Source organism: Symphalangus syndactylus, chromosome 20, assembly GCF_028878055.3.
Source record: "Symphalangus syndactylus isolate Jambi chromosome 20, NHGRI_mSymSyn1-v2.1_pri, whole genome shotgun sequence".
Taxonomy (NCBI): Eukaryota; Metazoa; Chordata; class Mammalia; order Primates; family Hylobatidae; genus Symphalangus; species Symphalangus syndactylus.
Window position 1 is genome coordinate 61,021,561 of NC_072442.2, and position 132,501 is coordinate 61,154,061.

A 132,501-nucleotide genomic window follows, 5' to 3' on the forward strand; every position below is an offset into this window, starting at 1 on the left:
TGTCTCACGCCTGTAATCCCAGCACTTTGGGAGGCCGAGGTGGGCAGATCACGAGGTGGGGAGATAGAGACCATCCTGGCTAACATGGTGACACCCCGCCTCTACTAAAAATAAGAAAATTAGCCGGCCCTGGTGGTGGGCGCCTGTAATCCCAGCTATTTGGGAGGCTGAGGCAGGAGAATGGCAAACCTGGGAGGTGGAGCTTGCAGTGAGCCGAGATCTCGCCACTGCACTCCAGCCTGGGCAACAGAGCAAGACTCCATCTCAAAAAAAAAAAAAAAAAAAGCAAACCCGGGCATGTGAGTGTTCATAGCAGCAGTTATTCACAGTAGCAAAAAAGGTGGAAAGAACCCAAATGTCTGTCAATAGATGAATGGATTTTTAAAATGTGGTATGTCTATACAGTGGAATATTATTTAGCCATAAAAAGAGATGAAGTACATGCTATAACTGGATGAATATTGGAAAACATTATGCTAAGTGAAAAAAGTCAAGATGCAAAAGATCACATATTCTATGATTCCACTCTTAGAAAACAGCTAGAATAGCCGGGCGCGGTGGCTCACGCCTGCAATCCCAGCACTTTGGGAGGCTGAGACAGGTGGATCACCTGAGGTCGGGAGTTGGAGACCAGCCTGACCAACATGGAGAAACCCCATCTCTACTAAAAATACAAAATTAGCCTGGTGTGGTGGCACACGCCTGTAATCACAGCTAATCAGGAGGCTAAGGCAGGAGAATAGCTTGAAGCAGAGGTTGCAGTGAGCTGAGATCATGCCATTGTGCTCCAGCCTGGGCAACAAGAGCGAAACTCCATCACAAAAAAAAAAAAAAAAAGTTAGCCAGGCGTGGTCATATGTACATGTAGTCCCAGCTACTGGGGAGGCTGAAGCAGGAGGATTGCCTGAGCTTAGGAGTTCAAGGCTGTGGTGAGCTGTGATCACACCACTGCACTCCGGCCTGGGTAACAGAGTAAAACCCTGTCTAAAAAAAAAAAAAAAGAAAAGAAAAAAACAGAAATGTTGTACATAAATGTTCAAAGCAGCATTATTACTTGTTTTTTTTTTGAGACGGATTCTTGCCCTGTCACTCGAGCTGGCGTGCAGTGGCACGATCTCTGCTCACTGCAACCTCCACCTCTCAGGTTCAAGCGATTCTCCTGCCTCAGCCTCCCGAGTAGCTGAGATTACAGGCACCTGCCACCACGCCCGGCTAATTTGTCTATTTTTATTAGAGACAGGGTTTCATCATCTTAGCTAGGCTGGTCTTTTGTTTGTTTGTTTGTTTTTGAGACGGAGTCTTTCTCTGTCCCCCAGGCTGGGGTGCAGTGGCGCGATCTCGGCTCACTGCAAGCTCCGCCTCCCGGGTTCACGCCATCCTCCTGCCTCAGCCTCCCAAGTAGCTGGGACTACAGGCGCCCGCCAACACGCCCGGCTAATTTTTTGTATTTTTAGTAGAGATGGGGTTTCACCACGTTAGCCAGGATGGTCTCAATCTCCTGACCTCGTGATCCGCCTGCCTTGGCCTCCCAAAGTGCTGGGATTACAGGCGCGAGCCACCACGCTTGGCCTGACCTTCTTTCTAATTTACATATTAAGCATTTCTCTTCTGTTCACATAGAAGCTTCCTTCTTGGGCGGGGCGCGGTGGCTCGCGCAAGGAAAATTCTATGTGAACAGAAGAGAAATGCTTAATATGTAAATTAGAAAGAAGGTCAGGCCAAGCGTGGTGGCTCACGCCTGTAATCCCAGCACTTTGGGAGGTCGAGGCAGGCAGATCACCTGAGGTCAGGAGTTTGAGACCAGCCTGGCCAATGTGGCAAAACCCCGTCTCTACTAAAAATACAAAAATTAGCCAGGCATGGTGGCACATGCCTGTAATCCCAGCTACTCAGGAGGCTGAGGCAGGAGAACTGCTTGAACCCAGGAGGCGGAGGTTGCAGTGAGCTGAGATTGTGCCATGGCACTCCAGCCTGGGCCAAAAGAGAGAAACTCTGTCTCAGAAAAAAAAAAAAAAAAAAAAAAAAGAAGAAGAAAGAAAGAGAAAAGAAAGAAAAAAAGAAAAGAAAAGAAAAGAAGAGAGGGAGGGTCAGAGGGAGGGAGGGAAGGAAGGGAGGGCGGGCCGGGTGCTGTGGCTCATGCCTGTAATCCCAACACTTTGGGAGGCTGAGGCAGGTGGATCACCTGAGGTCAGGAGTTCGAGACCAGCCTGGCCAACATGGAGAAGCCCTGTCTCTACTAAAATACAAAATTAGCTGGGTGCGGTGGCGCATGCCTGTAATCCCAGCTACTCGGGAGGCTGAGGCAGAAGAATCAACCCGGTAGGCGGAGGTTGCGATGAGCTGAGATCACACCATTGCACTCCAGCCTGGGCAACAAGAGTGAAACTCCATAAAAAAAAAAAAAAAAAAAAAAAAAAAAAAAAAAAAAAAAAAAAAAAAGAAAGAAAAGAAAGAGAGAGAGAGAGAGAGACAGAGAGAGAGAGAGAAAGAAAGAAAGAGAAAAGAAAAAATTCAAATACAATTGATCGGGTTCTAGCTTGTCTTAATGACATACACATTTATTTCCTACTTCCTTGTGGTTACACCCACTTACCATGATTAGAATTCAGATATTCTTGAAAACTGCCAGGCATAGTTGCTCATGCCTATAATCTCAGCTACTCTGGAGGCTGAGGCAGGAGGATTGCTTCAGGCCTGAAGTTCAAGACCAGCCTGGGCAATAGGACTCTCGCTTTGTTACCCAGGCTGGAGTGCAGTGGTACAATCTTGGGTCACTGCAGCCTCCGCCTCCCAGGTTCAAACGATTCTCCTGCCTCAGCCTCCTGAGTAGCTGGGATTACAGGCGCCCGCCACCACGCCCTGCTAATTTTTGTATTTTTAGTAGAGACAGGGTTTCACCATGTAGATCAGGCTGGTCTCAAACTCCTGACCTCAGATGATCTGCCTGCCTCGGCCTCCCAAAGTGCTGGGATTACAGGCGTGAGCCACTGCACCCAGCCTCCCACAGGGATCTTGTATGTCTAATTCACTACTATACCTTAGCACGTTTTAGCACCTGGCACACAGTAGGTGCTCAATAAATGTTTGTTGAAGAAATAAAGGAATATGCATATTTTATTGTAAACTATGTGAAGTAGTTTTAGAAGGTGACCCACAGAATTGCTAACCAGCGCTGAGATTATCATGATAGTTACTGGTGCACTTGTCTCCCAGTCCAGATGGTCAGAGGAAAGCACTTAAGAAATCTCAGTGAAATTAATTCAAATAGGAAACTATTTATGAAACTTTTACAACAGAAGATTTAGTATCCTGAGTACTGAGATTTACAGAGACGGCTGAAGCCAGGCATGGTGGCTCATGCCTATAATCCTGACACTTTGGGAGGCCAAGGTGGGTGGATCATTTGAGCCCGGGAGCTGGACACCAGCCTGGGCAACATGGCGAAACCTGTCTCTACTAAAACTAGAAAAATTAACCGGGGGTAGTGGTGTGAACCTGTAGTCCCAGCTACTCCAGAGGCTGAGGTGGGAGGATCATGTGAGCCTGGGAAGGTCAACTGCAGTGAGCCGTGATTGTGCCACTGCACTCCAGCCTGAGCGACAGAATGAGACCCTGTCTCAAAAAAATAAAAATAAAAAATAGAGTTGGTTGAATAGTAGTGCTGTCTGCTAGACCTTTCTTTGAGGGTGAGAATGTTCTCTATCTGTGCTAATACAGTATCCATGAGCCTCATACGGCTATTGAGGTTTTGAAATGTGGCTGGTGAGACTTAGGAACTGAATTTTAAATTTTATTTTAATTAAACTGAAATAGCCACATGTAGCAATGTCAGGAAGACTGGTCAGGAGGCAGTGCTTGAGACCTGGGTAGGCAGGGTGGCAGTGGATTAGATCTTGGGCCTTTAGAATTAAGCTAAAGGGCTTGAGCTTCACCTATGAGTTTTCAATGGGAAGTCACTAGAGAGTTTTAAGCAGGATAGAACATTTCATTCATTCCTACATTTGCTTGATTTTTTTTCTCTTTTAACACCCCCGACCGCATTTACTTCCCTGGTCCTCCACAAGCAATTACAATGTTGCACATCTTTTGGTTTTGACATACTCTGAGAGACATGGTTTGTTGTTTGTGGGAATGATTCTTTTTATGTATGTCATATCATTGTATATGTTTGTTTGCTTTTTTTTGAGACAGGGTCTGGCTGTGTCACTCAGGTTGGAGTGCAGTGGCAGGATCATAGCTCACTGTAGCCTTGACCTCCCAGGCCCAAGCAATCTTCCCACCTCAGCCCCTCCCAAGTAGCTGGGACTACAGCTGTGTGCCACCATGCCTGACTAATTTTTTAAATTATTTGTTGAGATAGAGTTTCCCTATGTTGCCCAGGCTGGTCTCAAACTCCTGGCTGCAAACAATCATCCCACCTTGGCCTCCCAAAGTGCTGGGATTATAGGTGTGAGCCACCGCCCCCAGCCTGTTGTATATGTCTCATCCTGTTTCTTACCCTTTTCCTCAAAGCAATGTGTTTTTAAGATGCATCCTGGCAGCCGGGCGCACTGGCTCACGCCTGTAATCCCAGCACTTTGGGAGGCCAAGGCGGGTGGATCACGAGGTCAGGAGTTCGAGACCAGCCTAGCCAACATGGTGAAATCCCATCTCTACTAAAAATACCCAAAAAAATTAGCTAGGCATGGTGGTGGCGCCTATAATCCCAGCTACCTGGGAGGCTGAGGCAGGAGAATCACTTGAACCCAGGAGGTGGAGGTTGCGGTGAGCCGAAATCACGCCATTGCACTCCAGCCTGGGCGACAAGACCAAGACTCCGTCTTAAGAAAAAAAAAAAAATCCATCCATGTTGCCATGTGTACCCCTAACCTGGCACTTCTGATTGCTGCATGACACTTCACAGTGTACACCCACATTTCACCCTCACACTCTCAGGGACGGATGCCCAGGTTGCCTCTAACTTCCCAGCTTCATTCTCATGTAGGTCTTTTTTTTTTTTTTTTTTTGAGACCGAGTCTCGCTCTTTCGCCCAGGCTGGAGTGCAGCGGGATGATCTCTGGGCTCACTGCAACCTCCGCCTCCCGAGTTCAAGCGATTCTCCTGCCTCAGCCTCTCCAGTAGCTGGGATTACAGGGATCTGCCACCACATCCCTAATTTTTTAGTATTTTTTTTTTTTGTATTTTTAGTAGAGACGGGGTTTCACCATGTTGGCCAGGCTGGTCTTGAACTCCTGATCTCAGGTGATCTGCCCTCCTTGGCCTCCCAAAGTGCTGGGATTACAGGCGTGAGCCACCGCGCCTGTCCTCGTGTACATCTTCTGCAAAAGAATCCCTTTAGGTCACGTGCCCACAGGATGAATTGCCTGGTCATAGGGAAATGTAAATATTTAATGTGAGGAAGTATTGCTAGAAAAAAAAATGCATTTTAGACAAAGCTTTCTGCCTTCATTCATTCAGCCATATATCCACTGGTCACCTACTAGGTGCCAGGTACTGTTTTAGGAGCTGATAATACAGCAGTGAACAAGACAGACAAGATTCCAAGCTTACAAATTATAAACAAGAAAATACGAACAAGAAAATATCAAGTAATAGCTGGGCACAGTGGCATGTGCCTGTAATCCCAGCTGCTTGGGAGGCTGAGATGGGAGGATCACTTGAGCCCAGCCTGGGCAACAGAGCAAGACCTTCTCTCTACAAATAAAAAATTAAAAAATTAGGCCAGGCACGGTGGCTCACACCTGTAATCCCAGCACTTTGGGAGGCCGAGGCAGGTGGATCATGAGGTCAGGAGATCGAGACCATCCTGGCTAACATGGTGAAACCCCATCTCTACTAAAAATACAAAAACTTAGTCAGGCGTGGTGGCGGGCGCCTGTAATCCCAGCTACTTGCGAGGCTGAGGCAAGAGAATCACTTGAACCCAGGAGGCAGAGGTTGCAGTGAGCCAGGATGCGCCACTGCACTCCAGCCTGGGCAATAAGAGCAAAACTCTGTCTCAATCAATCAATCAATAAATGTGCCCGCTGGGCGCGGTGGCTCACACCTGTAATCCCACCACTTTGGGAGGCCGAGGCGGGCAGATCACGAGGTCAGGAGATCAAGACCATCCTGGCTAACACAGTGAAACCCCATCTCTACTAAAAATACAAAAAATTAGCTGGGCGTGGGGGTGGGCGCCTGTAGTCCCAGCTACTCGGGAGGCTGAGGTGGGAGAATGGCATGAACCCGGGAGGCGGAGCTTGCAGTGAGCGGAGATCGCGCCACTGCACTCCAGCCTGGGTGACAGAGCGAGACTCCGTCTCAAAAATAAATAAATAAATAAATAAATAAATAAATAAATAAATAAATGTGAGAGGATAAGATGGACAGTGTGGGTATGAAACACTGTTGCTGTTGGGAAATAAGAGAGCAGTTATTAGGACAGAGAAGAGGTAAACTCTGATTTGGGCTGCAACAAAAAAGTTGGAGTGAAAAGTTTCTGGGAGTAGATGGCACCAGGGGATAGAGGTGATATCATCTTTTCTTTTGTTTCTTTTCTTTCTTACTTTTTTTTTTTTTTGAGACAGGGTCTCACTCTGTTGCCCATGCTGCAGTGCAGTGGTGTGAAGAGGGCCTGCCACAGCTTGGACTTCCCAGGCTCAAGGGACCCTCCTAACTCAGCCTCCTGAGTAGCTAGGGTGCACCAGCACGTCTGGCTAATTTTTTTTTAAAGTTTTTGTAGGGACAGGGTCTTGCTATGTTGCCCAGGCTAATCTCAAACTATCAAGCAGTCCTCCCACCTTGGCCTCCAAAAGTCTTGGGATTACAGGCATGAGCCACTGTGCTCAGCTGACACCATTTTTTCAATCGTTCAAATATTATCTCAGTTTGATCACACAAATCTTCACCTTTATTGTGCTAAACCTGGGCCTCCGGGAAGATTGTTCTGCGCAAAATGACTGTGGATAAGTGGTGATGACATAAACTCAGTGAGGAGGGAGAACGGAGGGAGGAAACAGAGGAGCTTAGACTTGGACTCATCAAATTCCAGAAGCCTGAGGAGCTGTTGGCTGGAGACTACCTGACTTGGGGGTCTGGCAGAAGGTGGGAGGGACTCAGGAGTGGAGACACAAGTTTGAGAGCCATCAGAAAGTGGTCATCGAAGCCAGGGAAATGGATAGAACAATCTAAAGAAGGGTTGTCTGGGCGCGGTGGCTCACGTCTGTAATCTCGGCACTTTGGGAGGCCGAGGTAGGTGATCACTTGAGGTCAGGAGTTTGAGACCAGCCTGGCCATCATGGTGAAACTCCATCTCTACTAAAAATACAAAAATTAGCTGGGCGTGCCTGAAATCCCAGCTACTCTACCTCAGGAGGCTGAGGCAGGAAATTCACTTGAACCCGGGAGGCAGAGGTTGCAGTGGGCTGAGATTGTGTCACTGCACTCCAGCCTGGGTGACAGAGTGAGACTGTATCTCAAAAAAAAAAAAGAAGAAGGAAATGACAGGAAAACATGGCCTAGGAAACACTGGGGTTGGAGAAGGAGAACAAGCATAACAGGAGAGGTGTGAGGTGACAGGGAAGGTTGGATTGTGGAAGCTGTGGCAGGAACACTTCATTTGACAGAGTCCAAAAGGAACCAAAGCCATCCACTGCATGTCTCAACTGAGAAGGGACAGTGGGGCATTGCTGAAGCTGTTGCAGTGGAGTGATGGGGCAGAAACCAGATTTGGGTTGGTGGGTTGTCAAAGAAAGTTGAAGTAAACAGAAAAGACTGGTTTCAGGAAATTTGGTGTTAAAATAACGGAGAGGTACAGGGCAATAGTCGAGAAAGCAGGATTTTGTTTTGTTTTGTTTTGTTTTGTTTTTTGAGACGCAATTTCACTCTTATTGCTCAGGCTGGAATGCAATGGCATGATCTCGGCTCACTGAAACCTCCGCCTTCTGGGTTCAAGCAATTCTCCTGCCTCAGCCTCCTGAGTAGCTGGGATTACAGGCATGTACCACCATGCCCAGCTAAATTTTTGTATTTTTATTAGAGACGGGGTTTCACCATGTTGGTCAGGCTGGTTTTGATCTCCTGACCTCACGTGATCCTCCCGCCTTGGCCTCCCAAAGTGCTGGGATTACAGGCATGAGCCACTATGCCCGGCCTGTTTTTTATTTCATTTTTTGACGCATGGTGTCACTCTGTCACTCAGGCTAAACTGCAGGGGCACAATCACCACTCACTGCAGCCCTGACCTCCTAGGCTCAAGCAATCCTCTCACCTCAGCCTCCCAGGTAGCTAGGACTACAGGTGCACGTCACCATCTTCAGTTAATTTTTGTATTTTTTGAAGAGATGGGGTCTCATTATGTTGCCCAGGCTGGTCTTGAACTCCTGAGCTCAAGCAATTCTCCTGCCTTGGCCTCCCAAAGTCCTGGGATTACAAACATGAGCCACTGCACCCAGCCTGTTTTTGTTTTTAAGTAATGAACAAAACAGACAGGTAACGAACACTTCAGGTGAGCAGGAACTAATGGAAAGGAAGTGATAGAAAAAGAAGGAAGCCTTTTCACTAGAATTCCTGGAGCCCTTGTTATCTACAGTACTTAAAAATATTTAAATAACCAGAAAATTATGGCCAGGCACGGTGGCTCACACCTGTAATCCCAGCACTTTGGAAGGCCAAGGTGGGCAATGGCTTGAGCCCAGGAGTTCACCTAGGGTGAAACCCCCTCTCTACAAAAAGTTCAAAAAAATTATCCGGGTGTGGTGGCACGTGCCTGTAGTCTCAGCTCAGGAGTGGGCCAGTTAACTACAGGCGGGAGGTTGAGATGGGAGGATCACTTGAGCCTTCAAGGTGGAGGCTGTAGTGAGCTGAGATGGTGCCACTGCACTCCAGCCTGGGTGACAGAGTGGGACCCTGTCTCAAAAAAGAAAAAGAAAGGCTGGGCGCGGTGGCTCACACCTGTAATTCCAGCACTTTGGGAGGCTGAGGCGGGCGGATCACGAGGTCAGGAGATCAAGACCATCCTGGCGAACACTGTGAAACCCCGTCTCTACTAAAAATACAAAAAAACTAGCCAGGCGTGGTGGCGGGCGCCTGTAGTCCCAGCTACTGGAGAGGCTGAGGCAGGAGAATGGCATGAACCTGGGGGGTGGAACTTGCAGTGAGCCGAGATAGCACCACTGCATTCCAGCCTGGGCAACAGGACGAGACTCCGTCTCAGAAAAAAAAAAAAAAAAAGAAAAAAAAGAGAAAGAAAATTACATGCACAAATCCTTCAACTGAAGAGGACAATGAGCTGCATCTCTCCGTGGTATCTGCGAATTCTCCTCCATGGGGATGAAGAGCACGTAGCTGTTGAGCTGTTGCCAGTGTAGCTGTTGTTTCAACAACCAGGAGTACATTTCCCTGCAATGCTCCCACCTCTGGTCTCCTCACATCCTCCCATTTTCTCTTCTTTTCTTTTTTTTTTTTTTTTTGAGACGGAGTCTCGCACTGTCGCCCAGGCTGGAGTGCAGTGGCGCGATCTCAGCTCACTGCAAGCTCTGTCTCCTGGGTTCACACCATTCTCCTGCCTCAGCCTCCGGAGTAGCTGGGACTACAGGCACTTGCCACCACGCCCAGCTAACTTTTTGTATTTGTAGTAGAGACGGGGTTTCACCATGTTAGCCAGGATGGTCTGGATCTCCTGACCTTGTGATCCGCCCACCTCGGCCTCTCAAATTGCTGGGATTACAGGTGTGAGCCACCGCGCCTGGCCACTTTTTTTTTTTTTTTTTGACAGAGTCTCACTCTGTCACCCAGGCTGAAGTGCAGTGGCGCAATCTCAAGTCACTGAAGTCACCGCAACTTTCGCCTCCCAGGTTCAAGCGATTCTCCTGCCTCAGCCTCCCAAGTAGCTGGGATTACAGGCGCGCACCACCATGCTGGGCTAATTTTTTTTTTTTTTTTTTTGAGCGGGTGTCTCGCTCTGTCGCCCAGGCTGGAGTGCAGTGGCGCTATCTCGGTTCACTGCAAGCTCCGCCTCCCAGGTTCACGCCATTCTCCTGCCTCAGGCTCCCCAGTAGCTGGGACTACAGGTGCCCGCCACAACAACAGGGTACTTTTTTGTATTTTTTTTTATTTTTTTTTTAGTAAAGACGGGTTTTCACCGTGTTAGGATGGTCTCGATCTCCTGACATCATGATCCGCCTGTCTCGGCCTCCCAAAGTACTGGGATTACAGGCGTGAGCCACCGCAACTGGCCAATTTTCTGTATTTTTTAGTAGAGACTGGGTTTCACCATATTAGCCAGACTGGTCTCGAACTCCTGACCTTGTAATCCACTCGCTTCAGCCTCCCAAAGTGCTGGGATTACAGGCGTGAGCCACCGCGCCTAGCCAATTATTGTATTTTTAGTAGAGACGGGGGTTTCACCATGTTGACCAGGCTGGTCTTGAAGTCCTGACCACAGGTGACCCACCGGCCTCCTCATCCCAAAGTGCTGGGATTACAGGAGTGAACCACCGTGCCCTGCCCATTTTCTTAATCTTACTACAAAAAGGTTCAGCTTCAGGCCGGGCCTGGTGGCTCACGCCTGTAATCCCAGCACTTTGGAAGGCGGAGGCGGGTGGATTACGAGGTCAGGAGATCGAGACCATCCTGGCTAGCACGGTGAAACTCCGTCTCTACTAAAAATACAAAAAATTAGCCGGGCGCGGTGGCGGGCGCCTGTAGTCCCAGCTACTCGGGAGGCTGAGGCAGGTGAATGGCGTGAACCCGGGAGGCGGAGCTTGCAGTGAGCGGAGATCGCGCCACTGCACTCCAGCCTGGGCGACAGAGCGAGACTCTGCCTCAAAAAAAAAAATGGTTCAGCTTCCCTTCCTAGGTCCTCTCTTCTCACCCTCCAGCCTGTAGCTAACTGGCCCACTCCTGAGCTCCGTCTGTGCCTTCCATGTGATTCTTTTGCTGCAGCGGTCACACTGTGAGGTTTCTTGCCTGCCTTCCCCAGCCTTGGTCTTAGGCTTCTCCAATTTCTTGAGCTCAGGGCTAGGCACGGGTAAGTTGGTCCTTAACAGTCTAAGGCCAATGGTCATTCTTGTATGCTTCACGGCCTCGTCTTGCGACTTAGTTGTTTTCTTGTCTCTTCTCTTTTTCTGTCCACTGTGCGCGATGCCCCGGAAATCAGAATCTTCAACTCTGAAAGGGCCGGAGGGGTGCGGCGGGCGATAGCAAGTGGAGGGTCAGCGAGGAAGCGGAATCCGGCGGCCTCCGGGAGCGGCCGGCAGAGGGCGCGCCGGGACCGGGAGAGGCGACTACGGCTGCTGCAGGCAGCTGGCGGCGAAGGGGACGCGGAGGACGCCAGTCCTTGGGAAGCGCACGTGGGGCTTGCCCAGCAGCGCCTGGGGGCACGTGTGCTGCCCCGGGGCGCACTGCCCTGGCTAAAAATACAACGCGCACCCGCGTCCTCCCTGGTTGGGGAGGCGGCCCTAGGGAGGAGATACTGCTGGAGCCTCGTTTTTCTGGGATTACAGGCATGAGCCTCCGCGCCCGGCCCATTAATCCTCCCAGGCTCACGAGAAACCTGGTACAAGCCTCGCACTGCCCCTCAGTCCTCTCATCTGTGGACTGGGGGCCGTTCATGTATTCGATAAATATTGAACGTGTACGTTGTACCAGGCACTGCTGCAGGCGTCCGGCTGTACAAGGCTCTTACTGCTGTGGAGTTTACAGCCTACTGTGTGCAGGGAAATAAAATAAGCAAATGGTCAGGATCAGACTATTTTCAAAAATGCCATTAGAAAAATAAGGAATAGGCTGGGCGCGGTGGCTCACGCTTGTAATCCCAGCACTTTGGGAGGCCGAGGCGGGCGGATCACGAGGTCAGGAGATCGAGACCACGGTGAAACCCCGTCTCTACTAAAAATACAAAAAATTAGCCGGGCGTGGTGGCGGGCGCCTGTAGTCTCAGCTACTCGGAGAAAAATAAGGAATGGTGTGATCGCGAAGAGTGGTATGTAAGCTGCTAGTTGGAGAGAGCCACCCTGAGACACGAAAGCGCGTTTTCGGCAGAGGAAACTGCATGTGCAGAAGGCCTCGAGTCCGCTGGAGCTTGACGCCTGGCCGGAGACCACAGCCCCGGGCATGCACACGTGAGAGACCCCAAAGCCAGTCTAGGGCGGTAGACATCAGAGCTGCAGCGGTCGGTGTGGGCCACATGGGTGGACACATTGATCAAAACTCAGCAAAGGCTGGGCCCAGTGGCTCACCCTGTCATCCCAACACTTTGGGAGGCTGAGGCGGGCGGATCACCAGAGGTCAGGAGTTCGAGACCAGCCTGGTCAATATGGTGAAACCCCATCTCTACTAAAAATACAGAAATTAGCCAGGCTGTGGTAGCGCACGCCTGTAATTCCAGGTACTCAGGAGGCTGAGGAGGGAGAATCGCTTGAAACCCGGAGGCGGAGGCTGCAGTGAGCCCAGATCGCGCACTGCGCTCCAGCCTGGGCGACAGAGGGAGGCCTTGTGTCAAAACAAACAAACAAAATAACCAACTCATTGTACTACTTGTAAACTTTGTTTCCAATACAAACATAGGTAGGGCAGGCCGGGAGCCACCTCGAGGTGGCTCAAGGCAGGAGAATCGCTTGAATCCGGGAGGCGGAGGTTGTAGCGAGCCGAGATCGCGCCACTGCACTCTAGTCTGGGCGACAGAGTGAGACCCTTTTTTTTTTTTTTTTTTTTTTTTGAGACGGAGTCTCGCTCTGTCGCCCAGGCTGGAGTGCAGTGGCACAATCTCGGCTCACTGCAAGCTCCGCCTCCCGGGTTCAGGCCATTCTCCTGCCTCAGCCTCCCGAGTAGCTGGGACTACAGGCGCCCGCCACCATGCCCGGCTAATTTTTTGTATTTTTAGTAGAGACGGGGTTTCACTGTGTTAGCCAGGATGGTCTCGATCTCCTGACCTCGTGATCCGCCCGCCTCTGCCTCCCAAAGTGCTGGGATTACAGGTGTGAGCCACCACGCCCGGCCTGACAGAGCCAGACCCTGTCTCAAAAAAAAAAAAAAAAAAAAAGAAAAAAGAAAGAAAAAAGAAAAACAGAAAAGTAGGGGGTCCTGGCTCATGGGAGCAACTGTGAGCCGGGAAATCCATTCTGCTGCGCTTTCCAGCCTATCCTGCGGGCGGACCCCGCAGCCCCAGGGTGTGCAGGGCCGTCCTGTGGGGAAAGGGTGCCAAGGGCGGTGGTGGCCGGAAGGCGTCTGCACCTGGCAGCATACGGGCAAGGTCGGTCTCGAGGGTGGAGGCGAGCGGTGCTACTCACTGCCAGAACCGAGGCTGTAGACTCCCGCCCCTCGCTCAGGTCGTCAGGGGCAACCTTGGCGCTGCGGCCTCGGCCCCGCCCTTCGCGCAGAGGCCAGGTGGCAGTTGGGGCGCGATCGGCCCGTTTGATTTCCCGCGGCCGGTGGAAAGGGGCGGAGGGGGGAGGGGAAAGGGGCCGACGGCCAATGGGTTGGGCCCGGGGCGGTCACGTGGCGGCCCGGGGGCGGGGCCCAGGTGTACTTACTGGGCAGCTGGCGGGGGCCGGGGCCGCGGTGCGAAGTCCGGGAGGCGGGGTCGGCGTGCGGGCCTGGGGGACTGCTTGGCTGGGATTGGCCCGTGGTCGGGAGGCGGGGTCTGCGCGAGCGGCGGCAGCGGGCTGCCATTGGCCTCGGCTCCGGGCCCGCTGCCGGCGTGCGGGCGAGGCTCGGGGCGCGAGGACCGAGCAGGGCGGCGGGTTCGCGAGCCGGGGGGAGGGGCTGGGGCGGTGGCGGCGGCGGCGGCGGCGGAGGCCGGTACTGGACCCGGCGGGATGAGCGAGGTGGAGGCGGTAGCGGTGGCTACAACAGTCCCCGCGGCGACGGTGCCCGCGACGGCGGCAGGGGTGGTAGCGGTGGTGGTGCCAGTGCCCGCAGGGGAGCCGCAGAAAGCAGGCGGCGGGGCGGGCGGCGGGGGCGGAGCCGCCTCGGGCCCTGCTGCTGGGACCCCCTCGGCGCCCGGCCCCCGCACCCCTGGCAACCCGGCGACGGCGGCCTCGGGAACCCCCGCCCTCCCGGCCCGGAGTCAGGCGGACAAGCCGGTGCTGGGTGAGGGGCAGGCGCGCACAGGGCGGCTCTGAGGGGTCGGCGGGCTGGGGGAGGGGCAGTGTGGAGCCCGGCAGGATCCGGAAAACCAAAGGCGGCCTGGCCCGGAGGCCCAGAGCGCTAAATGGGCTGGGAGCTGCGCACCAAACAAAGTGGATTCCCCTGGTGGGAAATCCTGCCGTGCCTTCCTGGGAGGAGGGCGGGGCCGGCAGGTTCAGCTAAGGTCTTGGGGTGGAGAATAAAGCCCCAGGGTCCGGCCACGCCCCCGGGCGGGACACAGTGCCTAGTTGACTGGGTTAGAACTAAGCAAACCTCTGAGCCCGGCAAGCAGGTGCACTGGGGACCCTTGCATTGGGAGGGCTAGAAAAACCCTCAGTTATGACCTGGGGGCGGCACTTTGCAGACCAGGTGAGTACCCAGTTCTAGGTGAAGGGGCTGGATTTGTAGGATGTGGGGAACGTGACTTAGAGTTGGAAGGCTTTTTGAAAGCCTGACTCCCTGTGTGGGTGATTTCATTTGGTGGAATAGGGTAAGAATACCTTGAAGCTACTAGTGAAACCTGGTTGGCTTGAAGGTAAGCTTAATAGGTAATAAGGCAGTAGGCTAGATTTTTTTTATTTTGGAGTGCCTCAAAACTGAGTTCAACTCCATCTCTTCCCCCCATCTCACTGTCCCCACTGCATCTCTGCCTGGCAGCAATCCAAGTCCTGGGCACTGTCAAATGGTTCAACGTCCGGAATGGTTACGGATTCATCAACAGGTATCCAAGGAACCCAGGGCGGGGGTGGAATGGGTGTCTTCCGAACTGGCCTGTGGGACTGGACACACACCCAACCTCATCTCGACCCCTGCGGAGGCACATGGTTGCAATGTCCAGCTGATGCTGGTTGAAAGCCTTTAACCGCAGCACAAATGTGTGCTTAGTGACAAGAGGAAGCCTCCTCCACATCTTCAAGGGCAGCGGAGGATTAATGATTCAGGAACTTGGCAAACCTGGCTCTGACCCTGCCAGCTTCTCATCTCACCTTCTGGAATTGCTTCATTACTTTTACTCTGACATGCCTTTGGGGCAGAATGTATTATAGGGTTCTCTGTGCCTCAGGGCCCCAGGCTGGAATCCTCACTGATTTCCTGTTATGGCAGCACTCACAACTCAACTCCCTTCAAGAGCTGTGGCTCATTCAAGCCCCCCACCTGTTGGGACTCAGGCTGACAGTGGGGGGCAGGAGGAAGGAGCCAGAGGCTGCTGCTTTCCTTCAGTAGGCAGCCCCACCCCTCAGCACTGGGAGAGGCTGTGGCAGTGGATTCTGAGCAGAGCCAGGTCTCCCCCAGTGGGCCCTTCCCCAGCCCAGGCATCCTGCCCGGCCTGGCTCTCCTGGGAGGCCCTAGTTCCCTCTTAGCAGGCTGACCTTTGTGCAGATACAAGTGCTTCAAAGCTAAAACGTTTGTTCTGGGGAAGGGTCCCTGTCTAATTCTGGAAATGGCAGACTGGGTGGGGGGCAGAGTGTCTCCAGGGAAACTTTTCCTTTCTCCCCTCCCCCCACCCACTGGGGTTCTTGTGATAGAGAATGGGTGAATGTTTTCTTCTCTCACCCTTGGTCCCACGCGTCTGGAGAGTGGGCCTGACTCTGGGATTCACCTCCAGGCTGAGGATGAGAATAAAGTTTGGCAGCTGTTCAGAGCAAGTTCCTGACACGTTGTTCCCTTCTCAAACTCGTTCTGCACCTCTGGCCCCATCTGCACTTTCTGCCTCCTTGACTATAGAAGGAAGAAAACTGGAATTTTCCAACCCTGATGGGGGTTGGGGGAGGGGGTGTTGGCCAAGGACAGTTGCACCCAGCGCTGGCAGGTTGTAAGGCTAGCCTGGGGTGGGAGGTGGAGTCCCGGCAGGGGCAGAGCTGTCTCAGGTCCCTCAAGGTGCCTTTGCCTCCCCAGCCTGCCCTTTCCTTGTGAAGTCCAGGTTTGGCACTGAGGCTTTAGGTGTACCTCTCTTTACACCAGTTTCTGGGGGCCCTGCTGGCTCTCCCTCCCATTCCCCAGGCCCTGTCTACCCCTAACTGGAATGCTGGAGAGGATGGGCCCACTGAGCTTAGACTGGGCAGCTAAGGGGGCCTCAGTGAGGAGCTGAGGGCTTTGTTAAAGTCCCTTCCTTAACGACCCATCCTGTTCTGCAGGAATGACACCAAGGAAGATGTCTTTGTTCACCAGGTAAGAGCTAGGTTGGCTTTCTGAGGGGAAGAACCGGCCGTCTTTGAAGGCCTTTGCCGTAATTCTTAGCAGTGCGCCCCACCATGTTTCTCTGGCTCTTCTTCACAATGGCCCATCTGCCAGGGAATAGCTCCCCCCATCCGCCTCGGGTGCCTGTGTCAACCACCATTAGCCGCACTTGTGTTGGGTTACTAAACGTCTGTCAGAATTGAGCATGTTGCCCCTGGGCATGGCACGCTTACTACCTACTGGGACCTGTTAACACTCCAGGAAGCACTGAGGCAATTTTCAGAGGGAGAAGGTCCTTGGGTGCAGTGGTTCTCAAAGCGTGGCCCCTGCACCAGCGGCAGCAGCATCACCTGACATCCAAATTCTCAGGTCCCACCCCAGACCTGGTGAATCAATCAGAGCTGGGGCTGGGGCTCCGCAATCGGTTTAATGAGCTCTCCAGGTGATTCTGATGCACGCTACAGCTTGAGAACCACTGCTTGGTGGAGAGAGCTCTCACTGGGACTGAGGTAAGAAGCAGAGTGCATTTTATCCACTTTGCAACTGAAGGCTGTCCCTGCCTTTTGCTTTGGAGTTCATATTTCTTGCCTCCCTTTTTGAAATCCCTGAGGGGTAAAGCGGGGCAGGAGGCGGGGGGTGCGGGGAGTGTGTCCTGGGGATGGTGGTAACTGCACAGTCTTTGCTGAGGCCCTGAGTTCAGGACTTTTCCCCTGCTAAACTTTGACCATCTCCTTGCTCCACCCTCCAGCTCTAGACCCCAAGTTAAATGTTGAAAGAATGAAATTGGGTGGTGGCCCCAGCAGGGGTGACAGAGACTCCTGTCTTGCTGTCTCACTTTTCACATGGCCTTTTCCCCAATCAGACAGCTATTAAAAGAAACAACCCCAGGAAGTTTCTGCGCAGCGTTGGAGATGGGGAGACTGTGGAATTTGATGTCGTGGAAGGAGAGAAGGTTTGGGGACTGCTGTGGGGTATAGAGTTGACTAGGCTTATGGGAGGGTGGCCTGGAGGTCATCACAGGCTAAGACCCTCCTGGGGCCAGCTCTGATGTCCTCTTCCTTAATGCTAGGGCTAAGGGACGTCCTAAGTATGTCCCTGTCATCAGTCGGCAGTGTCTGGGTTTCTTCTCTGTAGTTCACCAAGCACTTCGACATCCATTCTCCACGTGGGGCCCTGTCCTAGACTTCCCGAGCCCGCCTCTGGAGTAAAAAGGTGGATGCTGGCTGCCAGGCCTTTCTCCACCCAGTCGTATACTGAGGAGGGTGCAGTAGCAATTATTTCAAAAGGACATGTTGCTCCTTCCCAGACGGGTGCAAACACATTCCACTGCCTCTCCAGGGAGGGTAGAAAGAAGTTAGAGGAGCTAAAGGAAAGCTGGAGAGGGGTCTTCCCCTGTAAGAAGGGGAAGCAAGTTGGGAAATGCACATTGGCTGTTGGAGCAGGTTCTGACTATTCCCTTACCACCTTCCCAGGGCGCAGAAGCCGCTAATGTAACTGGGCCCGGGGGAGTGCCTGTGAAGGGCAGCCGTTATGCCCCCAACCGACGTAGGTTCCGCCGATTCATCCCCCGGCCTCCCTCAGTTGCCCCACCACCCATGGTGGCAGAGATCCCCTCGGGGGGGACAGGACCTGGCAGTGAAGGGGAGCGGGCTGAAGACTCTGGGCAGCGGCCCAGATGGCGGCGCCCCCCACCCTTCTACCGACGGCGGTTTGTGCGAGGCCCCCGGCCTCCCAACCAGCAGCAGCCTATAGAGGTGAGGGGAAGCTGGAATATGGGAGCCAGTTCCCCAAATTCAGGAGAGGAGTGGGAGTTAGGATAGAGACCATGGGTCCCCAAAGAAGGAGGAACTGAGGGTTGGGCAGAGCTGCGGATAACCTGGCTCCGGGGCAGCTGCTGTCCCTACAGCTCACTGTCCCCACAGCTCACTGTCTCCACAGCTCACTGTCCCCACAGCTCACCTTTGCATGTTCCCAGGGCACTGATGGGGTAGAACCCAAAGAGACAGCCCCATTGGAGGGACACCAACAGCAGGGAGATGAGCGGGTCCCCCCGCCCAGATTCCGGCCCAGGTACCGAAGGTAAGACCCCCCTGCTGGGGCTTGGTCTTCCCCTTCCAGTGTTGGTTCCTTGGGGAAAGGGACAGGAGGATGGAAGGGCGAAGCTCTAGGCAGACCCTGGGCTCCTGGCGAGAGAGGTGCCTTGTGGGGAGGCAGTGCTCATGGGCTGGAGGCCTGGCTTCTGGAGGTGGGGTGGGGCAGCTGGGTGAGCCCTGGGGAGGGAGTGTTCCCTGGTCCCCTCAGAGCCCTGCTCCTTTCCTTAGGCCTTTCCGCCCCAGGCCACCCCAGCAGCCTAACACAGAAGGTGGGGACGGTGAGACCAAGCCCAGCCAAGGTCCTGCTGATGGTTCCCGTCCTGAGCCCCAGCGCCCACGAAACCGCCCCTACTTCCAGCGGAGACGGCAGCAGGCCCCTGGCCCCCGGCAGCCTGCAGCCCCTGAGGTGAGGACCTCAGATGTGGGATGAAAGAAGAGGCTGAGACCAGCTCCCTCCCCCACCGGCTCCTTTTCTTTTTCTTTCCTACTCTTATCCTTTGGCTCCTCCCCTCCCCTGCCCTGGCCCTGCCACCACCCTCTTCCATGCAGCCTGCTGGGTCCACCCCTGGCAGGTGCCCCCTCCCACCAAGAAGCCCCTGCAGAGGCAATCAAGCCCATGACTGCCCATGATGGCCATGCCCCCCCCAACCTGTCCCCCACTTGCTGCCTGGAGCCATCCTACCAGCTTGTAGATGTGAACTGAGGGGTGTGATTGAGGTTTTAATGGGAAGGGAAAAAGTGAAAGAAGGTTGAAGTTCGGGGCTCTGAAGAACAAGTCTCAGCCCTGCGTTATGGCTCATGCCTGTAATCCCAGCACTTTGGGAGGCAGAGGCAGGAGGATCACTTGCGGTCAGGAGTTCAAGACCAGCCTGACCAATATGGGGAAACCCCGTCTCTACTAAAGATACAAAAATTAGCCGGGCATGGTAGCACATGCCTGTAATCCCAGCTACTTGGGAGGCTGAGGCAGGAGAATCGCTTGAACCGGGAGGGGGAGTTTGCAGTGAGACAAGATCACGCCACTGTACTCCATCCAACCTGCAGTGAGACTCTGTCTCAAAAACAAAAAAAGAGAACAAGTCTCAATTGGCCACCGCTGTTCTTTAGACCTCAGCCCCTGTCAACAGTGGGGACCCCACCACCACCATCCTGGAGTGATTCCAACTCAAAGGACACCCAGAGCTGCCATCTGGTGAGTGGCTGGTGCAGTTGGGTGGGTGGCCAGGAAGGCGGGGTACCGGGTGGTGATGACAAGTCGCTGTTGTTCACAATCCGTCCATTTCCTTTTCTCTCTCAGGTATCTGCCAGTTTTTCCAACTGACCTTGCCCTACCCAGTACCCTGCTCCCCTTTCCCATAATTCATGGCATCAAAGCACCAGCTTTTCACCTTTTCCTTGAGACTCAGGAGGACCAAAGCAACAGCCTTTTGCTTTTTCTTTTTTCTTCCCTCCCCTTATCAAGGGTTGAAGGAAGGGAGCCAGACAGCAACTCCCTCCCATAACTCAGGCTGAGAAGGAACCAGCCAGCTCTTACCTCCTCCTGGTTGTTTTTCTTCCCCCTTCCCCAAGTTTATTTTTGTTTTCCCCCAGCCCCCTACCTCTGAAGCCATTTTATGATCTGTCATGTGCCACCTGAGCCTCCAGTAAAAACAAAAACAGGCTTTCCTGTGGTCTTGGTCTCTGTCTCTTCTGTTTTGGAGAATCGCTAGTAACTCACTGTTGAGGGTGGGGAGGAGGGGATGTGGGGCTGTGGGCAGGGCCTGGCATCCTTGCTCCCCTGTCTCCAGCTGTGCCCCTGGGGAAGAGTGCCCCCATCAGGGGTTTCACTGCCCATCCGTGACATGGGCTGACACCTCCCTAGCAGAGTGAGTATTCTGCAGATGCCAAGAGCAGTGTCCGGCACTGGCAGCTACAATTTATTGAGCATTTACTATTAATAAAGCAATGAGTAGAAATGTGAGTAGGGGCATGAGCAACGGCGTTCAGAAGATTCTGAGGCCTTGAGCTGAGGCAGGACAGAGGGAGGAAGGGGGTGAAGAGTTCTGGTCCCTGTCTCAGCCCGTCCTCAAGTGCCTCCACAATAGGTGGCACTGCTTGTCTTCAGCAGTGACTTTATAGAAGTATCTATATATATACATTTAGTACAACCGACCTTTGGTTTCTTCCCTTAACCCCCTTTTCAAACGTATATAAAAATATCCAAAGGCTCCTCCCAGTCCAGTGTTTCCAGGCAGCCTTTCAAATCCCCTCTTTGCCTTAGTTGGTCAAAAGCCTGTGGGTGCAGCACCCTTCCAGAAAGGGAGAGGAAGAAAGCTAGGGCTCCTTCTTGGCAGCCTTGGGGAACAATCGGGGTAGAGCCCCAAGCCTAGAGGCGGGAGCCTGCCGTCCTTCCATCTTGCCACACATGGGCACATACTTTCCTGTTCCCTCTTGCCCTGGAAGGCTGCCTGCAGTGAGGGAAGTGAGTCCTTTTCCCTGCAGGGGTCAAGAGAGAACCCCCTTCGCCGGGCGCAGTGGCTCACGCCTGTAATCCCAGCACTTTGGGTGGCCGAGGCGGGCAGATCACGAGGTCAGGAGATCGAGACCACCTGGCTAACATGGTGAAACCCTGTATCTACTAAAAATACAAAATAAATTAGCCAGGCGTGGTGGCGAGTGCCTGTAGTCCCAGCTACTCCGGAGGCTGAGGCAGGAGAATGGCGTGAACCCAGGAGGCAGAGCTTGCAGTGAGCCGAGATTGCGCCACTGCACTCCAGCCTGGGCAACAGAGCGAGACTCCGTCTCAAAAAAAAAAAAAAAAAGAGAACCCCCTTTGCCCAGAGTCTGTGTGGCGAGAATTCAGTGAAAGTCCCAGATTGTGGGAGGAGTCCAAGGTGGTGGGAAACTGGATTTCTTGTCTCCTATCCTGCTCTCTGCTCTGGTTTGTCCCGCTGAGAAAGTCTAGACCTGTCTTCCCTCCAATCTCCCTTCTCTAGCAGGGAAGAAGGTATTCTGGAGCTGAGTATGGGGGGAGGTGGGGAGGAAAGAGGATGGGGGAAGGAAGAGGGAGGGGACAGTGGCCCACCCTGATGGCCACGGCCAAACCACAACACATAAATAATCCAAGAGAGTCACACGAGGGGAATGAGGGGGTGCTCAGACCACCCTTCCCCCAGCTTCCCAATTCTACCAGGCTGCAGGGATTCTTTTCCACCCGGAAGTAATAGGGAAGAGAGGGTTAAAGTGCTGCAGAGGAAAGGAAGGGGTCTCTGGGGCGGGTAGAGACAGCTGGCTCTCCCACCCTTGCCTGGCCCCTCAGTCGTTCTCATCTGGCCCTAAGTACTCAAGTTCTGTGCTGGGTTTCACCTCCTGCTCTAAAAGAGAGGGTGTCCGGTGGAAGGCAGCTGAGATCTGGTCAAACGTCCGGCCTCGAGTTTCAGGTACTCTTAAGAAGGTGAAGATGAAGAAGCCCAGCAGGAGGACCGCAAATAGAAGGAAGACGTAGGGCCCCATAGCCTCCTGGGACAGGTGGAGAAAGAGGTGTTGACAGAGTGAGGTGGGGAGGGAAGGGGTGGTTTCAGGCAACCAGGAGCTAAAGGCCTTCACAGGGAGCTGGGGAGACGGCAGACAGCAGCTGCCTCCTCCAGGGACAAGGGAAATGAGCAGGAATGAGAATTTACACTGAAAAGAGGATTCTCTGAACCCCAAACACTCTTTTAGTTTTCGCCCTCTTCACCATCCTCAGTTACTGCACTCAGAGGAGAGTCCCAGCTGTTTGTAGTATTAATGCAAAGTGTATCGTTTTATTCTCAGACTAAGGTAAGTTATGCCACTGGTGCGTTTCAGACACCTCAGTTACTATCCAATCTAGGTCAGCTCCCTTCCTTGCTTTGATTCTGTGGAGCAGGTGGTCCACCAAAGTGACCCAAAGACCCATGATCTGTGGCTGCAGGAGTCCCTGACGGGGAAGCAGGTGGGCTAGCTGTGTGATGCCCACCTCTGGCCTACAGTGTGGGAGGCTGGGGTGGGGGGGACCTACCGCAACATACTGGAAACCCATGCCAATGAGGAAGTTGCTTGTCCAGTTGGAGAAACCAGCCACAGCCATGGCTGCCGGGCGGGGTCCCTGGCTGAAGAGTTCGGCCACGATGAACCAAGGAATGGGGCCAGGGCCAATCTCAAAAAATGCCACAAAGCCAAAGATGGCCACAATGGAGACGTAGCTCATGGCTGGAACTCGCTCCTAGGGGCCAGACAGGGAGGGTGGAGAATCCAGTTGAGGCCCTTCTGGATCTTTCCTTGCCCTCAACTCAGAGAAGTGAAATCTAACCCCCTCCCCAGCAGCTTGTGGGGGGCCTGCCGTCCCCGGTTAGAGCAGGCCCTTGAGCCTTTCTGAGCACTGGCATTCTGCTGGCTATCCCAGGTGGGTTCAAGGCAGAGGAAATGTTATAGCCTCTCAGTTCTTAGGACGGTCAGCTCTCCCTGGGCTCCAAAGCTGGGTCCTTAGGAATGATTGTTCCTGAGGCTTGACAGGGGCTCTCCCTCCTGGCTGCCAGAGTTGTGCCACAGCTGCCTCCCAGTGCAGCCCAAATCCCTCAGGAGCAGACCACAGTCCCAGCAGATTCTGGAGCCAGTCACCCATAGTCCTGGTCCAGAGCTGGCGCCAGGATTGAAAGCATGTGTGTTAAGAAGGGGCCCTGGCTGGTCACAGAGACTCTCAGGACCATTCCCATGGGCTGGGCTGCTAGCCTCTCCTAGTCTCCAGGCCTTACCAGCAGGAGCAGAGCCACAGTCATCAGGATGGCACAGCCACACATGCCCGCCAGGCCCAGGAGATGGAGCGTCCGGCGCCCCGCCCGCTCCACCAACAACACCTGCGGGGAGAGTCAGAGCTTGACCGGAGCCTTTCAGGCACGGGAAGTAGGAGGGGCTGCGTGGGTGAGGGCAACCAAGAGCAGGACCTCCGGGACACCCAGGGATGTGAAGCCAGTGGCTCGGGCCATTCCAGAGGTGAGCAGTTACCGAGACCAAGGTGAAGACTGTGTTGACCACACCCGCTCCTATGGTGGCATAGGCAGGCTGGCCTACCCCTGCTGTCTCGAAGATGCTGGTCGAATAATAGAAAACCTAGAGGTGGGGGAGAAGAAATGATGGCAGGAATGTCCCTTCCTCAACTCCAGCCACAACAGGCTGGCCCTAACCTGAGTGTTGGTGGAGGGTTTGCTCCCCACTCTCGTCTCCCCTCCCGGGGCTGTGCCCTGCCTGGAGGCTCCTCCACACATACAGCATTGATGCCAGAGAGCTGCTGGCTCAGCTGCAGCACGACTGCAATGATCAGGGGCTGCCGGTGGGTACGGCTGCCCAGGAGCTGGAGCAGGGACAGTGGCCGCTCATGCTCCAGCTTCCGCTTCTCATCCTTCAGCTCAGCCAACACTCCAGAAACATCGGCCCAGCCTGTCAGGCGCTTCAGACCTGGAGAAGGGAAGGTCAGGCCTGAGGGGACCTGAGAGGAAGCCAGGTGCTAGCCAGACGAGGCGGAGGCATGGGCCTGGGCCAGGCTGCAGCGGGAGAGCTTACTCTTTCTGGCAGGCCCCTCGAGATTCCGGATGATGTAGAGGTAGCGGGGGCTCTCGGGACAGAAGGGCAGCAGGACCAGCTGCAGGAGGGCAGGTAGCACTGTGAGGCCCAGGAGCAGTGGCCACAGGCTGGCAGTGCCCAGCAGGGACTCCAAGCCCAGCACCTGTGGGAGAAGGTTGGGAAAGAAGGCAGGTCACTCAGCCCTCCTGCCTTACCTTGGAAGCCCACCATATTCTCCAGAGCCCCACTCTAACCACTGCCCAGGCACCCATGAGGCTTGTCCCGGTCACCTGGGCGATCAGAATGCCGATGACGATGGCCAGTTGGTTGAGCGTCCCCAGGGCGCCCCGCAGGTGAGTGGGAGCAATCTCCCCCACGTACATGGGCACCAGCCCTGATGTCAGCCCTGGGCGAGGGAAGAAGAGAGGGCTGAGGGCAGGTGTCCATTCCCATCTGAAAGCCCAGGCATGGTGAAAGAGAACAGGGTGCTAGGCAGGGCTGCGGTGCCCGTGAATACCTGAGTAGGCGCCAATGAGGAATCGTCCAAGGATGAGCATTTCGTAGGAGGCAGCAGCGTTGGCCAGGCCCATGAGGCTGCCCCCCAGCACCGCCAGGATATTGTTGACCAGCATGGCCCTTTTCCTGGCAGGCAGACAGAGTGAGGCTGTGAGGGTAAGGGCACCCAGCAGTGGCTCCCTTCCCGTTTCCCCCACCCCTGCCCTCCAGCTGCGAACCTTCCAAGCCACTGAGAGATGATACCAATGAGGAAGGAGGAAATCATGCCGCCCACGGAAAAGATGGCCACGGAGAGGGCCCAGAGGGTGGTGAGGGTGCCTGGAGGGATGGAGCTGGGTCCGTCAGGCCCCTGCCTCCCCAGCCACGTCTCATTGTAGCTCTGTTCAATCACCTGGGGGACAGCAGAGGACAGATTTCCTGCAGACCCTCCCCTTTCCACCACCCCTGAGACAACTGTCCTCCTCGTTTGGGTACCCCCCCTGCCAGCTGCAGGCCCTCACCTTCTGAGGGGCATTGATGACCCCAATGTTGTACCCAAACTGCAGGGAGCCAAGCACCGCAGAGAACACAGCAAGGACCAGGGTCCCAGTCACTCGCTGCTGAGGGGGTTCTCCATCCTGGACAGGCAGACGCAAAGACACAGCATGTCACATGGAACCATGATTTTTTTCCTTCCGCTAGGGGCCCGGGCCCAGCTGGAGCCTGAAGATACTGGGCTCCATCCAGCATGTTGGGTGAGGGAAACTGGGCCATATTAGGAATTGCACAAAGATCTCAATGTAAACAGGAGCTCAACTGCAACCTGGGCATAAAGGAGAAACTGGATGTTTGAGTCCATAAGGCAGAGAAATGTTTGAGAACTTGTCTCAAAATTCTTCTGTGACCTTGAGACAGGCTTGGCCTTAAGAGCTCAGATTTGTGTGACCTTGGCCAAGTCACTTCCCCGCCCCGAACCTGAGTGTCCTCTGTGAGATGGGGGTGATGTTGCCTGCCTTGCCTACCTATCTGTGAGAGTGTTGTGAAAATCAACATCACATGTTAACAGTATCCCCGACAGTGCTGGTTCCATAAATTAACAAGTGCATTATCATCAGCCACTGTCCTCTTCCCTCCCCTCTGGGGGTTCTGTCTCCAGGAGGCCCCCAACAGGAACAAGAAGTGCTGTTCCAGAAAGGACATCCCGGTCATCTAGGGGTGGCCTTCTCTATCTATGTCGCGGCCTGCCCTCCCCCTCTAACCTCCGTGCAGGGAGGGCCGTCCAGGGGTTCTGCCTGGGAGGGCCATGCCCAGGGGAGGAGGGCAGGAAGGTGGTGTGAGGGGCGGTGGCAGTGGTGGCCGCTCGCTGGCGGCACAGACTGTCTCCAAGCGGAAACCTGAGCTGGGGGAGGGGGGGCTGACAGTCCCCTCTGCCCCTCCACCAACCATGGGGCCAAGGGAAAGTTCAGCGTCCTGGAGGGCGGCCAGGAGTGGGGGTGGGGGCCCACGGAGAGCCTCTGGTCCTCGAAACACTGCCCGCGAGCGAAGACGGACGGACAGCTCCCGGAGGGCAAGACCTGCCTGGATCTGCTTTCCCGAGTTGGATCGAGGGCAGGGTGTCCCCGATTACGGAGCGCCGCGCCTCCTACTAGGCAAGGGGGTGAACCCTGGCTCGCAGAATCCATTTGCTGCCTGTGCCCCGAAAGGCCCTCCAGACCCACTCTGCCTCTTGGTAGGATTGGAATCTCACGGTCACGGGTTGTCCAGGCCGGGTATAAATAGCCAGCCCCCCACCTTCACCCCCTGCGCCTGCGCAGGAACCACCCCCAGCTGACCCCAACCGCGACCCCAGCCCAAGAAAAGCGGGACCCGTGCCCCCCCGCCCCGCCCCCTCATGATGAATCCTACTTCGGAGCCTATCTGTTGGAAGCCCGACGGCATCTCGTCTTAGAGGAGCTGGACGCGCAGGGGTGACGAAGATGAAAGAACCGATCCGGGAGTCTCTGGTCCCGGCCTGGCACGCAGAACCTGCGAAGGCCGCGGGGGTCCCGGAGTGACGTGCGAGGGCGGGCCCGATGGGACCCACAGCCACAAGCCAAGGAGCCAGAGAGCAGTGGGGCTACCGCGGATCTGGCGGAGCGGGGCTGGGGGAAAAGACGCGAGGAGCCCCCGCCACCTCGCTCCTGCCCCAGCGGGCCACGCCCTTCACAGCACCCATTGGCCAGGAGCCCGCACACCCCAGAAGACCACGCCCCCTCCGCCTGGGGTTTAGAGTTTGGCTGGAGTTGGTGGGGCCGGCCAGTGAGGCCACGCCCCTCCGCGTGGCTGGCGAGACACGCCTCTCGGGTTCCCGCCAGCCTCCGACTGGGAAGTTTTGAGAAAAGAGTCCCTGGAACAAAAGGCCCCGCCCACCCACGTGTTAGGACTCCGCCCACCAGCTAGGATCCCGGGCTGCAGAAGCATCTTAAACTCTGCAGGTCTGGACAGTGGGGTCTGAGAGATGAGGACGGGCCAGGTGTACTTGCCCCGGGGAAACTCCAGCGGCCTGAGACGGCTCGCGAGCCGGCGCGCGGGTTGGGAGAGGAGCAATGCCCCAAAGTAACCCGGGGCTATTTTTAGCTCTCACGTTGGGAGCCACCAAATGTCAGGTCCCGGGCGTCCCGGCCTGTCCCAGGCGGGGGCGGAGAGACAGGGAGATTAAGCCTTAAAGGGTCCGCGACATGCTTCCCACGCGAGTGTGGCCCTGGGGGCCAGGAAATTCCGTTCCCAGAACGGGTCTGGTGGCCGGGCTGCTTGGTCCTGTCTTTCAGTGCCTCCCTGCTCCGGGCACTGTCTATCCCGCCCTTCCCCTACACACATTCCCTAGGTTGGTTCCTGGAGCCGGTCCGAGGGACAAGTGGTCACACCGACCACACCACCAGCCCTGAGGTCTCTGAGCCTCTGAGGTCTCTGAGCATATGCTGGCCGCGTGAACGACACGCTCTCTGGAGGCTGCTCCGGGTTTGGATCCTCGGCCAAATTCTGCCAGGCAGAAAGTGCGCGACCTAGGGTCGGCGCGTGGGGAAAGAGAAGCGAAATACCCAGAGCGTGGAGAGTGTCTGGCTCAGAAAACGGGCTTCGGAAGCGCAGGGTTGTGGTGCCACCTGGAGGACGAGCGAGGAGCCGCAGTGGATTGCACTTGGAATCTCAACCCACTATCTCTCGCCTTTCCGCCACCCCTAAGGCTTCAGTGACATCTAACCCAGGCCCTTCTCTGGAGCTGCAAATCCAGGTGTTCGTCACCGCCCGGATGTGGCAGCTCTAGTGATCAGCATGTCCAAACCTGCTCCTCCTCCTAACTTCCTTATTTCAATGAATTACCCGCCCAGTCACCCCTATGGTAGAAGTCATGCTCGATTCCTCCTGTCCTGCGCCGCTCTCCCCGTTTATCCAGTTAGTTTCCAACATTGGTGCTTTGACCTCCAGAACTCTCTCACATTCATCCGATATTCTCCGTGGCGGCTGCCACTTCAGTCCAGATCACCATCACCCTCACTGGTCTTCCTGCTCATCTTATTTCCTTTATGACGAGGGCAAAGAACAATTTTCGAAGGTCCAATCTCATCTCTCAAGCAAGTAGTCTCTGTTGCCCCAGTTGTCAAGTTCAAATCCCTTTTCAGAGTGAACAAAACCTCCTGCCTCTCTTATCCAATCTCTGGCCAGGTTTACCTGTCTCTCCTGCCTCTCCTTCTATCTCCTTCGCCTCCTGTTCTGGGCAATGCCTAAGTCCTTATTGTACCCAGAACACGCTGTGCCTTTACATCCCTTCTTGATCCCTTTGCTGTACTAATCCCCTGCAAAATCTGGAATGCTGGCCGGGCGCGGTGGCTCATGCCTGTAATCCCAGCACTTTAGGAGGCCAAGGCAGGTGGATCGACTGAGGTCAGGAGTTCGAAACCAGCCTGGCCAACATAGAGAAACCCCATGTCTGCTAAAGATACAAAAATTAGCCGGGCGTAGTTATGCACACCTGTAATCCCAGCTACTCGGGAGGCTGAGGCAGGAGAATGGCTTGAACCCGGGAGGTGGAGGTTGCAGTGAGCCAAGATCGTGCCCTTGCACTCCAGCCTGGCGACAGAGTGACTCCGTCTCAAGAAAAAAAAAAAAAAATCCGGAACACTCCTCTTCAACCTTCAAAGAAAGCTTCCTCACCCAGCTCCTGCTCCACAGGTTCACTTTGCTTCCGGCTTCTGGGGACCTTGATCCCTGAGTTCCAACACAGAAGATTGAACGAATGACACAGTTATTAGCACACTGTCTTCACTGATCTATGTCTCATTTTTATTTTTGTTTTTGTTTGTTTTGAGACGGAGTTTCGCTCTTGTTACCCAGGCTGGAGTGCAATGGCACGACCTTGGCTCACTGCAACCTCCACCTTCCGGGTTCAAGCCATTCTCCCGCCTCAGCCTCCCGAGTAGCTGAGATTATAGGCATACGCCACCAGGCCCGGCTAATTTTGTATTTTTAGTAGAGATGGGGGATTTCACCATGTTGGCCAGGATGGTCTCAAACTCCTGACCTCGTGATCCCCCCGCCTCAGCCTCCCAAAGTGCTGGGACTACAGGCATGAGCCAATGTGCTTGGTCTCCCCCCTTTTTTTTTTTGAGACAGAGTCTTGCTCTTTTGCCCAGGCTGAAGTACAGTGATGCGGTGTCGACTCACTGCAATCTCTGCCTCCCAGGTTAAAGTGATTCTCCTGCCTCAGCCTCCCGAGTAGCTGGGATTACAGTCCCCTGCCACCACACCCAGATAATTTTTTCTATTTCTAGTAGAGATGGGGTTTCACCATGTTGGCTAGGCTGGTCTCGAACTCCTGACCTCGTGATCCTCCTGCCTCTGCCTCCCAAAGCGCTGCGATTATAGGCATGAGCCACCACACCTGGCCGCACCATTTTTTTTTTTTTAAGAGACGGGATCTCCCTTTGTTGCCCAGGCTGGAGTGCAGTGGCATGATCATAGCTCACTGCAGCCTCGAACTTATGGGCTTAAGTGATCTTCTCACCTCAGCTTCCTGAGTAGCTGGGACTGCAGACATAACCACTGTGCCTGGTCATGTCTGGCACATTATAGACACTTAGAAAATATTTGTTGAGGGCTGGGTGCGGTGGCTCACACCTGTAATCCTAGAATTTTGGGAGGCCAAGGTGGGCGGATCACCTGAGGTCAGGAGTTCAAGACCAGCCTGGCCAACATGGTGAAACCCCGTCTGTACTAAAAATATTTAAAAAATTAGCTGGGCATGGTGGTCTGTGCTTGTAACCCCAGCTACTTGGGAAGCTGAGGCACAAGAATCGCTTGAACCTGAGAGGCAGAGGTTGTGATGAGCCAAGATCGCGCCACTGCCTTCCAGCCTGGGTGACAGCAAGACTCCGTCTCAAAAAAAAGAATAAAGAAAAAAGAGAATATTTGTTAAACGGTGAATGAAAATATTGTTTATTTGCAATTTGAAATCCAGACACATCTCTACCCTCTTGGAGCATACAGTACAGTGGGGGTATTGACACTGAATAAATAAATACATAAAGTAAATACAGTATTTTCAAACTGTGATAAGAGCTTTGAAAGCAAAGTACTGGTAGCTGTGAGAGTACTATGCAGATGATCTGACTCAGTTTGGGGTGGGGTGGTCAGGCCAGGCTTTCTAAAAGAAGTGCTATTTGAGGGATAGCTGAAGGATTAGTTGGTTAGCTGGATAGAGGAACGTGGGTGGGAATGGATGGAGAAGAGCTTCCAGACCCAGAGAACAGACTGTACAAAGGCAATTCAGTGGGCAGGAACAGAGAGAAGGCCAGTGTGGCTGAGGCAGTCAGGCCAGCCATGGTGTGGCACTTACTGGCAAGAACATGAGTATCACTGAAAGATTTTATTTTATTTTATTTATTTTCTTTTTTTCTTTTTTTTTTTTTTTTTTGAGACAGAGTCTCGCTCTGTCGCCCAGGCTGGAGTGCAGTGGCACGATCTCGGCTCACTGCAAGCTCCGCCTCCCGGGTTCACGCCATTCTCCTGCCTCAGCCTTCCCAGTAGCTGGGACTACAGGTGCCCGTCACCACGCCTTGCTAATTTTTTTTTTTTTTTTGTATTTTTAGTAGAGACGGGGTTTCACCATGGGATTACAGGCATGCACCACCACACCCGGCTAACTTTTTGTATTTAGTAGAGATGGGGTTTCACCATGTTGGTCGGGTCGGTCTCGAACTCCTGACCTCAGGTGATCCACGTGCTTCGGCCTGCCAAAGTGCTGGGATTACAGGCATGAGCCACTGCGCCCGGCCAACTGAAAGATTTTAAACAGGAAATGACAAAGCTCTGAGTGGGTAAGAAGTGGTCACTCCAGAGAATAGAGTTTAAAAGGACCAGTGTGGAAAGGAGATTGGTTTGGAGGCAGTTGCTGTGTCCAGCCTTGGGCTGGTGTGCGGTGGCGGCAGTGAGTTTGGAGAGAAGCTGGATATAGTTAAGTGATGACAAACATTTTCCTTTAGAGCTAAAGGAAATTTTCAAGAAAATCTTAGCTGGTCTGAAGGTAGTGAATTATTTCAATTGATTGTTCACAGTCAGTTACAGACGGAACTTCTTTTTCTACTCTCGCCCCCTTCTCACTACTGCATCTGACTAGTCTTTTAACATAATTAAAAAAAAGGCCGGGGGTGGTGGCTCACGCCTGTAATCCCAGCACTTTGGGAGGCCGAGGCGGGCAGATCACGATGTCAGGAGTTTGAGACCAGTCTGACCAATATGGTGAAACCCCGTCTCTACTAAAAATACAAAAATTAGCTGGGAGTAGTGGTGCGCGCCTATAATCCCAGCTATTTAAGAGACTGAGGCAGGAGAATTGCTTGAACCTGGGAGGCGGAGGTTGCAGTGAGCCGAGATCGCACCACTGCACTCCAGCCTGGGCAATAGCGCAAGATTACATCTCAAAATAAAATAAAATTAAAAAGAGAAAAAGAAAATCTCACCATCGGAAAAAAAAAAAAAAAAGTTCGGGGCTGGGCACCTCGGCTCACATCTGTAATCCCAGCACTTTGGCAGGCCGAAGCACGTGGATCACCTGAGGTCGGGAGTTCGAGACTGACCTGACCAACGTGGTGAAACCTCATCTCTACTAAATACAAAAAGTTAGCCGGGTGTGGTGGTGCATGCCTGTAATCCCAGCTACTTGGGAGGTTGAGGTAGGAGAATTGCTTGAACCTGGGAGGCAGAGGTTGCAGTGAGCCGAGATCATGCCACTGCACTCCAGCTTGGGTGACAGAGCGAGACTCTGTTTCAAAAAACAAACAAAGCCAGAACAATGATGACACATGGCTGTAATTGCAACTATTTGTTTTGGAGTGGGGGGCATCCTTTAAGCCCAGGAGTTCAAGGCTGCAGTGAGCTATAATTGCACCACTGCACTCTAGCCTGGGCAACAGAGTGAGACCCTGCCTCTAAGAGTACATTAATCCAGAAAAGTACCATTAATCCAAAAGTACAACAATAAAAATGAATAACAAAGAGTTCATGGCTGGGAGTGGTGGGTCACGCCTGTAATCCCAGCACTCTGGGAGGTCGAGGTGGGTTGGGATCACCTGAGGTCAGGAATTCGAGATCCGCCTGGCCAACATGGTGCCTGTCTCTACTAAAAATACAAAAATTAGTTGGGTTTGGTGGTGGGCACCTATACTCCCAGCTACTTGGGAGGCTGAGGCAGGAGAATCACTGGAACCCAGGAGGTGGAGGTTACAGTAAGCCGAGATCATGCCATTGCACTCCAGTCTGGGCGACAAGAGCAAAAACTGTCTCAAAAAAAAAAAAAAAAAAGAGTTCATGAAAGTCTTCATTTTATACAAAAGCAGGTCAATTAGCTTAGCATAAGGGGGCCTTTAATATGTTTAGCGAATAAACGAAGGAAAGACAGAGAAATGTTTGAGAGGGCAAAATAAAGATAAAAAATGTGAGAGAGTTGAGATAAAAAATGGAGAGAGGAAAATGAAATGAGAGAGAGCCAGAATAAGCAGGGTATGTGAGAATCTGAGAAGTATGAGGAGGTTGGAGGGTAGTAGGAAGATTGGGAGGAAACTGGGCAGGGTGGGTGGGGAAAGTGCAGTGTGCACCTAAGAAGAGGAAAGATTAATTGCTGATGCTGGGTTCCAAGGAGACTGGAGACAAGGCGCAAAGGTAAACGAAAAGACAAGGAGTGGGCTGGGTGCGGTGGCTCACGCCTGTAATCCTGCACTTTAGGAGGTGGGGGTGGGGGGATTGCTTGAGTTCAAGTGTTCAAGACCAGCCTGAGCAACATGGTGAAAACCCTTCTCTACCAAAAATACAAAAACTTTAGCTGGGCGTGGTGGTGTGCACCCGCGGTCCCAGCTACTGGGGACGCTGAGGCGGGGTGATCGCTTGAGCCCAGGAGGCGAGGCTGCAGTGAGCCGAGATTGCACCCCTGCACTCCAGCCTGGGTAACACAGACCCCCCCCCTCAAACAACAACAAAAAAAGACAAGGAATGAAATAGGAAGCTCCAAAGCAGGAAAGGCAGGAAGGGGAGATGACCAAAGATGAAGGAGGAAGGAGCAAAAGGCTGGAAGGAGTGCCCGGAGGAAGGAGGGAGCAATGCTTTGGGGAGAGACAGCAGGACTGCAGGGTGAGGGACCATGGACGACCACCGTAGAGAGCCAGATTATAAGGAGGACGGAACAGTGAGGGCGTGAGAGAGTGCACAGCAATTGGCAGTCCAAGCCCAGGCCCGGGAGGGAAAGAAAAACGGGCGAGTGTGGGGGAGGGGTGGGAAAGGTGGAGGATAGGTCTGAAATGACTCTAAGGGAGGGGAACGATGGGTGTGGCCAAGACTCTGACCTAGCCCTCACCCTGCTCCCCACCCTCGGCCGGCTTTCGGTTCCACTGGTTTCTTCCTCCAGTTAGGAGCCTTGATGCCGGAGGGGATAGTGGTAGGTGGGGAGGTTGAGTGCAAAGGGTTCAGGCTGTAAGTCATGTTGGGTTGGAATGGGGGCACAGGAAGGTGGGGCTGTTGGGGAGCCACGCTAAGCGGGGTGTCTGTAGCAGAGCCAGAGAACCGGGACAGTGAAGCGGGTGCTGAAGGGGGCGACTCTCAGGGATCGGGCCAGGGTCCCCGGAGGTGGGATCGACCAGGGTAGGAGACAAAAAAAAAAAAAAGGAGAACAGCAGATGGGGGCGAAAGCGGGGCCCGGGAGAGAGCACTTTGGACAGAACCCGGCGGGGAAAGGACGGCGCCGAGGCTGGTCAGGGGCGACCCGCAGCGTCCCAGGCGAACCTGTTGGGAAGAAAGGAAGGGGCTTCCCCCCGGTGTTCGAGGGAAATCCAGTCCGGAGGGGCTGACTCGGAGCTTGGGACTCCCGGGGAGCCACCGCCTCCTCCCCAGCGGCGGTCAAAACCGGGCAAGCGAAGGGGCGTGACCCTGGTGCTCAGGTTTCTTCCTCCTCACCTGGGCAAGGAGGGGTGGGGGCCACGACTTCCGGTTCAGGTGAGTGTCCCTTCGGTGACGTCAGGTCACCCTCGGCCGCCCCTCCGGTCCCGCCTCCCCCTCCCGCGCTCCCGGGGCCCGCGGGCCGCGCCCCCGACGCCCTACATATACTCAGGTGCGCCCCACCTGTCCGCCCGCACCTGCTGCCTCACCTCCGAGCCACCTCTGCTGCGCACCGCAGCCTCGGACCTACAGCCCAGGATACTTTGGGACTTGCCGGCGCCCAGAACCGCGCCCAGACGGCCCCTCCACCTTTTGTTTGGCTAGGGTCGCCGAGAGCGCCCGGAGGGAACCGCCTGGCCTTCGGGGACCGCTTTTGTCTGGAACCACCCTCCCGGCGTATCCTATTCCCTCTGCCGCGAGGCCATCGCTTCACTGGAGGGGTCCATTTGTGTGTAGTTTGGTGACAAGATTTGCATTCACCTGGCCCAAACCCTTTTTGTCTCTTTGGGTGACCGGAAAACCACCTCAAGTTTTCTTTTGTGGGGCTGCCCCTCAAGCGTCGTTTGTTTTACTGTAGGGTCTCCCGCCCGGCGCCCCCAGTGTTTTCTGAGGGCGGAAATGGCCAATTCGGGCCTGCAGTTGCTGGGCTTCTCCATGGCCCTGCTGGGCTGGGTGGGTCTGGTGGCCTGCACCGCCATCCCGCAATGGCAAATGAGCTCCTATGCGGGTGACAACATCATCACGGCCCAGGCCATGTACAAGGGGCTGTGGATGGACTGCGTCACGCAGAGCACGGGGATGATGAGCTGCAAAATGTACGACTCGGTGCTCGCCCTGTCCGGTAAGGCCGCGGGACAGACGGGGCGGACGCGCCCTGGACCGAGGTGGCGGGGTGGCGCGCGTGGGAGAGCCGAGGCCCCACGGCTGGGGGCCCTGGGTTGCTGGGGAGCTGCAGGGCGAGGAAGTGGTCGGCTGGGGGCGGCGGGGCTGGGCGGGAGCCGGCCAGGGTTCTGGCGGCTGCACGTGGGCGCGCACCTCGGCCGCCCACGGTCCTCTTCCGCCCCCAACCCAGCCTCATCCCCGGCTCGGAGCAGCGGTCTTAGGCCGGGGCCGTCCCCTCCCCCATCCCCGGGCAGGCCATGGCCTCCGACATCTCCCGCCCTTTTCTCAGACAGAAACGGCCCCGGGGCGCGGGGCACGGGGCGCGCCGAGGGCCGAAGGGCGGTGCGGCTGGTCAGAGTGGGCCGCCGCCTGCGGCCTCTAATCTTATCGGCCGATTAGCCGAAGCCACAAAGCCGGTGGCCTCGATAGCGGGCTCAGAGCAGGGACGTCGGCTGGCACGTGCGCCGCGCGGGGCTCGGGCCACCGTCTCGGCTTCTCTTCGCTGCCCCCTTTCACCCTTCCCCCTATCCAGGGCAGTTTCGCCGAAACCCCGGCGCCCCGGGCGGATCCTTGAGCGGAGAGGGCGGGGCGGGAGCAGGAAGGCCGCGCTGTCGGGAGGGGCGGGGACCTGCCCGCTGGGCCCAGGCCTTGGACACCTGGGCGCCGCTGGCCCGCGGCAGAACACGGCCCCGGACAGACGAGGTCCACGGGTTAGTGGGCGCGGCCGGCGGCACGAAGGCTGGAGCCGCCTTCATTTCCAGCAATGACGGCGCCCTTTCCCCTCGCCCGCAGCGGCCTTGCAGGCCACTCGAGCCCTAATGGTGGTCTCCCTGGTGCTGGGCTTCCTGGCCATGTTTGTGGCCACGATGGGCATGAAGTGCACGCGCTGTGGGGGAGACGACAAAGTGAAGAAGGCCCGTATAGCTATGGGTGGAGGCATAATTTTCATCGTGGCAGGTGAGCCCCCGGGTTCTCCATCTGGGAGGAGCAAGGCTGGGCAAGGTGCCCGTTTGGGGCCTCACTATATTGAAACCCTCATTCTCTCTCCAGGTCTTGCCGCCTTGGTAGCTTGCTCCTGGTACGGCCATCAGATTGTCACGGACTTTTATAACCCTTTGATCCCTACCAACATTAAGTAAGTCTGGGAACCCTGCCTCCTAAGGGGACAGGTCTGGGGTCCTGGAATAGGGAGGAGGGCAGAGGCAGGCCAGGGTTTCTAACCACCCCCTTCTCTTCACAGGTATGAGTTTGGCCCTGCCATCTTTATTGGCTGGGCAGGGTCTGCCCTAGTCATCCTGGGAGGTGCACTGCTCTCCTGTTCCTGTCCTGGGAATGAGAGCAAGGCTGGGTACCGTGCACCCCGCTCTTACCCTAAGTCCAACTCTTCCAAGGAGTATGTGTGACCTGGGATCTCCTCGCCCCAGTCTGACAGGCTATGGGAGTGTCTAGATGCCTGCAAGGGCCTGGGGCTGAGCTCAGCCTGTGGGCAGGGTGCCGGACGAAGGCCTCCTGGTCACTCTGTCCCTGCACTCCATGTATAGTCCTCTTGGGTTGGGGGGGGCTGTTGGTGGGAGAGACAAAAAGAGGGAGAGGGTGCTTTTTGTACAGTAATAAAAAATAAGTTTTGGGAAGCAGGCTTTTTTCCCTTCAGGGCCTCTGCTTTCCTCCCGTCCGGATCCTTGCAGGGAGCTTGGAACCTTAGTGCACCTACTTCAGTTCAGAACACTTAGCACCCCAGACTCCATTGACAATTGACTAAAAGATGCAGGTGCTCATATCTCGACATCCATTCCCACCCCCCTCTTATTTAAATAGCTACCAAACTACTTCTTTTTTAATAAAAAAATAAAGATTTTATTAGGTCCGGTTCTACTCTCTCACATTACCCCATGTCTTCATCCTACCTTCTGTCCTGATGAGATGCTGCTTACTGGCTCACAAGGCGGGGCTCCATAGACAAGGGGAACCAAGGTGGGACAGGGACAGGGTAAGGCTAACACAAACAACAGAAAGATGGTTCTGGGTCCAAAGCCATCCCTCGCCCCCTCCAATTACAATCTAATCAAATCTGGCCAGTCAAATATCCAGGTCGTCATCTGGGTCTTCTTGGTCCAGGTCATCGTAAGCATCTGGCTCATAGAAGATGTGGCTGGTAGCCTGGCCTGGCCTAGGCCGCAGGAGAGCCTGCTGTCTGAGAAGGGAAGATTTGGTGCTGGTGAGGGTAGCTAACAGTTGGGTCTGGATACTTTCTTCCAGGTGACTGTGACTCTCATTCAGGCAACCTGTTAGGCCTCCATGTCATTTTATTGGTCCAAGTCCCTTTCTCTGACCTCCATGTTAGAGCTGAAGCACCATTTGGTACTGGGATAGATACCCTTGTACTGCTCTCCTAATAAAACCGTAAGTTCCTAGCAGCTTGAGGACAAGGATCTTGTAGTCTTGCTTCATCCGCCCACATACTGGGCACAGAACAGCAGGCATGTACTAAGCCCTTGTTAACCAGCCTTTGCCACGCCCATATAGCCTTCTGTCCTCCTAGCACCACTGCCTACGGATAGGGCCACCTCCCAAGGGTCTGCTCTGGCTCAGCCCAGGCCCAGGGTGCTCTGCGGACAACTGGAGCTGTGACCCAAGGGTCTAAGGGAGAGAAAAGGCACATAAAGGCCCTCTGCCATTATAGGGGGAATGGGTGGATCAAGAACTTGGACTTGTCTCTGGAGGTGGACTTCAGCCCCTATAAAGTCAGGTTAATCAATAACCTCTTGCCCCACCTCTCCACGGCCCAGATGCTGGGCTCTACTCAGGGATCCACGTACCCAGGTCCCAACCTTACTTTTCAGAGCTGAACTGGAAGGGCAGGGTCAGGCTATCTCTGGCTTCTTTCTCTTTCTTGGACAGGTGAAGGTTAAAGGTCAAATGAGTTGTGGGATCCACCTGTAGGTACAAAGGATGCTGCTACTCTGCCCCATCCCTAGAATCCCTGACCCCACCCCCAACCTCTGCAGCTTTTATTCTCTCTCCCTTGACCAGACCCTAAACTACATTTCTGTGTTCTGGCCCTGGCATTCTTAAGATACCGGGGGTATATGAGGATCGGAGTAGGGCTGGGACTCTACAGAGGGCCCCTCTTGGAGATGCAGGCTGAAGTCCGGAAGGATGGAGAACCACTGAGTCTGGAGAGAAAAAAGAGTTTTTTTCATCTTACTGAAGAAACTAGACAGACTCCAGGACCTCACATCCTCAGCCCCCAATCACCTATTTAACTAACTGGTTTCAGCCGCGGCCCTCAACTTTATTTTTTTTTGAGACAGGGTCTGGCTTTGTCACCCAGGCTGGAGTACAGTGGCGTGATCTTGGCTCACTGCAACCTCCGCCTCCCAGGTTCAAGTGATTCTCCTGCCTCAGCCTCCCGAGTAGCTGGGATTACAGGCACATGCTACCACGCCCAGCTAACTTTTGTATTTTTAGTAGAGATGGGCTTTCGCTATGTTGGCCAGGCTGGTCTCAAACCACTAACCTCGGGTGATCTGCCCACCTCGGCCTCCCAAAATGCTGGGATTACAGGTGTAAGCCACTGCACCCAGCTTCTATTTTATTTTCAAAAGTGAAAGCAAGTTGATTAAGGAAGTAAATGAATAAAAGGATGGCTACTCCTTAGGCAGAGCAGCCCCACTTACTCTTTTTTTGAGACAGAGTCTCGCTCTGTTGCCCAGGCTGGAGTGTAGTGGCATGATCTCAGCTCACCTCAACCTCCGCCTCCCAAGTTCAAGTGATTCTCCCGCTTCAGCCTCCCGAATAGCTGGGACTACAGGCACCCACCACTATGCCCAGCTAATTTTTGTATTTTTCATAGAGATGGGGTTTCATCATGTTGGCTAGGTTGGTCTTGAACTCCTGACCTCAGGTGATCTGCCCGCCTCTGCTGGGATGACAGGCATGGGCCACTTTGCCCAGCCCCACTTTTTTTTTTTTTTTTTTTTTTCTGAGACGGAGTTTCACTATGTTGCCCAGGCTGGAGTGCAGCGGCATGATGTCGGCTCACTGCAACCTCTGCCTCCTGGGTTCAAGCGATTCTCTTGCCTCAGCCTCCGGACTAGCTGGGACTATAGCTGTGTGCCCCATGCCTGGCTAATTTTTGTATTTTTAGTAGAGACAAGATTTCACCATGTTAGCCAGGCTGGTCTCAAACTCCTGACCTCACACGATCTGCCCACCTCAGCCCCCCAAAGTGCTGGGATTATGGGCCTGAGCCACCTTGCCTGGGCCCCACTTACACTTTATAACCTTGGTAAGTGACTTAAATTTAAACCTCCTTGGGCCAGGTGCAGTGGCTCACACCTGTAATCCCAGTACTTTGGGAGACCAAGGCCAGAGGATGGCTTGAACCTAGTTATTCAAGATCAGCCTGGGCAACAGGGTGAGATCCCATCTGTATAAAAAACTAAAAAGCTGGCTGGATGTGGTGCTATATGCCTGTGTTCCCAGCTCCAGCTACACCAGAGGCTGAGGCAGGATGATCACTTGAGCATGGGAGGTCAAAGCTGCCGTGAGTTATGATTGCACCACAGCACTCCAGCCTGGGCAACAGTGAGACCTTGTCCAAAAAAAAAAAAAAAAAAAAAAAAAAACCCAAGGAAAAAACCCTCCCTGGACTGGCTTTCCAGCCTGAAAAATGGTGACAATAAAACAATCTACCTTAACCATAGCTGAGAAGATTAAATGAGGTGAGTGATAGAAAACAGAGAAATACCTAAATCAGCTTTTTTTTTAGAAAAGGTCTCCCTGAGGGGTGGGCACAGTGGCTCACGTCTGTAATCCTAGCACTTTGGGAGGCTGAGGTGGGAGGATCACTTGAGCCCAGGAGTTTGAGACCACCCTGACCAACACAGTGAAACCCCATCTCTAAAAAAAGTTTGTTTTTAAAAGTCTCCTTGAAACAATCAGCTTTTCATTGTTCTTCCCATTGTGCCACTCCTTTCTCTGCCCCCCATTTCCAGTCCTTCCCTGTTGGTTCTTCTGACCTGGTGAGTTGGGCGCTGTCGGGGCCTCTGACACAGGATGTGGGCCGAGGCCTGGCCCATGGTACCGCCCAGGGTCACCTCAGTCTGAGCAAGGCTGCTGAGAGCTCCCACAGGGCCTGGTCCATGAAGCTCTTCATGTAGCAAGCCCAGCACACTCACTTTCCCCACTGGGGAGCTGTCACCTAGAGGAGGACAAGAAATGTAGAATAGTAGGGAGCATTCAGGTTGGTGGCCTGGGAGCAAACAGTGAAGAGGAAAGGAGAGAGCCTCACAATTCCATCACAGTGCTGCCAAAATCCTGACTTCCCTTGGCCAATCTCACTACCGTGCTCTGAGCCTCCTCCAGCCCACACCTTCATCTCCACTATCATCCCAATGTAAAGCTGATCAAGGCACCGCTCTAACTTCTATCCTTCAGCCGCTCCTTCGCCTTCAGGATGGAATGAACGCTTCCAGCATGTGTCCACTTACTTTCCAGCCTCATCTCTTACACACGGAAGTACTTGTACTTTCTGGAACTTCCCAAGATCTCAGTCAGTGCCTTCAATTCTCTGCCTCCCTTTTTGGGAGCATTTAGAGTGTCAGGTACTATGCTAAACCCTTTAACACAATGTTTGAACTCTTACAAAGGTCAGCGTTTTTGGGTCAAACCATATGAAATCACTGACATTTAACAATTTTCTTTTCTTTTTTGAGACGGAGTCTTGCTCTGTCGCCCACGCTACAGTGCAGTGGCACAATCTCGGCTCAATGCAACCCCTGCCACGGGTTCAATACTGCCTCAGTCTCCCGAGGAGCTGGGACTACAGGCACGTGCCACCACACCTGGCTAATTTTTGTATTTTTAGTAGAGACGGGGTTTCAGCGTCTTGGCCAGGCTGGTCTTGAACTCCTGACCTCGTGATCTACCTGTCTTGGCCTCCCAAAGTGCTGGGATTACAGGTGTGAGCCACTGCACCTGGACTGTTTTTATTTTTTTGAGATGAAGTCTTTCTCTGTCACCCAGGCTGCAGTGCAGTGGCGTGATCTCAGCTCACTGCAACCTCTACCTCCTGGGTTCAAGTGATTCTCCTGCCTCAGCCTCCCGAGTAGCTGGGATTACAGGCGTGCACCACCACACCCAGCTAATTTTTTGTATTTTTAGTAGAGACAGGGTTTCACCATGTTGGCCAGGCTGGTCTCCAACTCCTGACCTCAGATGATCCGCCCGCCTTGGCCTCCCCAAGTGCTGGGATTACAGGCGTGAGCCACTGTGCCCAGCCAATATTTAACAACTTTTGACCTAAAAAATGGCAATATAGTGGTCATCCTAATACTTCCCTTGTACCTTCCTCCATATACAGGGGAAAGTGAAGCAATGAGAGATCAAGCACCTTAATACAAAGCTGGGCGTCTGACTCCTAAGTCCATTTGAGTACCCACAGTGCACTTCAAGGCTAGTCCCAGTGCCCCTGCCCGGCCAAATTTGCCTGGCTGACCTGTTGCTCTTCAAGAGAGTGCCTTTTTTTTTGAGATGGAGTCTTGCTCTGTCCCCCAGGCTGGAGTGCAGTGGCCCCATCTCGGCTCACTGTAAGCTCCGCCTCCCGGGCTCACGCCATTCTCTTGCCTCAGCCTCCCAAGTAGCTGGGACTACAGGCGCTCGCCACCAAGCCCGGCTAATTTTTTTTTTTGTATTTTTAGTAGAGACGGGGTTTCACCATGTTAGCCAGGATGGTCTCGATCTCCTGACCTTGTGATCGCCCACCTCGGCCTCTCAAAGTGCTGGGATTACAGGTGTGAGCCACTGTGCCCGGCCGAGTGCGCCCTTCTTTAAGGTACTCTGTGCATGTCCTATATCATCACGGCCTTTATCAGACCATCTTGTAGCTGCCTGTTTACTTATCTCCATCTTTTATGGGACTTCGAGCTCCTGGAAGGCAAGGACCCAGCTATAGTCAGTCTGTATTTTGCCATTATCTAGAATTGTACCTGACACATTGTATGTATTTACTACTGATTTGTTAAATGAATGAATGAGTGAAACAAATGAGTAAAAAAAAACTTGGAGGAAAAAAAAGCAAATGGTAGATGGCATTAAGGAGAAGTTAAAAAAAAAAAAAACAGACAAAAAAGTCAAAAAAATGAAAAAACATCTGGAGAACCCAGATGTTTCTTCTAGGGATAGAAAGGAAAAGGGGCACACTCCTTGGCAGAGGAAGATGTATGAGGGGAAACAATGAAGGAGGGGTCTCACCAGGACAGGAGTCCTGATGGCTCACAGCATGTAGGGCCTGGCAGAGTGTGGTGCAGGGAAGGCGAAGTAGCAGCCAGCTGAGTGAATCGAGAGCAATGGTGACAGGAACAGGATCTGTCCTCTTGCACATGGCTCTCAAGGCTCCCAGCGGCCCCCCAGGAAAGGCATCCTCAGTTTTTGACCAGTTAAGAGGGTCTCTGAAGAAGTCATGGTAAACCAGCCTGCAAAGGGAAAATAAGACACAATATAATATTGCCCCTTCCCCCCAGAGGATCACAAAGTTCATCCTCTGATCTTTGTGGCTCTGTTTTCTCAATTTTCACGAATATCCTAAATATTAGTGAAAGATAATTACTGAGAGATAGCATACAGTGATTGGGAGCACAGACTTTGGTGTCTGACAGCCTGACCTCCAAGCTTGGCTTTGATACTTGCCCAAGGTCAGCTAACTGATACATTATCTCTAAGACTCAGTTGCTTCATTGGTGATATGAGATGCCAACCTCTAAGCATTCAGCACAGTGCTTGACACATAGTATATGCCTGATAAATGTTAGTTATCACCATTATCAAATATTTCCTGTGTGTGGCACCTAAAGTTTATCACCCTGGACGAAAAAAGAGAAAGCAGAGGACATGAGACTTGGTCCTGCCTGTAGAACAGCTTAAAGAAAATCAAGAATTAAGTCAAGGAGTAACAACTACAGAAAAAACAGCTCAGGAAAGGGAGACTGGCATAGGTAGCAGAACTTTTTTTCCCAGATATCTCTTTTCTATCTTCTGGTTCTCTTGTGGAATGCCATCTTTTTCTTTTTTTTTCTTTGAGACAGAGTTTCACTCTTGTTGCCCAGGCTGGAGTGCAATGGTGCGATCTCTGCTCACTGCAACCTCTGCCTCCTGGGTTGAAGTGATTCTCCTGCCTCAGCCTCCCGAGTAGCTGGAATTACAGGCATGTGCCACCATGCCCAGCTAATTTTTTGTATAGATGGGGTTTCTCCATGTTGGTCAGACTGGTCTCGAACTCCCGACCTCAGGTGATCCACCCGCCTCAGCCTCCCAAAGTGCTGTGATTACAGGCGTGAGCCACCGCGCCCAGCCATGGAATGCCATCTTAACATACACCACCACCTCTATCACAACAATGGCTGATGCAAAATTAGAGGCTCAACAGAGAAGATGTAAACTACTATTAACATCCACTGAGTTGCCCGGACTAGGAAGTGGAAAGCATCCTACTAATGGTTCTTAATGTCTCCTGATCAGGCACGCGGCTGGGTTTAGGGACTTCCTTATCTCAATAGTTTCTTCTCCCCCACATTAGTCAATAAATCCTGGAAATTCTGCCCACTAAAGTCCTTTCCATGTATTCTAAAATTTCCATCTCTACTGCCACTGGCTTAAACCAGGCCTCTATCACTTCCTACCATTATTCCCAAAAATTCATTAGGCCAGGAACAGGTCTGTCTCACTCACTGCTGTCTCCAGTATCTTGCACAGCACCTGGTTTATAGTTGGTGCTCGGTACATATGCACCTTAATGAGTGAACCCGGATTAATGGATTACTGCAATACCCTTCCCACATGTTCTCCCTAACTCCAGGCTATTTCCCTCTCAACTTCTATGATCTTTGCTTTGGACTCCCCAAATACTCATCACTCCTCATCACTCCTCTTACTAATTCTTGCCTCTTGAAAGACCCATATCCAAGTCTTCAATGAATATTTAAGGAACTGCTACTATATACCAGGTTCTGCGCTTGTTGTAAAGAAAATTTCCTTAGCAATATAGGTCTCAAATTTAATCAAATCTCTTCCAACTGGTACTTACCGATTGTTGATATCAGAGTCAAAACCTTCACGAAACTCTTCCTCGCTCACTTCACAGCCCAGGATATGCACTTGCTCCCCACTAAGAGATGAGAAGGGATTGTCAAAGAGTGGGCACAGGCCCCCTATCCAGGGTAGGCCGGGGTGACACTGTGGGATACTCACCACAGTGCAGATTTCTTGACAAGCGCCTTCAAGAGACTGCGCCCCTCCCACTCCACGGAATCTGCAGAGCGAGGGAGGGATAAAGAGTGTGAGAGCGCTGGGATTACCGCCTTCGCGAACCCGTCGCGATCTCCACACCTAGCCTGTGACTCATGGCCCTTCCTCCCCACTTCCGTCCCATCAGCCAGGCCCGAACCCACCGCCGTGCCTCTGGCTCTCACCCCGAAGCAGCACCAGGCCGCCCAAGGCCAACAGCGAGTCCAGCATCTCCAACTCGCGTCCGGTCCTTGCTCTGGCGCCCTCTGATGGCGTCATGACCCAGTGTCCCGCCCCCTCGACGTGAAACGGGCGGGGCACTCGGGCGTCCTCCCACCATTAAGACCTAACATAGTCCGGAATGAGAGGTGATTATGTTCAATATTCCCAGGGGGGCGCTCACGCGGAGGGCGCCCCTCCCCGAGCCCTGGCGCACAGTCGTACAGACAACGACCCCGTCTAGATTTTCACTGTGACCGGGACGGGAAGAGCAGTTGGGGCAGTTGTCACTAGGAAGGGGAGGAGAACCCACAAGCCCCCCCAGGTCCCGCCCCGCGGCCACATTCTGCGCGTGCGCAGTACTGCAGCCTCGTTCGGAGTGCTTCTGGCTTTCCTTATACCTACCCCCATAGACCGCGCAGGCGGAACTTGGTCCCGGTGAAGCGAATACACGTCACCACCGGAAGTAGCGTCAAAGGGGAAGAGGAGGGGGAAAGACAGGAGGAGGGAGTCCTTTGGGCGGTAAAATGGCGCCTGTCAGAGTTGGAAACCCAGCTGCAGAGGCTGCAGCCCCGCTCCCCAGCGGCTAAAGGACCCCCGAGCTCGGGGAGGGGGAGGCCGCTCCGGCCCAGCGCTCCGCGCCCTCCGGCTCCCCCTCCCCCTCCTTCCCTGCTCCTTCGCTCTGCAGGCCCGTTCTCTGCTGCCGCGGCCCTTTGCGCGCCGCTGCCCCCGCCCTCCCCTTTCCTGCGGGCAGCCCCCTAGCGCGCCTGCGCAGCGGGCCATTCTCCGCTTTCCCCCCTTCCCCTCCCCCTCCCTTTTCCCTTCCTCCCTTTTCCCTAGCCCCCTCCCCCACTGCCCCCTCCCCCAATTACCCTTCCCCTTCCCTCCTGGTCTCGGAGGACCCCATTCTAGCCCGACCTGTCTCGGCCCGCAACCTCCCCGAAGCCGTCGGTGCCACTCCCAGCCCATGTGGGCCCCCGCGGGCTGCCCACGCCTGTCCCCCAGCTCCCCGTTCCGCTGGGCTTTCCCCTCGCCAGGGGTGGCTTTCTGAGCCGTCCGCTCCGTGCCCCTCTCCGCAGCCTCTCCTGCCACTCGGGGCCCCCGTTCCCCCTCCCGGCGGCGGGGGGCTGCCCCCGGGGGGCTGGCGGAGCTGGGCCGCGGGGGCCCCGGGGCCGGCGGTGCCGGGGTCATCGGGATGATGCGGACGCAGTGTCTGCTGGGGCTGCGCACGTTCGTGGCTTTCGCCGCCAAGCTCTGGAGCTTCTTCATTTACCTTTTGCGGAGGCAGATCCGCACGGTGAGCCAGGGTGGGCGCTGGCGGTGTTGGGGACGTCTGTCCGTGGTACTCAGGGGTTTTCGGAGTGTCGGGCCTCTGGGCCTAGGAAGGGAATCCTGGCTGGGGCTTTTCTCGCCAGAGAATTGGGCACCCTAAGCGGGGCGAGGTGGGAGACCCTTGTAATAGAACCTAGCCCTTGGGGGTTTTGATGGGGCTAGATGGGACAGGATTTGGCAACTCTTGGGGGCTAAGGTGGTGGGTGGGGCGCTCTTTAAGAAAGCTGGAGTTGTTGCTAAAGAAACCCAGAGGCGGGGAACACCTGTTTGATGACAGCCAGATCTGTGGATGTGGGCTTGTGAGAGACCCTATTTGGAACCTCGGTGTGTGTTTGGTCCCATAACAAGGGAGAGACAGACTTGTGTGTCAAGGGTGAAGGTGGGTGGGAGGGCATATGTTACAAACAAGGACTGGAACTTGGGAAAACCCTGGGTGTGAAGGAGAAACTCCTGCGGTTCCCATTAAGAGAACTCCAAAAAGGCTGTGAAAATTTATTTCATAGTGTGAGTGTAGTATCTGGATTTATTGAAGACTAAAGCAGATGCTTTTATGATGGGCCTCTTTAATTGTGGGAGGGAGTTCAAGGTGGGTGCTGTGCCCACCACTGAAGTTGGGGTGTCCCTGTCAGAGGACAGCGCTGGGCAGTTGTAGGGCTTGAAAATGAGGACGTTTGCTTCTCCAGGAGAGCCTAGCATTCTGAGGGACACTGTCTGGATGGACCCAAGCATCTCTGGGTCCCCTCCCCCTTAGCTTTTCTCCAAGATCAGAGGTCCTTCAGCTAACAGCACTTTAAATCAGTGTGCTCTTGTGGTCTCACCACCACCAGGGAGAATCCTCGGAAGGAGTCTGGGGAGAATTTAGTAAGCGGAGACAGAGGTTCTGGGTCTGTACTCTGGTCTGTACCCCTTAGCATACCTCAGTACAATTTGAAAGAATAAACCCAGGTTGGGGCGACCTGGGGTCCAGAGAATTTCCAGAAAGCCGTCCGTGGTAGTGGTGGTTGACTTAACTGATTTGTGAGAATGGGTCTGGCCTTGGGTTCATTCTGTCCTTTACCAGTCTGCTTCCACTTCTTGATTTAGAGTGCGAACAGTACAGGATGGTTGTGGCTGTAGGCAGCAGCGCTATTCCCCCGAGACAAGAGCTAGGAGCCAAGAAAAATGTAGGGTCAGAGATTCTGGGATATGTGTGGGGCTATCTCCTGCGGTTTTCTTTTCTTTCCTGAGACAGTCTTGCTTTGTCGCCCAGGCTGGAGTGCAGTGGCGCCATCTCGGCTCACTGCAACCTCCACCTCCTGGGTTCAAGCGATTCTCCTGCTTCAGCCTCTCGAATAGCTGGGATTACAGGCACCCGCCACCACACTTGGCTAATTTTTGTAATTTTAGTAGACGGGTTTTCACCATGTTGGCCAGGATGGTCTCAAACTCCTGACCTCAAGTGATCTGCCCGCCTCGGCCTCTCAAAAGTACTGGGATTGAGCCGCTGCACCTGGCCTCCTGGGGTTTTCTTTATGGGTTGACTGCCGTCTTCTCTGACGTTCTCGCTCTAACACATCAGTTTTCTGGGCATAGGGGAGTGGCGCTTCAGCTCATCCACAGGTTACTTCCAAAATTGCTCTCCTTTGGGCAGCACTGATCCCATAGCCTTTTGTCCTCCCTTCCCTTCCAATCTGGTTTCTTTCCCTACCCCCCTTCTGGCAGATGCTTGGAGCATTCCCTACATGCCCAGCATTTGCAACCCAAGATAGCAAGGCTGGACACCGGAGCTGTTTCGGACCTCATCATGGCCCAGGGAGAAAAGAAGGGCAGATCTTGAATAGGGGGAGAGAGCCCTGTGGGTTTACAAGGGAGAACCTGGTTCTGGTGTGGCTTGGGGCCTAGGTATGCACTGAAGAGGGTTTGTGCCTTTGAAGAAAAGTGTGGAGGAGGGAATTGCCAGGCTTTGCATGGGGAGATGTGCATATTAGGAAACAGGAGCCCCTAGAGAAGGCTTGGAGAAGCAGAGCTGGAAGGATGAGGTGGTGACGTCCTTGTCCCTTATTCACCTCTCACTTACTTCACTCTGGCCTCCTCCAAACCCTGCCAGTCAGCCTGGCAGGGGCTTTCCAGTGTTCTTTGCCTCACCCTGGGTACCAGGATAAGGAGACTGTTCAGAGGGCTGAGGTTCTCTGAACTTGTGACTTGGCTAGAAGAGACAGAAGTGGACAGGTGGCTGGTTAAAATAGGCCTGGTGGCTCCTAGCCAGAGGAACTTAGCTGACCTGACAACCTCTGGATTCCCTCATTCTATATTCCCATTAAGGACCCAGGGATCTCCTCCCGACTCCTACTCCATGTGCACTAGGGAATCTGAGGCTCTTAGTTCCCAATGTGAGATGACGGTAGTTGCTACAAATAATTCTTGGGGTGAAGGTTGCGTTGTGGGGGTCGTTTCTTTGTTCAGTGTAGCAGGATAATATCACAGTTAAGAGGGCAGGTTCGGCTGGGCGCGGTGGCTCACGCCTGTAATCCCAGCACTTTGGGAGGCTGAGGCGGGTGGATCATGAGGTCAGGAGCTTGAGACCAGCCTGGCCACTATGGTGAAACCCCATCTCTACTAAAAATACAAAAATTAGTTGGGCATGGTGGCACGCGCCTGTAGTCCCAGCTGCTTAGGAGGCTGAGGCAGGAGAATTGCTTGAACCTGGGAGGTGGAGGTTGCAGTGAGCCGAGATCGCGCCACTGCACTCCAGCCTGGGCAATGGAGTGAGACTCCCTTGTCAAAAAGAAAGAAAAAAAAAGAGGGCACGTTCTTGGGTTGAACTGCATTGGTATAATCCTGGCTCTATCACTTCACTGATTCTACTTTTTTTTTTTTTTTTGAGATGGAGTCTTGCTCTGTCACCAGGCTGGAGTACAGTGGTGCGATCTCGGCTCGCTGCAACCTCTGCCTCCTGGGTTCAAGCCACTCTCCTGCCTCAGCCTCTCGAGTAGCTGGGGCTACGGGCATGCACCACCACGCCCAGCTAATTTTTGTATTTTTAGTAGAGACAGGGTTTCACCATGTTGGCCAGTATGGTCTCCATCTCTTGACCTTGTGATCTGCCTGCCTCGGCCTCCCAAAGTGCTGGGATTACAGGCGTGAGCCACCGTGCCCGGCAGATTCTACTAATATTAACTGACCACCTTTGCTACTGTGTTCTAGGCACTGGGAATACAGCCATGATCTAGACAAAATCATATTCTCATGGAGTTTTCATTTTAATTAGGGAGAGAAACAACTTAATTCCTAGCTGTGTGGCCTCAGTTTCTTTAAAACAGGGATAACAGTAATATTAGGGTTGTTTTGAGGATTAAATGAAAAAGGCCAGCATGGTGGCTCGTTCCTGGAATCCCAGCACTTTGGGAGGCCAAGGCAGGAGGATTACAAGGTCAGGAGTTTGAGACTAGCCAGGCCAATATGGTTAAACCCTGTCTCTACTAGAAATACAAAAATGAGCCAAGCGTGGTGGCGCGCGCCTGTAGTCCCAGCTACTAGGGAGGCTGAGGCAGGAGAATTGCTTGAACTTGGGAGGTGGAGGTTGCAGTGAGCCAAGATCACGCCATTGCACTCCAGCCTGGGCAACAGAGCGAGACTCCGTCTCAAAAAAAAAAAAAAAGAAGAAATAATCCTAAATTACAATACACAGTACCTGTGGTAAATGTTCATTATGTGCTCCCTGTTACTGGGGAAGGCTTCCTTATCAAGGGTTTCAATCCTCTTTTGTGCTATTTGTAGGTAATTCAGTACCAAACTGTTCGATATGATATCCTCCCCTTATCTCCTGTGTCCCGGAATCGGCTAGGTAAGTATGTGGTGGGAAGCCTCCTTTAGGGTGAAGTAGGGGCCAGCTCTGGGCCAGAGGTCGGTCAATATTATTCCTCCCCACTGTGGTTCAGCCCAGGTGAAGAGGAAGATCCTGGTGCTGGATCTGGATGAGACACTTATTCACTCCCACCATGATGGGGTCCTGAGGCCCACAGTCCGGCCTGGTACACCTCCTGACTTCATCCTCAAGGTGTGTGGTGGTGGGGAGTGATGAAATGGTTTCATCTGTTCCTCTGCCCAAACCTGGACTCCCTTTCCCAGTCCCAGAGCATCTGTCTTCATCTGCTGGCACCAGTGTCAGCCTGGAGGAGGGAAGCAGATGGGTGGGGCGTTTTCTAGGCGTGGGTTGTGGTAGTCATGACTTCCCCCAGCCCATCTTGTTCCTCTGTAGGTGGTAATAGACAAACATCCTGTCCGGTTTTTTGTACATAAGAGGCCCCATGTGGATTTCTTCCTGGAAGTGGTGAGTTTTGGAGAGCTAAAGGGAGCTCTGTAATGAAGGAATGGTTTTAGGGCTCTGGGAATTCGGAGGATTTGGAGGAAGGGGTGAGGATAAATGGGTAAGAGCAGTTTTCTAGAGGGGAGGCTGTGGAATAGTAGGGGAGTGGCTTTCAGTACTTGGGGTTCATTGGTTGTGCTGATGTAATTCTTTTCCACTGGCATCTTTCTCTTTTGTTCTTGCATTTCTGAATCTTAAGAGTGTAGGATGCCTAACACTGAGTTTGGAGGTTTGGGCTGGGGGTTCAGAATTTCGTGTCCTCAGAGACATTTCATGTTGATGGAAGGCCTGAAGGACTGTGCCGTTGCTTTTCTGAAAGATAACTGTATGTCTAAAGGAATCATCGCCTTGTATGGCATCACCCTCTCCCCTAATCTATTTCAGGTGAGCCAGTGGTACGAGCTGGTGGTGTTTACAGCAAGCATGGAGATCTATGGCTCTGCTGTGGCAGATAAACTGGACAATAGCAGAAGCATTCTTAAGAGGAGATATTACAGACAGGTAAGCTGGAATCCCAGTCTAAGAGTGTGGCTTGGGAGGGAGGCCACCAGGGAGGGATCTGGGTTTGAGGAGAGTATCCTGGAGAGAGGCCTGCTACATGATCCCCTGCCTTCCAGCACTGCACTTTGGAGTTGGGCAGCTACATCAAGGACCTCTCTGTGGTCCACAGTGACCTCTCCAGCATTGTGATCCTGGATAACTCCCCAGGGGCTTACAGGAGCCATCCAGGTACGGGGGAGGGTGGCGAGTCTGGCAGGACCAGAACATGGTTCTGAGAAGGTATTTTTGCAGGAGACCTGGGCTTTGGTCCTTGAGAGCTGGGATTCCCTAGATTATCCCTAGTTTGCTATAAGTTGAAGTGCAAGTTATTTTTCTGTTTCAAATGAGATACCATATATGTCCATTTCATAGGTCAGATTTCTTATATCATTTTTTTCTTTTTTAAAATTTATTTCTGGCCGGGCACGGTGGCTCATGCTTGTAATCCCAGCACTTTGAGAGGCCGAGGCAGGTGGATCACGAGGTCAGAAGTTTAAGACCAGCCTAACAAACATGGTGAAACTCCATCTCTACTAAAAATAGAAAAAACTAGCCAGGCACGGTGGCACACGCCTGTAATCCCAGCAACTTGGGAGGCTGAGGCAGGAGAATTGCTTGAACCCAGGAGGCGGAGGTTGCAGTGAGCCGAGATTGCACCATTGCACTCCAGCCTGGGTGACAGAGCGAGACACCGTCTCAAAAAAAGAATAAATAAATAAAAATAAATTTTTATTTATTTTTTGAGATACGGTCTCACTCTGTTCCCAGGCTGGAGTGCAGTGTCATGATCATAGTTCACTGCAGCCTTGATCTCCCAGGCTCAAGTGATCCTTCTGCCTCAGCCTCTCAGTAGTTGGGACTACAGGCGTGCACCACCATGCCCAGATAATTTTTTTATTTTTTTATTTTTTTTGAGACAGTCTCGCCCTGTCGCCCGGGCTGGAATGCAGTGGCATGATCTTGGCTTACTGCAACCTCCGACTTCCAGGTTCACGCGATTCTCCTGCCTCAGCCTCCCAAGTAGCTGGGATTACAGGCGCCTGCCACGAGGCACAGCTAATTTTTGTATTTTTAGTAGCGATGGAGTTTTACCACGTTGGCTAGGCTGTTCTTGAATTCCTAACCTCGTGATTCGCCTGCCTCGGCCTCCCAAAGTGCTGGGATTACAGGCGTGAGCCACTGCCCTTGGCCAATTTTTTGATTTTTAGTAGAGACGGGATCTCGTTATGTTGCCCAGGCTGGACTCAGACTCCTGAGCTCAAGTGATCCTCCCACCTCAGCCTCTTAAACTGTTGGGATAACAGGCATGAGCCACTGCGCCTGGCCAAGTGTGTTTCAAGTGACGCACAATGGCAGTAAGCTTGACTAGAGGCATCAATAGGTATGAGATCTGGTGATTAAAACTTAGTTTCGGAGCATATATCAGGAAAATTTTACTTAGGTTGTTGACTTCCGGTAGTGGGAGGCATATATTTTTAATAATAATTCCTCCTTCCCTCCAAGAAGAGAAAAACACCCAGTCTCTCTTGAATTCTGTTTCTTCTCATCTGCATTTTCACCCACCCTAGACAATGCCATCCCCATCAAATCCTGGTTCAGTGACCCCAGCGACACAGCCCTTCTCAACCTGCTCCCAATGCTGGATGCCCTCAGGTAAGGGAAGTGGGCTCTGGACACTTGGATATCTCAAGAAAGGAGGAGGTGGGGGATCCTCAGAGGGAATAAAAAACGTTTGTCCTGTTTTAACTCTGTTCCCTTAAGAATTTAACATTTGGACCCAGGTCTTCTTACTTCAAAGCTCATCACTTTAGCTAGTAGGCCGTGGGCAAATTGAACCTATCTAATCATGAATATGGTGATAATTTAGGTCCCACATCTCCAGTGATGTTGCCTTACATGAGTGTTGTGAGGGTATCAACTATAAGGTACTCTACCAATGCAAGTTATTGTCACCCCAGGTTCACCGCTGATGTTCGTTCCGTGCTGAGCCGAAACCTTCACCAACATCGGCTCTGGTGACAGCTGCTCCCCCTCCACCTGAGTTGGGGTGGGGGGGAAAGGGAGGGCGAGCCTTTGGGATGCCGTCTGATGCCCTGTCCAATGTGAGGACTGCCTGGGCAGGGTCTGCCTCTCCCACCCCTCTCTGCCCTGGGAGCCCTACACTCCACTTGGAGTTTGGATGGACACATGGGCCGGGGGCTCTGAAGCAGCCTCACTCTTAACTTCGTGTTCACACTCCATGGAAACCCCAGATTGGGACACAGGTGGAAGCCTAGGAGAGCCGAATCAGTGTTTGTGAAGAGGCAGGACTGGCCAGAGTGACAGACATACGGTGATCCAGGAGGCTCAAAGAGAAGCCAAGTCAGCTTTGTTGTGATTTGATTTTTTTAAAAAACTCTTGTACAAAACTGATCTAATTCTTCACTCCTGCTCCAAGGGCTGGGCTGTGGGTGGGATACTGGGATTTTGGGCCACTGGATTTTCCCTAAATTTGTCCCCCCTTTACTCTCCCTCTATTTTTCTCTCCTTAGACTCCCTCAGACCTGTAACCAGCTTTGTGTCTTTTTTCCTTTCCTCTCTTTTAAACCATGCATTATAACTTTGAAACCAAAGCGGCCTTAGGTCCTTCTCTGGGGTTTTGGGAAGTGAAGGGAGGGAACTTTGTTCACATGCACCCTGTCCCCCAGGCAGAGCGGGAAGAGACTGCTGTTGGACTCAAGGGGCAGGGGGAAAGGTGGTGTTGGGTATAGGGATACAATAATGTGGACACCAGATGCTTTGGCGGGAAGGGCCGAGTGACAGGATGGGCGCGCTGGTGGGGAATGGAAGGATACCTTCGGAGCAGCAGGCCATAGCAGCACGAAAGGGGAAACCTGGACGGCCAAAGGGCGTACAGCTGGAGAAACTTCGGGCTTCGTCCGGGGCACTGACGTGGACAGGCTAAGCAGGCGCTGCCCCCAGGCGGCTGGCGCCCCGACCTCCGCTGTCGGGGGCGGGGGGGCGTCGGTCCCCCTCCCAGCTGTGGCCCAGTTGGCCCCGCCTCCCCGGCGCCCTCCCAAGCCGGCCCTACTTCGCTCACCCGCCACGTGACGCTTCGCCCTGTTTGAGATCACATGATTACTCAAGCCCTGCGGTGTTCCTCCGCGCTGGCGTAGTCCCTACCTCTCCAGCCTCCTCTCCAGTCCCTGTTGGTCTCATTCTTGGCATTTAAGCGTTCTCTACATCTCTCCAAACATCTGTTTTCTTTTTGACCTCTTATTTCTGGAGATCATCTCCGCCACTTGGGTACTACTTTGTTTTGGTGTCAACGGCTGCCTTCAGCGTAGCAACACGGTTCGTGAATAGCTAACCTTGTAATTGTCTCTGCTGTTCTACGTTGTTAACGAAACGAACTTGGAGAACCAAGTCTCGTATGATGATTACCATCTTTTACTACTCTTCAGCCCCAGCTTCCTTGAGGGGAAGGTTGGGGAACAGGTTTAGAGTTATTTTCGATGAGCAAAAGCCAACCGTCTTTGCTACGTCGCCTGCGTAGCCCACAAATTGATTCCAAAGCGATTACGCTAATGGCGTGAGGGGGCCGGTCAGTGGGTGGTGCTACGCTAGCAGCGTTAGCGCCGCTGAGGTAGTGGCGTATCTTAGCGGGGGGGCAGTCCCCAATAGTCGGGGGCGGGGTTGGTGAATAGGGAAGTGGCGCAAATTCGTGGATCGCTCCGCTGAATCCGCCCGCGCGTCGCCGCCGTCGCCGCCGCCCCCCGTCCCGGCCCCCCCCGGGTTCCCTCAGCCCAGCCCGGTACAGCCCGGTTCCCGGGAGGATGAAGTTCGTGTACAAAGAAGAGCATCCGTTCGAGAAGCGCCGCTCTGAGGGCGAGAAGATCCGAAAGAAATACCCGGACCGGGTGCCGGTGAGGACAGTAGCCAGGGCCGAGGGCGCGGGACGCTTACGCTGACGCCACAGCCTGGCCTTGGATCTGGGACAGGCAGCGCAGGGATCAGGCTGCTGGCTGTGGTGGGGTTGGGAGCAGGCCTGGAACTGCTGTCCTTGGGACCCAGAATGAAAGAAGTGGGGTAGTGGTGGATGTGGGGTTGAGAGGGATGTGGACAGGAGAGAGAAACCTTAGCATTTGTGTGAGTGGAGGCCTTAGAGAGTTTGACAGCCTGAGCTTCAAATGGTCATCCCCCCAGCTAGCTAAGGTTGCGAGATTGAATCACTAGTCGACCCAGACAAGTCATCTCCGTCTGATTAAGATAGTTGTTTATGGTGACGCCCTATTGGGGGATGGATCCTGTATATTTAAATGAGCTCCAGTCAGTGAGGTCAGGATCTCTGGGACTCAGTGCTGCACCGCGTGTACAAAGACAAAGAGATGAGTCTGGGGTAGATTTAGGTACTAGGAATATTGTTTTTTGAGTTCTTGACAGGTGCAGCTTCGGGGCTGCATTCCTTCTGTCTCCTAATTTTCATCTCTTTATCAGGTGATAGTAGAAAAGGCTCCCAAAGCTCGGATAGGAGACCTGGACAAAAAGAAATACCTGGTGCCTTCTGATCTCACAGGTGGGAACCTGACCCAAGACTCAGGCTTGCTTCCTGTGGGTGGGAGTGCAGTCTCTGCGGGAGGAGGCTCCACCTAGCAGCTGTTCTTTTGAGGGCATTTTTGACCTCTGTGACTTTATTGCACCTTGTATCTTTTGCAGTTGGTCAGTTCTACTTCTTGATCCGGAAGCGAATTCATCTCAGAGCTGAGGATGCCTTGTTTTTCTTTGTCAACAATGTCATTCCACCCACCAGTGCCACAATGGGTCAGCTCTACCAGGTATGGTGACTGGGAAGTGGTGGAGGCTTTGGAGAGGAATCTTGGAAGAGCGTGAGGGGAAGAAAGTGTTGTTACATCAGTAGTTTTGGACTAGTTTCCTGGCTTGCCTTAAAGTTTCATAATAGCTGTGGGTTGGGGGTTTGGACAGAACAGTAGGAGTAGAGAGAAGGAAAGAGAACAGTGAGCTAGAGAAATTGTCTGTTTGGGACTCTTCCCAGTCCCCCTCCCCATTCCAAAGCAGCAGAAAACAGTTTGAGGCCTTTTTGCCCAGGACTGCAGAGATTATACTGCTCCTTGGAGTCAGTGAAGGAGTCAGGCAATGGTTTGTGGTTCTACAAGAACGTGGCTGGGTCGTGGTTGGTTTAAGTAACTGGAGCCCAGTTGCTGAACAGTTTTCTGCTTTCATCCCAGGAACACCATGAAGAAGACTTCTTTCTCTACATTGCCTACAGTGACGAAAGTGTCTACGGTCTGTGAAGCTGCTGCCCCTGAGCTGGAGGGGGGTCTCATTCTACAAAGAGAGAGGTGGCCCCCCTTTCTTGACCTCCTCCTCCAAGCTCAAACACCACCTCCCTTATTTAGGACCGGCACTTCTTAATGTTTGAGGCTTTCTCTCCAGCCTCTCTTAGAAGGGGTAATGGTGGAGTTGGCATCTTGTAACTCTCCTTTCTCCTTTCTTCCCCTTTCTCTGCCCGCCTTTCCCATCCTGCTTTAGACTTCTTGATTGTCAGTCTCTGTCACATCCAGTGATTGTTTTGGTTTCTGTTCCCTTTCTGACTGCCCAGGGGCTCAGAACCCCAGCAATCCCTTCCTTTCACTACCTTCTTTTTTGGGGGTAGTTGGAAGGGACTGAAATTGTGGGGGGAAGGTAGGAGGCACATCAATAAAGAGGAAACCACCAAGCTGAACTGAATTTTGCCTTGTGTTGCTCCCCTCGTCCCGCTGATTTTAAGTCTTTCCAAGGTGTCAGTGGGTTTCAGTGGTGGGGAAAGAAGAGTATTGGGTACAAGCTGGAGGGATAGAAGTATATGTTGGTTTATTCTGTTCATGATGGGCTTTTCCCTGTCTGCAAAAAGAGGGTGCTTTTGTTGTGATGGAATGGAATACTGAGGATCATTTCTTGAAACTTTAGTTTGACACGTATGTGAAACTAAATGTTAAAAATGCTCATGTAAAAAATTTTTTTTTTTTACTGTGGGTTCCTGTGGAGAAAGTTCCGAAGTACCTGCTTTAGGTGAACATCCACATTTGCTAGAACATTCTAATTAAGGAAGATATTTTCATGTGTGTGAGCTAGTAAAACGGCTGTTCTCAGTTGCATGTCACTTGGCTAGAATTTTGCCGGTGTGTGGGATCCGGCAGAGTGGAATCAGGGAGGGAGAAGACTGGGAGGGGGAGCCATTATCGCCAGGAATACTTCATCTCCCAGCAATCATTTCTCCGGCAGGCCGGAAGTGGGGCGGTCCCCCGGGGGAGAAAGAAGCTGCAGAACGAGGCAGTATGGTGGCCGAGAGTTCTAATCCCTTCTTCCTCTTCTTTCTTGGTCCCGCCCAGCCTACATCTCCCAGGGGCCTGCGCGCGCACTTCCGCTCTCCCTCCGGCTCCTGGTCTCCCCGCCGCTCCCTGGGGGAGGGGGGGCGGCTTGGTGCGCCTGCACCAGCCTGTGGCTTTCTGGGAATCAAAGTTCCGGAGGTTCATGCGGTCCCTTTTCCGCTGTCCCCGGACGGACTACAAAACCCTTGGTGCACTGCGCCTCGGCGCCGGCGGGGGGAGGAGGGAGAGAAGAGGAGGGAGGGAGGAGAGAGGAGGAGGAGGAGGAGGGAGCAGGCGGCCGGCGGCGCGGGGGGAGGGGGCCCGGTCCGGGAGTGCGGGAGGCAGTGGTAGAGGGAGGTGGCGGCAGCGGCTAGCGGACTCGAGTCTCAACCGGGCTGAGGCGGACACTTCTGTGGAGCGAAGCAGTGGGAGCATCGAGCACTAGAGGCGGCACCGGGATCCCCGGCTCCGGGGAGGGGGGCGCCGGACCGGGAGGAGGGGAGGGGGCGATGCTGGAAGCCATGGCGGAGCCCAGTCCCGAAGGTGAGCTCTCGACCGGCGCGGAGCGCTGAGCCGGCGGGGGGCGGGCGAGGAATCAATTGGCAAACTTGGAGGTCGAGCCCCGGAGCCCAGCGGGGGAGTTCGGAGAGGGGGTCGGGAGGCTGGCCCTGGAGGTGGGAGAGCGACGAGTTGAGAGACCTTGGAGAAAGAGGAGTGGGAGACTGGGCTGGGGTAGTTGGAGATCAGTCGGTGTGGGGGTGCGGGGGATAGGAGCTTGAAACCCGGAGCCTCGGGGGTTAGGGCCCGAAAGGGCCACTGGCAGATTGGGGCCCTGGAACTGGAAGGTTGGGGGAATCCAGTGGCCGGAGAGTTGCTCAGGAGGGAGAACGTAGAAGAGGCTGAGTGAGGGGCCCGGTAGTTCGCCGAGGTGGGGTAGTTTGTGGCGGTGGTACCGGAGCTCCGAGTAGTTGCCGCCGGAGAATGCCCGGTGATTGTCGGAGGGGTGGGCAGGTAGTTGTGGGGAGAAGAGGGGGTCTGGGTATTGTCTACGGCAGACGGACCTGTACCCGGGGTAGTTGTGGAGAGAGCGAGCCAGGAAGCGAGGCGAGCTGGGTAGTTGTAGGGGGTGGTGGGGCGGGGTGGGGGGGGTTAAGACCGGCGACTTGCGGGGGGGTAGGGTTGGTTCGCGAGGGTTAAGAGCCTGGGAGTTGCTGAGGGTGAGGGGGGCATCGGCGGCAGCAGCGGTGGTTGCTGTGGAGAGAGAGAGAGAGAGTGGCTGGGTTGGGGGGAAGGGGCCAGAGTTGAGGGGTCCATAGCCTAGTGACTGGGTGGTGAGTACGGGGGCGGAGGGGGGGCGGCGGCCGGAGAGGGCTCGGAACAGGGCCGGGGGGCCCGGTGGGGAGCCCGAGGAGCTCGAGACGGGGAGGGGCCAAAGCCCCGGATGGGGGCGGAGGGACGGCGAAATTGTGGGGAGCGCGGTATGCGGGGGGGGGGGCAGGTGGGGCCGCGTCCGGGTTAGAGCTCCCGGGTCTGTCCCGGCCGTGAAGTAGCGTTGGATACGTGTGCCTGTGTGTGTTTGGGGTGGGGGTGAGGGGCGCGCCGGGCCGCGTGCTCGAGTAGAAGGGGCCGGAGGGCGGGGAGGGCTTCGGCGTGGTCATCCTGGACCCTGGGGGCCGGCGGGCGGCGTGTGCGGTCTCGGAGGGCCCGAGGCGGTGGAGCGCGGCCGGGTAGGAACTCGGGGCTCCGGGCGCGTGTGAAGGACGGGGGCGGCGGGCGGCGGCCCGGACGCGGCCCCGGGAGCGGTACGGTGGGGTGGGGCGCTGAGGGATCCGAGTAGACTGGAGTCGAGAGAGACCGTGAGTTGGGGGGCGGGGCGCCTGCCTCCGGTTGGGGGAAGGGGAGCGCTATAGCGAGGCCTCAGAGGGCGCCGCGCCCAGGCTCCGCCCCTCGCGGGGCGGAAGGGGGAGCCGGGGCGGATCCAACACAGCTGGGGGCCTGCTGGCCTGGCAGAGGGACCTGGGAGAGCAGGGGGTTCACTTACGAACAACGGGGTTTAGAGGGGGAGTTTTACACAGACTGTTTCCTAGTATCTTGACTCAGCTTTTATTGCTTTTCCAGATCCACCTCCGACCCTTAAGCCAGAGACTCAGGTGAGGTTTGCCTTACCTTTGCAGCCTAGTAGCCCTGCCTGACAACGCCCCCCGCCCCCCTTTTCTAGACGCCTCACTTAGGGACTGTGTCTCTGGGAATGCCCTTCTTAAACTGTGTGGCTTTCCATGTGATCCATATCTCCTTCCTTTCAGCCACCAGAGAAACGGCGGAGAACAATTGAGGATTTCAACAAATTCTGCAGTTTTGTTTTGGCATATGCTGGTTACATTCCCCCTAGCAAAGAGGTAGGGGCAAGAGAATTACTGACTTGAGGCTGGTGTCGTGGGACTATAGAGTGGCTGTTGTTCAAACAGAACTGTATTGCTTTATAGAACGAGGCCCCTAGAAATTATATGTAAGACCAGGGAAGTTGTACACTCTTAGGGCTGTGGTAGGAAAGCTGGTATGCGGGGAGTGGATGGCAGGGATAGCTGGCTTGAACAGCAATGAAAAGGAAGGGGGATTTGGAGTCACTGGCAGAGATTTTGGCATAGTCTTGAGGTGCTGTGAATGGAAGGTGTTTATGGATAAATTTTAGGGAGATGAAAATGGTAACAAATGAGGCTATACAGAAAAAGAGCTAAGGACATACGGCTCTGGTCTGGGGGATACAGTGTTCCACAGGCCCTGGGCAGGGGCAGCGGTGAGGTATCAGACTTGAGGGTAGAGGTAACGCGGAATGGTCAAGAGGACATGCTGATGGGAATTGGGGTGGGGAGAAGTTTTTGGAGTACAGTGGGATTTAGTGGTTGATGTAGGACATTTTGGGGTAAGTCCAGTCACTCCTTTTCAAGCTGGGTTTGTGGAGGGGCTGAGATGACACTGGGGTTCTCCTGACCCTGGTCTCTTCCCCCTTTTAAGGAAAGTGACTGGCCAGCCTCTGGCTCCAGCTCTCCATTGCGAGGAGAGAGTGCAGCCGACAGTGATGGCTGGGACTCGGCCCCCTCAGATCTTCGAACCATCCAGACTTTTGTTAAGAAAGCAAAGTCATCCAAGAGAAGGGCAGCTCAAGCAGGTCCCACCCAGCCAGGACCCCCAAGGTCCACTTTCTCTCGTCTGCAGGCCCCCGACAGTGCTACCTTGCTTGAGAAGATGAAGCTCAAGGACTCTCTCTTTGATCTGGATGGGCCCAAAGTGGCATCTCCTTTGTCCCCCACATCCCTGACACATACCTCCCGGCCCCCTGCAGCTCTTACCCCTGTGCCCCTTTCCCAGGGGGACCTCTCCCATCCTCCTCGAAAGAAGGACCGAAAGAACCGAAAGTTGGGGCCAGGAGCTGGGGCTGGCTTTGGGGTGCTTCGGAGGCCTCGGCCAACTCCTGGGGATGGGGAAAAGAGATCTCGAATCAAGAAGAGCAAGAAGCGGAAGTTAAAAAAGGCAGAACGGGGGGATAGACTCCCACCTCCTGGGCCTCCCCAGGCACCCCCCAGTGATACAGACTCTGAAGAGGAGGAGGAAGAGGAGGAAGAGGAAGAAGAGGAAGAGATGGCAACAGTGGTAGGGGGTGAAGCCCCAGCCCCTGTGCTCCCAGCACCCCCCGAGGCTCCTAGGCCCCCTGCCACAGTGCACCCTGAAGGAGTCCCTCCTGCTGACAGTGAAAGCAAGGAGGTGGGCAGCACTGAAACAAGCCAAGATGGAGATGCCAGCTCCAGTGAAGGCGAGATGCGGGTCATGGACGAGGACATCATGGTAGAATCAGGTGAGAGGTTTGGGCTGGGGCGAGGGGTTTGAGGGTGTTGTGGATCCAGCAACAGCCCAGGTGGAATACCAAACCAACCTTTTTTTCCCCAGGTGATGACTCATGGGATCTGATCACATGTTACTGTCGAAAGCCCTTTGCAGGGCGGCCCATGATTGAGTGCAGCCTGTGTGGGACGTGGATCCACCTCTCCTGTGCTAAGATTAAGAAGACCAACGTCCCTGACTTCTTTTATTGCCAGAAATGCAAGGAACTGAGGCCAGAGGCCCGGCGGTTAGGGGGGCCTCCCAAATCTGGAGAGCCCTGACGGCACCAACTTTAGCCTGGAACTTCCAAATGACAACATGATTTGGGAACTGAGCCTCAGGGTCCTCAGCCTATCCCCTGGAGCTTGGATACTGTCTGCACTTCAAGGCAGGAATTCCCAAGGGAGACTTGTTTGAAAATGAGTGTCTCACTTTCCTACCCTATCGTTCCTCCCCACTCTGTGGACTTGAAATTGAACCCATTACGGTTGGGGATGGGAGGCTGTGTGTCTTGACACATAATCTCTGTCTCTTGGACCTGCCACCATCACTTTCTGGGTCAGGATTGGAATTGGGATGGAATGGGACAGTTGTCTATAAAACTCTAGTGTAAATATTAGCACTCCCCTCCCTCATCTTTTCTTCTATTTCACTCCCCATTTATTTTCTTCTACACCGGTTGTATTTTTAATTTTGGACTTCCCCTATTGGGCATGGCAGCTCAAAGGTGGAGTACTAGAGCCTGGCCAAGCGAGGAAGGAAAGCAGAAAGGTGACGATTCTCACTCACCTCTTTTGTTTTTAATAATATTGGCCGCTGTTTGTACAGACAGCCTGCGTGTTGTAAATAAAGCAGAGTGGGCTCTTTTGTGTTTATAGCCCTCACTGTCCTGCTCGGGAGGGAGGCTTTGGTGGCTTAAGACTAGCTGGAGGTGGGGCTGAAACCCACCTCTCAAAGTCCAATCTGAAGATAGCACAGCACTGGGCCTTTCCCACCCCAAGACACTTGAGTAAGCCACCTTAGAGCTTTCATTGTATTTGGCCCTCCACACTCGAGTCTAGGAACCCCCACAGTCCCCACCTTCACTCCCTGCACACACACTCCTGCGGGTCGGAGTTGCTTCGTGCTCCATCCTGGGTGGGGTAAAGCGGGGTGAGAGCCGATTGTCCGCTTCCTGAGGGCACAGGCCAGCTTAGCCTGGGTGCTCGGAGGACCTCGGCTGGGGTACACGTTTGGGGGCTGGGAGACCGTTGCTGAAGGCAGCGATCATGTGGCGGGGGCACTAGGAGGAGTCAAGCGGTCACGTGATTGGGAGGGGGAATCACGTGACGGAGGGCGGCTGAGGAGCGCGCGGCGGGCGGCTTTAAGTCACGTGACATGAGGAGAGGTGGGCGGGGACCTGGAGGACGCTCGCGGCGTCGGTGGCGGTGGCGCGCGGCGGCCGCTGAGACCGCGGCTTTCAGTCGCACCCTGCCGCCCGCCCCCCGCCGCCACCCTCGCCGATCCCTGCTTTTTTCTCTTTGCTTCTCTCCCGTACTGGGTCAGTCCTGTCCGCGCTCGCGCGTCGGTTTGCGGGTGTGCGCAGGCGCGGCAGGGGCCATTAGCCCCTTGGGTGGGCGGTGGAGCCCGGGAGCGCGCGGGCGAGACCATGGCGGGCAGCAGCACCGGGGGCGGTGGGGTTGGGGAGACGAAGGTGATTTACCATCTGGATGAGGAAGAGACTCCCTACCTGGTGAAGATCCCTGTCCCCGCCGAGCGCATCACCCTCGGCGATTTCAAGAGCGTCCTGCAGCGGCCCGCAGGCGCCAAGTACTTTTTCAAGTCTATGGATCAGGATTTCGGGTGAGCGCAAGGCCTAGATAGGACCGACGGGGGCTTTGCTAGAGTGGATTGGGCGACGTGGAGGGGCACACATCTACTTTGGGCCACACTGGGATTTTTCTGGCCTATGGTGGAGCAGATTGTACTATGCTGAGGTAGGTTGACTATCCCGGGATAGACAAGGTTATGCTTGGATAGATTGAGGCACACGGACAGACTGGGATATCCTAAACCAGATTAGACAAGATTAGGCTGTACTGGAATAGGTGGGGGCATATTGGTTTATTTTGGAGTATTCTAGTCTGTACTGAGTAAATTGATCCATTGTCTGGTTGTTTAGTACGTTCTCAGGAGTCCTGTAACGCCTGTAATCCCAGCACTTTGGGAGGCTGAGGCGGGCGAATCACGAGGTCAGGAGATCGAGACCATCCTGGCTAACACGGTGAAGCCGCATCTCTACTAACTAAAAATACAAAAAATTAGCCGGGCGTGGTGGCACGCGCCTGTAGTCCCAGCGACTTGGGAGGCTGAGGCAGGGAGAATCTCTTGAACCTGGGAGGCGGAGGTTGCAGTGAGCCGAGATCGCGCCACTGCACTCCAGCCTGGGCGACAGTGCGAGACTCCGTCTCAAAAAAAAAACAAAAACAAAAACAAAAAAAACTTGGGCCATTATGGACGCTACTGCGTTGTATTGGTTAATCCTGGTTTCTTTTGGGGCAAGACATGGTTTTATTGGAGCACTCAGTGTAGGGGCAGCCAAGGCTGTTGGGGCCTATGCTAGCACAGGCAGCCGTTTGGGGTATTCTAGTCTAGATTGGTGCAGACAGCTGCGTGTGGGGGCATTGTAGGCTGTGCTAGAATAGATTGGGCTATCCTAGGGTAATTTGGGACATTCAGGGCTATCTTGGACTAGATTGGCGTGTAAATAATGCAGAGAAAGCCCTTTTGTGTTTATGGTCTTTGGGGCTGAGGCCTCTGGGTCCTCAACCACTGCTTTTTTTTTTTTTTTTTTTTTTTTTGAGACAGAGTCTCGCTCTGTCGCCCAGGCTGGAGTGCAGTGGCACATTCTCGGCTCACTGCAAGCTCTGCCTCCCGGCTTCACGCCATTTTCCTGCCTCAGCCTCCCAAGTAGCTGGGACTACAGGTGCCCGCCACCACACCCGGCTAATTTTTTGTATTTTTTAGTACAGACGGGGTTTCACCGTGTTAGCCAGGATGGTCTCGATCTCCTGACCTCGTGATCCGCCCACCTCGGCCTCCCAAAGTGCTGGGATTATAGGCGTGAGCCACCGCGCCCGGCCCAACCTCTGTTTTTTTGAAGGCAGGCTGGATTAAGTTGGGATAGCATGGGTTTTAGAAGAACTGAACAAACTGGACTCTAGCTAGAAAGATTGTTTGACATGGGGATGCTGATACTATCTTGGGAGTTATCTTGGCTTTAAGTCAAGGTTCTTCTAGTTGTCAGCAATGTAATCTTGGACAATTTATTTAAATTTTGTGTCTTGATCTCATCTGTGACATGGAGAAAATCACAGAATGAAATGGTTAGTTCAGGTGTGTGGCACACGGGAAATTCTTGGTGAATGGTAATTGTCATTAGTATTGAGGTTGACTACTCTATAAAGTAGGTTATGGTGATACAGAATAATTTGTCTTAGAGTGGACCAAGCTATGCTGAGATTGTGTTATGTTAGGAAGAATCCTACATTATGCTGAGACGGATTGGTAGTGACTGGGCTGTGTTGTCACATTGACAGCAAATGGATTAAGTTGATATATATCGGCCGGGCGCGGTGGCTCACGCCTGTAATCCCAGCACTTTGGGAGGCCGAGGCAGGCGGATCAGGAGGTCAGGAGATCGAGACCATCCTGGCTAACACAGTGAAACCCCGTCTCTACTAAAAATACGAAAAATTAGCCGGGCGAGGTGGCGGGCGCCTGTAGTCCCAGCTACTCGGGAGGCTGAGACAGGAGAATGGCGTTGAACCCCGGCGGGCGGAGCCTGCAGTGAGCCGAGATTGCGCCACTGCACTCCAGTCTGGGCGATAGCGAGACTGTCTCAAAAAAAAAAAAAAGTTGATATATATCCTGGCTCCCATGACCATATTAGGCTAATGGGTTAATTAGACAAGGTGTCCTAATTTGGGGGCAAGGGTGTCTGTGGAAAGATAGAGAGGAACAGCTAGGGCAGAGAGTCTGATGCTTTATACGTTTATTCATTTAGTCGACAGTATTTGTTAATGCGTAAGTGTCAAGTGTGTGGTGTGTGGCTAGGATGTGGTGTTGACCAGAGTAAGTGTTCATGGTTTGATGTCGTGGTCAAGAAGAAGGGGCAAGTCCAGTCCACCACAGGGAACCCATTGGAGAGATGACCCCAAGGCTGGGCTTTGGGATCTGTCAGGTTGAGCAGAGTGCTTCATGCAGAATTTTGTGCCCGATGAGGCACAGGGGAATGGGAACCCCAGCTTGCCCTCTCCTTGGGAGCTTTCAGTCTAATGAGGAGCTTCCATTGTTTGTTTGATCTAATGGGTGTTTTTTTTTTGAGGTGGAGTCTCACTCTGCTCAGGCTGGAGTGCAGTAGCACAATCTTGGCTCACTGCAACCTCCGCCTACTGGGTTCAAGCGATTCTCCTACTTCGGCCTCCGGAGTAGCTGGGATTATAGGTGTGCACCACCATGCCTGGCTAATTTTTGTATTTTTAGTAGAGACAGGGATTCACCATGTTGCCCAGGCTGGTCTTGAACTCCTGACCTCAGGTAATCCGCCCACTTCGGCCTCTCAAGGTGCTGGGATTACAGGTGTGAGCCACTACGCCTGGCCTCTAATGGGTGTTTCTACTCAAGAAAGAGCAGTCTTCTAGAAATGAATTAGAGAAAACTAAAGGAAAGTATAAGAGTAGAGACTTTGATGAGGACCGAAGCCTTTTTTGGAAGGTTTTTTTTTTTTTTTGAGCCACCCAGGCTGGAGTGCAGTGGCGCGATCTCAGCTCACTGCAACCACCGTCTCCCGGGTTCAAGCGACTTTCCTATCTCAGCCTCCTGAGTAGCTGGGATTATAGACACCTACCATCATGCCTGGCTAATTTTTGTATTTTAGTAGAGACGGGGTTTCACCATGTTGGCCAGGCTGGTCTTGAACTCCTGACCTCAGGTGATCCACCCGCCTCAGCCTCCCAAAGTGCTAGGATTACAGGCGTGAGCCACCGTGCCCGACCTTTTTTGGAAGGTTTGTAAGAAACAGGGATGGGGTTGAGAGAAGCCTACCAGCCAGTCTCGTTAGATAGATGTCTTAGGCAGCTGCATCAGTGTAGGGGATTGCCTTTGAAATTGGACTGAGAGGTTTGAATCAGACTCGAGGAAGTCTTTGGAGCAACATTGTGCTCCTGAGGGTGCGTTAGGGAGAGGAGAAATAAGGAAAGGGGATTGAGTTTGGAGATTTCTTAGGTGTCAGACTGAGTTCTTTCAATGTAAGAGAAGAACTGAACAGGGCAGGAGAAAAGTCAACATCCTGGAGCCGGGTGAAGATTGGGAGAAAGTTTGATGGGGGTTGGGGTGGGGATGGTTGATCCAGCTCACTGACCTCTACGTTGTTTCTTGGCAGGGTGGTGAAGGAAGAAATTTCAGATGACAACGCCCGCCTCCCCTGCTTCAATGGAAGGGTGGTATCCTGGGTAAGAGGTTCTGACACCGAGGGCCGGGTCCCCTCAGCATTGCCAAGCTCCCCCAAGCCTCATTCTGTTTCTGTAGCCCTCCCCCAGGCCAGGTGTTAGCAGCCCTGGCTCTTTACCTCCTGTCTGTTTGGAGAGCCGGCGAGAGGCCCTCAGCCTTCTCCTTCTGGAGTCTCTAGTACTTGCTAGATTTTTTTGCTCTTCTCCAGCTCTCTGAGACCCTTTCTCATTCTTTCACTTACTGCCACCTGTCACATCCTGACTCCCAGGTGAGCCACTGTTTATCGTTTGCACCCTTCTAGCTGGTGTCCTCAGATAATCCCCAACCCGAGATGGCCCCTCCAGCCCATGAGCCTCGGGCAGAACTGGCGCCTCCAGCCCCACCTTTACCCCCTTTGCCACCCGAGAGGACCAGCGGCATTGGGGACTCAAGGCCTCCATCCTTCCAGTGAGTCCTTCGGATTCTTGACTGCAGGGGAGGGAGGTGAGGAGGGAACCCAGGCCTTTTGGTAGGGGACGCCTAGGATCCGGAGCCCTATTCTCCTGATGTGGGTTGGAAACCGTCTCTGCCTGTCCAGCCCTAATGTGTCCAGCAGCCATGAGAATCTGGAGCCTGAGACAGAAACCGAGTCAGTAGTGTCACTGAGGCGGGAGCGGCCTCGCAGGAGAGACAGCAGTGAGCATGGCGGTGAGGGGCAGGCCTGGGGGCTGGGAAGGGCTGGGCCAGACCCCAGCCTTGGTGGGGTGAGCAGGAGGAAGCTTGGTTCCTGAGCTTCCTGTCCGTATGCAGCTGGGGGCCACAGGACTGGTGGCCCCTCAAGGCTGGAGCGCCACCTGGCCGGATACGAGAGCTCCTCTACCCTCATGACCAGCGAGCTGGAGAGTACCAGCCTGGGGGACTCAGATGAGGAGGACACCATGAGCAGGTGTGGCTCCGCACAGCTCTCCCCAGCGCACCCCGCCCCGTCTCTCCTCCTCCAGTCAGTCCTCTCGTTCTTTCTCTTGGCCCCATGACCACTTTGGCCTACGTTTGCTCTCCTTCCCAACCTCCTGGCAGGTTCAGCAGCTCCACGGAGCAGAGCAGTGCCTCCCGCCTCCTTAAGCGCCACCGGCGGCGAAGGAAGCAGCGGCCACCCCGCCTGGAGAGGGTGAGGGGTTCCTACAGGAAGGCTGGTGCTGGGAGAAGGTGGGGCATGGGCTTTGGTCTGGGTGGTGCCAGGACACCGGCAGCACCCAAGGGTTGACCCTGGGTTATTGAAGGGCACTCTAGCTCCTTCTTTTCCCACCACAGACGTCGTCCTTCAGCAGCGTCACAGATTCCACAATGTCTCTCAATATCATCACAGTCACGCTAAACATGGGTACGGGGAGAGCCTGTGGCTAGGGCGTGGGGAGGGCCTGGTCTCTAGGGTTCAGGCGTCCTGCGGCTGGGGCTCTTCTCACATGGCCTCTCTCTCTAGGGTTCCGGGGGTCCTGTGGCGGGGGCCTCCTCTCCTCACATGGCCTCTCTCCACAGAGAAGTACAACTTCCTGGGTATCTCCATCGTGGGCCAAAGCAACGAGCGGGGAGACGGAGGCATCTACATCGGCTCCATCATGAAGGGTGGGGCTGTGGCGGCCGACGGGCGCATTGAGCCAGGGGACATGCTTTTGCAGGTGTGCTGGGGTAGGGCCACTGAGCTGCCCTGCATGGGGACCCTCAGCCTCTCCCAGCATGGCTCTGACCCACTTCCCCTCGCTTTCAGGTGAATGACATGAACTTTGAGAACATGAGCAATGATGACGCCGTGCGGGTGCTGAGGGACATTGTGCACAAGCCTGGGTGAGTTGCCGAGCGGGTTGCAGGTCCTCAGTCCTCTTTTTTTTCTCTTCCATGTTTTGTTTTGGAATTTTAGTAAGTACTAAGACAGCGGGGTGTGGTGGCTCGCCCCTGTAAACCCAGCACTTTGGGAGGCCGAAATGGGTGGATCACCTGAGGTGAGGAGTTCGAGACCAGCCTGACCAACGTGGTGAAACCCTGTCTCTACTAAAAATAGAAAAATTAAGTGGGCATGGTGGCGCGCGCCTGTAGTCCCAGCTAGTGAGGTGGCTGAGACAGGAGAATCACTTGAACCCCGGGGGGTGGAGGTTGCAGTAAAACGAGATCACGCCACTGCACTCCAGCCTGGGCGACAGAGCAAGACTCAGTCTCAAAAATAAAAAAAAGTGCTAAGACATAATGTTCAAAGTACATGAAGCAAATGCATGACGTAGCAAATAATACTACAGTGAATATCTATGTCACTGCCACCTAGATCATCAAATAGGAGATTGCTGATACCCTAGAACTTCCTCCTCAGATGTTCCTTCCTGCTCCCAAATATCTCACTCTCCCAGGGGTAGTCACTCTCCTGACTTCTTTGGCCATCACCATAACAAAGAAAAGCTTTGCCTCACTGGATAGTTACCACCCTTGCATGTATCCTTGAACACCGCGGTTGCGTTTTACCTGTTTTTGGACTTTCTGTGAATGGAATTGTACAGCGTGTACTCTCTTGTCTCACTTGGCAGTATGTTTTTAAGAGTTTTCCGTGTTGATGAGTCATCCACATTGTGGTGCCTTCCACCCTCACCTTCTCTAGCCCAGCCGCGATGTGCTTGCTTCTCCCCCTCTTTGTGTCTCTTAATCCATCCTTGCTTCAGACCCCCGCCCTCCTGAGGCCTCCTCTTCCCCTGGGCCCTTGACTGGACTTCTCTTCCCCATAGCCCCATTGTGCTGACTGTGGCCAAGTGCTGGGATCCCTCTCCTCAGGCCTATTTCACTCTCCCCCGAAGTGAGTGACACTCAGGGAGGGGCCTGAAGTTGGTGGTGGGGGCTGGCCAGGAGGCTGGGGCTGGGCATGTGGTCATGGGGAATGGGTGGGAGGAGGGTCTAGGCGGAGGTGGAACAGGAGGCTGAGTCAGGGAGGGACTGGGCTGGCTTTTGGGGACTGAGAATGGGTCATTTTGGTGCCATCTTTGTCCCAGATGAGCCCATCCAGCCAATTGACCCTGCTGCCTGGGTGTCCCATTCCGCGGCTCTGACTGGCACCTTCCCAGCCTATCCAGGCTCCTCGTCCATGAGCACCATTACATCTGGATCGTCTTTGCCTGATGGTGAGCCGCCAACCCACCTCATCCCACCCTCCCAGCAGAAGGCTGTCCCACAGTGGCCTGACCCATCGCCCTTGTGGGAGTGATCCCTGACTCTGGTTCCCCGTTGTCTCCTCTGCCAGGCTGTGAGGGCCGGGCTCTCTCCATCCATACGGACATGGCATCGGTGACCAAGGCCATGGCAGCTCCAGAGTCTGGACTGGAAGTCCGGGACCGCATGTGGCTCAAGATCACCATCCCTAATGCCTTTCTGGGTATGGCTGGGTCCTGGGCAGGTGGCTGGAGAAGGGGAGGAGGTGGCGACCAAAGCCAGGAATGGCACGGGCAGAGGCGAGAGCAGGAGTTGGAAGGAGAACCTGAGGGCTTTCTCCACTGTGGGTGCTCCCAGGCTCGGATGTGGTTGACTGGCTCTACCATCATGTGGAGGGCTTTCCTGAGCGGCGGGAGGCCCGCAAATATGCCAGCGGCCTGCTCAAAGCGGGCCTGATCCGACACACCGTCAACAAGATCACCTTCTCTGAGCAGTGCTATTACGTCTTCGGAGACCTCAGTGGTGGCTGTGAGAGCTGTAAGTCCCCGTGCCCCAACTCTGGGAGTGTGGCTTTGCCTGCCTTGTTCTGCCTCTCCAACCCTAGACCTAGCCCAGAAACCGCAGCCAAGGCCACCATGGATGGTCGAGCAGCGTGTGTCCCGCACTAAGCCCTGCACTGGCCGAGGATAGGGGCTGACGTCCACCCATGTGCTGCTGGACAAGTCATGTGCCAGGTGCAGGACTGTGTCCACCGGGGGAAGGTGCACCTCTTCCTGAGTCCCACAAAGACATGGGCTTGTGGTGGCCCTGGCTGTGCCCCTGCCCTCATGGCAGAAGTATATGGTAGTTTCCTGTCAGAGACCCTTGTGAACCCCTGTTTGAGCCCCATCGTGGGTGGGTCTGGGAGAACTGTTCCCAGTTCCTCTCCATTCGGGGTCTTGGGGCCCTGGCCTCTTGAAGCAATGGTTTTTTCCTCTCTTCCCTTGCTTTCCAGACCTAGTCAACCTGTCTCTCAATGACAACGATGGCTCCAGTGGGGCTTCAGACCAGGATACCCTGGCTCCTCTGCCTGGGGCCACCCCTTGGCCCCTGCTGCCCACTTTCTCCTACCAATACCCTGCCCCACACCCCTACAGCCCGCAGCCTCCACCCTACCATGAGCTTTCATCTTACACCTATGGTGGGGGCAGTGCCAGCAGCCAGCACAGTGAGGGTAAGTCATCCCCACATACCTGTACAGGGTCTGAGGGTGGATCAGAGGGGAGCCAGGGAGGAGCCTGGGTGAGGACTCAGTTGCCCCTCCCCTCCCTCCACAGGCAGCCGGAGCAGTGGGTCGACACGGAGTGACGGGGGGGCAGGGCGCACGGGGAGGCCCGAAGAGCGGGCCCCCGAGTCCAAGTCTGGTAGTGGCAGTGAGTCCGAGCCCTCCAGCCGAGGGGGCAGCCTTCGGCGGGGTGGGGAACCAAGTGGGACTAGCGATGGGGGCCCTCCTCCATCCAGAGGCTCAACTGGGGGTGCCCCTAATCTCCGAGCCCACCCAGGGCTCCATCCCTATGGACCGCCCCCTGGCATGGCCCTCCCCTACAACCCCATGATGGTGCTCATGATGCCCCCACCTCCACCTCCAGTCCCTCCAGCGGTGCAGCCTCCGGGGGCCCCTCCAGTCAGGGACCTGGGCTCTGTGCCCCCAGAACTGACAGCCAGCCGCCAAAGCTTCCACATGGCCATGGGCAATCCCAGCGAGTTCTTTGTGGATGTTATGTAGCCCACTGTGGGGCTAGGCTGGGCCTGGCGCTCCTGGTGTGTGACTGGGTGTCCTGGCCATCATGTGCTTGCTCTTACAGTGCCTGGGCTCAGCCTACCAGCTGCTGCCATACAGGAGATTGTGGCCACTGTGACTCTCACCAGCAGTGCCTGGTTCCTCCCCCTTCCCTCAGGGGTAGACAAGGGACCTTTGATTATTTTTAGCTTTGTTTTTTTGTAAGCCTTTTTGGGGGTTAAAATAGAGTTTCTTACATTTTTGGGACTTTTTAAATAGGCGTTTCCTCTTTTATGTGAAGAATTCCCGTCCGTTGGGCCCCTTCTAACCCCAGAATGTGACCTCCTCCAGTTACCGACAGCCCTGCCCTGTGCAGGGTTGGGGGTGGTCAGCGGTACCCCGGGGTTAGGCATCCTAGACAGCAGCCTGAGGAAGCTGGGAGATTGGGGCCATGTAGCTGCCTTTGTTACTCTATTTATTTTAGTCACTTGTATAAAACACCAAATAAAGCAATAGAGGCAAACTCCCCACGCCTCTGGCTCCTTTCTTTGGGAGGGAGGCAGGCAGCAGAGGGAAAGAACCATCACACAGAAGCAAAGCATGACTGGTTAGAAATTTTATTATTTGCGAGGCAGTAAGTGCTCTTGAGAGCAGGCACAGTGCTGGGAACACTAGGCCCCTTCGGGACAAACCAGGGCCCTAAGGAAAGGGGCTTCGGCTTTGGCTTGAGGGAAGGCACATAACTGGGCCAGGCCCTGGCTGGGAGTATTCAGAAGCCAAGTGGGTTGCTGGTGACCACACCACCCCGCTCCACCAAGGCCTTGGAGATGCTTTTGAAGTTGCGGTAGAGCTCTTGCTGCCAGGGGTCAGACTGCAGGGCGGCCATGCCCTCTCGGATCCGAGCTGCAGCCTGAGGAGAGGGAAGGAGGGGTTGGGCCTGCACCTGTAGCCCTCACCTGAGCTTGGCAGCCCCGAGTCTCACCTCGATACACCAGGTGTCACAGAGCATTTTCTCATGCTGGGCTGTGGGGTGGCCCTCACTCAGAGATCTTGAGGCCCTGGCAGGAAGCAGGAGATGAAAATAAATCTGGGCCGGCTGGGATCCAGGCCCAGGCCCCCTGCGGCTCAGGCATTCCCTGCCTGCCTCCTCACCTCGAGAGAACCACCACCATGGCATAGAGGTCGATGGCCCCGTCTGCCAGCCGCTGCAGCAGAAACTGTTCATCTGTCGGGTAGGTGGGGGTGGGGGCCTTAGTCTCAAGGAGAGGAAAGGGAGGGGCGGAAGGGTGTAGAGCTCACTCACTGATAATCCCCTTCTTGTGTTTTATCAGCTTGGCCTCCACCACAGTGGCAAACTGCTCCAGAGCCTGTACTGCCTGAAGAGATTGGGACAGTGCAGGGCTCAGAGGGGCTGTCGGCTGCAGTCCCTGATGCAGGCTCTCCCGGACCCCTGGCCCCTTACCAGCTCGCCGCTCCGATTCAACTCCGGGTGGACAATTCCACTGAGACTCAGGCCGCTGCCCAGCCCTGCCCGCCTGAGAAGAAGAGGGAGAATGACTGGTTAGTTGCCATACACCACCCTGCCCTCCCCTGGCTCTGGCCCTAAGCCTACCGCCTCAGCTGTTTGCCTGCCTCTCCTAGCAGGAGGCCAGCATTCCCAAAGGGATTCTTTAGAGCACTGCCGAGCCCAGAGAGCTCCTTTCCTTTGTCCTATGGGGGAAGAGGGTCCAGCAGTCAGGACTCACTGTCCTCCCCACCTCTACCCCCACCCAATTCTCCCTCTTACCATACAGCCCTGCAGAGCCACAAACAGCCGAAGAATGTCATTTGTCCCCTCAAAGATCCGGAAGATGCGAAGATCTCGGAGCACACGCTCTACTCCAGGTTCCTAGCACAGGGCCACACAAATTATATGCCCCTGCTGAGATGTGCCTACCCACCCCTGGCCCAACTGAGGCTCTGCAGAAGACTGTGCTGTACCTTCATGAAGCCCATACCCCCCATGATTTGGATGCATTCATCTGTCACCTTCCAGGCTGCCTCCTAGGGACAAATAACAGATGAGACTGGTTTTGGGAGCTGAGCACCCAAACTGGACTCCCTCCCAGCATGCCTGGGACCTCACCGAGCCAAAGATTTTGCTGATGGCGGCCTCTATCTGGAAGTCCGTGGATCCCTGGTCCATGTTAGCACTCACCATGTAAGCCATGGACTGAGGTTGCATGGTTGGGACATGGGAAGGAAAATTACAAAGGACTTTGTCAGACTTGGTCTCATCATCCAGATCTCCAAGATAAGGGCTGACCTAGCTTGTCAGGTCAGGCAAATACTTGTTCTGGGTCAGTTCATCAGGCGCTTCCAGGTATTTGTTTTCTTAAAAGGGGTGGATGTAAGGGATGAGGTAGAATTAACTTCTGGTACTGCTGGCAGGCACCTGAGCAGAACATCATTGCTGTCTCCCTTCGCAGAAGCTGAGCTGACTATGCCTCCCCGCATCCCCTAGGGCATTGGTGTAAAGCTGGAGACCCACTGCCCCAGGTGCTGCTGGGGGTTGTAGTCTGACCCGACTGGGAAGAAAGCCCCAGGGCTCCAGGGAGAGGGGCTTGGGAGGCCCTCACCTCAGTTACATACTGCAGCATAACCATCCGTGCCAGCTTCTCCTGGATCAGCCCAAAGTTGTGAATTTTCTCCCCAAACTGGGTACGATTAGTGGCATGATCTACCTGGAAGAGGGTCCACGCATCCCGCTGTGGTTCAGTGTGGTTCTGCAGTCTCCCTAGGAGAGGGGCTGGGCTTGCACCAGAGGGATGGGTTTTGCATACAACCAGAGTTCAGTCTACGCTGGATGGATACCTAAGCTAGCAAGTCTGGGGCTGCTGGTAGGGGAGGAGTTTCTAGTGTAGGGAGTGCCTGCAAGTATCAGGGACACATGGCAAGGGGGACAGTGAGACTTCTGTTCGGGTTACCTAGGGACTCGGGCAGGGTACTCACCGCCTTAGCAATGATGCCTCTCATGGTACCTGCCAGGGCCGCAGCCATGCCAAACCTTCCATTGTTGAGGATGTGCATGGCGACCTTGAAGCCACTCCCAACCTCACCCAGCACGTTCTCCGATGGCACCCGTACTCCATCAAAGAACACCTCTGCTGTGTTTGAAGCCTTGATGCCCATCTTCTTCTCAGGGGGCCCACTGTGTCAGGGCAGTGTGGGAAAGCAGAGGTGTGTTCAACAGGTTGTCACTGGGGGAAAAACTGCTCCTTCGCTCCTTATGCACCAGGGAGGAATGACAACTCCTAGACCATTAGAGGGTACAGCCGCCACTTCCCCTCAGGCCCTGAGGGCTAAGGAGGCCTGGCTATATCCTATTTTGTGTTGGACTTGGTTGCTGGAGCCAAAACTGGCTCAGTTGCATACATATTAGTCCCAAAGGCCACATTCAGTCCACCTGCTTTGGCTTTTGCACACATCCCCAGGGTGACTTGCAACAGCCATCTGCCCAGGAGCACAGTCCTGCCCCTCAGTCCTAAGCTCCCCCAACCCAAATTCACTCACTGGGTAACGCCCCCGAAGCCCCTCTCCACCACAAAAGCTGTGATCTTCTCCTTCACGGCTCCTGTGGCTGGATCTGTAACTGGTGTCTTGGCAAAGACTGTGAAGATGTCTGCCAGGCCCCCATTACTGTGGAAGAATGAAGGGATATTCAGGGCATGGAAGACGGGGAGCAGTGGGGCCTGGAATTGGGCGGAGGAGAAGGGGAGAAATGGGAGGCAGATTGCCTGATCCAAAGCTTGCTTCCATTGAGAGTATAGTATTTTCCACAGGGGCTGGGCACAGCAGAGGTTCGGATGGAAGCTGCATCTGACCCGCTTGAGGACTCGGTTAGACAGAAAGCAGCCACAGTCTCCCCTGTTGGGGAGAGAGCTCCTTTACCCCAAGTTCTGATGAGCTTCAAAGTCCCCTTGGCCCACTTCCCCATCCCTCCAGCAGGCAGTTCCCCCTTAACACCTGGGAGTATCCAGTTTTCTTTTGCATGTCCCAACCAGCGCACTGTGATGCCTCCCCAGAACCCTCCTCCAACCGAAATGCCCAGCCATCTGATTAAGTGCCAACTGGCCTAATCTGTGCCAAGCCCAGTATACCTCCCAATTCCTGGGTCTCCTAGGGTTGCCTCACCAGATGCCAGTTTGGGGAGGTATTTTTCTTTCTGGGCCTTTGTGCCAAAGAGCAGGATGCCTTTGAAACCGATGCTCTGATGGGCCCCCAGGGTAATGCCCACGCCAAGGTCATGCATGCCCACGATCTCCACCAAACGGGCGTACTGGAGGGGAAGCAGGAATCTGGGGCTGTCACTGGCTGCAGGGGGACCTGACCTTAACAGGCGAGTGTGGGCAACAGGGCAGTTGCTGACCTAGGGCAGTACCTGACCTGGGCCATCCCCAGTGTGTGGAAAAGAAGGGTGTGCAAAGGGCACAGCAGAGAATGCTGGTCTGTCTTAGGTCTAGGTGGGAGGGTGACTTGCTACTAGTCTATTAGGCAATCCCCAACTTAGAGATTTGTAAGGACTTGGGAACCAGGGTGAGGCCCATGGCTCAGGCCTAGGGGACTGCATGTAAATTGTGTTACGTTTGGACAATTAACATCCATCCCACAGGCACCCAGGGCAGGTGCTTAGAAGAGACCTTAGCCGTAGTCTCTAGATCTATGGCAAAGGAGGTGAGTCTGCCAAGCTGGGGTATGGGATACTGGGATGTGGCGATAGGGTGCCCTCACCTGGGTGTTGCAAAGGCCCACACCACCCAGCTCACTGGGCACTTGCAGACCAAAGGCCCCCAGCTCCTTGAGGCCCTGCAAAGTGGTCTCCTCCACCATCTCCAGAGCGTCATTCTTGGCAGGATCGTTCACTTCCTGGGGAAGGCACAGGATCCCACATCCAGGCTCCTTTTGAGCTTAACATCTCCAGACACCCCACCAGGGACCAAGCCTCGAGTCATTCCTTACCTCGAAGAAACGGGACACAGGCTCCACCAGCTCTTTAAGAAACTGTGTCTGCTCTTCGTTGAGCACTGCAGAGGGTGAGGGACAGGCTAGTCAGGCCAGGCTGGCAGGGGAAACACCCTGGCCCCACTCAGCTCTGATTATCCCTTCCCTTACCGGACGGGTATGGGAACACCTGATTTGTAGTGAGCTGGCCTTTGAACATCCCCACAGCAAAGGACTTAGATTCCTGGGCAGAGAGAGGCGAGTTTCAGGCTCTGATTGGGGTGAGTCTGTCTCTGGCTAAGGTCTACCTGGCCTCGGGGCTACCTACCGCCTTGGCCGGTTTTTCCCTGGTCAGAGCGTCAGAGGGGTGGGAATCTGACTTGTCCAGAGCCAGCTGGGAAAAGAGACGGTTAGCAAGTCCAGGGAAGGGGCTTGCGCTGTGTCAAGGGGAGCACAGGCGAGAGCCGCGCGGGGAGGCGGCGCGAAGCGGTGACCTTTCCCCTAGTTTCGCCCTAGGGCACCCTGGCTTGCCCTTTCCCCTACTTTCGGCGACAGAGCAGTGGGCAGGTACCTGGTACCCAGAGGGAGATCCCTGCCGACGGCGGGAGGCGGGCGCCGAAGCGGACCACCGCTCCCACACCCCCTTACCAAGGCTGCCGTGACTTACCTGAGCGGCACTCCCGGCATAGGGACGCTGGGCAGGGCCGGGCCGGGGCTGCCCCAGGAGCGCCGTGAGCCGCGAGCTGTGGGGAGTGGGGGTTCAGTCCTGGCCCGGTGCCCAGGGCCGCTGCCCACCGTCCCTCTTGTCACACACAGACCTTCCGCCCCCGAGCCTCAGCAGCTGCCGCCCCAAGCTCGGGGCCATCCGAGCCGCCTGCATCTCCGAGTCTCTCCGGGCGCCGCTGGCTAGAGCTCTGACCCAGCTCTGGCGTCCTGCACGCCCAAGTCCTGGCGCCCCTAGCCCTGACTCATCGTCCACAGTGCACCGGGCGGCGGACGGTTGCGGGTCCCGGGGCATGCTGGGAGCTGTAGTTCCCTGGAGCCCGGCCCTCCGTTCCGCTGACTTAGAGGGATCTCCAAGCGTCGCTCGTCGCCCCCAAACTCCTTAATCCCGCCCGTCCGGACTAGAGTCTAGTCCTCCGACGGGGTGATGGGATAGGATGGGACGGAAGAGGAAGGGGCTTAAGTCACTGCAGCCAGAGGGATGGAGGTGGACTGATGGGAGGGCTTCTCCGGTGGAGTTAGAAGGGAGAAGTAGGGAAAGAGAAGTGTAAGGTAGATGGCAAAGGTAGAGACATGGAAAGACAGACTCTAGGGTTCCTGATGAAATCTATCTCGGCCAACACAAAAAGGAGGGTATGGTGGTGGGGGGCACACAAGCTAGGGTGTGAGTACCCTAAGTGTATTCTTCTGAGATGTAGGCCATTCACTAACTCTTGAAACAGCTACAGTTTCACAGTAGGAAGGCCCCCCCAGATTCACTGCCCGTCCCTTAATAAAGCCTCTGAGACCTTCCTGAACACTCCCTTTTGTCTCTGCCCTCTGTTCCTTCCAGAGACCATGTGCCCAGGCAGATGAATTCCTCCCGGGCCTGAGAGGAACTGCAGGAATTCTCCTGCCTCTTACACGTAAAACCCCAACTTCTCTAGCCCTAGGTCAGGAAGTCTCAAACAATTTCTACTCCTCTTTCTGCAATTCTCATTGGGGTGAGAGAAGGCCCAGGAGGAGAGAGAGCTGGGCTCAGCTACGTTTTGAGCTGCTGGAGCCCTCTGTGAGGAGGCCCTCTTTGCTGGCTTCTCAGGAGAATGTGGCTAAGTTCTGCCTGCCTATGGGAAGAGGGGGCCAGGGTGTGTGGAGCAAGATGGTGGTGGCGCTGGTGCCTTGGGACCTGGGGGAATGGGACAGCTGGTTGGTTCAGAGACGGCCTACTTTACTCACAGCTGGAATTTAGTGGGGAGAAGCAGCTCAACTCCAATCCTGGAGGATTAGGGAGATTAAAGTGAGAGAAGAGAGAGATGTCCCAGAGACCAAGAGGTGAAAAACAGGGCTCCTTGTGGAGGGGAGGCCTAGGAGCGAAGTGGGGGGCTGGGGCTCGGAGATCCTTCTCCCCAAATCTTTCCACAGGGGCTGGGGTGAAGGACACAGGCTGGGGAGATGAAGTGACAGTGTGTTCGTCTTCCTGTGTTGGCCTCTTCCCTGTCCAAATTCTCCTTGCATCTCACTAGCTCCCAGGTCAGCACTCTGGCTCCTGGCACCCCCACTGCTGCGGTGGGCACCCCCCCTCCTTACAGTGCTGCATAGCGACCTCTTCCAGGCCTTGCTGGGTGAGTAGCCCATTTTCTGAGGGACCTGGGCCTCCAAGGGCCGTTACTGAACTTCGGGGGCTGTTTGGGAGCCTGGAGATCATTTGGTCCAAGCTGGAGCCCCATGCAGGGTCCTGCCTATGGTGTCCTCCATGAGTGTGGACCAGCCTTGGCTGAAAGGGCTCCTCCCTTGCCAGCCAGCCAGCCAGCAGCGGTGATGACAGAGGTGATGTGCCTGGAGAGGCCTGGGGTGGGGAGGTAACTCAGTTCTGTTCCTGTGACAGACATCCTGGACTGTTATGAGGCTTCCCTCTCAGAGAGTCAGGTAAGGAGGTGGGGGCGAGCGCCTAACTTCCTGAGGGGCAGGCAGGGCTGGAGGGGTGAGCCAAATATCGCTAATTGGGGGCCCTGATGACAAAAGCCTGAGTCGGTGGCCCAGGGACTTGGGGCACCGAGAATGCACTCTCTGTGGTCCTGTACCCACTCTTCCTTTCTTCCTCGTTTTCTTTGGCTGCCCCACTTTCAGCACTAAAGATTCTAGGGCTTAACTTTTTAGGTTTCCCCCTGAGAAACCTGAGGGAGAACTAGGCCCCCAGGGATTGCCTCCTGCAGCTCCTCCCTCACATCCGACCCCCTACCGCCTGCCGAGAGGCCTCCCTCCCATATTCAAATAACCGTGGGTGCTCCCAGCCCAACTATAGATGCTTCCTTCTCTAAGAAATGAAATCCAGCCTCATCGTCTTTGCTGTCATTGCTGGTGGCTGGCCAGGTCTCCATGTTTGCCTCAGGGCCTCTGTGCTTCTGCTTGTATCTCCTTTCCCATTATCCGGGTTCCTGCCAGCACGGAAGGAGTTAACTCTGCCAAGGCACCCCCCCCATTCTGGCTCCTAGCTCCCTCCCTCCCTCCCCCTGCTTCCTCTCTCCTCCTCTCTCCCCTTCCCTCTTCGGCTCCACGGCTCCCTCGGCCGCTGCCGTTTCCAACCCCCCCACCCCACTCCCCCGCCACGGCCCCTAGCCCCTGGCCGTTTGGCAAGACCCCCCCCTACCCCGGGGCTCCCCGAAATCCAGTTCCCCTCCCCCACCCCAGCTCATGCCCCAGCCCCCGAACTCCGGGGCTGCCAGCCCCCGGTGCCCCCGCCCCTCCTGAGAATCGGGGTGTGCTCCCCAAGCCCCCTCCCCTCCACTGGGGAGCCCCTTTTAGGGCCCCCTTCCCCTCCCTCCCACGCTCCCCTCCCCTTCCCTTCTCCAACCCCCTCCTTCCCCTCTCACCCCTCCCCCCATCCTGGCCCCCCCTGCAAAAGTGGGGTGCGGAGGGGGGAGGGGTGAGAACCCACGGAGGGGAGGAACGAAACTCCGATGAAGTCAGAGCCCCTTACCCGCCGCCGCGGCCAGGCCCCCCAACATGGACTGTCTCTGTATAGTGACAACCAAGGTAAGCATGATGGGGGGGCTATAAACTGGAGGGAGGGTATGAGTTTGTGGGGAGGGGTTAGTAGGCCTTATCTGGGACTGGCGCCCCTGGAGTGGCAGCATCAGAAGTAAGATGTATTTGGTGGTCTTAGTTTTGGGGTTCACATCTGAGAAAATGCTGGATTTGGCCACAGGTGCCCCCTGGAGTGATCCCTTTGTACCTGTAGGGAAATGGAAAATTTAGGATGTTCCATGGTTTGGGGGGCCTGGTGGGTTTGGGGGTTCATCAGCGCTGTTTGAGGGAGACTTATTTAAGGAGAAGCCTGGCTCATAAGGGAGTCCTGCTGGTGTATGTGGGAAGGTGGGCTATGTTGGGGGGGTTCCTCTTTCCTCCCCAGGGAAAAGCTGGCTTCCAAGGGCCTTGTCCAGTTTTGGGGGGCTCCTGGCATGGGGTAAAGGTTATTGGTTGTGAGTGCCTGACTGGTCTGGGGGTGTCAGCTGGCAGGCAAGGGGTGGGCCTTCAGACTCTAGAACAAGCATCTCGTGGTGGCTGCATTTAGGGATGCTCTCTCAATTTGAGGGAACTGTTAATTTAGGGTTCAGTCATATAGAATGGAGGTAGTTGGAAGTTGTCAGAGGGCTGGGGCCCTGGCATGGGATCACCTGAGGGAATGGACCAGGTGAGGCAAGGATTTGGGGGTACTCCCATAGGAGGCAGAAGATTGCAGCAGCCGAGCTTGCCAGCCCCTGAGGAGGAGGATGAGAGGCTTAGGGAGAGAGGGGATTTGAGGAGGGGGACCGGGTGGGTGGTGCACAATTTGGGGGTGGCCCAAAGGCAGGCGCCCAATGTCCCCATCTCCTCCCACACTGTATCTAGCCCTGATCAAGAGAGAGGGAGAAAAGCAGATTTGTGGACTGTTCCAGATACCCCTGAAGCTTGGGATCAAGGTGGGGGAGGACACCTGGATTTAAGGGTCCCTGAGGGCTTATGACCGAAGTTACTGAGGTTACTGGGGTGAAAAGGTGTAGGAGGAGGGCAGGGCTGGTAGCGATGGGGATCTGTGCAAGAGTGTCCCTCTGGTTGGAGCCTGGCAAAGGCAGGAGATCTCGGATGGAGCACAGGCGAGCTCTTGGTGGGATGCGGATACCTAGGCTCTGCTTGGAGACTCTGGGACTGGAGAGCTGGATGCCTGGTGTGTGGAGGGAGGCTTGGGCGGGTGGCAGGCAGCTGGGGGCTGGGGGGTGGGACAGGAAGTGGGGGCCGGGGGAGGCGGGGTCCGGGTGAGTCACAGGCTGGGGAGGGGGTTATATTTAGTGGGAACTGCAGCTTTTCATGGGAGGGAGCTGAGGACACACATGTTCCCTGCCACAAACTCACACATGTGTGTACACATGCATTGTGCATGTGTGAGGATGGTTGGAAGAGATTGGGGGCTGAGGACCTTTAAATCTGGAGCCCCCACCCTCTCTCCACCAGGGCGTCTTGCTTGTCCCTCATTCTGTGGATTTCGGGCTTTCTCCCAGGCTGCCTCTTCCCCACATCCCCTGTAGTTTCGGTGGATTTTTATGCCTCAGTTTCTCTGGCCTGGTTTCCTCTGCTCCCGCTGTTTCCTGCCCTTAGGCCTGTCACTTGGCCTTAGGCTCCCTGGCTGTGGTCCCCTATATTCCAGGTGTAAATAGAAAGCCCGCTGGAATGTGTGGGCTCTGCTTCCAACACGTGAACACACAAATGGGAGCGAGGGTGAGGGGCTTGCCAGCACTGGCAGCTATTCTGGGTGGGTGGGTGGCCTTATTCATTACCCACTCCAGACTCCTACTTCTTCCATGGAGCCCAGGGTTGAGCATCCCTGAAGGAAGGAGGCTTACAGAGCAGATCATGCATTTGGGGTTTACAGAGGCGTGGAGACCCAGGCTTGCCACATTCCTTGGCTGAAAAACTTGTCAGCCTCGGTATGGCGGGGACTCCAACTCCCATAAGGCCCCGAGGCACAAGATCCCTCAATGTTAGAGGGTTGCTGCCCATGGCGCTGTTGGGAGTTGTGGTTCATCTCTATCCAGGGCAGACAGCGGAGGGTAGCCCAAGAGGAGCCTGCAGGGGGCACATGGCTCCCGCTTCCCCAAATGCTGGATGGGGTAGGGAATGCTCAGGCTTTGCGGTCGTTGAGCTCCGCAGCTCTGCCTGAGTCTTCCATCTTTCATTGCCTATATTTAGACTCCTGCCGCAGTAATTTAAGGAACATTTATTGAAAGCCTACTACGTGCTAGGCCCTGTGTTGTGTGCAAACTCCACTCTACAGCGATCACTTTGTCTTTCTTGGTGCCTTTATCTCTGCCAGCATCTCTCGTCTCTGAGCATCCCTTTCTCCCACTCCGCCCCCGTCCCTCCCCCTTTCCCCGCGCTGCTGCCGCCGTTGCCATGGTAACCGGCGACGACTGAAGCTGCGTGGCGGACTGGAGGGCCGGGCGAGGGTGGCGGAGGGCGGAGCAGAACAAGTGGGGGTGGGGATACAGTGGGGGAAAGACTGAGGCTATTTGCCAGAACCCCAGGAGCGAAGCGGTTAAACCCTCCGGGTGGTCCTTATTGGGCAAAGCCGAGATGCCGGGGGCGGGGCAGTGTGGCCGACGGCCTCATTCATTGGCCGGCAGGGGCGTGGCGGAGGGACAGTGTGGGCGAGGCAGGGGGAGCAAACGGGCGGGAAGTGGACGGAGGCGTGGCCTCCCGGGCAGGTGGGCGGAGTCTGGCTTACTCTATCGAGGGAGGCAGCAACCCTCGGAAAGGGGAGGAACCTTGGGGCTGGGTTACCTGACCGAAATGAGGGCGGGGCTGATCTGGGATGGGCGTGGCGTGGCCCCCAGTGCGTAAAGGAGACAGGGTTTGAGGAGGTATTGTCCAAGTAGCTTCAGGGCGCGGGGGTCTTTGGAAAGGAGAATCCGGGGGTTGGGAAGTCTGACGTCTCAATTTTCCTAAGATGGAGGTCTGTTCAGATTTCATCAGAGCACCCCTCCTACCTCAGCTCTGTGTTCCCAGGAGACGGTTGCTAGGCGACAGCAAAGTCCTTGATTGCTGCGTTGCCAGGCAACAGAGAAACGGAAAATGGAGGGAAATGGGAAATGGGGGATGGGGAAGGGTCTTTATGGGCCATGGCGCCCACTGGTGGATAAGCAGGGTCTGCACGTTTTCTATTCTAGAAGGAATTTTGAGTCCAGCCTCTTCCGCACTGACTCCTTGGATCCTCTGGTGATCCAAGCCTTCCTACCAGATATGAAACTAGGACATTGGGGGTCATCTTGGGGGCGCATGTAACAGATGCCGATCAACGGGGTCAATCTCGCTTGGGTGAGAGTCTAGGGAAGTCGTCATTTCTACCATGTATGGGCATTTTATAGAAGTCAGCCGATTTGAGGAGACCCCTCACTGGGTTTTAAGAGCTAGAAGGGTGGGCGTTCAATGGGAGAATATTTGGAAGAGAGGCTTTCAGGTTAAGTTGTTTGGGAGAAAATGGAAATCTCTGAAGAGACCTGAAAGAGGCGGTTGGGACTGTTCTGGACGATTTGTGGGTCATTGCAAATTGCCGTCCCCTATCTTTGGTGTGTATTTTTTGAGGCCTGAGTGTGGAGAAGATATATTTGGGAGAAATCTTCCGACAAAGTTGGAATTCAGAATTGTGGAGGGGATGTTCTGGGCAGCCAGAAAAGGGTGTAATCTATGAACCCCAGGGGTAAAGAAAAGGAGAGGAGGTGCCGGGTGCGGTGGCTGACACCTGTAATCCCAGCACTTTGGGAGCCCGAGGCAGGCGGATCATGTGAGGTCACGAGTTCGAGACCAGCCTGGCCAACATGGCGAAACCCTGTCGCTACTAAAAATACAAAAAAATTGGCCGGGCGTGGTGACGGACGCCTGTAATGCCAGATATCCGGGAGGTTGAGGTAGGAGAATCACTCGAACCCGGGAGCCAGATGTTGCAGTAAGCCGAAATCGTGCCATTGCACTCCAGCCTGAGTGACAGAGCGAGAATCTGTCTCAAAAAAAAAAAAAAAAAAGAAAGAAAAGAAAAGGAAAAGGAAAATACTTTTAATTAATTAATTAATTTATTTATTTTTGAGACCGAGTCTCACGCTGTCGCCTAGGCTAGAGTGCGGTGGCATGATCTCGGCTCACTGCAATCTCTGCTGCCCAGGTTCAAGCGATTCTCCTGCCTCAGCCTCCCGAGTAGCTGGGATTACAGGCGCCTGCCACCGCGTCTGGCTAATTTTTGTAGTTTTAGTAGAGATGGGGTTTCACCATCTTGGCCTGGCTGGTCTTGAACTCCTGACCTCATAATCCAACCGCCTCGGCCTCCCAAAGTGCTGGGATTACAGGTGCGAGCCACCGTGCCCGCCCCAAAATTTTTTTTTAGAGATGGGATCTCACTATGTTGCCCAAGCTGGTGTTGAGCACCTGGCCTCCAGCGATCTTCCCGTCTAAATTTCTTTTTGTAAGAGTTTTGGAAAAAATTGACGAGATTGCTATTTAATTTGGAGGGTCTGCTTTAAAGTAGATTAAATATTTCCTGAAATTGGGTCCTGGTGTGGATTTGGAGACTGGCATATTAGGAAGTCATGAGTATCTTATTAGATTCGGGGGTTTGGACAGGGGATCCCCAACAAATTGGAGGACTTGTTATTTGGATGTTTATATTAGAGCAAGAGTACTATTTGCACTAATTGCAAGGTCCCTGTTAGTGGATTGGGAGATAGATGTGATATAGAAAGGGATGATTTAGCATATATTAATTTGGGGGGCCAACAAGGCTCTGTGGTTCCTTAAACTCTTGAAGAAACATGGGCTGCCTATCAGGTGGGGCTGGACTGCAGGGGAGAACTATGCTGGTTAGTGTAGGAGATGCCTTGGAATCTGAGGAGATGCTATCCACAGCACCGATCTTGCGGGGGTTTGGTGGGAGAGGCAGTGTAGATCCCTTGGGGGTTCTTGTGAGAGAAGTGCCGTTTGCTTCCCTGGACTCTGGGAGTCCAGTAGTGACGAGATGTCCAGTGAGGTTTTGGAATGGTTTGGGGTCTCGCGATGTTGGGGTTGGGGGATTAGATGGGATGGAATAAGGGGTCCCTGAGAACTAGAGAGATAAACTGGTGAATTTAAATCTGTCTCTATTTGTAGAGGGGTCGGAATAGAAGTATACTGTGGAAAGTGAAGTTCACAGAGAAACAGCGTGAACCAGGGAAGTTGGTGGCTAAGGGGGTCTCCCCTCACCCCTCTCTCTCCCAATGTGACGCTCTCCCTTACTGCGCAGGCGCCGTTCCCCCCCCCTCCGGCCGCAGCCTCCAGTTGCCGCGGCCGCCGCAGCCCCCGCCCCTCTGCCCCTCCCCCTCCCCCAACCCCGGGACCCTTGATATCCCACCCACCCCCTTCCCTCAGTCCCCCTCCCCTTCTCCATGTCGGCTCGGAACAGATTCGCCTCCATGTGTCTCTGCGTGGTACGTGCCGCGGTATGGGCTCCGGCCCCGCTCCCCTCTTCCCGGACCCCCGCAAATATCAGGGTGCAAGCTTCAAGCGTTGTCGTTCTTCCTTCTGCTTGGTGCGGGGTCTCTGGGTTGCAACTTCTCGCGGACAGGCGCCGTGGGTCGCCCCTCTTATCATTCACTTTGACTCACACCCCTATGTTTTGGGGGTGCAAGCCTCGGTTCCAGGTCATTCTGTGCAACTGGGGCTCCGGTGAGGAGGGGGCCAAAGGGGAAGGAACAACAGCGACTCCATCCGTGTCCCCCATTCCCCAGGCCTTTTACTTGTTTTAAGCCCTAATATTTTGGGGGTGCAGACATGTCCCAGTAGCATCTGAGTTGTCTGGGTTAGGGCCCTGAGTCCCAGTAGGATAAAGGGTGGGGGGGGGTCCTCCTTTCCCGTCCTGCTTTAGTTGCCCTGTAATCCAAGACTGAGAGGTACTGATCCCCCACCTCCCCAGCCCCCCAGTCTGCAGTTTCAGAATTACTCTCCCCCACCCCCGCCCCTCCAGACGTTTACCCCCGCCCCACTACATGTACGTCGAAAATTTCCAGAGACTGAACCTAGTCCCTAACCGCTTCCAGCCACATTCTGGAAAACCTGGTTCCCATTTCTTGTTCTGCATTTTCTCCATGTCGCCTCCCAATCCTGAGGAGCCTTTTCTTCAGTGCCAGACACCACCCTCCCTCCATGGGGGCGGGGCAGGGAGAGGTACTGGGGGCTCGCTGAGATAAAAGTTTACCTTCATTTCCTCCCTAGAATAAATGATGAAATGGCCCTCCTCACGTTTCCATTTTCTTTGGGTGCACGCTGACATTTCCTCCTCAGATTCAGGAATTTTCTCTCTGAGGTGGAGTGAAGATGGAGGGGCACTGGACTCAAATCCTCCTCCAGACTCCAAAACTTGGAGCTTTGGTCCTAATTTACCTTGCAAGGAATTGGAGGCCTTGTGAAGAAGAGTGGATAGTGGAGAGCGGCTTCCACCCCTTCCCCCAGGTCTCCTCAATTCTGGGGCTTGCCCCTCAGCTTGTGCACTGCCCAGGTAGAAGACCACCTTCTCAGGATGTGGAATGAACAGTCTCTGTTGGCTCATAGAACTCCTTTATTCAAGACAGCTCAGCCTTGGAGGAGGGCTATTTTGTGTGTTCTCCTATGTTCCTTCTCTACTTTTTGTGCCCATCGGATTGAAATCTGGAGTTCAGGATTCTCTCCAAGTCTGTGGCCCAGAGAATAGACTCCATCTTGCTGAGCCCCTGTTTTCCTTCTTTAAGACTCTTTAAATGTATCAGGGTGCTTCTTGATTCGAGTTGTCTCTGTGTTCTGGGTTTGAGAGTTTTCGTGCTGACAGGACCACTTCCCTTCTCCCATTCTTTTATTGTACCTTTACTCGACAGCCAAAGTTGTGTTATATTCTCAGCCTTGATTCATCATCCTTAACATTTTCAGAATCGTACTCTAGGATTGGCCATTGACCTTGATAAGCTTCCTCCCGTTTGATCTCGCAGCTGCTGCCCTCTAAGTATTAGGGCACTCTGAGCCTCTCAGAAACTTTTGGGAGGAAAATTCTGCTCTCTCTCTCTCTTTTTTGTTTTGGAGAAAGAGTCTCACTCTGTCGCCAGGCTAGAGTGCAGTGGCATGATCTCAGCTCACTGCAACCTCCGCTTCCCAGGTTCAAGCAATTCTCCTGCCTCAGCCTCCCGTGTAGCTGGGATTACAGCCATGCGCCACCACGCCCAGCTAATTTTTGTATTTTTAGTAGAGATGGGATTTCACCATGTTGGCCAGGCTGGTCTCTGACCTCAGGTGATGTACCCACCTCGGCATTATAGGCATCAGCCACTGCTCCTGGTCTCTCTCTCTTTTTGAGACAGGGTCTTACTGTGTCGCCCAGGCTGGAGTGCGGTGGTGTGATCGTGGCTCACTACAGCCTCCACCTCTTGGGCTCAAGCAATCCTGCCACCTCAGGCTCCTTAGTAGTTGAGACTACAGGCGTGCACCACCATGCCCGGCTACTTTTTGCATTTTTTGTAGACAGGGTTTCACTGTGTTGCTCAGGCTGGTCTCCAACTCCAACTCCTGGGCTCAAGCTGTCTGCCTGCCTCAGCCTCCCAAAGTGCTGGGATTACCGTGCCTTCTCTTTTTACCCATGTGTACTGGGCGGTGCATTCTGTCTTCTTCAGTCCCTGATACCTTCCCCTTCCTGAACCTGGAGCTTGGAGGGTCTGTCTCTGTGGAGGCCCGTTCCAGAGGAGAGGAGCAGGCGAGGGCAGAGGTGGACAGGGAAGGACCCAGGCAGAATCGCTCTCTTCTTCTGCTGTCTCCATCTGCCCTTTTCCTCCTTCTCTGGCCCCCAGTTAATCTCATTTTACTGTTGTCCTTATTAAGCTAGCACAGGAGGCCCTTGGGATGGCAGCTGATTAACTGGGCAGGGAGTCAGGGGTCGTGTTGGGCCTCTCACCCCAAAAGACCAGAGGGAGACCAGAAATTCACTCTGAGGCTCAGCATGCTACCCTCCTCCCCAACTAGGGAGGCTGGCACTCATTCTTGCCCCTGTCCTGAGCCCTGCTATCTCTGTTCTTCCCCTTCCTCCCCCAGCCCATGCCCTTATAGCATATCCGGATTAGCTGGCTGGGCTGTGGGCTGTTGTAGGGGTAGGGCCAGACTCCCGGGGCCCCTCTGTTGACTGCTTGGAAACAGGCTTAGCCTTGTCCTGTCTCGGGGGCTGATGCCAAGTACCTTCTGGTGGAAGGGGCTGACTTCAGTCCTTGCCTAAGGAGTGCAAGGTAAAGGAGAGCCAATTACCCTTGGGGTAGAGGCTGCAATGGGGAGACTGAGGCCATGGAGGTGGGGTGCGGGGAGGATGCCATGCAGAGTAGGAGCAGCCAGAGGGGTAGGAGAGGGGAAGCTAGAACAAGAGTGAGTCTGACATGGTGAGAGAAGCAAGGAAGTTGGGGACTGGATGTAGAGAATGGAGATGTGAGTGTTGGGGGCTAGAGCTCTGAGAAGCTGGAGGGACTCGAAGATGAAGGTGGCGGGGAAAGGGGTGAAGACACAGATGCCAGAGGGGCTATGCCCACCAGAAGGCCAGTGTCCCAGGATGTGAGGAGTAGGAGTTGGGGGATGGGATTGGGACCTGGGGATTGATGAGAGGTGCTGAGGCCCTGGCGGGAGAGGGGACTGTTGGGAGAGTGGAGGGAGGGGAGCCAGTGGGCTAGAGGAGAGGGAGGGGGAGGAGCTGGTCAGGCCCCAGGGCTTTCCGCACTGCACTGGCTGGGGGAAGAGGTGGCGGCCAGGGCGGCCAGCCTGGAGCCTGAGGCACTGGGCTGGCCCCAATGACACCTCCGTCCCCATCCCCAGAAATACCGCTACCAAGATGAAGACACGCCCCCTCTGGAGCACAGCCCGGCCCACCTCCCCAACCAGGTAAACGCCCCCGAGCTGGTGCACGTGGCGGAGAGGAACTTGTCCCACCTCGAGGCTGGCCACGGGGTCGTGGGCCACGCCCACCTCTCCCCCTTCAAGGTAGGAGACCCTGGTGGCCCCCTCCCCAGTGCGGCCCTCGGAGCCTCGGAGCTGCAGCAATCCCCAAGGGCCGGTAGGGTGAGAGAGAGCCGTGGGGAGGGAGATGCTGGGACTGGGGGCGGGGGTTTGGGGCTTGGGCTCCTGAGGTCTGGGGGAGGGGGCGTTTGGGGAGCTGGAAACACCTTGGTCCCACAGAGGAGAAACAGGCCAGGCCAATGGAAGTGGATGTAGAGCCCAAAGCAAGAATGTGTGTGTGTGCGCGTGCCTGTGCCTGTGTGCGTGTGCTGTGTGTGTCTGTGCCTGTGCATGTGTGCAGGCATGCGTGCTTGTGCGTGTGTGCGTGTGCTGTGTGTGTGTGTGCGCTATTTGTGTGCCTGTGCGTGCGCTGTATGCGTGTGTGTTGAGGTGTGTGCATCCCCCAGGAGGCCCCCACGCCTGGGACCTCTTCATTCCTTCACACCCCCAACCTCCATTTCCATTTTCTGTGTCCAGAGCTCTGTTCCAAGCGCCTGCTGCCCTCATTTGCTCTTGTCCCTTCCCTGCCTCCTCCCCCTACCTCCGCCTCTGGGCCTGGCTTGCCCTGTCCCCAAGTCTCCAGCCCTTTCCATCTGTCTGGCCTGAGACTTCACGTGGTGGGGCCTTGCTGCCTCGTCCCCTGCCCCAGCCTTTGCTCCACTCCTGAGCTCTCTCCCCGCTCTGCAGCCTTTCCTCCCTGCTGGCTGGCTGGCTGGCTCTTGATGCTGTCTCTCTCTTCCTCCCACGCATTCTCCTCTCCCTCTCCCTGATCCCCAGCTCAGGCCGCTGGGGCCTGATCAGTCCTTTCCCTCATCAGTCCTCTCCCTCTGTCAGCCAGCTCCCCTTTCCCATGTTCCCTCTTTCCTATTCATCTTCACCTTCTCTCTTTTCCTCCTCCCCTCTCTCATCCTCTTGGGTTCTCACCTCTGCCATATCTTCTTTCTGTCCCCCTCTGCCCCCTCCATCATCCCCCACCACCTGTTTCCCTTTCTGCTCTCTGCTCACAGCGTCCTCCTGTCTCCAGCCCCAGGAGGCCTGGTTTCTGGGGCCTTCCATTCTCCAGTCGACTTTCCATCTTCCCCTCCCTCCATCTCCTCTTCTGGGGACACAGGATGGGGAGGACTGGAGAGTACCAGGCAAGCTGTGAGATTGAGGGGACACCGGGGGGTCAGGGTGGGGATTCTAGGATGTTGTGGGATGCTCTGGGAAGGAGGAGGTTGCTGACATTTCACCAAGAAGATGGGGAGGAGGTCTCTGAGCCTAGGGAGTGGGCAAGCAGGTTCTGGAGTGAGAACTGGCAAGAGAGGAGTTGGGGGATAGGAAGGGTAAGAGGTCCTGGGTCAGGGGCTGGATAGGGATAAGACTGTGAGATCAGGGCAGTGAATGGAGCTGACAGAGCAAGGAAAGGAAGGCCCTGGAGACAGGGATGGTACAGAGTGTTTGTGCGAATTCTGTGGATGCTAGGAGTGAGGGAAAGAAGACTAGAGATGCTTTTTGCAAGGCAGGGCCATTAAATCCCTGAGCAGGGGGAAGAGGAGGTAGGGAGCCTGAGGGGTGGTAGTTAGTACAGAGCTGCTGTGGATCAGAGTTTAGGAGCAGAAGAGGGTGGAGGGAGGGAGTGTTGGAGGCCATAAGCATGGGGTGGAGGTCTCAGGACAAGACCTCACCTGGGGAACAGAAGAAGCCCCAATTTTCAGAAGAGACGGGAGTTGATTGAGAAGTGTAAGATTGTTACTGGAGAATAATCTTGAGGGTATGAAGGTAGGGTAAGGGAGAATAGTGATAAACTCTCTGGGGAATCAGAAATTGAGATGGAGTAGCTGGGTGGGGTGGCATGTGCCTGTAGCTACTCAGGAGGCTGAGGTGGGAGGACTGCTTGAGCCCAGGAGTTCAAGGCCGCAGTGAGATATGATCACACCACTGCGCTGCAGCCTGGGTGACACAGCGAGACCCTGTCTCGGGAAAAAAAGAAAAAAAGAAATTGGGATGGAGGATGAGGCCACGACATTGGTAAGGGATGGGGCTGGAGGGTGCGATAGGGCCAGGGAAGCGGATGGAGAATGGAGGCTGGGGTTGGAAGATGGATGTTGAAGGGCGAGACAGGGATGGAGATGGAGCGTGTGGGATGTGGGCAGAGATAGGGATGGGAAGCAAATGAATGTCGTAGTGGATGAAGGTGGGTGTGCTGGGAAGGAGGTTCCAGGATAGGGATGGGGATGGGGATTGAGGATGGGCTATGGGATGGAGGATGAACACGTGGATGAGATTTTGGCAGTCAGTGGCTGTTGGTTGGACAACAGCATTTGCTGAGATGTGAAGGGTTGGAGGGTGGTGTTAATAGATTTATGGGTGTGAAATCTATGATACAGCTTGAAAATGGTCGGTAGTTTGTAGGCTTGAGAAATAGCAGTAGGAGAGAGGAGGGACCCCTTTGGACAGGGAGAGCGGGAAGGAGACTGGGGAATCCTTGTGCTTGGGCGACTGCAAATACATGTTTCTTTAAGGAGGAAGTAGGTTGGGGACCCCGGAAGGAGGCTCTTGGCGGCCTCCCCCAATTGCCATAGAGACGTGGCTTCGGTTGCCCTGGCAATTGGGGAAGCCCCTAGGACTGGCCTAAAGCTGGCCCCGCCTGGGAGTCTAGAGACCAGGCGATTGACGTCAGGGACCTGGGCACGCCCCACTTTAACCCTTTCCCGAATGAAGTGGGGGGAGGGAGTAGATGAGCGGGATAGGACCCGGATGTCTTTCACCACTCCCCCTTCCTGACGTCCTTTGCACTGCGTAGGGTGAGGGGCGTAGGGGAGCGAGGAAGGCAGATTATTCAGGATGCGCTGCGCCCACAGACCTCTTCAGCCCGGCCTCCTCTCGGCCTGGCTAACGCGGGGCGGGGCCCAGGGCAGGAGAGGCGGGGCTAGCGGATCCCTTCTGCGCTCAGGAGTTTGGTCGGCCCCAGGCCACGCCCCACCCCCCTGTTGTCCTGACGACAGGGCCTCCTGGAGGTGGGTCTCCCCGGGTCTTGACTGGTCCGAGATACCGTTGCTAGGCAACACGGTCCCTAGAGGAAGGGGTGGATTGGACGGCTGGTTGGTGAGACCGAGGGAGGGGCCTGCAGCTGGGGGAACCCCGGATTCCCGGGGTGCAGGGTTTAGGGCAAATGTGTGTGAAGGTGAGGGGCAAGTCTAGGGGAGGGTTATGAAAATCTCTGGGTAGATATGGGGAGTTGGGGGGATGGGGCAGGAAGTGGGGACCAGGACCCGGTGGACATGATCCCTGGGGTGTCCGTGTGTAGCACATAAGGCATGTAACACCCTATGGTGTTACATCCGGTGAGAAGCTCCCTTCCCCCAAGCCTACCCCCCTCTCCCCACTCTTTGCCATCTGCTGCTCCCCTCTCCGTCTGGCTGTCTCCCTTCCCGCTTCTCCTACACCTCCTTCCACATGCAGGGGGCCCCGGGCTGGGCAGAGTTAGATCTGTGCGCGTGTGCATCTGTGCGTGTGTGTGCGCGTGCGCCTGTGCACGTGTGTGCGTGTGTGTGTGATGAGGATTGAGGCTGGGCCCTTGAGCAGCTCTCAGGGTGGCGGAGTGGGCTTGGCTAAGAGGCTGAAGGGTAGCCACACTGATGGGACTCTCCGTTACGGGCTCCCTCTCGAGTCAAGGCTCAGGCTGCTTTTTGTCTCTTGTTTCCCCAAACAGGCCAATTCTCCCCCAGTGATTGTCAACACAGATACCCTAGAAGCCCCAGGATATGTGAGTTGTTTAGATTTTGGGGCTGGGGCCATTGCAGAAGGAAGGAGGGAGTAAGGGAGGGCAGCAGATGACGGGCAGGTTGTCAGGCAGGAATGTCTGTCTCACTGCTTTTGTGTTTCTGTCCCGTGCTGGAGTTGCAGGTGAACGGGACCGAGGGGGAGATGGAATACGAGGAAATCACATTGGAAAGGGTGAGCAGGCTCCTCCATCGGCAGTCCCCTTGGCCTCCCGTCCGTACCTTTCTTTCTGCCCATGTGATCTGGGTGGCTAGCCCCTCACCCTGTCCCTTCCTGCTCGGGCTGCTCCAAGCCATTTCCCATCCCACTTGCCTTGCCAGACTTGGACAGTGAGGGGAGCTGACCCTCTTCCCCTCCTTCACCCAGGGTAACTCAGGTCTGGGCTTCAGCATCGCAGGTGGCACTGACAACCCACACATCGGTGACGACCCATCCATTTTCATCACCAAGATCATTCCTGGTGGGGCTGCGGCCCAGGATGGCCGCCTCAGGTGGGGAGAGGAGACAGGGGTTAGGATGCTTGGTCCCTGGAGAGGGAGGGCCAGGGCAGCAGGAAGCTCTTGGCTCAGGCCCACCTTGCTGCTCCCAGGGTCAACGACAGCATCCTGTTTGTAAATGAAGTGGACGTGCGTGAGGTGACCCACTCAGCGGCGGTGGAGGCCCTCAAAGAGGCAGGCTCCATCGTTCGCCTCTATGTCATGCGCCGGAAGCCCCCGGCTGAGAAGGTCATGGAGATCAAGCTCATCAAGGGGCCTAAAGGTAGTAACTCATTTTCTTCCCACCCCCATCCCAACTGTCCTGTGCCCCCAAGCCTGCTTCCTGGGCACTTGGGCACCCACATCTGGCCTCCCCTCCATCCAGGTCTTGGCTTCAGCATCGCAGGGGGCGTAGGGAACCAGCACATCCCAGGAGATAATAGCATCTATGTAACAAAGATCATCGAAGGGGGTGCTGCCCACAAGGATGGGAGGTTGCAGATTGGAGACAAGATCCTGGCGGTGAGGACCCCATCTAGCCCATTTTCTAGCCCAGATCTGGGTCTCACCTACTAGCCCTGGCAGGCCCAAGTTCATCACTTCACCCCAGTGCATCTGTCTTGGGCCATTTGTGGCTTTGTCGGAGCTTTGCTTTCCTTGACTCCAGGTCAACAGTGTGGGGCTAGAGGACGTCATGCATGAAGATGCTGTGGCAGCCCTGAAGAACACGTATGATGTTGTCTACCTAAAGGTGGCCAAGCCCAGCAATGCCTACCTGAGTGACAGCTATGCTCCCCCAGACATCACAACCTGTGAGAGCCCTTCAAACGCCAAAGCTCCCCATGACCCATCCCGTTTAACTCATGACATGCAGTCCCATGACATCCCTGTAGCTGTCCCTCTTCAGATATTCCCCATGAAATAGCCACAACCTCTGATCCTTGCTGTTGTTGGAGAAGAGATGGAAAATCAATTACCATAAAAGAACTAGAAAAGATCGTCAATGATCTCTGTCCTGGAAGGCACAAAGCCTGGTTGGTTTTATGGCTAATTTTGTGAAATTCTCAAAGAATAGATAATTCTTCTGCTCTTCCAGAGTATAGGAAAGGATAAAAGATTTCACATTTCATTTTATAAGGCCAGTTCAAATGGTCACAAGGATAACGTAAAATAAGGAGAGTATAGACCCGTTTTGCTTCTGAATAGAAATACGAGAGTTTACAATAATATAGTAGCAAAGCAAACATGGCAGCATATTAAGGGAATAACATAGGGTTTGTTTCAGAAAACTAAAGATGGCTCAATATTAGGAAATCTCTTAAAACGTTACGGGAGGCTAAGTGTGGTGGCTCATGCTTGTAATCCCAGCACTTGGGAGGCCAAAGTGGGAGGATTTGAGACCAGCCTAGGCAACACAGCGAGATCCTGTCTCTACAAAAAATTAAAAAAATTAGCACGTGCCTATACTCCTTGCTCCTTGTGAGGCTGAGGCTGGAGGATCGCTTGAGCCGAGAAGTTGGAAGCTGCAGTGAGCCAATGATTGCACCACTGCCCACCAGACTGGGTGACAGAGCGAGAGGAGAAAACGATATGATTATCTCAAATAGATGTGAAAAAGGCATTTGGTGAAATTCACCATCTCTTTTGGATGAAAACTTTTAGTAAACTAGGAACAGAGAAATTTTCCTTAAGATGGTGAAGACTAGTTATCAGGAACCAGTAACAAACATTTTATAATGATACAATTTTAGCAGTGTGTCCATTAACTTATTTTTAAATTTAATTTTAATTTTAATTTTTTTCTTGAAATGGAGTTTCTCTCTTGTTGCCGAGGCTGGAGTGCAGTGGTGTGATCTCGGCTGACTGCAACCTCTGCCTCCCAGGTTCAAGTGATTCTGCTGCCCCAGCCTCCCGAGTAGCTGGGATTACAGGTGCCCACCATGATGCCCGGCTAATTTTTGTAGTTTTAGTGGAGACACGGTTTCACCATGTTGGCCAGGCTGGTCTCGAATGCCTGACCTCAGGTGATCTGCCCTCCTTGGCCTCCCGAAGTGCTGAAATTACAGGCGTGAGCCACCGCTCCCGGCCTCCATTAACTTACAAAGAGGGCAGGGATGCCTCTTCCCACTGCTATTATTCTTCATTGCTTTAGAGCAGAGTTTCTCAATGTTACTTCTGACATTTTTGGACCCAATAACTATTCATTGTGGGGGGTTGTTCTGTGCCTTGTGGGATATTAAGCAGCATCCCTGGCCTCTGTCTATCAGATGACAATGGTACTCCTCCCCTCAGTCATAACAATAAAAAATGTTATGACAGAATTGCCCCAGCGAAATTATTGTGGTTGAGAATCACTGCTTTAGAGATTTCAGACAGTGTAACGAGACAAGAAGAATAGTTACATTTGGAAGGGAAAAACAAAGGTTATCTCTATTTGTAAATTATACTACTGTGCATCTAGATCAAAATCTAAGTGAATTAACTGAAAAAATATGGGAAGTTAAGAATGTGGCTATTTGTTGGCCGGGCGCGGTGGCTCATGCCTGTAATCCCAGAACTTTGAGAGGCCAAGGCGGGCGGATCACCTGAGGTCAGGAGTTTGAGAACAGCCTGGCCAACATGGAGAAACCTTGTCTCTACTAAAAATACAAAAACAAATTAGCTGGGTGTGGTGGCGAGTGCCTGTAATACCAGCTAATCCTGAGGCTGAGACAGGAGAATTGCTTGACCCTGGGAGGCAGAGGTTGTGGTGAGCCAAGATCGCGCCACTGCACTCCAGCCTGGGCGACAGAGCGAGACTCCATCTCAAAAAAAAAAAAAAAGGCTGGGTGCCGTGTCTCACTCCTGTAATCCCAACACTTTGGGAGGCCGAGGAGGGTGGATCATGAGGTCAGGAGTTCAAGACCAGCCTGACCAACATGGTGAAACCCCATCTCTACTAAAAACACAAAAATTAGCCGGGTGTGGTGTGCGTGCCTGTAATCGCAGCTACTTGGGAGGCTGAGGCAGAGAATTGCTTGAACCTGGGAGGTGGAAGTTGCAGCGAGCTGAGATCTCACCACTGCACTTCAGCCTGGGCAACAGAGTGAGACTCCATCTCAAAAAAAAAAAAAAAAAAAAACAAAACAGGCCAGGCATGGTGGCTCATGCCTGTAATCCCAGCACTTTGGGAGGCCGAGACAGGTGAATCACCTGAGGTTGGGAGTTCAAGACCAGCCTAACCAACATGGAGAAACCCCGTCTCTACTAAAAATACAAAATTAGCCGGACATGGTGGTGCATGCCTGTAATCCCAGCTACTCAGGAGGCTGAGGCAGGAGAATTGCTTGAACCTGGGAGGCGGAGGTTGCGGCTAGCTGAGATTGCGCCATTGCACTCCAGCCTGGCCAACAAGAGTGAAACTCTGTCTCAAAAAAAAAAAAAAAAAGGAATGTGGCTATTTGTAAGATAAATGACAGGAATTAGTAACTTCCCAGCAATAAGAAGATGTAGTGAATAAAAAGCCCCCTTTTGCCATAGAAAAAATTTCTATAAAATTATTAGAAATAGAAACTTGACAAGAAATGTAAGATTTGTATGAAGAAAATGACAAAACTTTACTGAAAGACATAAAACAAGACTGGAAGGGGTGAGGAGTCACACCGTGTCTCTGGATGGAAAAACTTAATATGCTAAAGATCTCAACCAGCTCCAAATTAATCTACATTCCATTCAATCCTAATCAGAATTTTAATGTTGTTTCCCCGCTGGGAACTTGGAAGGTTGATACTAAAGTTCGACTGGAAATATTTGTGTGGAAAAGCTAAGATATTTTGGAAAAGAATAATGAGGTGTGGCAGCCCCTACAAAATATGAAATAATACTATAAAACCATATTAAAATCACATGGTACTATTCCTAAATACCATAACCTACCAAAAGGAACCTGGGCTCCTTGGAAGAAGGGTCTTTTTGACACGGAGTCTCGCTCTGTCGCCCAGGCTGGAGTGCAGTGGCGCGATCTCGGCTCACTGCAAGCTCCGCCTCCTGGGTTCATGCCATTCTCCTGCCTCAGCCTCCCGAGTAGCTAGGACTACAGGCGCCCGCCACCACGCCTGGTTAATTTTTTTGTATATTTTAGTAGAGATGGGGTTTCACCGTGTTAGCCAGGATGGTCTCGATCTCCTGACCTCATGATCTGCCCACCTCGGCCTCCCAAAGTGCTGGGATTACAGGCCTGAGCCACCATGCCCAGCCAATTTAAAATCTTTGGCAATAAATGTATAAGATGAGCTTCTAACTTCTTTCATACTAGAGAACAAGGAAGGTATCCAAGACTAATAGGGTCTCAGCAAAGACACAGGATCCAAACTGAAGGGGCTTCTACTGGCCAGTGAAAACTCATTAAATATATTAAAATCTTTAAGGTCATAATAATACTTAAAAATATTTTGGCTGGGCGCAGTGGCTCACGCCTGTAATCTCAGCACTTTGGGAAGTCGAGGCAGGCGGATCACCTGAGGTCAGGAGTTTGAGACCAGCCTGCCCAACATGGCGAAACCCCGTCTCTACTAAAAATACAAAAAATTAGCCGGGCGTGGTGGTGGGCGCCTGTAATCCCAGCTGCTCGGGAGGTTGAGGTGGGAGAATCCCTTGAACCTGGGAGGGAGAGGTTGCAGTGAGCCAAGGTTGCACCACTGCACTCCAGCCTGGGCGACGAGTGAAACTCCATCCAAAAATAAAATAAAATAAAATAAAAAACTGGAGGATGCTAGGCAATCTCATTCATTCTGAAATTGGTGAATAAAGGGAGAGAGGCATGCAGAGAGAGGCATGCATTTATCCTCCCTTTCGAGTGCAAACTACCTCAGAGAGTAACCAATAGGTTGACATAGGGCTGTTTTTTTGTTTTTGTTTTTGCTTTTTTTTTGTTGGAGGCAGGTCTTGCTTTGTCACCCAGCAAGCTGGAGTGCAGTGGTGTGATCTTCGCTCACTGCAACTTCCGCCTCCTGGGCTCAAGCGATCCTCCCACCTCAGCCTCCCGAGTAGCTGGGATTACAGACGAGTGCCATCATGCTCAGCTAACTTTTTTTTTTTTTTTTGAGATGGAGTCTCTCTCTGCCACCCAGGCTGGAGTGCAGTGGCATGATCTTGGCTCACTGCAACCTCTGCCGCCTGGGTTCCAGCAATTCTCCTGCCTCAGCCTCCCAAATAGCTGGGATTACAGGCGCCTGCCACTGCGCCCAGCTAATTTTTGTACTTTTAGTAGAGACGGGGTTTCACCATCTTGGTCAGGCTGGTTTTGAACTCCTGACCTTGTGATTCACCTGCCTCGGCCTCCCAAAGTGCTGGGATTACAGGCGTGAGCCACTGCGCCCAGCCTCAGCTAACTTTTAACTTTTGTTTTTTGTAGAGATAGGGTTTCACCATGTTACCCAAGCTGGAGGATTTTTTTTTTTTTTTGAGAGGGAGTCTCGCTCTGTCGCCCAGGCTGGAGTGCAGTGGCACAATCTTGGCTCCTTGCAACCTCCGCCTCCTGAGTTCAAGCAATTCTCCTGCCTTAGCCTCCCGAGTACCTGGGATTATAGACGTGAGCCACCACGCCCAGCCAATTTTTGTATTTTTAGTAGAGACGGGATTTCACCATGTTAGCCAGGCTGGTCTCAAAGTCTTAACCTCAAGTGATCCGCCTGCCTTGGCCTCCACAGTGCTGGGATTACAGGCGTGAGCCATCGTGCTTGGCCGAGATTTTTCTTTTTTACAGAAGAATTCCCACTAGTAAATGACAATCGCCACCATTTTGCAGTCCTTGATACATATCAGAACCAGGCGGTGATTGTCAGTGTGGCTAAAACTTATCTGAAAGGCTGATGGGGCGCTAGATAATGGATGGACTGGGCTGATGACCCTGAACCTACCATTAATCTTACCTGACAGAAAGACAACCAGGCATTATTGCATCCTGTGGTGATGCTGTAGGAAGAACGTAGCGCTACCTATGAAGTATATAGGACTTACTAAAAAAAAACTCTGAATTGAACTTGAAACTGATCAAGCCTCCAGAATGAACTGCCAGTTTACAGGAGATACAGGGGCAGAGGCATAGGCTAAACAAACCACAGGAGGGTAAGCAGTAATTTCCCTGTTAGAATTTCCCTCATAGGCTGGTCAAGGTGGCTCATGCCTGTAATCCCAGCACTTTGGGAGGCATAAGCGGGTCGATCATTTGAGGTTAGAAGTTCCAGACCAGCCTGGACAACATGGTGAAACACTGTCTCTACTAAAAATACAAAAATTACCATCCTGGCTAACACGGTGAAACCCTGTCTCTACTAAAAATACAAAAAGGTAGCCGGGCAAGGTGGCGGGCACCTGTAGTCCCAGCTACGCGGGAGGCTGAGGCAGGAGAATGGCGTGAACCCCAGGGGGGCGGAGCCTGCAGTGAGTGGAGATCGCGCCACTGCACTCCAGCCTGGGCGACAGAGCGAGACTCCGTCTCAAAAAAAAAAAAAAAAAAAAAAAATACAAAAATTAGCTGGGCATGGTGGCATGCACCTGTAATCCCAGCTACTTGGGAGGCTGAGGCATGAGAATCACTTGAACCTGGGAGGCAGAGGCTGCAGTGAGCTGAGATCACAGCACTGCACTCCAGCCTGAGACTCCTTCTCAAAAAAAAAAAAAAAAAAAACACCAAAAAAAGAATTTTCCTCATAGAATGTGGGAAATTCTTTTAGACAAATGACCTAGTTTTTTCAACGAATGGATGGCAAGGAGGTGGGGGGAAAAAAGAGAGAGAAGAATTTTATGGATTAAGAGATTTGAGTGACACAGGAACCAAAAGAAAACCCCCAAAGCGTAATATTAATGTTCCCTTTGACTTCCCTATCCCTGGCATACTGAGGACATATAACGTTCAAATCCTTTATCCCCTAGGACAACCAGCCTCTGATGTCACCTATAGATTCCTGACCCCTGATGTCACTGTGATCTGATATCCCCTTACCACCCCACCCTGGCATCTCTGGCAGAATACCTTCCCTTCCACCTAACTTTGGCTCTCCTGGCATCCCGGGGAGAAGGTTGGGTGGCGGGTGCTGTTTCCCTCCAGGCACTTTCATCTCTGCCCTGTCTTCCTCAGCTTATTCCCAGCACCTGGACAATGAGATCAGTCACAGCAGCTACCTGGGCACCGACTACCCCACAGCCATGACCCCCACTTCCCCTCGGCGCTACTCTCCAGTGGCCAAGGACCTGCTCGGGGAGGAAGACATTCCCCGAGAACCGAGGCGAATTGTGATACACCGGGGCTCCACGGGCCTGGGCTTCAACATCGTGGGTGGCGAGGACGGTGAAGGCATCTTCATCTCCTTTATCCTGGCCGGGGGCCCTGCAGACCTCAGTGGGGAGCTGCGGAAGGGGGACCAGATCCTGTCGGTGAGGGAAGGCCTGCCCCTACCTGCACCACCCCCTCCCCACAGGGCAGAGCGCAGAGCTCTTGGGGAGGGGCCTGGGTGGGCTGCAGCCGAGTCCTCTTGCGGTACCACTCCCTGCTCCACCTGGACCCAGAAGTGCTGCCTCCTGTCTCTGGTGACATAGCCTGTCGTCCTCTCTCTAGGTCAACGGTGTTGACCTCCGAAATGCCAGCCACGAGCAGGCTGCCATTGCCCTGAAGAATGCGGGTCAGACGGTCACGATCATCGCTCAGTATAAACCAGAAGGTATCAGGCTGGAAGTTCCTTGTCTTATGAGCTAAAATGGCCCTTAGAACTCTTCGTCAGCTGATGGCTTCAGTAGGGGAGGACAGGGGTGGCAGTAGGATGGGGACAGAGCTCAGGAACCTCCCTGTCCTTCCTCAGAGTACAGCCGATTCGAGGCCAAGATCCACGACCTTCGGGAACAGCTCATGAACAGCAGCTTGGGCTCAGGGACTGCGTCCCTGCGGAGCAACCCCAAAAGGGGTTTCTACATCAGGTCAGAGGCTTCCCGGGCCGGGCTCCTCAGCCCCTCTGCATTCCTGGGCACTCTGTGCCTGGCTCGGGCCTCAGCTGCTTCTCCTCTCCACCCTGCCTGCTCTAGCTCCCCACCCCAGGCCTGAGGCGCAGCCAGGGTTCATGGGCTTGGCTGCACAGGTTAACATTTGAAGTACTCCCTGTCGATGGGAAAATAGCCTCTGCCCCAAGTATCCCAATTGTCTTCTAGCCCCTGGTCATCCCAGCACTTCCCCGGGACTCCCAGGCCACCCCATAATTTGGCATCTCAAAGGTTAGTGCTTGGTGAAGCAGGGTCCTCTAGGGTATTTGGAGTGTTGCCCCAGCCTTCACATCCCTATGGGCAGTCCCGGAGAGGTGGGCCGCAGCTCTGTGGTGCCTGCCCCCGTCTCTCCAGCGGCATTTTGCTCCCTCTTAGGGCTCGTCGCCGTTGACTCTTTCTGTGGCTTAGGTTTCTGCCAAAACACACCTCTCTCCTGGCCCCGGGGGTCACCCCTCCACTTCTCTCCCTCTCTGGCCCTGTGGCTTGCATGGCCTCCTCTGCTGCTGTGCTCTGCAGATGTCTCTCGGAGGTGTTTGTCCTGGCTGACCTCTTTCCAGAGGTCAAGACCTGCACTTCTGGCCATCTGCTTTCTGGCCATCTCCACCGGGATGTCCCACAGGCGTCCCACACTCAACGTGTCCCACACTGAGCTCATCATCCTGCTGTGGACCTGGGTTCCATCTTGCTGTGCCAGCAGTTTCCCTCTTGTTGAATGTTACCACCGGCCACCCAGACGCTGGCTCCCACCTGAGCCCTTGCTCTGCCCTTCCTCCCTGCTCGGGTCCGGTTGGTCCCCAAGGTTGTTCTGACTCCCAGTGACCACAGAGGTTGTGTGGTGGCTCCCAGGGGGAATGTCATCTGGTTATCACACTCCCAGGGGGCCCGGGGTCTCCTCCCTCCTCCCCAGGCCCATTGCTTTCCTCCGCATCTTCATTCCTGCTCTAGTTCTGACCCCAGGGGTTGTGACTTACTGATAGAAATTTGATACTGGTAAGGGTAACCATTATTTGGAAACATGGGACATTTTCTTTTTCTTATGAATTTGGGCAGATTCAAGGTTACCCCTGTGACTTTATGACGTGCATGTGTACTGCACACTGCTTTCTTTTTCTTTTTCTTTCTTTTTTTTTTTTTTTGAGACGGTGTCTGGCTCCGTTGCCCAGGTTGGAGTGCAGTGGCATGATCTCGGCTCACTGCAAGCTCCGCCTCCTGGGTTCACGCCATTCTCCTGCCTCAGCCTCCCAAGTAGCTGGGACTACAGGCACCCGCCACCACGCCCTGCTAATATTTTGTATTTTTAGTAGAGACTGGGTTTAACCATGGTCTCAATCTCCTGACCTTGTGATCCGCCCACCTCAGCCTCCCAAAGTCAGCTGGGATTCCAGGCGTGAGCCACCACGCCCGGCCCAAACTGCTTTCTTGAGAGGGTCAAGTTCAAGCCCTCCCTCTGGAAACTGTGCTCAGTGTGGACTGAGTGATGGCTAATAGTTGTTATGAGTTATAGTCAGCGTTTGGTCCCCACACAGTTTTGGGTTCCTCGGCATCCATAGCTCCCATGGGAGTGCCATCTGCAGACCTCTGGGCCAGGTCTCAGGGTGACTGGGGCATCCTTCCTGGAGTCCTCAGCCGGGCTCTGACCAATAGCCACTTGCCCTCCAGGGCCCTGTTTGATTACGACAAGACCAAGGACTGCGGCTTCCTGAGCCAGGCCCTGAGCTTCCGCTTTGGGGACGTGCTGCATGTCATCGATGCTAGTGATGAGGAGTGGTGGCAGGCACGGCGGGTCCACTCTGACAGTGAGACCGATGACATTGGGTTCATCCCCAGCAAACGGCGGTGAGGCTCCTGGGCTCTGTAGCCTTCCTGCCGCAGGCACTGAAGTTCCCAAGGTCCCCTGGGGTGGGCAGCCAACAGGGGATGGGTTTGCCCTCTGAACTCCTAGGGGTTTGTCTGTTGCGCCCTCCTGAGGTCCATGGCTCCCATGAGCCTTTGGGAAGGACAACACCTTATTGAGGAGCACAGCGTCCAGGGCTGCAGGAGAAGGGGTGTCAGCTGCCCCGGAACGTGGAGAAGGGGTTGTTGGCTGGCCCGGAGCATGGGGGCGGCGGGGTTCCTCACTGGGCATTCCCCTACCCGCCTATCCCTCCATGTATCCCACAGGGTTGAGCGACGAGAGTGGTCAAGGTTAAAGGCCAAGGTAGGTGGAGGAGGGTGTGAGCCTGGGTGGAAATGTGAGGGCTCATGGAGCTGAGCTCGTCACTCACCCCATGGCCTGCTTTTTCTTCCTAGGACTGGGGCTCCAGCTCTGGATCACAGGGTAGGTAGGGTCAGTTCGGGAAGATGTGGGTGAGAGGAGCACTGAGTTGCTTCCTCAAGGGGGAGACAGGGCTCCAGGTCCCCTGTTTCAGAGCCCCTTGCAGATGCCCCACCTCCCACCAGGTCGAGAAGACTCGGTTCTGAGCTACGAGACAGTGACGCAGATGGAAGGTGAGCCCTGGCCCCTGCCTCGGCCCCAGGGCTTGCTACTCCCCCAACCCTGCGCTCGGCCTAAGCCAGGCTCTCTCTGCAGTGCACTATGCTCGCCCCATCATCATCCTTGGGCCCACCAAGGACCGCGCCAACGATGATCTTCTCTCCGAGTTCCCCGACAAGTTTGGATCCTGTGTTCCCCGTGAGTGCTGGGGCCTTGGATGGAGGAGAAGGTGGAAGTGGGGGTGGGGCGGGGGAGGCCCATCCCTGGGGCCATAGGCAGAGCCTCCTGGGGGATCGGTGTGTAGGGAGATACAGGGTTTCTCCGAGAAGGGGTGTTTCTCAGCCACCCTCTCATTCCACAGTACCCATGCCCAGGCCAGAGACTTGGAGGCCCTGGAGGGTGCTAGGGGAAGCAGTTCTGGCCTCTGCAGTCTTGGTCTCCCTAGCAGCTCCCTTTCACCAAAGGACCAGCTGGACACTGTGGGGATTTGATTGAAGTAGGCAGGATTTAAGCCAGAGGGATGGTGGTTAGATCTTTGGGGGGTGGGGTGACTTCCTGGCAGATACGACACGGCCCAAGCGGGAGTATGAGATAGATGGCCGGGATTACCACTTTGTGTCGTCCCGGGAGAAAATGGAGAAGGACATTCAGGCGCACAAGTTCATTGAGGCCGGCCAGTACAACAGCCACCTCTATGGGACCAGCGTCCAGTCCGTGCGAGAGGTGGCAGAGCAGGTAGGACCTGGTGGGCACCCGGTCCTCTTCCTTCTCCCCTCTCCCCACCCCACTGCCTCCCTCCAGCTCTCTCTAACTCTCTCTCTCTCTGTCTCTTTCTCTGCTGGGTCTTGACTCCGCTCCTCCACCTCCTTCTCCTCTTGGGCAACTCTGTCTGACCGCCTGCTCTCTGCCCCTGCTCTCTCTCCCGCCTCCCTCGCTTCCTGACCCCAAATTCCCCACCACCATCTGGCCTCTTTCTCTCCCCACTCCCTTCTCCTTGCCCCATTTCTCCTCTCTTCCCATGGCCTTGTCTTTGGTGGCTTGGCCTTCCCCATTGGGTCCCCCCCTTTTTCCTGATTCCCCTCTGGCCCTCTCCCCTGCCTCACCCTTTCCTGGGGCCCCGCTCCCCTCTCCCACTCCTCTGCTAACTCCTTTCCTTTCCCCACTGCTCCTCACCCTGCCCTCCCTCCCTCCACGGTTCCTTTCTCCATCTGCCTCACTCCCTCCCATCTGTCTCCTTGTTCCTTCCATCTGTCTGTCCTCTGTCCGTCCTCCCCTCCCTCCTCCCTCTATCCTACTTCCTTTCTCCTTTTTCTTGGCTTTCCTTCCTGCCTGTGTCACCTCTGCCTTGCACACCCCGCCCCACTCGCTGCTGCCCCGGCTCTGCCACCATCTCTTGGGTCCTTGCCTGCCTGGTGCTCCTCCCTTCCTCCATTCTGTCCTGTCCCTGCCCTCTCCCGTGCTCTCCATCTTCCCTTTCCTTTCTCTCTGTCTTTTACTCTGTCCATACCCCCTTCCTGCCTGACTCGCTGCCCTCGTGTTTCTTGACATCCATGTCACTCCCCTTCGGCCAACTTCCCATTCCCCACCTCTCCCCGTCTGTCCTTTCTGTCTGTCCTGCTGTCTGTCCTTTCTTGCCACCCGCTGGCCCCCCTCCGCCCACCCTGCCTGCCCCCAGGGGAAGCACTGCATCCTCGATGTCTCGGCCAATGCCGTGCGGCGGCTGCAGGCGGCCCACCTGCACCCCATCGCCATCTTCATCCGCCCCCGCTCCCTGGAGAATGTGCTGTGAGTATGGTCCTGGGGGCCTTCCCTCTGCTCCCCCAACACCTGTGGCCCTGGGCCTCGCAAGGCCTCTGCGGTCAACTCTCCCTTCAGAACCCTGGACAGCGGTTTCAGCAGGCCCTGAGGGGGATCCCTGGACCCCAGAGGATGTGGGGGAATCGGGCCTTTCCCCTCCTCTCCTGCCTTGAGCTAGACAGGACTACATCTCCCAGCAGCCCCTGGGGCATACCGGCTGGGGCAAGTCAGGGCCTCCAGGGTTGTTGGGAATTGGAGTCCGAATCCCATCTCTGGGGCTGAAGGCTGGAAGGATGAAGCTCCGTAGATGTCCCTGGAGTAGCCACACCTGGCTGGGGCAGTTGCGGGTGGGGTCTCATCTATGGCTCCAGAGGATATTGGGAATTGTATTTTTGTTTTTGCTATGTGCTCCAAATAGAAGAATACTTAACATTCCTGGATAGAGGAGATAAAAGTCAGGGTCAGGTGGGCCCAGTCTCAGGCCTGCTCTCCCTCCCTCTTCACAGAGAGATTAACAAGCGGATCACAGAGGAGCAAGCCCGCAAAGCCTTCGACAGAGCCACCAAGCTGGAGCAGGAGTTCACAGAGTGCTTCTCAGGTGAGACCACAGCAAGGCTGTTGCTAGCACGTAGGGTGCCTTTGCTTGGATTAGAAAGAGCTCCCCCGCCACCCCCAGTGGATGGCTTAGAAAGAGGTGCCCCTGTGGGCGCGGCACGGTGGCTCACGCCTGTAATCCCAGCACTATGGGAGGCCGAGGCGGGTGGATCACCTGAGGTTAGGAGTTCAAGACCAGCCTGGCCAACATGATGAAGCCCCGTCTCTAATAAAAATACAAAAATTAGCAGGGCGTGGTGGCGGGCACCTGTAATCCCAGCTACTTGGTAGGCCGAGGCAGGAGAATCACTTGAACCCGGGAGGCAGAGGTTGCAGTGAGCAGAGATCACACCACTGCACTCCAGCCTGGTGCTAAAAAGTGAAACTCCATCTCAAAAAAAAAAAAAAAAAAAAAAAGAGGTGCCCCTGTGGGCGGGTGCAGCGCCATGACTCATGGCTTGGAGAATTGGAAAGAGGTGTCCCTTCCTCTGGGCTGGTGCAACCCCCTTGGCCAGGTGTCCTCTGGCCCTTCCTTGGCCTCACTCCCTGCTCCACCCCACTCCCAGCCATCGTGGAGGGTGACAGCTTTGAGGAGATCTACCACAAGGTGAAGCGTGTCATCGAGGACCTCTCAGGCCCCTACATCTGGGTTCCAGCCCGAGAGAGACTCTGATTCCTGCCCTGGCTTGGCCTGGACTCGCCCTGCCTCCATCACCTGGGCCCTTGGTCTGAACTGAATTGCCCAAGCCCTTGGCTCCCCCCGGCCTCCCTCCCACCCCTTCTTATTTATTTCCTTTCTAACTGGATCCAGCCTATTGGAGGGGGGACACTCCTCTGCATGTATCCCCGCACCCCAGAACCGGGCTCCTGAACGCCAGGAACCTGGGGTCTGGGGGGAGCTGGGCTCCTTGTTCCGAGCCTTTGCTCCTTAGGGTCCCCGCCCCCGCCCGCCCCCACTGCACACACAGACCCACCGGGGGCCACCTGCCCTCCCCCATCCTCTCCCACACACATTCCAGAAGTCAGGGCCCCCTCGAGGAGCACCCGCTGCAGGGATGCAGGGCCACAGGCCTCCGCTCTCTCCTAAGGCAGGGTCTGGGGTCACCCCTGCCCTCATCGTAATTCCCCATGTCCCTTGATTTCTCATTTATTTTTTCCACTTTTTTTTCTTCTCAAAGGTGGTTTTTTGGGGGGAGAAGCAGGGGACTCCTCCGCAGCGGGCCCCTGCCTTCCACACGCCCCCACCTTTTTTCTTTGCCGGTTTGCATGAGTGGAAGGTCTAAATGTGGCTTTTTTTTTTTTCCTGGGAATTTTTTTGGGGAAAAGGGAGGGATGGGTCTAGGGAGTGGGAAATGCGGGAGGGAGGGTGGGGGGCAGGGGTCGGGGGTCGGGTGTCCGGGAGCCAGGGAAGACTGGAAATGCTGCCGCCTTCTGCAATTTATTTATTTTTTTCTTTTGAGAGAGTGAAAGGAAGAGACAGATACTTGAAACTCGGTGTGTGGCCTGGTTATTTGGGACCTGGGTGTGGAGGGAGATGGGCGCAGCAGAGTCAGACCCTTCTTCACTCCAAGCCAGAGAGGTTAGTGGCCTGGAAAACGGGCCATGGAGGTAACTGGCAAATCAAGGAACCCGAGCTGGTGAAGACTGGGCCTGGGAAGGTCTGGACCTCTGTCCAAAGTCATGACAGGCCAGAAAGGGGAGGCTGGAACTTGTCTGGGGCCCTGCAGACTTAGTCCAGCTGTGATCCCCGCCGGGCTGTCTCAGTCCTGTTGGGAAGCACAACAGTCCCTAAAGGAAAATAGAGAGGAAACTTCCTTCATTCATGTTCATGGAGTTGTGGACAGAGCTAGGATCTGGAAATGATTTTTTTTTTTTTTTTTTTTGAGACAGAGTCTTACTCTGTCACCCAGGCTGGAGTGCAGTGGCTTGATCTCGGCTCACGGCGATCTCTGCCACCCTGGTTCAAGTGATTCTCCTGCCTCAGCCTCCTGAGTAGCTGGGATTACAGATTACTGCCACCGTGCCTGGCTAATTTTGTATTTTTAGTAGAGATGGGGTTTCACCATGTTGGTCAGGCTGGTCTTGAACTCCTGACCTCGTGATCCACCCGCCTCAGCCTACCAAAGTGCTGGGATTACAGGCGTGAGCCACCGCGCCCGGCCTGGAAATGATCGTTACAGAGTTTTGCTGATAAGAAATGCTGTGTGAATATACGCTAGGTTTCTTTATGCGCCACCCCCTCTTTTTTTTTTTGAGACAGAGTTTCGCTTGTTTGCTCAGGCTGGAGTGCTGTGGTGCAATCTTGGCTCACTGCAACCTCTGCCCGCTGGGTTCAAACGGTTCTCCTGCCTCAGCCTCTCAAGTAGCTGGGATTACAGACACCTGCCACCACGCTTGGCTAATTTTTGTATTTTTAGTAGAGACGGAGTTTTGCTATGTTGGCCAGGCTGGTTTTGAACTCCTGACCTCAGGTGATCCGCCCGGCTCGGCCTCCCACAGTGTTAAGATTACAGGCATGAGCCACCGCGCCCGGCCTTTATGTCCTATCTCTATGGGAAAGATCTGAGGCAGCTTTGTAAATAATGAGGGTAGGAAAATAAGAATCTAAATGCCAAAGATGAAAACTGGAGAAATGTATACGAGCTGTGAGGGTAAATGTGATCTCTGAGCTTCCTGATAGCCATGGCAAAAAAGGAAATTGTCAATTACCTAGTTCTTTATCATAAGGGAGAAAGAATTTTAGTTCTTTTAGGGAGTCACGTTTTCCTGGCCCTAAGTCCTAACTGAAGCTTCTCAGATCCTGCTATTATAGAATGGTAACTCTCAGCCTTCTGCCTTCTTCATGTGTTTGGCACAGATAAACCTTTGGAGGCACCTGCTGGGGTACTATTCTCAGGTGCTCCAGTGGGTAAGGCTGAGGCAGAGGGCCCTAAGAGTTGTGGTGGTTAAATCCCAAACAGTGCAAAAGGGCATTTTTTGTAGCCACTCTTGACTAAAGTTGAGACCAACCCAGGGGTAGTGATTCTGTGGATGGCATGGCCGTTCAAGCCTAAAGTAGTCCAAGAATAGAGGCAGAGATTGCTGAAGGGGTGTCACTTCAACCAGTAGCCATGTATTGCCCTGCAGGATTTTCTATGCAGGACCGAGTCCATCAGGATCCTGGGGATGGGGACCAGGGGTCTGCATTTCTGGAAAGCTCCCGGGTGATTCTGATGTCTCGCTGGGTGGAGAAGCACTGCTTCAGAGGATGTTTTTCTTTCCTTTTTTTTTTGAGACGAAGTTTCATTCACTCTTGTTGCCCAAGCTGGAGTGCAATGGCGCGATCTCGGCTCACTGCAACCTCCAACTCCCGGGTTCAAGTGATTCTCCTGCCTCAGCCTCCCAATAGCTGGGATTACAGATGCGCGCCATAACACACAGCTATTTTTTAATATTTTTAGTAGAAACGGGGTTTCACCATGTTAGCCAAGCTGGTCTCCAACTCTTGACCTCAGGTGATCCGCTTGCCTCGGCCTCCCAAAGTGCTGGGATTACAGGCGTGAGCCACTGCGCCCGGCCCTGGATGTTTTTCAAATAATCCTTCTCTTAGCTTGGTTCTGTGTAATAGCAGATGGCTTGAGGCTGTGATAACGTTCTCTACCGTGAGCTGAAGGGAGAAATCTAGGAACTGAGGAAGGTATGTGCAGGTAATGCGTCTGCGTGTTAAACTAGAAGGGGCAGAATCACATACTTGACCTGGATGGGGTAGAATCACATAATTTTGCATGTATTATTATTATTATTATTAGAGACAGAGTTTCGCTCTTGTTGCCCAGGCTGGAGTGCAGTGGCGCGATCTCGGCTCACTGCAACCTCTGCCTTCCGGATTCAAGCGATTCTCCTGCCTCTGCCTCCCTAGTAGCTGGGATTACAGGTGCATGACAGCACGCCCGGCTAATTTTTTGTATTTAGTAGAGATGGGGAGTTCACCATATTGGTCAGGCTGGTCTCGAACTCCTGACCTCGGGTGATCCACCCCCCCTCGGCTTCCCAAAGTGCTGGGATTACAGGCATGAGCCACCGCGCCTGGCCTGCATGCATTATTTTGTAAATTGTAATCGATACACGTATCTGACAACAATTCAAATAAATATAGAAATACATACTGTTTTAAAAAAGTTTCCTTCCTGTTTCCCTCCACGCATTATTCCTCAGGGGAAGCACGGTTGCAGCTGGGGCTGTATTCTTCCAAGGCCGTGGAGAATTCTTCCCTGGCCGCTTGAGGAGGCAATGTAATTAATGCACTGGAGCCCTGGGTTCCCAAACAACGTAGGTTCACATCCTGGCTCTTCTTCTCCCCACACTTTTTATTTATTTCAGTAAATACTTGGATGTTCCTTGGAACCAGGCAGTGTTCTAGACGCTGGGAAGGCAACATCCCTGTCCTTAAGGAACTTTGGGTGCATCCAGTGGAGATGACAGACTATAGGGAGTACGTGAAAACAGAGTGTTTAGACAATGATGGGTGCTGTTATGAAAGAGAGTGATGGCCCTTGCTGGTTTAGACCGGGAGCTCAGGGAGGCCCCTTGCAGCAGCATTTGGGATTGTTGTCAGGAACGTGTGAGGCCTGTTTGTTCCCTGTGGAGGGAACCATGAGCCGGTTACTCTGGGTGTGAAGGGGAATACACAGCAGGGGGCAATGGAGAGCCAGCTAGGCTGTTGCTGGCGTTAGGATGAGGGAGGATGGTGGAGTCACTGTCACTCTGGGGAGAGCTTAACCTCTCTAAGCCTCAGTATACCTAGCTGTAAAATGGAAATAACTATCTAACTTGTGAGGAATAAACGGGAAAGTACATGTAAAGCCCTCAGCACAGTGCCTGACACATGGTAGAAAATGGTAGCAATTATTGTCATTGGCCTCTTGGTCTATTTTCAGATATGCGTAAGCCCAAAAGTTAAAGCCTGGAATCATTTGGAGTTTTAACAAGTTTTACCCTCAAAAGATAGGAAAGAGGCAGGCCTGGCATGGCGGCTCACGCCTGTAATCCTAGCACTTTGGGAGGCTGAGGTGGGCAGATCACGAGGTCAGGAGTTCAAGACCAGCCTGGCCAACATGGTGAAACCCTGTCTCTACTAAAAAAAAAAAAAAAAAGCTGGGAATGGTAGTGGGTGCCTGTAATCCCAGCTACCCAGGAGGCTGAGGCAGGAGACTCTCTTGAACCCAGGAGGCGGAGTTTGCAGTGAGCAGAGATTGCGCCACTGCACTCCAGCTTGGGTGACAGGGCAAGACTCTGCCTCAAAAAAAAAGTAGGAAAGAGGTATAGAGAGGGTCCTGGGTCAGAGAATCCCGGCTGTCCCAAGGTTGAAAAGGTGGGTGTGCCTGGGGTGGACAGAGTGGCATTGAGGAGAGACCTGGGGGAGAGAGACCCTACTGGAGACAGGGAGCTTAGGCCCCCATTCCTGCAGGCCGGCTTCTTGTCAACTGCAGAGATGGGATATCGAAGTCCTTGGGGTGGGTTGTGTCAGCTCAGATTTAAACTTGTGTTCAGAGGCCCGTCTGCTCCTTTCGGCACTGGTGGTTCCCCTCTTCCCTTGCCCCGGCACACAGCCCTCCAGCCCGAAAGGCTGGAGGACAGCCTTCCTTTTCTTCAACCTCCCCTGCTTCATCTCAACCCAATTCCTGCTCAGCCTCTTCTAGATATGGGACCATAAGCTGCCCTCTTTGGGAAGTTTGTGAAGAGCCTCTGCTTTGCCCCTCCTGCCTGTTTGTTCAGGTGCCTCTTCTTCAGATCTGCGGGTGTTAGACTCCCTGCAGGCCTGGGAGGAGGTCTAGCCACAGCCCTTGGGTGCACAGGCCCATCCCAAACATGAGGCTGGAAAGTGCTCTGAGAGGGTTGGCAAGGATGAGGGAGCTCGGAATCCTTCTCCATAGCAGGGGAAGGCACTGTCTTAACTCAGATAACCCCGGGCCTCCAGCTCTGTCCCAGTGAAGTTGCTAACCCCCCTCTGGGGTGTGGGGACAGACATCCTCTGCCATCCTGATCCCAATCTTCCCCCTTTTCTCCTCCTCCCACACTGGAAGAGGCCTTGGAGGTCTAATGCAACTCATGGCTGTGTTGCTAGTGAGAATAATGAAAATAAAATCAGCTAGCACGTGCTGAGCGCCTGGTGTGTGCCTGCACTGCGCTAGGTGCTTTTCACTCATTATCCCATTTAACCTTGATGAGCACTCTGAGCCAGGCACGAACCCATTTTCCAGATGAGGGCAAGGTGGAGCAGGTCTGGCTGATGGAGGGCCTCAGGCCGGTTCTGCAGCATGAGCATCTTCCTGGAGCCTCCGGCCTTCAGCAAGCTTCTTGCTCAGCAGCCACAAGCCCTCTTGCTTCCAGCCCCTTCGCCTCTGTTCACCAGCGGCTCAGGCCTCCCCCAGTCTGAAAATACTCCAGTCTTCCTGACTTACCCTTATGGGAAGTTCATTCCATTATCTCTCCCCAGCAAAAAAAAAAAAAAATATATATATATATATATATATATATATTTTGAGATGGAGGCTCGCTCTGTCACCCAGGCTGGAGTGCAGTGGCGCGATCTTGGCTCACTGCAAGCTCTGCCTTCTGGGTTCAAGCAATTCTCCTGCCTCAGCCTCCAGAGTAGCTGGGACTACAGGCACACGCTGCCACGCCCAGCTAATTGTTTCGTATTTTAGTAGAGACGTGGTTTCACCGTGTTGCCCAGGCTGGTCTCCAACTCCTGAGCTCAGGCAATCCGCCCGCCTCGGCCTCCTAAAGTGCTAGGATTACAGGCGTGAGCCACTGCGCGTGGCCTCCCTAGCAATATTTAACTTGGTACTCATGGTCCCCAGAGCTGGCCCTGAAGCTTGGATGACTGGCAGTCCTGGGTACTTCCTTCTGCTTCTCCCACAGGCAGGGACTGTCCTGGGCTGCTTTCTTTCCACCATGCCCTCTTATGGGGCAGGGTCACCACGGGGCAGGGTCGCCATGGGGCACTTTGCCACACCTGGACCTTGCCCACAACTCTGCTTTCAGAGGCTCCTGCTCATAAGTCTCTTCAGACTCCAGACCCATCTACAGTAGCCTCTGGACCCTGGGCAGGTGTGCCACTGTCCCCCACCTCCCTGGTCCCCTCCTGACTGCACATTCAGTAGCTACAGGTCCACTTCATTCCTCTGCTAAAGTTCTGCTCATCTGGCCCTCCCTGTCTGGCCTCCAGCCTCGCAGTTTCTCACTGAGACCAATGCAGCAGCCTCCTGACTCATCTCCCTGCCTCTGGGCAAACCATCTCTGAGCCATCACCCACTCCAAGGCCAGGCTGTTAAACTCACAGATCTGACCTCACCACTGTCCTGACTGCAACTCTTTATTGGGTCTTCCTTTGTTATCAGCAATACAAAATTAATACAGGAGACTTTCTCCACAAGGAAAATCCAAGGTCCATATCCTTTAAAATTCTTCAATATTTGAAAACGTTATTAATTTTTATTAAAGAAAATATTTATTTATTTATTTATTTATTTATTTTGAGACGGAGTCTCGCTCCAGGCTGGAGTGCAGTGGCGCGATCTTGGCTCACTGCAACCTCCGCCTCCTGGGTTCAAGCCATTCTCCTGCCTCAGCCTCCTGAGTAGCTGGGACTACAGGCACATAGAGAAAGGGTCTTGGTCTGTCACCCAGGCTGGAGTGCAGTGGCATGATCTCGGCTCACTGCAACCTCCACCTCCCAGGTTCAAGCGATCCTCTCACCTCAGCCTCGCAAGTAGCTGGGACCACAGGTATGTGCCACCACACCTGGCTAATTTTTTGTATTTTTGGTAGAGATAGGGTTTTGCCATGTTATCCAGGCTTGTCTAGAACTCTTGAGCTCAAGCCATCTGCCCGCCTCGACCTCACAAAGTGTTGGGATTAGAGGCGTGAACCACCGTGACTGGCCAAAAAAATTTCTTTTCTTTTTTTTTTTTTAAGAGGGAGTCTCGCTCTGTCGCCCAGGCTGGAGTGCAGTGGCTCGATCTCGGCTCACTGCAACTTCTGCCTCCTGGGTTCAAGCAGTTCTCTGCCTCAGCCTCCCGAGTAGCTGGGATTACAGGCGCCCGCCACCACAGCTGGCTAATTTTTTTTTTTGTATTTTTAGTAGAGACAGGGTTTCACTATCTTGGCCAGGCTGGTCTTAACCTCCTGACCTCCTGATCCACCTGCCTCGGCCTCCCAAAGTGCTGGGATTACAGGCATGAGCCACCGTGCCTGGCCTATAAACTTTAATTTAATTAATTTATTTACTTATTTTGAGACAGGGTCTCACTCTATCACCCAGGCTGGAGTGCAGTGGCACCATCATAGCTCACTGTGGCCTCAACTCCTGGGCTCAAGTGATCCTCCCACCTCAGCCTCCCAAGTAGCCGAGACTACAGGCACAATGGGGTCTTGCCATGTTGCCCAGGACACGTGTCTCAAACTCCTGGCCTCAAGCACTCCTCCTGACTTGACCTCCCAAAGGGGTGGGATGACAGATGTGAGCCACCAGATCCAGCCTAACACGTTCTTAAAGGAATAAATGTAAAGGGTGAATGAATTCTCAGAGGGCATCAGTCTACCACCATTGTGGCATAGTTTTGTTTTTAGCTACTTTTTGGTTTTCAGTATTATCTCTGGTATTTTGCAGAGGGCTTGGAAGTTAGTGGCCTGATACATGGTATTATTTGTTTGCCTTCCATCTCTGACTTCCATTCTAAAGTTCCTTGCTTTGCCAAGGGTGGTGGCATGAACCTGTAATCCTAGCTACTCAGGAGGCTGGGGAGGGAGGATTACTTGAGGCCAGGAATTTGAGACCAGTCTGGGCAACACAATGAGACCCCCATCTCTAAAAAAAGAATAAGAATAAATGTTATTGGCTTTGGAGGGTGTTGTTCAGCACTGATCCAAGCACTGCTCCCTGATCAATGAGTTTGGGGAATGTGGTTATAGAGTAGAAATCAGATTTGAAAGCGTCTTACTCCAGTATAATGTGCAAACAGAAAAATGCACATAAGTGCATACCTTTCTGCAGCTTTGCAAGCTGAACACCAGCACAGTGTAACCAGCATCCAGACCCAGGAGCTGAAGGTTTACATCATCCCCGACGTGCCTCTTGTGCTCTTGGCTAGTCACTATTTCTGCCAGGGCGACCACTATTCTTTTTTTTTTGAGATGGAGTGTCCCTCTGTTGACCAGGCTGGAGTGCAGTGGCACGATCTCGGCTCACTGCAACCTCTGTCTCCCGGTTTCAAGCATTTCTCCCGCCTCAGCCTCCCATGTAGCTGGGACCACAGGTGCTTGCCACCACGCCTGGCTAATTTTTGTATTTTTAGTACAGACGGGATTTCGCTATGTTGGCCAGGCTAATCTTGAACTCCTGACCTCAGGTAATCCACCCGGCTCGGTCTCCCAAAGTGCTGGGATTATAGGCATGAGCCGCCGCGCCCAGCCGGGTGACCACTATTCCGACCGAAATAATGTAGGTTCATTTGCCTGAATAAGCCAGATTGTAAGTGATTATATTAGAGGATGTTTAATTAACAGCCCAACAGTCAACAAAATCACTGGCCATTGTCCCAGCACATATAAATGACATGGTGGTTGTCAGGACACAGACAAAGGAGGGCACACACAGAGCTGTCACATTTTATGCAAGAGATGTGTTCCTGAATATCTCACATCATTGAAAACTCTCAAAATTCAAGGCTTGTTTTCTCACTGAAATAACTGTAAAATAGGATTTGGATGACTTCACATTTGGGCCTAAAGTGAGACTTATTATCTTTTCTTTTTTTTTGAGACGAAGTCTTGCTCTTGTCCCCCAGGCTGGAGTGCAATGGCGCGATCTCAGCTCACTGCAACCTCTGCCTCCTGGGTTCAAGCGATTCTCCTGCCTCAGCCTCCAGAGTAGCCGGGATTACAAGCGCCCGCCACCCCGCCCGGCTAATTTTTATATTTTTAGTAGAGACGAGGTTTCACCATGTTGGCCAGGCTGGTCTTGAACTCCTGACCTCAGGTGATCCACCCACCTCGGTCTCCCACAGTGCCGAGATTACAGGCGTGAGCCACTGTAGCCAGCTGAGACTTATTATTATTATTATTATTTTTTTTTTTTTTTTTTGAGATGGGGTCTTGCTCTGTCACCAGGCTGGAGTGCAGTGGCATGATATCGGCTCATTGCAACCTCCACCTCCCGGGTTCAAGCGATTCTCCTGCCTCAGCCTCCTGAATAGCTGGGATTACAGGCATCCACCACCATGCCCTGCTAATTTTTGTATTTTTAGTAGAGACGGGGCTTCATCATGTTGGCCAGGCTGGTCTTGAACTCCTGACCTCAGGTGATCCACCCACCTCGGCCTCCCACAGTGCTGGGATTACAGGCGTGAGCTACTGTGCACAGCCGAGACTTATCTTTAATATTGCCTGATTTCCAAGTGAGCATAATTCAAATTCACATGGCTCTCTCTGAAGCCCCGTGGGGCCGTGAGGGACCACGGTTTAGCATCTCTGGGACACTGGAGCCCAGCTGTGTCAACCGGATGGGATCCTGGCTCTGTGTGATGGGTGTGGTTCTGGGGCCCGAACGCAGTGCCTGGAGTCAGGCTGCCCAGGTTCTAGTCTACCCTTTGCTGCTTCCTTGCAGCATGACCCTGGGCAAGCTCTTACCTTGTAGGGCCTTAGCTTTCTCATCTGTGAAATGGGATGTGCTCTGGGGATAATGAAAGAAGTTCATGAAAGCAGTGACCTGAGGCACACAGTAGCAGTGAGTGGAGGTTTGCTGGCACCAGTCCCAGCGGAGGCTCTCCTGCCTCTCCTGGAACCAAACAGGCCCTCCTGCTGCTTGGAGGACTTTACTCCCCAGGAGAGGGAAGCAAGTCAGGCCACAGCTGGGAAGCCTGGGGCTCAGCCCCACAGGAAACTGGGGCCTGCGGCTCAGGTGCCAGGGTCACAGGTCTGGATTGGGCAAGAGCAGAGAACCGGTCCCTCTGATCCTGTTCAGGGATATTTGGAGACACCAATAGTTCTGGGGAATTTGGAGGCAGGAGGCAAAACGAGGAGGGAGCGGGGATATGGCAAATCCCACTCCAGCCCCTCCTGGCCTGGCACCCCTCCCAAACGGTGCACGGAAGAGTGAGGTGACTGGCGTGTGTGAGGGCAACACGATTCTCCTCCCTGGGGAGGAGAGCAGAGGCAACCCATCCCCCACTGCCACCCCCACACTCACCTAAGTTCCAATCCATTTCCACCTCTGTTTACTGTCCAAAGTCCCGGGCACTGGAGATGCCACATTTGGTGTGTTTGGACACATAGACACGCAGACACAGAGACACCGGGGCCCAGGGCCCTCCTATGGACCCTGCCCGCTCCCCTCCCGTCGTCCACGGCTGTCCACCCACCCCCATTCTCCAAGCTTCAGCCCCTCTCCTTAGTCCGGCATCTGCACAGCACTGAAGAACCTGGGAGGCAGACCCTGAGACCCTGAGCAAGTAAAATGGGAAGAGAGGTGGCGGGAGGCTGGCTGGGGGTGCAGGGGTGCGGAGGGAACCCAGGGCGTGTTGGGGGCTGCTGGGTGGGAAACATCAGAGGATGGATTCTGGATGTCAGGCCTGGGAGGGGATGGAGGAAAGAAGAAAGGTCTCGGCCGGGCGCGGTGGCCCATGCCTGTAATCCCAGCACGTTAGGAGGCTGGGGTGGGCGGATTGCCTGAGCTCAGGAGTTTGAGGCAAGCCTGGGCAACACGGTGAAACCCCGTCTCTACTAAAATACAAAAAATTAGCCGGGCGTGGTGGCGGGCGCCTGTCGTCCCAGCTACTCGAGAGGCTGAGGCAGGAGAACCGCTTGAACCCCGGAGGCAGAGGTTGCAGTGAGCTGAGATCACGCCACTGCACTCCAGCCTGGGGACAGAGCAAGACTCTGTCTCAAGAAGAAAAAAAAAAAAAGGAAAAAGAAAAAGAAAGAAAGAAGAAAGGTCTCCATGGAGCCGTCAATCAGATGGGAGTAAAGAGATGGGCCCCTCATTCCAGCTCTAGTCCTGGTGAGCCCCCACCTCAGCCCCAGCCTCAGTCTTGACTCAGTCCCAGGTCCAGCGCCAGCCCTATCATGACCAGGGAGTATCAAGACCTTCAGCATCTGGACAATGAGGAGAGTGACCATCATCAGCTCAGAAAAGGTGAGGGCCACCTTGCCCTGTCTCTACAAGGCTAGAATTTGGCGGTTCTCCAACCCCAGCCACAGCTACTACTCTTGCCGGTGAGCCTGGCTCTCTCTCTGGGTCTGTCTCCCTCCCCCCGACACTGGGAAAGGTGTCGGAGCTGCCTCTCTCAGGAGAGGGGCAGGGTGTGGAGTTGGAGTCCCTTTATTGGTGACAGGTGCCCAAAGCTTTCCTGTGCCTCCTGGCCCTCAGGGGTGGACCCAGGGGGGTGTGGGAACAGCTGGAAGCTGGAGAGATGAGGTCACTTCCTATGACAAAGTCAGGCCCCCTCTTCCTTTCCCCTTCCAACACCACCCAGGGACCCCGGTCGTGCGTGCGCGTGCGTGTGTGTGTGTCAGTGATCAGTTTGGTGAAGGGGGGAAAGGTTTCTGCGAATGGTCTGAGGATTCTGTGAGGGGGGATGAGGGGTCTCTGACCTGAGGGAGAACGAGACTCTCTTGCTTCAAAAACAAATTCCCCTTGACCCATTTCTTTGTCCTCCGAGAAGGGAATTGTTTAGGCTGAGCAAGGATGAAGTTCTTGGGGGATGGGGTGCAGCGCGCTTTGACGGAAGGAGGGTCTGCAGCGGAGGAGACCCGGCAGGCAGGCCCCCCCAACCCTCCAGCTCTCAAGGGACAGGGCTAACGTGTCTCTTCCCCCCGCTGGGTGGAAGACTTGAGGGCCTGAAGGGTAGCTATTGCACCTTCTCTCCCTGCACGCAGCCAAAGACGAGTGGAATTCATGGACAGAGAAAGAAACCTTCTTCCTTTCTCCACTTTCAGGGGAAGCAGCGACTCCGAGGCGCGGGCCACTCAATTGCGTTTCAAGGCGCGGGAGGAGGGGGTGGACTGAGGTTCCTGGATTGGTTGCAGCGACGCAGTCATGCCATTAGGTGTCAGCAAAAGCTCAGGGCCTCGGTGGGATGGGGCGGCTCAGCGCTTAGCCCCCTTCCCCAGCCCTCTTTTCTCGCCGATTTCCAGTTGCCTCTGGCCCTGCAGGGTCGCCCACCGCCCGCATTTCTTCATGTACATGGTTCCTCCTAGACTACTAGGGCCGCCTTAGCTTGCTCCCCTTTTAGGACCGTAGAGCTGTGCCAGGCTCCCCTCTGTCCCCGCGCTCCTGACACCCCCTCCTCTTGCAGGGCCACCTCCTCCCCAGCCCCTCCTGCAGCGCCTCTGCTCCGGACCTCGCCTCCTCCTGCTCTCCCTGGGCCTCAGCCTCCTGCTGCTGGTGGTTGTCTGTGTGATCGGATCCCAAAGTGGGTGCCCCAGGGGTGGGCAGGGAAGGGGGCAACATTGGGGGGTGTTGACGGGGGACCGTGGCGAGGGAGTGGTGGGTGCAGTGGTGGTGGACACAGTGCCCCTGTTTTGTTCTCTCTGCATCCCCTCCTGGCCAGACTCCCAGCTGCAGCAGGAGTTGCGGGGCCTGAGAGAGACGTTCAGCAACTTCACAGCGAGCACCGAGGCCCAGGTCAAGGGCTTGAGCACCCAGGGTGAGGGCGCTGGGGCGGGGTTGGGGCTGGGGCTGGGGCTGGGGGGGCTGTCGGGAACGCTGAGCGAGTCTCTCCCGCAGGAGGCAATGTGGGAAGAAAGATGAAGTCGCTGGAGTCCCAGCTGGAGAAACAGCAGAAGGACCTAAGTGAAGGTCAGAGAGGGAGTGTGTGTGTGTGTGTGTGTGTGTGTGTGTGAGAGAAAGAGTGTGAGAGTGTGTGGATGTGTGTGAGAATGAGAGGGAGTGTGTGTGTGTGTGAGTCTGTGTGTGAGAATGAGGGGGAGTGTGTTTTGGGTGTATGAGAGCCTGTGTGTGTGAGTGTGAGAATGAGATGGAGTGTGTGTGTGAGACTGTGTGTGTGTGGGAATGAGAGGGAGTGTGTGTGACAGTCTGAGAATGAGAGGGAGTGTGTGTGTCTGTGAGTGTGAGAATGAGGTGTGTGTGTGAGAATGAGATGGGGTGTGTGTGAATCTGTGTGTGTGAGTGTGAGAATGAGATAGGGTGTGTGTGTCTGAGTGTGAGTGTGAGAATGAGATGGGGTGTGTGTGTGAGTCTGTGAATGTGTGTGAGAGTCTGTGAGTGTGAGAATGAGGAGTGTGGATGGGTGTTTGTGAGTGTGAGAGTCTGTATGTGTGCGAGAATGAGGGAGTGTGGGTGTGTGTGCGGGTGTGAGTCTGTGTGTTTATGTGTGTGAGAATGTGTGTCAGTGTATGTGTGTGAGAACATGTGTATGTGTGTTAGTGTGTTGCGTGTGAGAATGTAAGTATATGTGTAAGTGCATGTGAGTATATGTGTGTGAATGTGCATATTATGTGTGTGTATGTGCGTGTGGTGTGAATGTGCATTGTGTGTGCATGTGTGAAAGAGTATATGTGTGTTGTGGGTGTGGGTGAGGGTGTGTTGTGTGTGGTGTGTGTAGTGGGTGAGGGTGTGTTGTGTGTATGTGTAGGTGTGCGTTGTGTGAATGTGTGTATGTGGGTGAGGGTGTGCGTGCCTGTGTGAGGGCGTGTTGTGGTTTTTGTGTTTGGGTGAGGGTGTGTTGTGTGTGTGTGTTGTGTATGTGTGTGTGAGTGTGGGTGAAGGTGTGTTGTGTGTGTCGTGAGTGTATGTAGATTAGGGTGTGTTCCGTGTGTGTGTGAGGGTGTATGTTGTGGGTGTTTTGTGTGTGAGTGGGTGTGTAAGGGTGTGTTGTGTGTATGTGGGTTAAGGTGTGTTGTGCGTGTGAGGGTGTATTGTGTGTTTTGTGTGTGTTGTATGTGGGTTAGGGTGTGTTGTGTGTGTGAGTATTGTGTGTGTGAGGGTGTGTTTTTTGTGTTGTGTGTGTATGTGGGTTAGGGTGTGGTGTGTTTGTGTGTTTTGTGTGTTGTTAGTGTGTTGTGTGTGTGAGGGCGTGTTGTGTGTGGTGTTTTGTGTGTGTGTGAGTGTGTATGTGAGTTAGGGTGTGTTGTGTCTGTGTGTGTGTGAGGGTGTGTTGTGTGTTTGGGTGTGTGTGTATGTGGGTTAGGGTATGTGTCTTGTGTGTTGTGTGTTTTATGTGTTGTCTGTATGTGGGTTAGGGTGTGTTGTGTGTGGGTGTGTTATGTGTGCTGTGTGTGTTTGGATGTATGTGGGTTAGGGTGTGTTGTGTCTCTGTGTGTGTTGTAGGTGTTTTGTGTGTTGTCTGCGTTTGTGTCTGTGGGTTAGGGTGTGTTGTATGTGTTGTGTTTTGTATGTTGTCCGTGTGTGTGTATGTGGGTTAGGGTGGGTTTGTGTGTGTGAGGGTGTGTTGTGTGTATGTTGTGTGTTTTGTGTATGTGGGTTAGGGTGTGTTTTGTATATTGTCTGTGTGTTAGGATGTGTTGTGTGTCTGTGTGAGTGTGTGTGTAAGGGTGTGTTGTGTGTGTAGAAGTGTGTGTGTGTATGGGGGTCTCTCAGGCCAACTCTGCTGCTGTTTGTGGCAATGCGATGGGCGTTCGGGTCCCAGCAGGAGGATGTAGGGCTGACCTCGTTTCCCTCCCCGTGGTTTCCGCATCTCCTTCCGCTCCCCTCTGCCCCATCTCCCCAGATCACTCCAGCCTGCTGCTCCACGTGAAGCAGTTCGTGTCTGACCTGCGGAGCCTGAGCTGTCAGATGGCGGCGCTCCAGGGCAATGGTAAGGAGGCCAGCCCGGCCCGCTCTCTGCCTCCCCCGCGCCTCTGGGCAGCGCCTAAGCCCCTGCGCCCCGTTTCTCCCGCTCAGGCTCAGAAAAGGCCTGCTGCCCGGTCAACTGGGTGGAGCACGAGCGCAGCTGCTACTGGTTTTCTCGCTCCGGGAAGGCCTGGGCCGACGCCGACAACTACTGCCGGCTGGAGGACGCGCACCTGGTGGTGGTCACGTCCTGGGAGGAGCAGGTGAGGACCCGGAGGGTCTGGGAGGCTGGCTGGCCTCGGAGAGATCACCACCCGCCTCCTCTCTCCTCAGAAATTTGTCCAGCACCACATAGGCCCTGTGAACACCTGGATGGGCCTCCACGACCAAAACGGGCCCTGGAAGTGGGTGGACGGGACGGACTACGAGACGGGCTTCAAGTGAGTGCGCGCCCTCCCTCGGCCTGGGTCCGGCCGCCTTCGCGCCTGGGGCCCTGGGCGGAGGGGTCTGGAGCGACCTGCCTGCGGATCCGACCTCCTGGGGCCCACAGCTGGCTCTGTCCCCAGGAACTGGAGGCCGGAGCAGCCGGACGACTGGTATGGCCACGGGCTCGGAGGGGGCGAGGACTGTGCCCACTTCACCGACGACGGCCGCTGGAACGACGACGTCTGCCAGAGGCCCTACCGCTGGGTCTGCGAGACAGAGCTGGACAAGGCCAGCCAGGAGCCACCTCTCCTTTAATTTATTTCTTCAATGCCTCGACCTGCCGCAGGGGTCCAGGATTGGGAATCCTCCCATCTGGGGGCCTCTTCTGCTTTCTCGGGGATTTTCATCTAGGATTTTAACGGAAGGGGAAGGATAGGGTGATGTTCGGAAGGTGGGGAGCTTGAAACTTGTGGCGCTTTCTGCAGTTTGCAGGTTATCATTGTCAACTTTCTTTTCTTTTCTTTTTTTTTTTTTAGAGTAAAAAGAAATATACCTAAACCTTCTATGAGTTGTCTGGTTATTGGGGATTCGGAAGCAGGAGTGGGCTGGTTGGCATTATGAAGACTTGGCGGGCGCTGTGGCATCATGAGAACTGCGTGGGCTTTGGGCCAGAATGGCCAGACTTTGTTATTTACAGATATGTGAATTTGGGCAAATTATTGTTCTCTGTGTCCCAGCTGTAAACGAGCCATCTTACTGGAGGCCGTCCTACTTGGAGCAATGCCCCCGTGAACAGAACCACCCGAATTTTTTTTTTTTTTGAGATGGAGTCTTGCTCTGTTGCCCAGGCTGGAGTGCAATGGCGCAATCTCAGCTCACTGCAGCCTCTGCCCCCCGGGTTCAAGCAATTCTCCTGCCTCAACCTCCCAAGTAGCTGAGATCACAGGAGTGCACCACCACGCCCGGCTAATTTTTGTATTTTTAGTACAGACCGGGTTTCACCATGTTGGCTAGGCTGGCCTCGAATTCCTGACCTCAAATGATCTGCCCCCCTCGGCTTCCCAAAGTGCTGGGATTACAGGCGTGAGCCACCGCGCCCGGCAGAACCACCCAAATTTGTTGAGTGCTTCAACAACTTCGAATGAAACTCACTGGTGTCCTTTGCATTCATTACAGCAAACAGAAGCAGCGTTCATAGACAGGTAGCAGATACAACGAACACACAACCAAGAATCACCAAACATACTAGGAAAACCAGTACTGCGGAACAGAAGCAACAAAGCGGATAGAATCAACAACCAAGGATGGGAGTTAGGACAAACCGATTCAGACACGGAACTGTGAACAAAAATTGCCAAAGTATTCACCCATAAACAAGACCCCAAGTGATTCCTAAAAGGAGCAATGCTCTGACCACAGTGAAATAAAGTTAGAAATGAATGTGAAAGTACAGCCAAGAAGAGATCTATCAACATATAATTTTCTCACCATCTTTTTTTGTATTACTTCCTAAGTAATTCTGAGTTTAAGAGAAAATCGAAATGAAAAAATCGAGCAATTTAGAAATGAACTACAAGAGTACTACATTTGCTGAAACCGTGGGATGCTCAAAGTAGTTCTCAGGAGAAAATGTAAGTAAAGATAAGCACTTCTATTTTTTATTTTATTTATTTATTTATTTATTTATTTTTGAGATGGAGTTTTGCTCTTTTTGCCCAGACTGAAGTGCAATGGTGTGACCTTGTCTCACTGCAACATCTGCCTTCCGAGTTCAAGGGATTCTCCTGCCTCAGCCTCCCGAGTAGCTGGAATTACAGGCACCCGCCACCACGCCTGACTAATTTTTTATATTTTTAGTAGTGACGGGGTTTCACCATTTTGGTCAGGCTGGTCTGGAAGATAAACACTTTTACTAAAAAACAAGAAAGCCTGACTTGAAATATGCTGTTTCAACTCAAGAAACTTGAAACAGAATAATAAGATAAATCCCCTAAAGTAGAAGAAAAGAACTTATAAAACTATAAGCAGAAATAATGAACTAGAAAATAAAAATGTAGATATGATCAAAAAAAGTAAAATTTGATGCTTAAAAAAGGCAAATAAGGCCGGGCATGGTGGCTCACACTTGTAATCCCAGCACTATGGGAGGCCGAGATGGGCGGACTTCCTGAGGGCAGGAGTTCATGACCAGTCTGACCAACATGGTGAAGCTCCATCTCTATTAAAAATACAAAAAAATTAGCCAGGTGTGGTGGCGGGCGCCTGTAATCCCAGCTATTCCGGAGGCTGAGGCAGGAGAATTGCTTGAACTAGGGAGGTGGAGGTTGCAGTGAGCCGAGATGGCACCACTGCACTCCAGCCTGGGTGACAGAGCAAGACTCTGTCTCAAAAAAAAAAAAAGGCAAATAAAATAAATATGAAGGAGAAAAAGAGGAGACACAGACATAACTTTAGAAAGGAGAAAGATTACATAAGTAGAGACATAGGGGATATAATTACATAACACTTCCCGATTTAAAACAGTAAAGAAAATACAGTGTTTTTCCTGCCATTATTGTAATTTTTAGGCAAATCTCTTAGAAGCCGGGTTATAACTTTCAAACTTATAAGCAGGAAAAACGAAGAAAAAAATTAAACTAAAGGAAGAGAATAAAGGAGAAAAAAACCCAGAAGAGGTAGATAAGAAAAAACACAAAAAGTTGGTTATGAATCCACATATGTTGCTGATTTTATTAAATGCAAAATACCAGGTTATCTTGTTAAAAGGCAAAAAAACTTTCCAGACAGAATAAAAAATAAAATCCAACTATATGCCCAAGAGCCACATCTGAAACAGGCTAGAAGCAAAATGATGAAAGACACATTGGTCAAATTCCAACCAAATGACTATCATATGAAGTAAACTTTATTTTCTTTTTATTATTTTTATTTTTTATATATATATTTTGAGATGGAGTCTCACTCTGTCGCCCAGGCTGCAGTGCAGTGGCACGATCTTGGCTCACTGCAACCTCTGTCTCCCGGGTTCAAGCAATTCTCTGCCTCAGCCTGCCGAGTAGCTGGGATTACAGATGACCGCCACCATGCCTGGCTAATTTTTGTATTTTTAGTAGAGATGGGGTTTCACCATCTTGGGCAGGCTGGTCTTGAACTCCTGATCTCATGATCCACCCGGCTTGGCCTCCCTAAGTGCTGGGATTACAGGCGTGAGCCACCACACCCAGCCATGAAGTATACTTTATAACAAAAAGTATTATTAGAGATAAAGAGGATCACTTCCTAACGATAAAAGGTTCAATTCAACAGGAAGATACACCAGTACTAAATATGCATGCACTGAATAACATAGCCACAAAATATGTGAAACAAAAATTTTAGAGGTATAAGAAAACAGACAAGTTTACATTCATAATAGATTATAAAATATCTCAGTAATTGATAGATCAAGCAGACAAAACAATAAGGATACAGATGTTTTGAATCCCAGATTGAACTATTATGATCTAATGGACACATTTAGTACACTGTACTCATCAAATATGAAATGCCCCCCCCCTTTTTTGAGATAAGGGTCTTGCTATGTGGCCCACGCAAGTCTCAAACTCCTGAGCTCAAGCGATTCTCCTGATTTAGCCTCCCAAGCAGCTGGAATTACAGCCATAAGCTCCCATACCCAGTGGAATACCTGTTCTTTTCAAGTATACTGAGACATTCTCAAAAAATTGAGCAAATACTGGGCCATTAATCAAGCTTTAACAATTTCCAAATGGAGGCTTTTCTTTATAATGACCAGGAATGTAAAATTCTTCTTCTTTTTTTTTTTAATTGAGACAGAGTCTTGCTCTGCTGCCCAGGCTGGAGTGCAATGGTGTGATCTCAGCTCACTGCAACTTGTCTCCCAGGTTCAAGTGATTCTTGTGCCTCAGCCTTCTGAGTAGCTGGGATTACAGGTGCACACCATCATGCCCGGCTAATTACTATTATTATTATTATTATTATTATTTGAGACGTAGTCTCACACTGTCACCCGGGCTGATGTGCAGTGGTGCAATCTTGGCTTGGTGCACCTCTGCCTCCCAAGTTCAAGCGATTCTCCTGCCTCAGCCTCCCAAGTAGCTAGGATTACAGGTACCCACCACCAAGCCCGGTTAATTTTTTGTATTTTTAGTAGAGACAGGGTTTCACTATGTTGGCCAGGCTGGTCTATTGCGGGATCTGGCCAGCAGCCCGCAATGCAATGAGGCTCTTTCTTTGTTCCTAGGCAAATCGGCAGGTCGAGAAATAAAAGACACACCCAAGATAGTGAAAGCTGGGTCCAGGGGGGCACCGCCTTTTGGTCCTGTGATGCTGCCAGTGCACTGGATATACCAGCATTTATTATTAAGTTTAGTGAGGGTGGGGGTAGGTTAGTGAGGGATTTAGGGTCGTTTGATTATGAGGTGAGATGGTCACAGGGGGATGAAGTAATTCTTTAACATAACATCAGTATGCAGAAGTACAGTATATAGAGATAAGAATATACAATACAGTGTGTGCATCAGCAATTTCTAACAGAGCCTTAAAACAGAAACACAGTCTATCCCTAACCTATGATTAGCAAGATATTAATCAGCAGTAACAGTTGCAGCAAAAGCTGGTTACAAACAATCCATAGAAACAGGATGTGAAGCTAGACACCTGGTTAGACCAAAAATTCTCAGTAGGGAGTATGCCTTAACCCTAAAGAGGCCTAGAAGAGCCGTGGCAAGATAAGGGCATTTATAACCCTACCTTATCCATATGAACAGGTGCCCCTCATGCGACCATTTATAGGCTCTCCACAAGGGTCACATTCCACTCCCAGAGCTATGAACATCTGCTTTTCTGGGATAGGAATCTGGGAGATATGAAACCTCCCTGACTGCATGTCCGTTTATAGGCTCTCTGCAAGGGGAAGCACATCATGCGCTGTTGGCTCATTCTGGCAGCCCAACCTGGCATTGTCTTTACACAATTCTGCATGCAATTTTGTATTTACAATAATCAAGAGCATTTCATCTTTATTCCATAGCAATAGTTTCAGGGGATCTCCCTACACTGGTCTTGAACTCCTGACCTTGTGATCCACCTGCCTCAGCCTCCCAAAGTGCTGGGAATGCAGGCTTGAGCCACCATGCTCGGCCAATTTTTGTGTTTTTAGTAGAGATGGGGTTTTGCCATGTTGGCCAAGCTGGTCTCGAACTCCTGGCCTCAAGTGATCTGCCTGCTTGGATCTGCCCTCAAGTGTTGGGATTACAGGCATGAGCCACCATGCCCAGCCTAAAATTCTTTTATCCGATATTAGACTATCAAATCAAATGCAGCATTAAAAAAGATAACATGGCCAGGTGCGGTGGCTCACGCCTGTAATCCCAGCACTTTGAGAGGCTGAGGTGGGAAGATAATGAGGTCAGGAGACTGAGACCATCCTGGCTAACATGGTGAAACCCCATCTCTACTAAAAATACAAAAAATTAGCCGGGCGTGGTGGCGGGTGCCTGTAGTCCCAGCTACTTGGGAGGCTGAGGCAGGAGAATGGCATGAACCCAGGAGGCAGAGCTTGCAGTGAGCCAAGATCACGCCACTGCACTCCAGCTTGGGTGATAGAGCCAGACTCATCTCAAAAAAACAAAAAACAAAAACAAAAAACAAAAAATGAAAAAATAAAAAAGATAACATGTTCAAGTAGTATATATGCCAAGAATTCAAAGATGGTTTAACATAAGAAAAATCTGTTAATATAATAGATTTAGAGAGTACAGAAAAATAGATTAAAGGTATACAAAAGAAAACAATTACACAATGCAGAAAAACCACTCAGCAAAAGTTCAGCTCTGATTTATGATGAAATCTTTCTGGACTCTAGCTGTTTCTACCTTGTTGCTCCATTGTTTCAATCTACGGCTTCCATCATGTGTTCCAAGATGTCTGCCCCTCCTGTCATGACACATTCTGGACAAGAGAAAGGGGAAAAGGGAAGGAGAATGGTGCATTCTCTCTCTGTCTATGTGGACACTTCCACCACTTCACTTTATATCTCTTTGATCAGAACTAGTCCCAGGGCCACAGATAGCTGCAAATGGAGCTGAGAAATGAACTTTATTCCATGAGGCCACATTCTAGCTAAAAACACAGGATTCTATTATTGTAGAGAAGGAGTCCGTAAACTTTGGCCCTCACCTGCTTCTGTAAATAAAGCTTTCTTTTTCTACTCTTTTTTTTTTTTGTTTTGAGACAGAGTCTCTCTCCGTTGCCCAGGCTGAAGTGCAATGGCACAATCTCGGCTCACCGTAACCTCTACCTCTCAGGTTCAAGCAGTTCTCATGCCTCAGCCTCCTGAGTAGCTGGGATTACAGATATGCGCCACTATGCCCAGCTAATTTTTTGTAATTTTTTTTTTTTTTTTTTTTTTTTTTTTTTAGTAGATACGGGGTTTCACCATGTTGGCCAGACTGTTCTCGAACTCCTGGCCTCAGGTGAGCTGCCCATCTCAGCCTCCCGAAGTGTTGGGATTACAGGTGTGAGCCACCACACCTGGCCAGTTTTTTTTTTTTTTTTTTTTTTTTTTTTTTTTTTTTTGTGACAAGGTCTGGCTCTGTTGCCCAGGCTGGAGTGCAGTGGCATGATCTTGACTCACTGCAGCCTCTGGATCTTGACTCATTGCAGTCTCTGCCTTCCAGGCTCAAGTGATCCTCTTGCCTCAGCCTCCCAAGTAGCTGGGATTACAGGTGCAAGCCACCATACCCTGCTAATTTTTGTATTTTTTGTAGAGATGGGGTTTCACCATGTTGCTCAGGCTGGTCTTGAACTCCTGTGCTCAAGTGATCTACCCGCCTTTGCCTCCAAAGTGCTGGGTTACAGGCATGAGCCGCGGATCCCGGCCTGTAAATAAAGTTTTATTGGAACACAGCCATGCCTGTTTGTTTACATGTCATTTATGACTGCTTTTGTGCAGCAACAGCAGAATCGAGTAGTTATGATAAAGACTGTATGACCTGGTAAGCCTAGAATATTTGCTATCTGGCCCTTTATAGGAGATGTTTCTGGACCCCTGGTGTAGTGAGAAGGGGATAATTGATATTAGGGGTAATTAGAAGCCTCCGTTATAGTGCTATTATTGCTGTTCAGCATCATCCTGGGCATGCTAGCCAAACTGCACGAGACAGAAAAAGACATTAAAAGTTGTAAGAATTGGAAAGGAAGAGATAAAACAATATGCACATCTATACAGAAAATCAACACTATCAACAAACAAACAAACAATTCAACCTAATAAGAGGCTTCAGCAGGTGTATTAGTCTGCTATCACCACAATAACACATGAAGAACATACAAGAAGAAACTTAAATTCTTTCCAAGTTAACATATACATTCAATGCAATAAAAATAAAATTTCAATTGATTTTATTTTTGAGATGGATTCTCCCTCTGTCACCCAGGCAGGAGTACAATGGTGTAATCTCAGCTCACTGCAACCTCTGCCTCCCGAGTTCAAGCGATTCTCCTGCCTCAGCCTCTCAAGTAGCTGGGAGTACAGGTGCCCGCCACCACGTCCAGCTAATTTTTGTACTTTTAGTAGAGATGGGGTTTCACCGTGTTGGCCAGACTGGGTCTTGAACTCCTGACCTCAGGTGATCCACTTGCCTCAAACTCCCAAAGTGGTGGGATTACAGGAATGAGCCACTGCGCCCGGCCTCAATTGGATTTTTAAAAGCAATGCAACAACTTTAAAAAAAATATATGTGGCGAGATAAAAGTCAATATGGGAAAAAAAAAAAGGAGAAATTGGAGGAAGGGGTAACTAGCCTTATTAGACTTTAAAATATATTACAAAGCCATAGTAATAAAAATAGCACAATAATGATACAAAAATAGACAGATAAACCAATGTTATAGAATAAAGAGCTCAGAGAGAACTGTGCCTACATGGGAACTTAATATACAATAAAAGTAACATCTCAGATTGGTAGAAGAAAGACATTATTGGGAAAACTGGCTCTCTCTATGAAGATAAGTAAAACTGGATTCATACATAACATCACAGGCAAAGGTGGATGCTGGATAGACTGAAGACTTAAACACGTAACATAAAATTACAGAACTATTAGGAGAAAAGGAAGAAAGAAAAATCTATACTACTAGGAGTATAGAAGGGCTTCTTTTTTTTTTTTTTTTTTTTTAGACAGAGTCTTGCTCTGTCATCAGGCTGGAGTGCCGTGGTGTGATCTCGGCTCACTGCAACCTCTGCCTCCCAGGTTCAAGCAATTCCCCTTCTTAGCCTCCCGAGTAGCTGGGAATACAGGCGTGTGCCACCACGCCCAGCTAATTTTTTGTATTTTAGTAGAGACGGGGTCTCACCATGTTGGCCAGGCTGGTCTCCGTCTCCTGACCTCATGATCCACCCACCTTGGCCTCCCAAAGTGCTGGGATTACAGGTGTGAGCCATCGTGCCCAGCTGAAGAGCTTGTTAAATAAGGCCTCCAAAGCACGTTCCAAAAAGCCAAAAAAAATTTGTGAAATTGCATGGAAATTATAAATTTCAGTTCAACGGCAACGTATCAGGTAAGGCTCCCAGCAAGCAACAGATGGCACACCCAAAAATGGGTAAGTGCAAGATTTCATAATATAGGGACTATCTGCAAAGGTGTGAACAGGCTTAGGGAAGCCACGAGAAATGGAGCAAGAACCTAGGCATCCCAGAGTGGGCAGCTGTTACCACCTCTAGGACTGCAGGGAGAGGGCCGCCGAACAGGAGCTGTGATACTCAGTTGCAGGGGGCAGCTAGCCCACAGCCACTCTGCAGGGAGGGGCTGGGGAGTTAATATCCTCATTTCCCTCTCTTCCTGGAAGAGGGCTGGAAGCCAGATGGCAAGGGAGCAATTTGATGCAGTCATACAGCTCAGCCTCCCAGGCCACAGAACAACATGGAGAAGGATAGAGAGTGGATCTGGAAGGACAAATGGAAGACATTCAACACAGAAGGAGCCCGAGACGAAGAAATACACAGGAAACCTATTGGAAAAGTGGCACCAGGTATAAACAAGCAGTTCACAGATGAGGAAGCCTGGGGTTCTAATGTGCATATGAAGACATGCTTACAATCACTAGCGACTAACTAGAGAAATCAAACACGAGTGAGCCATCTCTTTACACCCATCCAATTGACAAACATTAGGAGGAAGTCAGGTGCTGCCAAGGTTGTGGGAGAAGCTGCTGATGGGAGGATAAATTGGAATAGCCATTCTGCAAGATATTTACTGGAATTAAGAATGCATATTATCAGGACAGGCACGGTGGCTCATGCCTGTAATCCCAGCACTTTGGGAGGCCAAGGCGGGCGAATCACGAGGTCAGGAGTTTGAGACCAGCCTGACCAACATGATGAAATCCTGTCTCTACTAAAAATACCAAAATAAGCCGGGCATGGTGGTGCGCGCCTGTAATCCCAGCTACTCAGGAGGCTGAGGCAGGAGAATCGCTTGAACTCGGGAGGCGGATGTTGCAGTGAGCCGAGATCACGCTATTGTACTCCAGCCTGGGCAACAGAGGGAGACTTTGTCTAAAAAAAGAAAAATGCATATTATCAGCTGAGCATGGTGGCTCATGCCTGTAATCCCAGCACTTTGGGAGGCCGAGGCGGGTGGATCACTTCAGGTCAAGAGTTCGAGACCAGCCTGGTCAACACAGTGAAACCCTGTCTCCACTAAAAATACAACAACAACAAAAATTAGCTGGACTTGGTGGTGGGCACCTGTAATCCTTGCCACTTGGGAGGCTGAGGCAGGAGAATCGCTTGAACCCAGGAGGCAGAGGTTGCAGTGAGCCAAGATTTTGCCATTGCACTCCAGTCTGGGTGACAAGAGTGAAACTCTGTCTCAAAAAAAAAAAGATGGGCCGGGCGCGGTGGCTCACGCTTGTAATCCCAGCACTTTGGGAGGCCGAGGCGGGCGGATCACGAGGTCAGGAGATCGAGACCACGGTGAAACCCCGTCTCTACTAAAAATACAAAAAAAAAAATTAGCCGGGCGTGGTGGCGGGCGCCTGTAGTCCCAGCTACTCGGAGAGGCTGAGGCAGGAGAATGGCGTGAACCCGGGAGGCGGAGCTTGCAGTGAGCCGAGATTGCGCCACTGCACTCCAGCCTGGGCGACAGAGCAAGACTCTGTCTCAGAAAAAAAAAAAAAAAAAAAGATGATACCTGAAAATCCTACTTCCAAATATATACACCAGAGAGATTCTCTGACAGGTCCATTATGGGACACTTTGGAGATGTTCACTGCAGTGCTGTTTGGGTAGCAAGGAG

General features: G+C 53.5%; 11 protein-coding genes and 1 long non-coding RNA gene across 50 annotated transcripts; 8 read left to right on the forward strand and 4 right to left on the reverse strand.

Annotated features, from left to right (window-relative positions):
- Positions 1-13,648: 13,648 nt before the first annotated feature.
- YBX2 (Y-box binding protein 2) lies at positions 13,649-20,050 on the forward strand. Of its 2 annotated transcripts, XM_055257580.2 has the most exons (10): positions 13,759-14,073; positions 14,767-14,830; positions 16,245-16,278; positions 16,752-16,796; positions 17,150-17,239; positions 17,760-18,041; positions 18,263-18,366; positions 18,609-18,786; positions 19,488-19,572; positions 19,678-20,050. In XM_055257580.2, exons 1-9 carry the CDS (start codon positions 13,800-13,802, stop codon positions 19,536-19,538), a joined length of 1,122 nt encoding a protein of 373 aa, XP_055113555.2. In that variant the 5' UTR covers positions 13,759-13,799; the 3' UTR covers positions 19,539-19,572; positions 19,678-20,050. The 2 variants fall into 2 exon arrangements, with proteins under 2 accessions (XP_055113556.2, XP_055113555.2); XM_055257581.2 differs by lacking the exon at positions 16,752-16,796 and having other exon boundaries at positions 13,649-14,073.
- SLC2A4 (solute carrier family 2 member 4) lies at positions 20,047-26,637 on the reverse strand. The gene is made up of 11 exons (XM_055257577.2): positions 26,337-26,637; positions 24,953-25,069; positions 24,671-24,843; positions 24,454-24,578; positions 24,227-24,342; positions 23,937-24,099; positions 23,644-23,831; positions 23,382-23,486; positions 23,132-23,233; positions 22,399-22,602; positions 20,047-21,878 (listed from the first exon to the last, which is right to left on the reverse strand). The coding sequence occupies exons 1-11, from the start codon at positions 26,367-26,369 to the stop codon at positions 21,675-21,677; spliced, it is 1,530 nt and encodes a 509-aa protein (XP_055113552.1). The 5' UTR covers positions 26,370-26,637; the 3' UTR covers positions 20,047-21,674.
- A 7,439-nt stretch (positions 26,638-34,076) lies between these two features.
- Positions 34,077-36,653, forward strand: CLDN7 (claudin 7). 2 transcript variants are annotated; one of them, XM_055258613.2, is made up of 4 exons: positions 34,077-34,728; positions 35,562-35,726; positions 35,820-35,904; positions 36,010-36,653. In XM_055258613.2, exons 1-4 carry the CDS (start codon positions 34,506-34,508, stop codon positions 36,170-36,172), a joined length of 636 nt encoding a protein of 211 aa, XP_055114588.1. In that variant the 5' UTR covers positions 34,077-34,505; the 3' UTR covers positions 36,173-36,653. The 2 variants fall into 2 exon arrangements, with proteins under 2 accessions (XP_055114588.1, XP_055114589.1); XM_055258614.2 differs by lacking the exon at positions 35,820-35,904 and having other exon boundaries at positions 34,500-34,728; positions 36,010-36,632.
- On the reverse strand, positions 36,597-44,804 carry ELP5 (elongator acetyltransferase complex subunit 5). Of its 3 annotated transcripts, XM_055258605.2 has the most exons (9): positions 44,676-44,804; positions 44,237-44,397; positions 44,016-44,076; positions 43,852-43,932; positions 42,024-42,244; positions 39,791-39,972; positions 37,847-37,942; positions 37,603-37,703; positions 36,597-36,960 (listed from the first exon to the last, which is right to left on the reverse strand). In XM_055258605.2, exons 2-9 carry the CDS (start codon positions 44,328-44,330, stop codon positions 36,846-36,848), a joined length of 951 nt encoding a protein of 316 aa, XP_055114580.2. In that variant the 5' UTR covers positions 44,331-44,397; positions 44,676-44,804; the 3' UTR covers positions 36,597-36,845. The 3 variants fall into 3 exon arrangements, with proteins under 3 accessions (XP_055114580.2, XP_063485635.1, XP_055114579.2); XM_063629565.1 differs by lacking the exon at positions 37,847-37,942; XM_055258604.2 differs by lacking the exon at positions 44,676-44,804 and having other exon boundaries at positions 44,237-44,649.
- Positions 44,805-45,426: 622 nt separating this feature from the next.
- On the forward strand, positions 45,427-53,099 carry CTDNEP1 (CTD nuclear envelope phosphatase 1). Of its 2 annotated transcripts, XM_055258612.2 has the most exons (9): positions 45,427-45,567; positions 49,359-49,425; positions 49,520-49,638; positions 49,840-49,911; positions 50,332-50,448; positions 50,565-50,676; positions 52,056-52,140; positions 52,446-52,502; positions 52,740-53,099. In XM_055258612.2, coding segments are annotated over exons 1-9 (732 nt in total). In that variant the 5' UTR covers positions 45,427-45,465; the 3' UTR covers positions 52,741-53,099. The 2 variants fall into 2 exon arrangements, with proteins under 2 accessions (XP_055114587.1, XP_055114586.1); XM_055258611.2 differs by having other exon boundaries at positions 52,446-53,099.
- On the reverse strand, positions 45,544-53,438 carry LOC134735272 (uncharacterized). Its single transcript, XR_010118271.1, has 3 exons — positions 53,322-53,438; positions 46,614-46,747; positions 45,544-45,648 (listed from the first exon to the last, which is right to left on the reverse strand). It is a non-coding gene; the product is annotated as an uncharacterized lncRNA (long non-coding RNA).
- A 16-nt stretch (positions 53,439-53,454) lies between these two features.
- Positions 53,455-56,209, forward strand: GABARAP (GABA type A receptor-associated protein). Its single transcript, XM_055258615.2, has 4 exons — positions 53,455-54,392; positions 54,964-55,042; positions 55,183-55,301; positions 55,713-56,209. Exons 1-4 carry the CDS (start codon positions 54,303-54,305, stop codon positions 55,776-55,778), a joined length of 354 nt encoding a protein of 117 aa, XP_055114590.1. The 5' UTR covers positions 53,455-54,302; the 3' UTR covers positions 55,779-56,209.
- Positions 56,210-57,103: 894 nt separating this feature from the next.
- On the forward strand, positions 57,104-61,577 carry PHF23 (PHD finger protein 23). Of its 3 annotated transcripts, none has more exons than XM_055258601.2 (5): positions 57,104-57,377; positions 58,953-58,984; positions 59,138-59,230; positions 59,847-60,684; positions 60,777-61,577. In XM_055258601.2, exons 1-5 carry the CDS (start codon positions 57,344-57,346, stop codon positions 60,989-60,991), a joined length of 1,212 nt encoding a protein of 403 aa, XP_055114576.2. In that variant the 5' UTR covers positions 57,104-57,343; the 3' UTR covers positions 60,992-61,577. The 3 variants fall into 3 exon arrangements, with proteins under 3 accessions (XP_055114576.2, XP_055114578.2, XP_055114577.2); XM_055258603.2 differs by having other exon boundaries at positions 57,118-57,377; positions 60,048-60,684; XM_055258602.2 differs by lacking the exon at positions 57,104-57,377 and adding an exon at positions 57,647-57,837.
- Positions 61,578-62,046: 469 nt separating this feature from the next.
- On the forward strand, positions 62,047-71,647 carry DVL2 (dishevelled segment polarity protein 2). Of its 5 annotated transcripts, none has more exons than XM_055258591.2 (15): positions 62,047-62,552; positions 66,133-66,202; positions 66,502-66,647; positions 66,778-66,887; positions 66,990-67,125; positions 67,257-67,347; positions 67,491-67,560; positions 67,716-67,855; positions 67,945-68,021; positions 68,945-69,012; positions 69,206-69,334; positions 69,454-69,585; positions 69,720-69,899; positions 70,357-70,575; positions 70,679-71,647. In XM_055258591.2, exons 1-15 carry the CDS (start codon positions 62,359-62,361, stop codon positions 71,125-71,127), a joined length of 2,211 nt encoding a protein of 736 aa, XP_055114566.2. In that variant the 5' UTR covers positions 62,047-62,358; the 3' UTR covers positions 71,128-71,647. The 5 variants fall into 5 exon arrangements, with proteins under 5 accessions (XP_055114566.2, XP_063485629.1, XP_055114567.2 ...); XM_063629559.1 differs by having other exon boundaries at positions 62,078-62,552; positions 66,778-66,875; XM_055258592.2 differs by having other exon boundaries at positions 62,100-62,552; positions 66,778-66,916; positions 67,028-67,125; ... (1 more) ...; positions 69,462-69,585; positions 69,720-69,887.
- A 75-nt stretch (positions 71,648-71,722) lies between these two features.
- ACADVL (acyl-CoA dehydrogenase very long chain) lies at positions 71,723-77,119 on the reverse strand. Of its 4 annotated transcripts, none has more exons than XM_055258594.2 (20): positions 76,920-77,119; positions 76,769-76,844; positions 76,430-76,495; positions 76,273-76,345; positions 76,120-76,184; positions 75,892-76,026; positions 75,295-75,439; positions 74,898-75,027; positions 74,674-74,799; positions 74,113-74,311; positions 73,740-73,844; positions 73,247-73,333; positions 73,102-73,164; positions 72,908-73,009; positions 72,734-72,831; positions 72,584-72,656; positions 72,425-72,497; positions 72,274-72,346; positions 72,104-72,179; positions 71,723-72,031 (listed from the first exon to the last, which is right to left on the reverse strand). In XM_055258594.2, exons 1-20 carry the CDS (start codon positions 77,117-77,119, stop codon positions 71,891-71,893), a joined length of 2,106 nt encoding a protein of 701 aa, XP_055114569.2. In that variant the 3' UTR covers positions 71,723-71,890. The 4 variants fall into 4 exon arrangements, with proteins under 4 accessions (XP_055114569.2, XP_055114570.1, XP_055114571.2 ...); XM_055258595.2 differs by having other exon boundaries at positions 76,935-77,035; XM_055258596.2 differs by lacking the exon at positions 76,430-76,495.
- DLG4 (discs large MAGUK scaffold protein 4) lies at positions 77,104-107,453 on the forward strand. 23 transcript variants are annotated; one of them, XM_063629554.1, is made up of 23 exons: positions 77,104-77,311; positions 78,042-78,135; positions 78,327-78,425; positions 78,689-78,729; positions 88,669-88,734; positions 92,543-92,596; positions 92,737-92,787; positions 92,980-93,104; positions 93,203-93,372; positions 93,475-93,611; positions 93,757-93,901; positions 100,207-100,502; positions 100,684-100,786; positions 100,925-101,039; positions 102,759-102,935; positions 103,260-103,296; positions 103,389-103,416; positions 103,539-103,586; positions 103,669-103,770; positions 104,135-104,307; positions 105,248-105,357; positions 105,876-105,967; positions 106,530-107,453. In XM_063629554.1, the coding sequence occupies exons 2-23, from the start codon at positions 78,117-78,119 to the stop codon at positions 106,634-106,636; spliced, it is 2,295 nt and encodes a 764-aa protein (XP_063485624.1). In that variant the 5' UTR covers positions 77,104-77,311; positions 78,042-78,116; the 3' UTR covers positions 106,637-107,453. The 23 variants fall into 23 exon arrangements, 22 of the variants coding, with proteins under 22 accessions (XP_063485624.1, XP_055114556.1, XP_055114549.1 ...); XM_055258581.2 differs by lacking the exon at positions 77,104-77,311 and having other exon boundaries at positions 77,450-78,135; XM_055258578.2 differs by lacking the exon at positions 77,104-77,311 and having other exon boundaries at positions 78,102-78,135; positions 88,669-88,833; positions 92,728-92,787.
- Positions 107,454-116,235: 8,782 nt separating this feature from the next.
- Positions 116,236-122,740, forward strand: ASGR1 (asialoglycoprotein receptor 1). Of its 3 annotated transcripts, none has more exons than XM_055258609.2 (8): positions 116,236-118,138; positions 119,301-119,417; positions 119,556-119,651; positions 119,732-119,803; positions 121,695-121,781; positions 121,868-122,019; positions 122,090-122,196; positions 122,323-122,740. In XM_055258609.2, the coding sequence occupies exons 1-8, from the start codon at positions 118,069-118,071 to the stop codon at positions 122,495-122,497; spliced, it is 876 nt and encodes a 291-aa protein (XP_055114584.1). In that variant the 5' UTR covers positions 116,236-118,068; the 3' UTR covers positions 122,498-122,740. The 3 variants fall into 3 exon arrangements, with proteins under 3 accessions (XP_055114584.1, XP_055114585.1, XP_063484440.1); XM_063628370.1 differs by lacking the exon at positions 116,236-118,138 and adding an exon at positions 118,875-119,051; XM_055258610.2 differs by lacking the exon at positions 119,301-119,417 and having other exon boundaries at positions 116,239-118,138.
- The last annotated feature ends 9,761 nt before the right edge of the window (positions 122,741-132,501 follow it).

What these genes read in the sequence shown, in the direction of transcription:
- PHF23 (XM_055258601.2), top strand. Translation starts at nt 57,344, where the DNA reads ATGCTGGAAGCCATGGCGGAGCCCAGTCCCGAAG. An exon ending in CCCTTAAGCCAGAGACTCAG is followed by an intron (nt 58,985 to 59,137) that starts GTGAGGTTTGCC and finishes CCTTCCTTTCAG; the next exon opens with CCACCAGAGAAACGGCGGAG. An exon ending in GGACATCATGGTAGAATCAG is followed by an intron (nt 60,685 to 60,776) that starts GTGAGAGGTTTG and finishes TTTTTTCCCCAG; the next exon opens with GTGATGACTCATGGGATCTG.
- CTDNEP1 (XM_055258611.2), top strand. Translation starts at nt 45,466, where the DNA reads ATGATGCGGACGCAGTGTCTGCTGGGGCTGCGCACGTTCGTGGCTTTC. An exon ending in TGTGTCCCGGAATCGGCTAG is followed by an intron (nt 49,426 to 49,519) that starts GTAAGTATGTGG and finishes ACTGTGGTTCAG; the next exon opens with CCCAGGTGAAGAGGAAGATC. An exon ending in AGAGGAGATATTACAGACAG is followed by an intron (nt 50,449 to 50,564) that starts GTAAGCTGGAAT and finishes CCTGCCTTCCAG; the next exon opens with CACTGCACTTTGGAGTTGGG.
- DLG4 (XM_055258574.2), top strand. An exon ending in CCTCTTCCAGGCCTTGCTGG is followed by an intron (nt 78,426 to 78,688) that starts GTGAGTAGCCCA and finishes TTCCTGTGACAG; the next exon opens with ACATCCTGGACTGTTATGAG. An exon ending in TGCGAGAGGTGGCAGAGCAG is followed by an intron (nt 104,308 to 105,247) that starts GTAGGACCTGGT and finishes GCCTGCCCCCAG; the next exon opens with GGGAAGCACTGCATCCTCGA.
- ELP5 (XM_055258605.2), bottom strand. Translation starts at nt 44,330, where the DNA reads ATGACGCCATCAGAGGGCGCCAGAGCAAGGACCGGACGCGAGTTGGAG. An exon ending in CGGCCTGGTGCTGCTTCGGG is followed by an intron (nt 44,077 to 44,236) that starts GTGAGAGCCAGA and finishes CTCGCTCTGCAG; the next exon opens with ATTCCGTGGAGTGGGAGGGG. An exon ending in GACTCTGATATCAACAATCG is followed by an intron (nt 42,245 to 43,851) that starts GTAAGTACCAGT and finishes TTCCCTTTGCAG; the next exon opens with GCTGGTTTACCATGACTTCT.
- ASGR1 (XM_055258609.2), top strand. Translation starts at nt 118,069, where the DNA reads ATGACCAGGGAGTATCAAGACCTTCAGCATCTGGACAATGAGGAGAGT. An exon ending in CTGTGTGATCGGATCCCAAA is followed by an intron (nt 119,418 to 119,555) that starts GTGGGTGCCCCA and finishes CCTCCTGGCCAG; the next exon opens with ACTCCCAGCTGCAGCAGGAG. An exon ending in TCACGTCCTGGGAGGAGCAG is followed by an intron (nt 122,020 to 122,089) that starts GTGAGGACCCGG and finishes CTCTCTCCTCAG; the next exon opens with AAATTTGTCCAGCACCACAT.
- SLC2A4 (XM_055257577.2), bottom strand. Translation starts at nt 26,369, where the DNA reads ATGCCGTCGGGCTTCCAACAGATAGGCTCCGAA. An exon ending in CCTCATTGGCGCCTACTCAG is followed by an intron (nt 24,343 to 24,453) that starts GTATTCACGGGC and finishes TCCCTCGCCCAG; the next exon opens with GGCTGACATCAGGGCTGGTG. An exon ending in CAGTCTTCACCTTGGTCTCG is followed by an intron (nt 23,234 to 23,381) that starts GTAACTGCTCAC and finishes CTCTCCCCGCAG; the next exon opens with GTGTTGTTGGTGGAGCGGGC.
- CLDN7 (XM_055258613.2), top strand. Translation starts at nt 34,506, where the DNA reads ATGGCCAATTCGGGCCTGCAGTTGCTGGGCTTCTCCATGGCCCTGCTG. An exon ending in CTCGGTGCTCGCCCTGTCCG is followed by an intron (nt 34,729 to 35,561) that starts GTAAGGCCGCGG and finishes CCTCGCCCGCAG; the next exon opens with CGGCCTTGCAGGCCACTCGA. An exon ending in TTGATCCCTACCAACATTAA is followed by an intron (nt 35,905 to 36,009) that starts GTAAGTCTGGGA and finishes TTCTCTTCACAG; the next exon opens with GTATGAGTTTGGCCCTGCCA.
- DVL2 (XM_055258592.2), top strand. Translation starts at nt 62,359, where the DNA reads ATGGCGGGCAGCAGCACCGGGGGCGGTGGGGTTGGGGAGACGAAGGTG. An exon ending in TCAAGGCCTCCATCCTTCCA is followed by an intron (nt 66,648 to 66,777) that starts GTGAGTCCTTCG and finishes CTGCCTGTCCAG; the next exon opens with CCCTAATGTGTCCAGCAGCC. An exon ending in GAGGAGGACACCATGAGCAG is followed by an intron (nt 67,126 to 67,256) that starts GTGTGGCTCCGC and finishes ACCTCCTGGCAG; the next exon opens with GTTCAGCAGCTCCACGGAGC.
- YBX2 (XM_055257580.2), top strand. Translation starts at nt 13,800, where the DNA reads ATGAGCGAGGTGGAGGCGGTAGCGGTGGCTACAACAGTCCCCGCGGCG. An exon ending in GAGCTCTCACTGGGACTGAG is followed by an intron (nt 16,797 to 17,149) that starts GTAAGAAGCAGA and finishes TTCCCCAATCAG; the next exon opens with ACAGCTATTAAAAGAAACAA. An exon ending in GGCAGCCTGCAGCCCCTGAG is followed by an intron (nt 18,787 to 19,487) that starts GTGAGGACCTCA and finishes GCTGTTCTTTAG; the next exon opens with ACCTCAGCCCCTGTCAACAG.
- GABARAP (XM_055258615.2), top strand. Translation starts at nt 54,303, where the DNA reads ATGAAGTTCGTGTACAAAGAAGAGCATCCGTTCGAGAAGCGCCGCTCT. An exon ending in AATACCCGGACCGGGTGCCG is followed by an intron (nt 54,393 to 54,963) that starts GTGAGGACAGTA and finishes TCTCTTTATCAG; the next exon opens with GTGATAGTAGAAAAGGCTCC. An exon ending in GGTGCCTTCTGATCTCACAG is followed by an intron (nt 55,043 to 55,182) that starts GTGGGAACCTGA and finishes TATCTTTTGCAG; the next exon opens with TTGGTCAGTTCTACTTCTTG.
- ACADVL (XM_055258594.2), bottom strand. Translation starts at nt 77,119, where the DNA reads ATGCCCCGGGACCCGCAACCGTCCGCCGCCCGGTGCACTGTGGACGAT. An exon ending in CCTCCCCAAACTGGCATCTG is followed by an intron (nt 75,028 to 75,294) that starts GTGAGGCAACCC and finishes TCTCCCCAACAG; the next exon opens with GGGAGACTGTGGCTGCTTTC. An exon ending in GGGGTATGGGCTTCATGAAG is followed by an intron (nt 73,010 to 73,101) that starts GTACAGCACAGT and finishes GCCCTGTGCTAG; the next exon opens with GAACCTGGAGTAGAGCGTGT.